The sequence below is a fragment of the Anguilla rostrata genome, chromosome 2, assembly GCF_018555375.3.
Source record: "Anguilla rostrata isolate EN2019 chromosome 2, ASM1855537v3, whole genome shotgun sequence".
Classification (NCBI taxonomy): Eukaryota; Metazoa; Chordata; class Actinopteri; order Anguilliformes; family Anguillidae; genus Anguilla; species Anguilla rostrata.
This window is the reverse complement of record NC_057934.1, coordinates 27,063,812-27,181,152: the sequence shown is the minus strand read 5'-3', so window position 1 is coordinate 27,181,152 and position 117,341 is coordinate 27,063,812. Positions and strand designations below refer to the sequence as shown.

The 117,341-nt window shown below is 40.2% G+C and overlaps 2 protein-coding genes across 4 annotated transcripts; one reads left to right on the top strand and one right to left on the bottom strand.

Annotated features, from left to right (window-relative positions):
- Positions 1 to 7,824: 7,824 nt before the first annotated feature.
- On the top strand, positions 7,825 to 75,781 carry jupa (junction plakoglobin a). 2 transcript variants are annotated; one of them, XM_064324466.1, is made up of 17 exons: positions 7,825 to 7,985; positions 16,107 to 16,143; positions 32,855 to 32,899; positions 36,264 to 36,428; positions 38,151 to 38,389; positions 41,338 to 41,576; positions 48,207 to 48,408; positions 49,368 to 49,512; positions 50,633 to 50,736; positions 58,837 to 59,175; positions 60,466 to 60,621; positions 61,027 to 61,146; positions 61,916 to 62,066; positions 62,395 to 62,516; positions 62,700 to 62,742; positions 69,723 to 69,861; positions 73,488 to 75,781. In XM_064324466.1, the coding sequence occupies exons 3-16, from the start codon at positions 32,887 to 32,889 to the stop codon at positions 69,848 to 69,850; spliced, it is 2,166 nt and encodes a 721-aa protein (XP_064180536.1). In that variant the 5' UTR covers positions 7,825 to 7,985; positions 16,107 to 16,143; positions 32,855 to 32,886; the 3' UTR covers positions 69,851 to 69,861; positions 73,488 to 75,781. The 2 variants fall into 2 exon arrangements, with proteins under 2 accessions (XP_064180536.1, XP_064180535.1); XM_064324465.1 differs by lacking the exon at positions 16,107 to 16,143 and having other exon boundaries at positions 7,826 to 7,985.
- Positions 75,782 to 90,152: 14,371 nt separating this feature from the next.
- Positions 90,153 to 104,875, bottom strand: sp6 (Sp6 transcription factor). 2 transcript variants are annotated; one of them, XM_064324512.1, is made up of 2 exons: positions 104,607 to 104,875; positions 90,153 to 96,290 (listed from the first exon to the last, which is right to left on the bottom strand). In XM_064324512.1, exon 2 carries the CDS (start codon positions 96,062 to 96,064, stop codon positions 95,162 to 95,164), a length of 903 nt encoding a protein of 300 aa, XP_064180582.1. In that variant the 5' UTR covers positions 96,065 to 96,290; positions 104,607 to 104,875; the 3' UTR covers positions 90,153 to 95,161. The 2 variants fall into 2 exon arrangements, with proteins under 2 accessions (XP_064180582.1, XP_064180581.1); XM_064324511.1 differs by having other exon boundaries at positions 104,632 to 104,875.
- Between the last annotated feature and the right edge of the window lie 12,466 nt (positions 104,876 to 117,341).

Sequence of the window (117,341 nt, the reverse complement as noted above, 5' to 3'; positions counted from 1 at the left end):
GACTCACATGACAGGTAGAAGGGTATATATAGGCAGTAAGCCAATGACACCACACTGACATCACTGTCAGCCAATTAAGTAGGCTATAGCACATTGGCCATTCAATAATATAGTAAAAATAGTGCAAATACATACAAACATTTAATAATCCACGATAGAAAAATATACAGAGATACATAAGACCACACCGGGTGCCACTCCTGTCACCTAATGATATGGCCGGTGACTGTATATGTACTGTAATAATATAGTTGCAATGAATTGTGGAATATATCAAATAATATATTCGCTATTTATATATTATAAAAAGTATTGCCATATATTTACGAAAAATATATTATTTAGTAATATATTTGCAGTGATATATTTTTAAATACGTATCGATCGGCATACACAGTGCCTTCGGAAAGTATTCAGACCCCTTCACTTCTTACACATTTTGTTATGTTACAGCCTTAGTCTAAAATTAATTTTTATTCTCATAAATCTTCACACAATACCCCATCATGACAAGCTTAAACAGGTTTTTAGGAATTTTAGCAAATTTATTAAAAATAAAAAACTGAAATATTACATTTACATAAGTATTCAGACCCTTTACTCAGTACTTTGTTGAGGTACCTTTGGCAGCAATTACAGCCTCAAATCTTCTTGGGTATGATGCTACAAGCTTGGCACACAAGTATTTGGGGTATTCCTCTCTGCAGATCCTCTCAAGCTCTGTCAGGTTGGATGGGGAGCATTGCTGCACAGCTATTTTCAGGTCTCTCCAGGGATGTTCGATCGGGTTCAAGTTCGGGCTCCAGATGGGCCACTCAAGGACATTCACATACTTGTCCCGAAGCCACTCTTGCATTGTCTTGGCTGTGTGCCTAGGGTTGTGAGGTCCTGAGTGCTCTGGTGCAGGTTTTCATCAAGGATCTCTCTATACTTTGCTCCATTCATCTTTCCCTTGATCCTGACTAGTCTCCCAGTCCTACTGCTGAAAAACATTCCCACATCATGATGCTGCCACCAGCATGCTTTACCGTAGGGATGGTATTGGCCAGGTGATGAGCATTGCCTGGTTTCCTCCAGATGTGATACTTGGCATTGTGCCCAAAGAATTCAATCTTGGTTTCATCAGACGAGAGAATCCTGTTTCTCATGGTCTGAAAGTCCTCAAGGCCTTTTGGCAAACTCCAAGCGGGCTGTCATGTGCGATTTACGGAGGAGTGGCTTCCATCTGGCCACTCTACCATAAAGGCTTGATTAGTGGAGTGCTGCAGAGATTGTTGTCATTCTGGAAGGTTCTCCCATCTCCACAGAGGAACTCTGGAGCTCTGTCAGAGTGACTATTGGGTTTGTGGTCACCTCCCTGACTAAGGCCTTTCTCCCCCGATTGCTCAGTTTGGCCAGGCAGCCAGCTCTAAGAAGAGTCCTGGTGCTTCCAATCTTCTTCCATTTAAGAATAATGGAGGCCACTGTGTTCTTCGGGACCTTCAATGCTGCAGAATTTCTTTTGTACCCTTCCACAGATCTGTACCTTGACACAATCCTGTCTCGGAGGTCTACGGACAATTCCTTCGACTTCATGGCTTGGTTTTTGCTCTGACATGCACTGTCAACTGTAGGACCTTATATAGACAGGTCTGTACCTTTCCAAATCATGTCCAATCAATTGAATTTACCACAGGTGGACTCCAATCAAGTTGTAGAAACTGTTTCAATGGAAACAGGATGCACCTGAGCTCAATTTTGAGTGTCATAGTAAAGGGTTTGAATACTTACAGTATGTAAATGTGATATTTCTATTTTTTATTTTTAATACATTTGTTAAAATTTCTAAAAACCTGTTTTTGCTTTGTCATTATGGGGTATTGTGTGTAGATTGATTTTAGAACAATTTTAGGCTGTAATGTAACAAAATGTGGAAAAAGTGAAGGGGTCCGAATGCTTCCGAAGTCGGTATGTTTATCACGACAAGCGTCCAGCAAACAAAATCCATAGCAGTTTTAGTCCCAAAAAAAATTTAACTCGGAGAAACATCGAAAGAACGACCATTGCTTACTTAACACTTTTCCTGAGGAATTAGCATTATTCTCCATGGCATGTATGTTTAGAGTTGGGTCTATGTAAGAACAATTCCTATTTCTCATTTCTCACGACTCTCTGAACAAGACAAGCCCACCTAGGTTCTCTGACCAGTACCAGCTAAGCAGTACCTCAGTATAGCCAATGGGACCCACAGTGCGCAAGCGATGACTCAACATGGACACCGTAAATTACCGTAACTTTTTTTTTGTATGTGCACAGAAAACATTATGCATAGGATACGTTCTTGTGACTTAAACAGTTGTTGTTTCACAATGGCAATTTTGTAAAATGAAACCTAAGCCTAAACAAGACTCTGCATTTGGAGGCATCTGGAGAAATCACTAGTTGATGAGTAGAGGGGTGAGGATCTGAAGATTTCAGACAGTCAAAACAGCATTGACTCAACAGCATAAATTAAGGACATAATTATTGAATGCCTCAGTTGCTTGTGGTCCCATGACTGTAAGTAGCAACGCTATCTTCCTTGCATCCTGTTTGCTATCCTGCCCAATGGCCTGCAGATACAGCATAAATCACAGTTTGAAAGCTCTCCATTTCCAATCCACATTGCCATTCAAATTCACAGCATCTGGTGGCTTTACACTATCAATGTTAATGTTCAAAAATACCACTACTGGTACCATGTGATGTTTGGAACAATCAATGAAGAACAACCCAGTTGAAAGTAACAACTATTTCTTTTATTATAGGTTTGATATTATAGGTAGGCTTTAATAAAGTTACATCCTAGTTCAACTGAGTGCTATAAAAAGGTCAGTGGAATCTTGTTTATATCTAATTAGATTACTGCCATCTAGTGGAATGACTGATATGATAACTGCATATCACAACTGCATATGACAGGGTCAAATTACATACAAAATGCATCCAGGGTGCAAGGGTCCTTGATGTTGCCAACATGGGTAAACATGTCTTAAAATAATGTGGTAAAGTGGAAACGGTCATTGTCCATTGTCCAAATCAGAAACCCTGAAAAGACTTTTTAGGTCCATGGTACACTTAAAGGTCTTGACAAGAAGTATATTGGGACCCCTCCCAGCATACAAAAGAGGCTGTTAAGCATTTAGTAGGCTTTTGTCTCTTTCACGATTGTCTTCATGGTTGGTGTGCAGATCAAAACATCGTTTTTCTATATAACTGAGACTTACAGTATTCTGGGAGAGACCTCATTTCGCCACAGAGACGGCCTGCATTTCAATAGGCAAGGCTCAGTTAATCTGTCAGACAACATTCAGAAAGTCCTTGTAGGATATGTAGTGTTTAGATTTTGGCCTTAGAGAGGGAAACAGAGAATAAGAATGTGGCCTGGCCTCCTCGTCACAAGCATCAAAGCAAATGTGATTGGGGCCATTTAAAATCTACTGATATCCTAATCTTGGCAGACAATCTATGGGTCTCACCTCCTCAGAAGAGACAAACCAGATGACACAGGACATCATATCGGGGGTCAGAGACCCTGCATGCCTACATGCCTAACATTTCCATTTCCCATGTGCTCCAAATGCAATCTTTAGATAGGCCAGTCCTTGTCATAAATTAGTCTGACCCCCCCTTCCCTTCTCTACTGCACCTTAACTCGGCATAACCCAATCAGGGCAAAACATCCTCAAGCCATGCTGGGTAAGGTATTTAAGATTGCCACAGGAAAAAGGCTGGTGTGTTCCATTCGGTTTCGGAGCCTGGAAGTAGAAGAGTTTTCCTCTTTTTATTTGGTGGTGGTTCCTTGGTTGTGTTCTTAGCTGGTTTTCTTTTCATCCCGTGGCTCTTAAACTGGGAGTGAGTAACAATTTGGCAAGGCCTGGCTTATCCGTCTCTCTTTCTCTCACTCTTTCTTTTCTGGTATTTCTAGATTCATTGTTTAATGTTTTGTATGTTTTCTGTTTTGTAATTTAGAAGTAGTGTGCCTGCATTCAATAAAGAATGTATGATTTAAATTCATTAATCTAATTGATTGCTTCTTATTAAATTCAATTATTTAGTCTTGAAACCTGATATACAGCTTGTTTTGACTTGTTGGTTGATTCCACCAGTTTTCACTAGACTGACCTATCAATTAATTTGGCAATGTAATTGATAATTCTAATTTTAAACATAATTATTAAATAAAATAAAATAAAATATATTTTACATGTAGGTTAAGTGAGGGGTTCTAACACACAATATCTCTTGTGTTCAGTATTCAGAGTGCTGGAAATTTTAACAAGGACATTGACTGTTGGAACCCCTGGATTCAGAAAATAAACATATTTTTAATTAATCCTTGCTTGTCCGACATCCTCAATGCCTGGCTATATTCTGATACTTGAAATGAAAACATCAATATTGTTAATTTCAATATCTGTGCCGCCACCCCCTTTTGTGAATGCAGTATGCAGACAATAAGCTTAGGCGTAATAAGTTACGGTGTATCCATGCAAGAACCATTTGTCGTGGAGTTAACAGTAACTTGAAAATGATCACAGAACAAAAGGAACCCCATGTGAAACCTTTTTTATATTTTCTGCTCAACTCGCTGACATCTCAAATATTTTTAATTAATGATTATCCAAGACCATAAACTTGATTTTTTATTCTTAGCAGAGACATGGCTAGGTGCAAGTAGTACTGTCTCAATAATAGAGGCTTCATCCACCTTTGCTCAAGCAATTAGAGAGAATTAGGAGGAGGTGGCTTAGCAAATATTTATTCATATGAGTTTAAATGCACACAAATGGAATTTCCTTCTTTTGAATATCTTACTCTGATTCTAAGTGATGATTCTTCTGTGCTGATGGTGACAATCTATCGCCCTCCAAGGCAAAACCATATTGCTGAGCCAACTCATAAGCAAGGCCATACTCTAGATCAGGGGTTTCCAAACTCAGTCCTGGGACCCCCCTGTGTATGCTGGTTTTCGTTCCAACCAGTCCCAATCCCAGAATTTTAACAAGCTGATATTTTTTCTTAATTAGGAGCTTTTCATATCTATGAATGCCATATGGAATAAAATCCCCATGTTCATATTGTGCTTATTGTGCTACATTGCAAACAATCACATAAAAGTGGTAACAAAACTTTTGGACCAATTGAAAGAACATGCATTTAATTTCCTGAAATTTATTAACGCACTGAAGGATTGGCTTGTTATCATTAGCTTTGTCTTTGCATTTTTAATTATCTTCCAGATGGTTTTAGTGGCCAGGTTTTCCTGATTAGGCAGAGCAGAGTGTAGTCAGGCTTGCCTAAGCATGTTCTGTATATTGCTGGATAAAATTACAGCACCTATTCTATTAGGATGCAGACCATCCCTGCGGAATAATCTTGGTTTCTCCCAGAAAAGGTCCCAGTTATCAATAAATGATTTTTTTTTTAATGGGGTATTGTACACGGCAGACCTACTAATTGTTTGTCAGTTGGTAGAGGATCTAGAGGGCTAGCTAACATTAATTTAAAAATGTGCCGTTGCATAGTAGCTATAGTAGCCTAGTTAAAAAGCAGCAACCAATAGTACAGACACAGTGGTGAATTTGACTGTTCTTCAAGAAAATCAATATACCTGCCATTATCTTGCGCCGGTTTCTATACAAGCGGTAACATTACCTACTGGACCAAATAGCAATGCAGATTTTGGTGCTTAATTTCAGATCCGTCGGTACTAACATTATACACTCATTCTGTCGTCTTGTTAGCGAGGTAGCTAAGGTTAAATTAGGTCAAAATGCTAAAAGTGAAACTGTCTAAAGTGTAGGTGTATTTTATATGGATTTCAGAAATATACATTTTTATTTTTTATTTTTATTTAACCTTTATTTAGCCAGGTTCGTCTCACTGAGATTAGAAATCTCTTTTTCAAGAGAGACCTGGCCAAGAAAGCAGCAGTCGATTACAGACACAACAAAATTTCAACATTTAACATACTGTAAAAGCAGACAAACAGCAATGTTCAAAGTTTCACAATCTGGTTACACATGAGTAGTCTGTAGTGCAACTAAGGGTCAAAGCAAAATGAGTTTCTTGCAAAGATTATACACATACAAAAGCAATTGTCAAAAAATTTTAGGCAATTTTTAGTTAGCCAACAAATTGGTTTGCCTGTGTCCAAGGGCAGATTTGAACCCGGGCCTGTCACTTGTACAAAAGTCTCATAGGCAAATGTGCTATCCAGTGAGCTACTAGAGAAGTAAAAGTGCAATGTTTTTATTTTTTGTTTTATTATTTTTATTTATTAAAGTGTGCACTTCTATATATGTCCATGTTGCGTGTATATCCAATGTTTTTATTGGCTGATGTACCTAAATGTCTAGTGGGGAGATGTATTCTTTGTGGGCCTGGAGGATTTGTGATGTGTGGATGTGTGAAGTTTTTTGTGAATTCTGTCTGTTGAAATAAGGTCAGAAGGTGCAGAAGTGTATGTTTTCAAGGGCTGAGAATCAGTAGTCATTGTAGTTATTTTTGTAGGGGGACCCTGAAAAGTACCCAACTCTTGGTGCTGTATAGGTATGGGCCATGCCGCCCCGCAAAGGCGTAACTTGGTGGGATGGCATACCTGCCATCCTAATACGCATTCATTACATGAGACATTATTCACAGATTAAGTAAATGGAACAATACTTAATACAGAATTTTTATTTGTTTATTGTGCTGTAACTTGATTTATTTAAAAAAAATTAACTGGTTAAAGTGTAACTTGATTTAAACTAAAAATTGATATTTTAAAAAGTGAACATAAATATGATCTCTACATTTTTATCAATGGTTTCGACATTTTCCTTTTAATTTCATGATTGCAGGACAAATATGGTAAATGGACTGCATTTATATAGCGCTTTTATCCAAAGCGCTTTACAATTGATGCCTCTCATTCGCCAGAGCAGTTAGGGATTAGGGGTTAGGTGTCTTGCTCAAGGACACTTCGACACGCCCAGGGCGGGGTTTGAACCGGCAACCCTCCGACTGCCAGACAATCGGTCTTACCTCCTGAGCTATGTCGCCCCTTCATAAATAAATCGGCATATTCAATACTTTCATTGGTATTTGAGGCTAAATATTCTAATTATCTTGGTGTATGAAATTTTATTTACCTTTCTCATATTTTCTATATTGGAAAAAGAGAAATATTTTTATATATTTTCAGCTGACTAAAGATTTCTGACAAACTGACTAGCACAAAATCCAGTTTCAGATCTGGCAGACTCTGCCCTGGATGATTTAAGAAGAAAAAAATCATCCCGTGTGTAAAACGTAGCATTTGGTCTAAGACATTACAAGGCAACTGTAAATTCTCTAAATGTCACAGTAATCTCAAAAGCATGTAATGGCGCCCACCCTGGCCACACTGGAATATGAAAGAGAAAAAATGTCGGACCTATTCCTTTTAAAACTAAGATCTCCTGACGAACCCCGTGACTCACTATGACAGAGCAGTTTCATGACGTCATCCGGGTGTGGTCTGTCTCGATAATATCTTATCCAGGTGTCGTATGCAAAATTAACAATTAGCCAGGGGCAGGAAATCTGAAATCAGACAATATGCACGACTGTCATTGCACGTCTACCACACCACAAATAAACTACAGTAGCCAATAAGACAACAGTGATCAAGGAAAGTGAAGGAGATTGACACCACGAGAGCCTATCCAATGTTAAAGGAATGTTTTTCCGAGTCGCGATTGGTATATTTTAAGTAGCTGAAGCATGGAAAATACCTTTATTGTCGATTTAACCAATGACAGCTCAGGGACTAGCGCATGGGCGGAGGTTTTAGTGAACAGACTGTCTCATTCCTTGTTCACCACAATCCGGATTTGAGTCAGAAGTATTAGGCAGGGGAAATATTCAAAACAAAAACGAAAAAGTTTTTGGAACATAGCGTGTCCACCTTGCCAAACCGACTGTTCCTCATTTCAAAGGTAACCTATTTGAATCGTGACATAGGCCTGTATTAGATGGGTGTCAATTTCTGTTTAAGTGAAACTAATGTGTACTTCATTGTGATATGGTGTCTTGCATTGGGGTATTGTGGAACACTGTTAAGCAACTGTGTCGATTATATGATAAATAGCATTTACCGACGTTATTCTTTTATGGATTTAGCCTCGATCTCTTCGCGTCGTTTTGGCTCAACAAGGATAATTGTTTACTATGTTATTTTACACGAGTTATTTTTTGCGAACTTAGGTTTCAAGTCTGGTTTCAGCTGTCTTTGTGGCTTGTGTAGATCATATAATGCCATTCATGTGTTTTTGCTCACTGCAAAATTAAACTGTAGCTACACAGGCTGTGATGTGAAGGGCTGCTTAAGTGAGGGAAACGTGATACATTTGAGGGTATACAATGACATTATACAAGTAATAGGGTCACCTTATGTGTAAAAACATGGTTGCAAAATAAGTCTGGCTTCTCAAAATGACAATGAAATGTCGGTTGGTCGAATGTGGTTACACCAGGTTATAACTGGATTACACAATGAAGTCGGAACTCGGCTTTTCACGTTCTAAAATTAAATGCGGCGTCAAACAACAGTATGGCTACACGGAAGGTGCAGGTTGCCGAATGTAAAATGGACTTCGCGCAATGGAGAACTACGCAACACCCGTCTCATATAGTCTACCATGTGTGACTTTGGTAAACCACTGTTTTGTGCGTGAATTTAGTGGTAACCTGCTACAATACGAGTTCTGCCTTTTAATATTTCCATATGCATTTCTTGCGCGGTCGATGTAGGCTAAGGGCTTCGCATTTTTCATACAATAGTCAGCTTGTCACAGGAGATGCCACACCTCATTATTGAAACTCGAGCACGTCAACTGTAGTCGAGTCAATAGGGCTGGGTTTCGGTTTGTGGATAAGAATAGTAACTGCGGTTGAAATTTTAAATGTATAATTTCGAATCCATACATTTCTAAGATTGCAAAAACAATTGTTGAATCAAAAACCATTCACAGAGGAATTGCTTTCCTTTACATTACATCGCTATGAAACGAGTTACAAAGGGCTATGTGGGCGCTTGTCTACTGTAAACAAGTTTATCTGCTCATGCCCACAATCAGGTCTCACTCAAAAATTAGCAATTTGAAACAAGAACCTAATACACCGTGCCTCTCATCATCGTTACGCCTAAAAGTTGTACAAGTTCCAACTTGTCAGCCACTCTATTGATATTGGTATTAGAGAGGTATGTGTATTTAACTTATCTGTGATACACCAGCAAAATTGTCAAATATATTTTCCCCTATTCGTATAGAGTTTTACATTATAGTGGTTTGGGCTTTGTTGTAACTGCTTTGGTGTCTTAATTAAACTGAGTAAACAACTTACTGAATTGAGATTGAAACTGTTTTGCTCCAGGAAGCAAGACATTTCAGTGTCTTTGTTAATGATAAAATTCAGATCTGTTATATTGGTGAATACGGTCAGGTGAATTATCTTTGAGATTTTTAGCTCTGATGTATTCCCTATTCTCTGTTTAACAAATGTGGCATAGATGTTGACTAAATCTAATGCTTATATTATCCTAGATACCTTAGAATGCATATGATTTCACAATACATTTCTGCCATTGTTCTAGTTCTATTATTGAACACCACCAGAACCTTAAGGGAGATTAAATACCCATCCACAGACTGTTTGTTCTTTAAATGGAATTTTCAAGTTTTGACCTTAGCATTCAGTTTTTGCATTTGAATTCAGCAATTCTGCTTACAATAGGCCTGTGTTAACATACAAGGTTTGCAGATGCATAGGTATTTTCAAAGGATGAAATATTGTGGCATATTTGTTGAACATACTTTATTATATGCACACATTTTTTACAAACATAAAATGTCAGTTCAGAAATGGAGTAATTTACTGTGTAGGGAAAGCCACTGAACTCAAAATGTCACATTGTGCCAGGCACTTGATTGGCACAGGTCATGTTCTGCTAACTGGCAGTCTGAGTCTTAGACATCAAGTCTGGACAACAACCCCCCCCACCCAAGAAAAAAAAGCAAAGCAGGGAAATATGTCAGAGGTGTTGGGTGTTGCTATATTCAGAGGCTACATGCAGCTACACCTACTCCTTTGTTACCCCATGTTTACCAAGTCTGGTAACCTGGTTTGAGCTCCTCTCAGCCCTTAGGCTAAATTAGGGTGTAATCTCTGCTGTGCCTGAAATTATGAGTAGGGACAGGAGTTTACCTAGAGCTAAAAATGATTTTAAATTTTACCACTAAATCCCTTTGGAATCTCTGGCAATGGAATATCACAATCGCCTGACCAATTACACAATTAGTGTTCAGTTGTTGTAAGGAATGTCTTACACAAATATCTTTGAGTGACCAGGTGCCTTTAACAATAGTTACAATACATTTAGGAAAAAATGTGATCACTTGTAACATTTACAAACAAATGCCCAGATTTCTAACATCCCCCCCCACCCCCCTCCCCTGACTTTGGGGGGAAAAAAACAACTTAAAGTTACATATTATAAGTGCTCTTGCCAATTCTGGCTCCCAAAGAAATCCACTTGTATAGATAAAGAGAATATTGCAGGTTTGTTTTTGAGTGTAAACAGGATATTTACATAAAAAACTGAGCTGAGTATATTAATTTTTCAGGCTACTAGAGCAGACACAATGCATGAATATTATCTGAGTAAGCCCCCCTTAAAAGTTTGATTTCTCACTACACAGTGATGTTGACCAAGGTGAATGCTGTCAAAGAAGCTTAGCTGTCAGACTTGCTCCCTTTCAATGTTAAAATGTTTTATTTTGTGCAATATTGTGCCAGAAATGTCATATGATGCACCAGACACATATTAAGAACAAGGTTAGCCTATATTGTGCATTTTGCATGACAGAAACGTTTTATTTTCTTTCTGATATTAGCGAGGTGGCTAATTTTATGACTAGCTTACTAAGTATTATTATGCTATAAGTAGTTAACATGCGGGCTGCAACCTAGCTATCGTTATTGCAGGATAATTATTATTTCTGAAGTCGCTTGAAATTGAGTTGCGGCTTGTGGTTTTTTTGCGGGATCATTTTAAAATTGCGTAGTTAAATGTGGTCGTTTGTTTGGGAAAATCCTGTCCTGTATACATTTGCAGGAACAATTTCCACACATTCAAGGATCGATCACTGCCCTACAGGTCATTATTATCATCTGCTATAGTATATGGGGTAATTCGCCACCCATGGATTCCCAGGCATGTACTGTACGGGAAATGTTTTGGACTTCTTTTTGGTAGCGTTGGTTGCTCATTCTAGACTATTTCTCTTGTCGGACCTGTTGCATACTTATCTTGTGAATTTTTGTATTTTTTTGCTGTTGTTGCTGGTACAGAGCTGGAGAAGCTCTTGGAATTTGATTGAAACTACATGATCACAGCCTTGTTATTTAAATTATTTGTGGTAATAATACTTTTACTTATAGTATTCTATAATTCAGTCAGTTTTGTGGTTTTAAGAGATTGTTACTTGTACGGAGCTGGAGAAGGTCCTTCTGTTTACTAGGGGTGTAAGAAAATATTGATACAGTTCAGTATCATGATAGTATCATTTATAATATTATATAGATTTTCAAAAACACTATCGCGGTGCACAAAGAAGTGGCAGTGGCACTAGTCCCTTGTTTAAACCTCCAACCACTTGGTGGCAGGTAGCTTACAGTATTGTAACAGAGCTGCATACAGGTCTGTGGCATAGAGCATACAAAGGAACTGGAGAGGGTAGGAGGGGCAGGTGGTGAAGCCTAGCAAGTAACGGAAAACAGCTTGAGGGCAAAAGTGCTTGCTGCCCATTGAATTCAATGTAGTAATCCAAGTGCATTTAACAACCAAAGAAAACCTCATCGGTCCATTTTTTATGATCATAAATTTCATTATGTGCAGCAGTTTCTGAAACAATGGTTGTTTTGGTCCGATAGTCTTGGGAAAATATTTACTAAAATGTGCATATTTTGTTACATAATATTTTTCAATCTGATTTTCATATGAAAAGTAATGGTCGTCAATTGAGTTTCAAAATACCATTGAAGACGTTTTATTTTTCCTTCAGTTTGATATTACCCATTCACTTTAATGGGAGCTCCAATGTTTTACAGTCAACACGCACAGCACAGGCTTACTTTCGGAACTTCACAAGCTTAGGTTAGCTGAAGGTGTGCCTGCCTGTTTAGTTAAATATGCATGTCTATCGTTTGTGGCTGCACCAGAGAGGAAGAGGCGGAGCGAGAGGTAGAACCATAAACATGCATATTTAACTAGACAGGAAAGCATGCCCTCGGCCCTAAGCTGTTAAACCCTGGAAGTAAACTTGTACTGCGCATGTCTTCATTGCAAAACATTGAGCTCCCCATGAAAGTGAATAGGGAATAAAACTTATCCGATGATATTTTGGAACTCGATTAGCAATCGTTACATTTCATATGAAAAGTAGATTGGGTAAAATGTTTAACTTTTGAGGCAAGTGTACAGTAAATAAATAATTAGTATCTCTGCTCCCCATATAAAGTATATGGAGTGTCGAGGCCTAGAAGTAACACTTCCCAGTATGGCCATACATCCCATTGGCCCAAGTTGATCAGCTGAAATGGTGCAATTAAAAATCTGCCGTGGCGCCGTATTTTGTTGCACATATGTAGTTTCACGAGAGAGAAGGGAGTGAGCTAGCCAGCTGACTAAAATGCCTTCGTGCGCAGCATACAATTGCACAAATTGTGCTGTTTCAGGGATAAACACCTGACCTTCCATAGGTAAGGTCTGTAAGAATAGGCTATTATGATGCATACAATATAGTTTGCAGATAAAAGAATTGGCTAATATAATATAATGCCAAGCTGAAACCATGCACCAGTATTAATACTGTAGCAAGCTAGCTAGCTAGCTTAGTAAGCAAGCTTCAGCAGTTTTAACAGGAAATGCTGCTAAATACTGATTCAGAACTTTTGATTCCACATTTTTATCAAATGGCCTCAAGTTCATGTTGGCTAATGTTAGCTTACTGCTATTCCTTTTTGCTAACCCTGCTGCTGCGCCATGACCTAGGTACCGTCAAGGTAGCCTATACCTATTGCCATATGTTCAGTCATCCTCCAGAGCGATAGAAAAATCTTGATCTACAAAGCATGTGGATGGGTGAGAAATGACATGTAGGCATTTGTTTATTGGGGGTGGATCAAATAGGTACCCAGAAATTAAATTTGATCAGGCTGGGCTTTTTATGTGGGATGGTGTCCATTTAAGTGACATAGGTAATGACATTTTCCTGATCAACCTACAGCGTGGAATGAGCTATCTGTTTTATACCTTACTTTTTACAAATTTATTTATTTACATTTTAGTTCAAAATTTTTTCTTTGAAACTAGTTTGGTGTACATAGTAATTTAATCTCCAGGGCAAAAGCATGTTTATGTCATAGCACAGATTAATATTACACTCACTGAGTATACTGTTATAGGCTGATTGTCAAAGGAAAAGCTGTCACATTTGATATTTATGATAAGAATCTCAGCCAGAGGCTGCAAGCATGCAAGGACATCATGTTATGCAAGGTTCTTGTTTTTTCCTATTAAAATTCTAAGAAAGAACCACTGTGGTTCCTGAATCCATATGCCCAAATGTCTCTGTTCACTGGAGCACAATCTTCCTCCTAAAGATTAAGGGCCATATTTATTAAGCATGCACCAAATTCGGCATCGCTGCATGTTTTCAATTTAGTGGAGTATTAATTTGACTGTAAATGAGCACAGCCGCATCGAATGCATTCAAATGCACTGGCGGTATTTTAATTGTTTAAGATGTGTCTTGCGCATGGCAAGAAAGCAAATTTGTTGTACTCTATTGTACTATTGTATCTCTAGTGAACTTGGGTTTTGGACAGGTGTCAGAATCCATGGATGCAATGGATAAGCACTCTCACTTTTAACATGTCTCATTAAGTTACTAATAGAACTCAAGCCTTAAACCCAAAAATTACTTCCGGAACAGATTTTCTACTTGTTTTTTGGAAGTATTTCCTGCAAAGGCTATCACATTGCTTCGTTCCTTTTGGAGGTGGTAGAGGACTGAATTGCACTTGCAAATCTGAAATGGCTACGATACATGCATTGCGAACTACATGTTCTACAAGTTATTGGTTGTGTTACATTTATCAATGTAGTGCTATTTGTCTTGTTAGCATCTCTAAAAACCCAACAAATCCTTTGTAAATATGGCCCTAAGTGGCAATCAGGTTTGTAGATTTCACATGAAATTCTTCAATTTTACAAAGGTGGTGAACTGGTCACTTGGGCTTGAGGAGGCTGTAGTTTATTGGTTAGTCTGGGGATTAGCCCCTGCTTCCTCAGCAGTTAATAACTCTGATGTGGAGCAGGGGGCCAGAAGAATGGCTAAATTCCTAAATACCCGTATTCTTCAGCTGTTGTTTTGGCTTGGCCCACAGTGACACGTTCATATTGCCTCCCTGCCAAAATGGAAGTAGTGTTATGGGGTAGTGTTGCTGCACTGGACAGGTATCACCTGCACACCCACAGTGCCCCTGGCCTTCTTTTTTCATTCCCCCTACATGCACCCTTCACTGCTGTGTGTGATGTGATCTATCACAGCACAAGCACGCCCTCTGAGCCAGAGCAGATGTCCTTAGATGTAGTGAGTGGGAATTCACCCCATATTGGCCTCAGAAGTGTTTATGCTTCTCAGAACACAATGCAGTTGGGTAATAATTAAACACAATGTTTATTTCACCCAGCAGGCTAGTGCCAATAACAGTGCTCTGTAAATTGCCTCCATAAGACTAGTTATGAAGGCTTGACATATTGTTTTTGTACCACAGCACATAATTCCAGTAGAGCAGATATTGTTTTGTAATGTATTAATTTTAATTATGAGCTTAGTTAGGAAGTAAATCACAGGAGCAACATTATACATTAAAGCGCTATGGCACAAGAACCCATGTTATATCCTGAATACTGGGATGGCTAGAAGGTGTTGTTAGGCATGACGTGAAGTAGAGTGCAGGCAGACTCCCTAGCCATGCCAATATTCATGATACACTGTAGGTTTGAGTGGCATTTCTCTTTTTATAAAAGAGTGTCTACATATATCTATATATCTTGTACAATAATTCACCAAAAAATCACGACAAAACAACTTAACAAGTAATGTTTTTAATGTGTGTGGTGTGTCCTTCCGCTGAATGAATTTGGGTACTAAGCACAATAATTCCTTGTTTGCCCCTATTTTAGCTGACTACATACAAACTAGGTAACATTAGCTCTTTAAGTAATTAATTGAACGCTGGTGAAACTGAAAGACAATAACTAGAAAACTAAGAAGAAAAAAAAAATGTTGACACTTATATAGCCTCAAAAAATATCCCTTTTCCTTATTGTGTACATTAATTTGGCCACTCCCAGTTAAGCTGTAGTTACTAATGCAAAGTTACCTCATCAAAAGTCATTAATCCAAAGCAGTCAAACGACATTTTACAGAACTGTTCTTACTGTTTTCGTAGGCTAATGGATCTGTTAAGGTTACAATATTTAAAGTGGTCAAACTTGCATTGATATTAAAATGTGCAAACATTCTATTTACCTATGGTTTATTAGGGATTATAGCATGGCTGGAATCCTCTCTTGGCCAATGAGCATCCAGGAGCAGAACTATCCGTTTTATAGTATGATTCATGTCATTATCTTTAGCTCAGTGTACTGAGTACTTGTGTACTTTTGTGTGCATTTATATTTTCTCTTACTTTCTTTGTTCTCACTCTTCGGCTCTTGGATTTATGTTCATTCGGTCCTGAACAATTAAAAAAATTTTTTTTTTTAACCGTAACCGATTTACCATTCATCATGCTTTATTCAAATTTCTATGTAGCCACAACTATGCCAAACAAAACACCTCTTACACATCTCCATTTTTGGCCATATCTGCTGATGATTTCACTTGTCTTATTGCTGTATTTCTGTGACTGCATTGAAAATGAATCCCCCTAATTTGACATGCAGCACCACTTAATTAGATTCCTAATGTGTTTGTTTTTCTCAGACTGGGGCTATTTGATTCCTCCTAGGCCAAAGTAAAGGTAATTAAGCTCTAATCATATATCATCAGGGAGCTGATCAGGTTGTGAGCTACTTAGTGAAGTACAACATCGTTGTGAAAAGCAGAAATTGCAGTTGCTGTCATTTCGTCTCCGAATCAGGAAACCCTTACCTTACTTAGGGGGTTAGTGCACTCTTTTATTTATTTATTTATTTATTTATTTATTTTATTTATTTCACAAGGACCATGTGTAGATTTTAACAAATTTCACAATCAGCTACAGCTGATTTCCATCTACAGTCCCTTGGCAGGTCATAGTACAATACACAACACACAATCAATACAAATTGAGTTGATATAGTGGATAACAGTATCCAGGCTAAAAATAGATTTCAATAAGATAAAAAAGTAAAATAGATTTTACAATGGAAAATACTGGAGGAAACCATTATTGTTATAATGGTGGCAGCTTTGCTGTGCCTTTATCCAAGCTTTAGCTTCATGGGAGAGTGCTTTAAAATTGGTGCCTTAAAATTAGTCTTAATGTCACTAGGGAGAGTATTTCATTGAGTAATGGAAGATTAACCAAATGAAGTGTGACCATATTGAGTTATACAATTTACTCTAGATGAGGATCTAGTGTTTCTGCGACTACTGCCTGAGCAAAGTGTAACTACTCTTGAGTGGTGGTGGTGCTGCCAGATTGTGGGGGATTTAAAACAAAACTATACAAACATAAGAATAAAAACAAAGATCATCTAAACTGAATAAATTAAACTTAAAGTATTTTGCAGTGATGACGTTGCATGGATTTTTTTCTCTAGAATGTTTAGTGCTAGTTTATAGAGAGATTGAATAGGTTTTATTGAATTATCTCCAGATTGGACCTACCGTGGTATACAATAACTCAGATGTGTGAAGACCATAGAAAGCATGTACATCTTGGCTGTTTCAGTATTGAAAGAATTACACATGTGCCAAATATTAGGGCAGTGCAGGTTTATTTGCATTCATTCAGTTTTTTAAGAGGACGTATTTTTCTATCCATCTGGTAGAATATAGCCTACCTCACATAATATACCTTATGAAAGTGCTCAAACTCACAGTTCTATCTCTATAAACACCAATGTTTTTGCGACAATGATTCCTTGTTTTGTAACCTGTAGGGAGGCAAAACAGGCTTGGAGGGTCCTCACCTTCTATGTGTTTTGGAAATCCACAGATGACCTGAGTCAATGTGAAGTCAGTATCCTTATCACATCAAAGGTCCATCGAACAAAATCCTTGAAAAAAACGTAGGTTTTGTCTCAAAAACATGCCAACTCTCAGGAGGAATCATTATTTTCCATTTTGTTGTTGAATACATGCCCACAATATTGTGTACATAAGTAGTGTTACCATCTCTGGTTTGTATATACTCTCTGAAACAAGATCTACAAGATTATCTGATCAAGCAGTCCCTCAGTATATCCACTGGGACCTGCCATACGCAAGCAGCAACTTGACATGAAGAACATCACGTCTTCCAAGCACACATGCAGCCGATAGCAAGCTATTATAGTAATGGCTAAGAAGCCACCTTTTAGCCAATGAAATTACATTTCTAAAGGTGTATAGGTTGTTCAGCTTGCATCATTTTTCCCTGCATGAACAAACCATAATTTTTTAGTTTGCACACATTTTTGTCGACTCATCAGCATGGCTAAAGAAACTTGTTGTGGTGTGGGTCAGAAAAATAAGAATCATGAAGTGTAGCTTGGATATGTACGAACATGCATGTATTATTGTTTGTAACATTTCAATTATTTACGTTGTGTCATATTTTCGGTAGTGCTATATATTCACATTGCTTGTCAGAGACATCTCTTAGCCTTCGCTAATAATGCTCAGAACGTTTGTATTGGGGGATAGCTAATATCCCCAGTTGTTAGTATGGAATAGAAATGGCATGGGAAATACTGATTCAAATATGTGTGGCGATATGTGCTAGATTATGGTAAGAATTTCCAGTGGAGTGATAATAATAGTAATGTCGTCCCATTCCCATGCAGCAAACGAATAGGCTACATACGGCAGATTACTGAAAAACATACGTGTGAATTAGTACATGCTTAGGTATGTGTACTACAGTGTGTCACAATGGTTTTATCAATGTGATATCAATGTTTAATCTTAAACCAAAGGAGTAAATTTATATGCTTTATAATGGACAAAAATAATTCAATTCATTTTTGAATAAGATTTGTATAGGTTTTTTCGACTCATAGAAATTTTAGATCCATATACTGATTTTCACTTGAAAATGATTTGCATGAGTGAGTTGCATGAGTTAAAACATTTGATTTGTAGTGAAGTACATGATTATGCTATGATTTATAGCAATGCACAGTTTAGATATTTTGGGTAAATTTGGAGACACTAAGGGACATCAGGGTACACTGATGTCCCTTACTTACTTTTAGCTTCGTAGATCTTTAGTAGTTCTGTAGAGATGTGGAAAAAAGTGACGGTCAGATGAGTTACCCTTTTCCATATTCTTGACAGGTGAGTGAGTGTATGTATGGCGTACACCAAGAGAATGATACAGACCTGAATGCTTGACCCCTGTAGTGAGGGGGTCAGGTGGCTCTGTTATGCTGTGGGGGGAATTTTCCTGGCATGGTTTGGGTCCACTTGTCCCCTTTGAGGGAAGCGTCACTGCAAATCAATACAAAGTTATTCTGTATTATTTATCCTATGATGAAACATTTTTATCCTCATGGGAGTGGTCTCTTCCAGGATGACAATGCCTTCATCCACAGGAGAGATCTCTCTGAATCGTTAGATGAGTATGAAAATGATGTGAGTCATGCTATGGCCTTTACTGTAACCTGATCTCAACCAATTTTCGGACTGATGTGTTAGGCAGCGCTCTCCACCACCATCATCAAAACACCAAATGAAGGAATGACTTTTTGAAGAATGGTGTTCCATCCATCCATTAGAGTTCCAGAGCATTGAAGGTGTTCAATTGAAGCTTGTGGCGGCCCAACACTTTGTGATTTTTTCCTTTAATTTGTCACGTGTGTGTGTGTGTGTGTGTGTGTGTGGGTGTGTTTGCATATGTGTGTGTGTGTGTGTATATATATATATATATATCATAATTCCGTTTTAACTTGTAGAATTGACTGTAAGCTACACCATTCTGTGAGTATGTATATACAAACACACACACACACACACTCATCTACCACCTATCTAGTTCTGAGTAAGACCCCCTACATCCTGAATTCTTCATGGCACCTTCATTAACAAAGTTCTAGAAACAATCCTTAGGGATTTTAGTCCATGCTGATGTAGTAGTATCACATTCATTCTGTGAACCTTCCATTCTACTTGATCCCAAAGGTGCTCTATTGGATTGAGATCTGGGGACTGTGCAAGCCAAGGGAGTATATTGAAGTCACTTTTGTGTTTGTGGAACCAACTTGATATGATGTGTACTTTGTGGCATGGTACATTAATCTGCTGGAGGCATCCATTTGAATAAGAGTAGACTGTGACCAAAAGGTCTTAGCCCTTTGGACTTTTAGCACAACAAGTAAAAGCCAATTGATCACTATAATATATCTTACTGATCTCAATAAGCACGATTGACACCTGGTATATTCCAATTAAGCTAATTAATTTACTGCTTAAAATCTGAATTGTGAGATCCCAATATTTCTGAGTGATGCTAGCTGACATCACCAGTGTGATTATTCACAGTCTGAAACCTAAGCCTATTTTAAGAATAGTGTATAGCCATTTGAGTAATAATGAGCTGAAAATTTGACTATTAATACACAATTCCACAATTTGACAGTTGACTGCTCAAGTGCCATGCTTATCAGCAGCACTCAGGGAACAAATGGAACAAAGGGCGAAGCACTTACATGTTGTATGCTGGCCTTTCAGTCAGTGTGAAATTACACTGTGCTTGCACTGTGGTTGGGAAGTTGCAAAACTGATGAGGGAGTACTACGTTATGGAATGGGAATGTCATCACCCATTGAGGAATGTCACACCAGGATTAGAGCTTGGGCTACAGAGCATTAATTCTGCCTTTTGTTCTCACATGTGAACTAAAGTAAAGCTGGGACATTGGCTTATTTCTGATGGTTGTTCCCCACAGGGCCCCTCTGCCCCACCCATGCTCTTTTTTCTAAACCTGTAGAGTTCTCACAGAGATTTCTTGAGCTTGTCTGTTTTGCTTATCTTTCCTGCCACTAAAACCATCATAATGATCCCTTTAAAAAGAAAAAAGTTCCATTACAACCTATTCCAGACATGAGAGAGAGAGAGAAAGAGAAAGAGAGAGAGAAAGAAAAATTAGAGATGAGTAAATACCACATTTTACGCTCCTTTTTCCAGCAGCACAGAGGGTCAGGGTGAGAGAGCTTTGCTATCAGTGTTTGACTGATAATGTTGAGGTCAGCTCAGTCAGAACTGGAGCACAACCTCCTTTCCATGTTCCTATATGTATGCATATTTGGATTGATTAATGGCAGTGCTCCAGTTTCTTTCTTCTAATGGGGGGATTGACCATTATGTTGGTTGACTGTAAAAGGCAAACTCTACACCCTGAGTTACTCTACGTTCTTCTGTCACCCATTTTACAGTCACAAAATTTGCTGTAGTTCATGTGAGGGCGAAAGCTGTTGTGCACCTTTACCAAAGTTACAGGCCCTGACAGGTTAGAGCTGAGTAGTACAATAAGAGTAGTCATTTGTGGGTGTGGTGTGTGTATGCGATTAGGACAAGTTCTCACGATGTGAAGTTTAGTCAGCTGTGCAAGTGATGTGACAGGATGACTCTATTGAAGGGTGTGTCACAAGGGTGTAGTTAGTCGCCCAACTGACAACACTCGTTCTTGAACTTTCCTACACCTGGCCCCACCTATGAAAATGCCATTTAAACAAATGTGAGATTTCAGGTTAAAGTACAATGGCAATTAACTTATTTTAGTTTTCTGTATGTGCAATGAACATACTACATTTAGAAATCATTATTAGCTGCGACTGCAGCTCTATAGCTCTGTCTGTCGGTCGGTTGGTTGGTTGGTCGGTTGGTCCACAAAAAGTGTCCCACCCTGTAGCAGCCACAGTTTTCGCCCCAGGAGGCTGAAATTTGGCATGGACGTTGGTCATGACCGAAGGCAGAGCTGAGTAACTTTCAAGGCTGATTAACCAAGAGGGGGCATGGCGATGGGTGTGGCCTATCACAAAAAGGCACATAACTCCCGAATGGATTCACAGATTTGCACAATATTTTGTGGAAAGGTTGGTCATGAACCAAAGAAGAGGTCACGTGTTTGTGTGAAGGTCTGTGCGTGGATGCATGCACACATGGATGCATGTGTGTGTGCAGTCGCAGCTATTGCGGATTCACGCTTGTAAATGTGCATGTATAACTGCATTTTTCTCAAGTTATTTTTGTGATTTCTATCCATCCATCCATCCATCCATCCATTGTCTATATCCACTTATTCCAGGTGAGGGTTGTGAGGGGTGCTGGAGCCTATCCCATTGTGCATTGGGTGAGAGGCAGGAACACACCCTGGTCAGGTTGCCAATCCATCACAGGGCACACACACACCATTCACTCACCTTTCACTCACACCTATGTGTGGTCTCCAGTTAGCCTACCTGCATGTCTTTGGACTGTGGGAGGAAACTCACAACTCCCAGGTCAATAGTGGGCCCAATTGAAATGCTTAATGATTAGCATCCCATTTTAATGAAAAAATGGCTGGGGCTTTTGAAAAGAGAACCATTATATACCTCTAAAAGGCAGCTGAGGAATAACTGCATAAGGGAGAGATGTGACATTTCAATCCTTTAGCCACACACTGATTGCCCATTGGGTAATATCTGAGGTTAGAATAAAATAGGGAAATCCCTCTCCGTACACAGCAGTGGGATGTACTGAGGTTTTTTGGAACAATGAATCTAATGCTATATGAGATCTGGTGCACCATTTTGCCTCTCCAAACTACACCCTGTTCAGGTGATGGGAAGCAAATGTGTCTCAACCTACTGTCTATGGAAGGGTGTATACCTTCTGATATCCAGTCTGATACTGTTATTGCAGAGTCCACTGGTATCATTTATACCTAGCCTCATCTTTGATGTCCAAAGGCAAAAAGCCACCCCTGGAGATGGCCTCAATCGGACATATCCCCATCCACATGCAGCTGTTTCAGGTCTTTTCCCCCTCTTTAAGATGTTTGTATTTACTACTGTAAGTGTATTATTTTGACTTTCACTGGAGTATCTAACACTCCAGTATTTTTTGTTATTTGTACACTTCACCATCTCCCATAGTTACAAAGGTGACACTCCCAGCAGAGACATAGTTAAACGTCTGTTTTCTGGAACACTGACTCAGTGGTGACTCAGAGCATACCTCTAACTTGTACATGCACATTCAGCTCAGCATCTAATCCAATATCTCTACTGCCTCTGGCACAGATCGCATGATGTGATTGCTTGGTGGGGTGAGGCTACATTTTTCTTCCTCCATTGGTAGGCGAATTTTTTTTTTTTTTTTTTTGAAGTTGCATTTATTTCAGTGTGCACGCACAATTTAAATTTACATCAGACAAACGGTTCATTTGCATGTTTTTTCAACTGATCAAGAGGTGATTTTGCACACGTTTTTACACTTACACATATACGTCAACCGACACAGCCAGAGGGTCTGAATGTATTTTTGACTCCCTGTTTTCTCATACTCATGGTTCTTGAATGGCATGGTTGCGTGGAGAAAGGCATATGCTTTTTATGCACAGGGAGGGTGTGAATGGAGTTTGTGAATATGGTGATCATCTGTGCTTTTCTTTTCTTGAATCTGCCCCTGTGTGACACTGAGATGGCAGGTATGCCATCCCGCCAAGTTACGGCTTGGTGGGGCGACCTGCCCCCTACCTGTATAGTACCGAGAGTTTGGCACTTTTCAGGGTTCCCTAGAAATAACCACAATCACCATAGACTCTCAGCCCTTAGAAACATTCATTTCTGCTCTTTCTGACTCCATTTCAACAGACTGAATTGACAAACAACTTCACACATCCACACAATAAAGCCCTGGACTCTTAATCTTTCTGGTCTGATTACATCATCAGAAATGAACCAGGCCCATAAAGTCTCCCCTTTGGACATTTAGGTACATCAGCCAATAAAAACATAGGATACACACACAAAATGGACATATATACAAGTGAACACATTGAACAGAACAAAACTTTGCTGCCCGGACGTCAGTTTACCTTGTAGCTAACCGAGTAACGCGTTTCCCTTTTTGGATGAGTGACAGATCCAGGTTCAAATCCCCCTTGGACTCAAGCGAAACTCTAACTCATGACACTGGCTTGCTGGCTAACTAAAACTAAAACATTTAACCCATTGCTTTTACATCTGTAAAACCTCATTTATATTTCTGAAATCCAAATAAAATACACCCACACTTTAGGCAGTTCCGCTTTTGGCATTTGGAGTTTAACATTAGCTACCTTGCGATTTTTAAGTGAAAACAGTTCACATTCACCACTGAGCCTGTACTGATAACTACTTTTTAACTAGGCTACTGTAGCTACCCAGCAAAGCCACATTTCTAAATTACTGTTAACTAGCCCTATAGATCCTCTATTAACATACAAATGATTAGTAGTTCTGTCATGTACAACAGCCCATTAAGAACACTTCCACTCAAAAATATGACATGCATTTTCATTTATTTGTCATTCATGATAAAGGAAAAATGGCTGTGTGTTCCTTACAGAATGTAGGCTATGTGTGTTTATATATTTATACATTTATATATATCCAAGTTACTTGAAACAATTTAGGAATCATTGGGTAGCATTGCTTTGGAATACAGCTTGTTTAGTTTGTGTGAGCTAAGCTAGCCAATTTTGTTTCATGTAACTTGGTGCAATTTTGATATCGATACTTTTAATGGCAGGAATGACTTATAGACAGTGCTTTGCAGGCTGTGTGTGAGTAACTTGGCATTTTTGTACGTTGAAAACATATTTTTCATCAGATACTCTTTTTTATGATAAGCTGTTGATACTTTGGTGGTGGTGGTGGTGGTTAGGGATGAGGGTGATGCAAGGATGTTACAAATAAAGACCCTATATGCGTTCCTTGTTGAGTCTTTGCACAAAGAACACAACAGGATTTAGTCTTCCTTTGCTTTCTCTCAGCCATACCTTTGCAGCTCTGATTAGTAGGTGGCAATGCTAAAAAGCCAAGGGCATGCAATGGGCCTGCCCACAGAGCCCTTGAGTGTGCTGCCTTGCTGTCATGTTTTTGTCTCTCTTTCATTGCATTTCTCTGCTTATCCAAGGGCTGCATTGTGCTGGCAAATTAATAATTTTTCAAACTGTAGTTCTAATTCTTTGTTTTCCCTTTGTTCAACTTTGGAGCTCGCAAATTTTTCTTTAGCGCTGCCAAATATTTCTCTTTGCTGGAAAAACCCTGGTCATGCGGAAAATTTTCCTCAGCAAGAAATTTGTTGGTATACAGAATTATGAAAGCAGGCCACAGTTAGTCCTACATGACTCCTCTTTAATTATGGACATGTCTCCGAGGAAAATCTGACACACTGGACAAAAATAAATATTCAGTAATGTTATAGTGTTTTTTACCCAGCCCTAGTACACATGTTCCAGAGCTCCACTCCCTGCCCCCTACAGCCCCCTCAAAAAACAATGTTTTAACTTCAGCCCTCTTCCCATCCTTTTTGGGAAAAACGCATAACTGGGAGTGATTGTAAATGGTAAATGGACTGCATTTATATAGCGCTTTTATCCAAAGCGCTTTACAATTGATGCCTCTCATTCGCCAGAGCAGTTAGGGGTTTAGGGGTTAGGTGTCTTGCTCAAGGACTCTTCGACATGCCCAGGGCAGGGTTTGAACCGGCAACCCTCCGACTGCCAGACAATCGGTCTTACCTCCTGAGCTATGTTGCCCCTATGATTGTGCTGACATGAAGGTCAAATAATAACGTAGTTTCACTCTGCTCTTGTTTGGTCTTGATAAAATGTGTGTGTGGAGGAAGACGATGATGATTGCTTTGCTAGTGCTTTATTAGCTGAGCAGGGGATGTTCTGTGGCCCACGTATGACAGTGCAGCTGAGGGCACATGCTCATCATCCGGCACAGCAGTTCATGGCTGTTGCCACTACTGGGAGTCTCAGAATGACACACACAAATGTGCACAATACACTAATGCTTTGATTACTCAAGTCACTTAACTGTAATGGCTTGAGCACATAAACATGTTAGTAGACGTGATTGTACATTAAAAATAAAATAATTCCACACGCTGACCAGCACACACCCTTGAGAGAATGTGTCCTGGAACTGGCACAGCAGAGGCTTATGACTGCGTTGTGAATAGCAGGTAACTGGAATCATTACAGGAGACTATGGGTTCAGCTCCACATCAGAACAGTGGACAGGCTGGAAACGCTTCCTCCTGCGCTTTCTAGCCTTGGTTATTTTGGGCAGACTGGCCCGGCCATCATGGAAGCCCACTTACAGCCACAGTGCCCTGGTGACAATCAAAAACTCTGTTTACATGATGCAGCCTTATAAGAAAGTCATAGTGTGAGCGAAGTTTGTGCCAGTGGGCCTGCATGTATATCGGAGGCTAGTAGGTTTACTTGAATAAATACACTGAATGTAGACTAGGCATCACAGGCATAGGTGTTATAACTTAGGGAGTGTCAGAACCATTCTTACATATTTTTCTCATTTTCAGACACCTATATCTGTGGCAACTTTCAGTGTTAGTTTTAGGGTCTCTATCACCCCTGTAAATAGCTTACTGTATGCTTATAAACACAAGGAACACGTCTCTGTGATGAAACTGCAATGCATGGCTTCTGTGTAGGAGCACTCTTATCTGCTGGGAGTCACTGGTGTTTGATAGACGGCATGTAGATAAATGTTTGTATTGTACATACTTGTTGCTATTATGCTGGTAGCTATGTGTTGTATATGTAAAGAGATATTTTTGTGTAGTTATACAAGAGAGTGAGACCACGGTCTGGCTGCATTTGTATGTTTGGGTGTTGAAAAGGGTTTCAGAGTGTTTGTGATGGCAGTGTATAAATAAGGAGGGAAATGACCAATTTCGTGGGAGGTTAGGAATTTAAAGCCCGGGTCTGCAATTAGGGAAATTTTATTTTGGCAGTATAAGTTGAGAATGGCAACTGAGAAAATAACTAAAGGGTAAATTGCATAACCTATGCTTGCATGAAGGTGTTTTCAGGCTAGGTATAGGCTAGATGCTTTGTTTGTTGTTTTCCTTAGAGATCCTCAGTGTTCCCCTCCATTGTATGTAGTTGTAGTTTGTTTTGTTGATGTTTTGATAAGCACAAAGTTTCAGTGCAATTCCAGAGTGTTCAGTGGCTCTTATAGTATATCTACTGCTGGTTTGAATCCACAATCCTGAAGTGCAGGGATTCTATATTGGTGCTGTGAAACATATGGAGTACATCTGCTACCACTAATCCATAAAAATAAGGTACTGTGAACATTTGAAGAATATCTCCAAATGGAACCAGCTGTGCATTTATGTATTTACAGTGCCTTCAGAAAGTATTCAGACCCCTTCACTTTTTCTACATTTTGTTACATTACAGCCTTATTCTAAAATTGATTCAATTAATTTTTAGTCTCATCAATCTACACACTGTATGTACAGTATAGTAATCCTTTTAAATCAGTGTGTCAGAAGTGTCCATTGTTTGATGTTATTTGAATTATTTTATTCTGTCATGGCTGCCTGGCATGGGGTAGAGCAGTCAAGCTTTTTAGCAGAGATTGTGATTAAGTATAAAAATAATTAAGGGTAGCTTGTGTAAAAACAGCAATGTCAAGGCAGTTTATAAAATGGCTTGTGTGAGCAATAGAGGATCATGGAGCAGTGGGGAGCCCTCACATAGTACCCGGATGGAGAATAGAAGAGAAATGAAGGGAGAGACTGAACCACAGCTATTGGAAAGGGCAGACTGATATAAAGAGAGGAAGGGATGTTTAGAAAAGAAGCATTCATGTATATATCTTGTGTGTGTGCGTGTGTGTGCGTGCACGCATGTGTAAAAAATGTACATTTTGTACACTGTGCCTTGGACGTCAGCAGTGAAAGTCACAAGAGGGAGGAGAGACAGAGAGAGTTGGAGAACAAAGTCAAAAAAAAGACTGAAATGCTGTAACAGAGAAACAACTGCAGAACAAGAACTGCATAAGTGATAATCATTTTAAAAGGAAGGGAGAATGCATACAGGAAGAATGTTAGTGCCCTTTCAGAGGTCAGGTATGCAGTTCCCCAGTTTCCAGTGGTGGCTTTCAGAGGGATTGGGTTAAAGTGCCGCTCCCACACCCTGCCCCGGAGGGACAGCAGCCAGTGTGTGAGAGGAGGGAGGGGAGAGAAAGGGAGAGTTAAACACTACAATAGAATGCTTGATAGTGATTTTGTGTGCCACAAAACCATGTTTTTGAAATGTCTGGAGAATTAATTTGTTGGAAGCAGCGTGGCGCAGATATTTTTATGTGGAGAGAGAGAGAGAGAGAGAGAGAGAGAGAGAGAGAGAGAGAGAGAGAGAGAGAGAGAGAGAGAGAGAGAGAGAGAGAGAGAGAGAGAGAGAGAGAGAGAGAGAGAGAGAGAGAAGAGAGAGAGAGAGAGAGAGAGAGAGAGGAGAGAGAGAGAGGAGAGAGAGAGAGAGAGAGAGAGAGAGGTAGGCGTACTCAAACCTGCTTAGCCTGCTCTGAATTATACATTCAGCAGAAGGGTGGTGTTCAGGGTCAAAGGTCAATGAGGAAGCAGACTCTGCCCCCTTGTGGCTCCACCCCTGCAAGATATGGCTCCTGTGTCCATGAGCATGCATTGTGAACTCAAATAACTTTTAGCTGGTAAGTTAGGTTTATCAAATTTAGTAGGCTTGTTTGCTTGGCTGATCTTTTGCCTCAGTAAACATTTGACATATTAGCCACATGGTGGTGCTTTAGTGCACCAATTTTTTACATTCACCCCAAAAGGAAGTTCACGAGGCTGAGATAGCAAAAATATTAATTTTAGTGGAAGAAGTCTCAGGTTTGAGACATGGTATGTAGTTGGGATGGGTACAAGTAATGGATTGATCGATTACTCATCATATATGAATCTCTTCAACTTTTTTCTTTTCTCATAAAGGCGATACATGTACAACTATGCATTAGGAACTTATTTCCATTTACTAATAATATAATGTGTAAAAAAAGAGGAAACCCATTAAAATAGAGGATATATCATCTAATATAAACAGAATAAAGCAAATATAGCCTATATTTTAAAACACATGGTTTGATTGTGAGACTTTTTGTTGGTAAGCCATATAAGTGGGATAATGTTCCAGGGGCTGAACATTATGCACTTTGAAAAAAAGAGGAAACACATTAAAATAGAGGATATATCATCTAATATAAACAGAATAAAGCAAATATAGCCTATATTTTAAAACACATGGTTTGATTGTGAGACTTTTTGTTGGTAAGCCATATAAGTGGGATAATGTTCCAGGGGCTGAACATTATGCACTTTGAATGGCCTGCACTGAAGAAATAGCCGGAGGCAAATTAACTACCTACGTCAATTGTAATGAAAACATGCGTTTCAAAATATGCGATTCCATTGCAATGGAAATTTTAATTTAGTATTGCAGCAAATATCCCATACCCTATGCCACTTAGCAAGAACATGTCTTTCCAATATTAAAATTCAGTTTGGTTTGAAGTCAAAACGGTCTCGCATGTTTGTTATCATGGATAGCTAGGCTAGCCAGCTACTGAATTATATTCAAAACAGAGGCTAAACTATAACCATATTCAAGCTGTAACTACTATAGATACACCACGTTTCCGAAAGTATGTTGACATCTGACATCTCCACCTGGATGGCCAGCCACCATCTGAAGCTCAACCTCAACAAAACTGAGCTGCTCTTCTTCCCGTGCAAGACCTCCTTACTTCGTGAGCTCTCAATCACGGTTGATGGCACCACAGTGACTGCCTCTCACTCTGCCAAGAGCTTGGAGGTGGTCCTGGATGACCAACTGGACCTCAAGGAGCACATCAAGGCAACATCACGGTCCTGCAGATTCCTTCTGTACAACATCAGAAGGATTCGACCATACCTGACGACGCACTACACCCAGCTGCTCGTCCAGGCTACGGTGACCTCTCGCCTTGATTACTGCAACTCTCTCCTTGCAAGCCTGCCAGCTTGTGCCATACAGCCACTACAGATGATTCAGAATGCCGCTGCCCGACTCATCTACAACCTTCCCAAATTCTCCCACGTCACTCCTCTGCTGCGATCACTCCACTGGCTACCGGTCGCCGCCAGGATCCGGTTCAAAGCCCTGACCCTTGCCTACACTGCTGCCAACAGGACAGCCCCCATCTACTTGCAGGACATGACTCGATTCTATGTGCCTGCTCGACCACTCCGCTCTGCGGCAGCAGGGCGCCTTGTAACCCCTCCCACCCGCCCAAAGGTATCACAGAGCTTCTCCACCCTAGCTCCCCAGTGGTGGAACGAACTCCCCGTCTCTCTCCTCCGAACCTCCCCCTCACTACCCATCTTCCGCCGTGGCCTGAAGACTCATCTCTTCAGACTATACCTAGACTAACCACCACCACACTGTATATTTCACTCTTTAAAACCCCCCCCCCCCTTTTCATGACACTTGTTGCCCCATCCCAGCACTTTTTGGTAATTTGTATTTGTCCTAATACTGTAGCTTATTCTTCTGCCTAGTTGGCTTTGCAGAGGTTAGGTCAGAATAGTGTTCACTGTGTGAACTGTGTTCTTGGCTAGAAATAGCTGTACAAAATAAGTATTATACCTTACTGAACCTGTGTTTAGCAGTTGTCTATGACCATGAAATGCACTTTTTGTACGTCGCTTTGGATAAAAGCGTCTGCCAAATTAATGTAATGTAATGTAACATCTGAACATCACACCCATATGTACTTGTTGAACATCTCATTCCAAAACCATGGGCATTCATTTGCTGTTGTAACAGCCTCCACTCTTCTGGGATGGTTTTCAAATAGATTTTGGAACATGGCTGTGGGGATTCGCTTCCATTCAGCATTAGTGAGGTTGGGCACTGATGTTGGGTGCAAGGCCTGTTTTGCAGTCGACATTCCAATTTATTCCTGTGGTGTTTGAAGGGGTAGAGCTCAGGGCTCTGTGCAGGCCAGTCAAGTTCCCACCAAACTCAGCGAAGCATTTCTTCATAGACCTTGCTTTGTGCACTGGAGCATTGTCATGCTGAAACAGGAAAGGGCCTTCCCCTAATTATTCGAGTTGGCAGTATATATTCTGCCTAACCCAGTTTCAGAACCCATAGCTCCAGAACTGACTCAAAAAACACATTGATATGCAAAATTTACATTTATTAAAGAACACCGTTTACAATCTGTTTTACGCCACGTTTGGCATTGTGCATGGTGATCTTAGGCTTGTGTATGGGTGCTTGACCATGGAAACCCAATTCATGATGCTCTTGACGAACAGTTCTTGTGCTGACGTTGTTTCTGTAGGTTGTTTGGAACTCTGTAGTGTGTGTTGCAACCGAGGACAGATGACTTTCCCCGTGCTACACGCTTCAGCACTTGTCAGTCCCATTCTGTGAGCTAGTGTGGCCTACCACTTCACAGCTGAACTGCTGTTGCTCCTATACATTTTCACTTCACCGTAACAGCATCTACAGTTGACTGGGGGAGCTCTAGCAGGCAGAGATTTGATGAACTGACTTGCTGGAAAGATGGCATCTTATGACAGAGCCGCGTTGAAAGTCACTGAGCTTTTCAGTGCAACCCATTCTTCTGTACAACCCATGTTTGTCAATGGAGATAGCGTGGCTGTGTGCTTGATTTTATGCACCTTTTAGCAATAGGTGTGGCTGAAATAGCTGAAACTACTATTTAGAAGGGGTGTCCACATACTTTTGGAAATGTAGTGTATATAGCTATAACTACAATATCAAGCTATTCTTTATACAGTTATTCATACAGTCATTCATCAAGCTGACACTGTTGCAAGTACGATATTGTAACTGTTGGCTTGCTCAGTAACAAATTTCCACTTTATTTGTCGAGTCAGACAAATTAATATAGAACGGGGATTGAACTTTTGCTGGCACTACTTCATATCCGGGCATATATGGAAAAATAATACACACATCCCAGCCAATCAGAATTGAGTATTCAGCCAAGCTGTTGTATATTGGTTTTGTGGGCGTGCAACATTTGTGAATTGAGAATAAAATTCTTTGGATCATATCTGACACTGTGTTTATTGGCACAATAGGCTAGGCATCAAGGTCCAGATTTACTATGGATTTGCGGCACTTTTATAGCCGCTAACTAGACAAATAGCATTTTTCCATGTTTACTAAGGTGCCACAACATGCTTCACAGTTGGGATGGTGTTCTTCGGATTAAAAGCCTCACCCTTTTTCCTCCATACATAGCACTGATCATGATGGCCAAACAGTTCAATTTTTGCTTCATTTGGCCAGAGAACATGACCTCCAAAAGGCTAGGTCTTCATCTTAATGATCACCTGCAAAATTCATTCTGGATTTTTTACGATTTTATGAACTGTTAGGCCGTAATGATCAGCGCTATGTATGGAGGAAAAATGGTGAGACTTTTTGCCTGAAGAACACCAGCCCAGCTGTGAAGCATGGGGGTGGCAGCATCATGTTGTGGGGGTATTTTGCTGGAAAAGGGACTGGTGCATTTCAGAAAATAGATGACATCTTGAGGAAGAAGGATTGTCTAGAATACTGAAGCAACACCTCAAGACATCGGCTAGAAAGTTAAAACTTGGTCTAGTCTTCCAGCAGGACAATGATCCTAAGCATACCTCCAAAGTTAATGGCTTAAAGACAACAAAGTGAAAGTATTGCAGTGGCCATCAAAAAGCCCTGACCTGAACCCCACAGAATATCTGTGGACTGAACTGAAAAAGTGTGTCTGAGCAAGGAGGCCCACAAACCTGACTGAGTTACACCAGTTCTGCCAGGAGGAATGGGCAAAAATTCCGGCAAAGTATTATGAGAAGCTTGTGGAAGGCTACCCCAAGTGTTTGATTCAAGTTAAGCAATTAAAAGTCAATGCCACCAAATACTAACAAAGTGTATGTAAACTTTTGACCCACTGAAAATTTGATATAGTACATAAAAGCTGAAATAAATCTGTCTCTTAGCTATTATTTTGAGATTACCTCTTATGGAAATAAATTAGATACCCTAATTGACTTAACACAGGAAATGTATTGTAACATGAAGTGTGTGGAGTTGTGAAAAATTGAGTTTGAATGTTTTTAGCCTAGGTGTATGTAAACCTTTGGCCTCAACTGTATGTAGTAGTATTTGTTATGTGTTACAGAGATACTTTATCATCATTTGACCTCTCCCCCACTCTCCCCCACTCTGCCTTTATGCCTAGTTATACACCCGCATTATTTTGAGAAGTGGTAAAGAAACCTTTTAAAAATGCCTTTGCTTCACCTTTAATATCAGCAGCTTATTTCCCCCTTGCACTGGTATTATGCCACTTTGAATGTCCCATCTATTCCAAGGACGAACATTACTCCCAATACAGTGGGATTTCACAGGCTGTTGCTGCCTGTGGAGTATAATTTTTCTATTCTGTTTCTTTTAGGTTGTCTTGACTGGAGGCTTGGGTTGAGACCAATGGCCATGCAGAGTAAGTATTTATTATTGTGCTTATTAGTAGTACTGAAACCTTTTGCCCATATTGTTATAAGATAGGAACATGTTACATGGCCTGAAAAATGTGATTTCAGACTTTTTAAACACCTGTTTGGTTCCTGCACCTAACACATGTGCATTAAATGGGGTCTTTTGTGTTAATGCCTACCATTCCTTGCTATGTGTATTATCATACATAAAATGCTACAGGTGCAGAGCATTTCAATTGGACAGTGAGTGTAATGAGCCCACAGAAGCAGAGGTCACAATTATATATCATGTCGTATATCATGTATTCTGAAATATGGGATATAATTTAAAATCATTATTACAGTAATCATATGTTATAATGGCCACTTTATTAGGTACACATGCTTTATGCAAATAGCCTGCTCCTCCAAACAGTGAATCATGTGGGTGCCACTAAATATTTAGTTAATCACAAAAAAAGGTGAAATTGATCAGCCCTAACACTAACATCAACCTGCTCTCCATCATACTGTATCAGCACAGCTATTTGACAAACCTATAGCCCTGTATATGTCTACTGTACATTAAACAACATGCACTCACCCCTGAGCAGATACCTGAATATTAAAACCTTCTCTCAAATAATATAATTCCTACTCTTAAAGTAGTGCTCTACACTGTTTTGGCAATTTTGGATATTAATGCCAGAGGCAATATACCTACAGATTTAGCACTTTTATAAAACATGCTTCATTTCCAACATGCACAGTTTGTGGATCACTATTTCAACAGAGCTTATTTACAAACTGTGTCGGTACATAGCATACAATTGTGGGAACAACTAGTGGGATTAATTGATAGATCGTTGATTAGAGTGTATATGAATCTAATTTTCCACTCATAACTCCAGGTCACATAGTTACTACATCCTTAGGTCATAATCATAATAATACTAGTCCTATGACTCAGTTGGTAGAGCATTATGCTAACAACGTAAATCTACTAGTGTTCTATCAGGGGACTACATATACTGAAAAATATATGCATTCATATACTGTACGTCACTGTGGATAAAAGTGTCTGCTAAGAAGTAAATACTATATACAGTGATTTAGGGTTTCATTTGATGGATTTGACTCTGCAGTAGAGGTTCTGCCTGCAAGAGGGAAATTCTTGTGGGGTTCTAACAGTAGGGGGCAACAGAGTGTAATTTTTCCTCATGAGGACAGCTTCCATCATTCTGCATTGTACTTGATGTCAGGCCACATTGCATTTCAGGGTCATTCGCTTTCTTTAGTTAAATGCTTACGTCTGTGTGTGATTTGGAGATAACATTCGTATTTGGGAATAGTAAAGCCCTGGCTAATATTGGGCTGGTACCAGCATAGCCGCCATTCAAATATGTTTACGGTTTAGGTTTACGGTAACTCTCTTGTCATTTTATAACAGTTTGCAATGTAAAACCCGTGTAAGACCTTAATGGGAAGGTCAAACTTGTTTTGGTGATTTTTCAGAACATATTTTGACGGTTTATTTTTCATGTCATAAATGCTACTGTTTAATCAAATAACAACATATAATTAGCTAACCTCTCAGCTTTTTCTTTAATACGATTTAAAAAATGAGCTGCATCCCTTTTCCTGTGTAATCACTCTAGGTGCAGAGGGAGGTGGCACGTTCTACCCGCGATGTAATCACAGGCGTTCCATGTACAAATATATAACAAAATTGGCATCTGGGCTCACTTTTACACAAGGAAATGTATAAAATTAGAGTAGATAAAGCAATTATATAGTTTCAAAAATGTCTTTGTTTATGAGTATTTGTGCCTGCATTTAACATGTACTCTCCCCTAATCATGATTTAAATGTTCATGTTAATTTGTTATCAAACCAACCGCATGCTAACTGATATACTGATATATCAGATTCTGATTCACTAGGCTACATGTGTTACAGTAGCCCTGTGTAGGTTAACACGTGTAGTGAAAATACCCAAACAGCGTTTTACTCAACAGGTCTATCCCCAATATACCGCGTGGGGATAGACTTGCTGTCTGGTTGCTCATTAATGTCTGAGTAAGCAATACAAGTCAAACCTATGTTTACTTGAAACCAGGAGATAAATGATTGAAATCGTATGTGTTTTGGTTTAATGAGTACAAACATTGAAGAACGAACAAAAATTACTACCTATTTGTAAATGCACTTAAGTGGGTGATACAAACTGTTAAAAAAATCTTTTAAATAACTCAAGCAGAGTTTAATGGAGACACCCCAAACTGGCAGGTCAGTTAGAGGACTGCACCGATATAAATGCATTTTCACGCCTGTGCTTAAAATGTTGGGCATTACACTTGTGCGCCTGTTCTTTCTTAACCTAAATGTAGACATAGCATCTAAAAATACAGCAAAAAGCACAAAAGGCACAGTGCAATTTAGCAATTAATCACCCTGTCTGTTTTGAGGTTGCGCACGGTATCAAGGATGATTAACCTAACAGAACGACTTCACACTTGTCTCACAAAAGAGTTTACTCGGCTATTGTCATCAGCCATGTTTTGGTCTGTAGCCGTCTTGGCAGGGTTCTGCAATTTCAACCATCAAAGGACTACGGGTGATAACTATAATTCGGTGCGTCAGAGAATTTTTTTGTTAGCCTTATTGTGTTTGTGATATAGCCACGCTGCTCGCTGCTGTGGTCATAGCCTAGGTGCTAGATTTCTACAACAAAGTGCAATATGCCGATACAGATGTTGGGTCACAACAATATTGATGAAATACTCGGGTCATAGGAGCCCCCTAAAATGTTTCTATAACCCCTGTCCAAATACCCAAGCTTCGCCACTGACTTATAGTGTTTTGAGAGTAGGCAACATATTTTATTAAGTGTCGCATCCCATAACAATACGAGTAAATGCATACAGTATATTCGTTTTACGTATATATATATATATATATATAGTATGTACATTAATGGGCCTTTTTAATTTGAGTGAAATCTTATGTACCTTAAGTTTTTTTGAAACCACAGGTAGCCTAATACCTTTAGTCTGTAGTGGAAGTAAAATAGGCACTAAGGTTGCAAAAATATGGCAAAGACGAAGGAGTTAGTCTTAGATGTGTGGGGTCAAGTATTGGCGTTTGTCAACATGAGGACCAGAGTTGTCCCAATAAATGTCAAGCTGTTCTGGAGGCAAAAGAGAGTCCCATCTGTTACTAGATTGGTGTATTGAATAAAGTGGCCTTTGAATGTATAATCTAAATATTCTTGAATACTTAAATTATGAACTACTAATACAACTGGTATGTCAACACACTAGACATCAAATGTTTAACACATCTTATGGGTGGGAATTTTATGACCTAAGCTGCCGTCCCTCTCCCCAGTGAGTGAGACCGAGGGCACCGTGAAAGTGACGGGGTGGCAGCAGACTTACTATGCTGAAGACTCAGGGATCCAATCAGGCGCCACCACTGTGCGGGATGATGATGGGTCCGAGTACAGCAGCAAGAAGTATACTGTCACGACCACAGTCATCGAAAACCCTGCAGGTATTTCACACACCCACTTATATGCACATATGCCAACATGTTTATACACATACAGTACAGTGTCTTCTAAATGTATGCCAATAAGTATGTTAATGTTTGAGTGGAATTTGTCAGTTTTTTTACTTCAGGCATTTGGATTTGAATATAAGACAGTACAGACAATCAGCTTTTATTTTATTGTACATTGCCATTTATATCTTACGTTTTTAAGTTTGTCTGAGTCTTTAGGAACACTTTAAGTGGTCATCCATGACAGCCCATTTCACTGGGGTATAAATATGAAGTGAAGAACATGCATGTATTGAAATTGTCACACCCCTACTTGCTATGTGTCCTCTCACCACATCAAACATTATAGAAGAATCAGTGCTGTTACATAGCAAGAGAGGGTGCATAAAGCCCGGGGCGACATAGCTCAGGAGGTAAGAGCGGTTGTCTGGCAGTCGGAGGGTTGCCGGTTTGATCCCCCGCCCCGGGCATGTCGTAGTGTCCCTGAGCAAGACACCTAACCCCTAATTGCTCCCACCGAGTTGATTGGTACCTTGCATGGCAGCCTTTCACCGTTGGTGTGTGAATGGGTGAACGAGAGGCATCAATTGTAAAGCGCTTTGGATAAAAGCGCTATATAAATGCAGTTCATTTACCATTTACCATAAAGTGTTAAATGCTGGGGTTCTAATAATTGTAACATCTTTTTGTAGAATAAAAATATCATGTCAGATTTCTTTCCTCAATTTTCTGGTCAATTTGCAACCTGCCTGTGATAACCACATCAGTTGTGCAAGCAGTGGCAGCTTACAGATCTGCTAATCCTTGCCCTCCTGACATGGATGTTATGGAAAATGTTCACTTTGACCCAAAACCTCAAATGGTGAGCAGAAGAAGTGAACAGTAATGGCATTAGTATTTCATGTCTCATCTTTTCGCACCCTACTGTGGCTGAACAAGGTCTGGCCCATAATCAATCAATACAAAACATTTTGAGATGGCTGCTTTCATTATGCAAATAAAATCTTCTAAGTTATTCAAATATGCACTTCACCTCACTGAACTCCACAGCTGCCTTTACGTCAGGAAGTTGCTGGGATGTCTCTCAGATATGAACCCCCATTGGATAAGCCACACCTAAATATTGTGATGCAAAGATGAATGTAGAGTTGTACAGCTTGCTCATTATACAGACTTCACACTTCTCTTGCTTTATTGCCTTCAGTTTTGGAAGCTTAAGTTCACCCTGGTTGCTTTGATTGCTTCTGTTTGATCACTCTCTCTAAACTACAACACAGACAGAAGCTGCCAACACGAAGGCATGACCCTGTAAAACAGACAGAGAAATAAATCAGTGTGGGCAAAACAGACACCTGCAGGGCAAGCATAGCAGGGGAGACAAAATGGCACTGCCGCTACTGCTGTAGAAGGAGTACCTGCTGTGAGGTTATTGTGGCAGGAGAGCATGCAGAAACACTCATCTGCTACTCCATGAAAAAACCCCAAAGATTTTTCTTCAATAGTTCAATTTAAATTATGTCTGAAGAATGGATTCAGGCAAATTTTTATAAGAATAGCATTTAGTATTAGTATGTTTACTTTTAAACACAAAACATGGAGTTCATGGAAAAACCCTGCATTTGAAATTAATAGTAAAAACTGTCAGTGATGGTTTTATTGTGTCACACCATAGGGTGAACATTCAGACCGAACATTTCAACATTCCATCCACAGATACCACGACACGAGCCCAGAGGGTTCGGGCAGCCATGTTTCCAGAGACGGTGGTCGAGGGGACATCCATCCTGTCTACTCAGACAGATTCGGGGCAGCAGACTAATGTGCAGCGCCTGGCCGAGCCATCCCAGCTGCTGAAAACTGCCATCATCCACCTCATCAACTACCAGGATGATGCTGAGTTGGCCACCCGTGCTGTCCCCGAACTCACCAAGCTACTTAATGATGATGACCAGGTCCGGTGTGCACTCTGGAACACACAGGCACCTGTACAAAGACACACATAAGTCTGTAGATACTTGCACACTGATATGTATGAAACCATCCACATACACACAGACGTACTGTCATACCAACATTTAAACACAAACATTATGTAACAGATGACATGACTTCTCATAGCTTTCTGGAGGCCTGCATACACTGGCATTTCCTCAGATTCCCAGAGACACAGCCTTTCCAAACCCCATAATATGCACTCACTTGCTGATGAGGGCCCACGTTAAATGCAAATCTCAGGAGTTAGAGACTAAACATATGTACATGTAAATTTAGAACTGTCTAGTACAGATTTGATGTGTTTGCTCTTTTTTTAAAACTAGTTTGCCAGGCTTAGCTTTCTAAAGAGCTGTGCACCCCAGTTATTGTACTCTTGTACAGGGCCACAGTAAAACTTTTCCACCAAGCATACATGAAGTGTGCAACAGATTGGCCGTCATTGTGCACTCCTGGAATGCAGTATTCCTGCTCAGATCATAAATTAAAGCAAACCGAGCGAGCCAGTACTAAAGCTGCATTTCATCTTAAAGTACCTCCAGTATACCCAGGCGACTGAATCAAGATGTTTTTCAAAATTAAGTTGCTTATCACATCACATAATTGAAGGAATTCATACTTTCCATACTTCCGAATCAAGAGCAAACCTGTATAAGACTATATGCTGTGCACTGGGGGCAGTAAGCCAAACACAAGTGTCATTGCTAGTTTCAGATCGACACTGCTGTCATTTCCCCATCCAGTGCCCACATTGTTTAAATACCAAATGAACTTGAGTCCATGTGGGCAGGTTGGTCTTAAGATAAGGTGTGGTCAGGCACATTGTTGTCATATCTATTTTGATGCAGCTCAAAGCGTTTATGCTAAGACCAGTAAAAACCTGGTCTTAAGTCATGTCCCAGTTGTTTCATTGTTATTTTAAGGGTGCAATATTAAGATAGTAATGTGCCTACATGCACAATGCACATACTGTACACACAGGGGAAAGCACAAACATGCATAAAAATATCAAGATTACATTCTGAAAGATTACCATTGTGTATCAAAAATACACTATAAAAATACTACAGAAAAATACAGCTTGTTTCAATGGTTAGTCATAATATAGATCCAAATTAGATATCCACAGTAATGACAAATAAATTTGGCGAATTATTTAATCAATCATGGCAATAAACATCAGTATTTAAAAAATTTGAGGTTGAGAATGCATCCTGCCACTCCACATCTCCACTGAGTTCCTCCCAAATGGTCCCACCTACAAATAAACAATCATGTGACTAAACAAGCACACATCAGACGTACGCAAATGGTAAATGCATTCTCCCCAAATGTATTTAGCCAGTATTATTCAGATTCAGATCTTTTTTTCCCCACACCTCTTTGATACGATTTGCTCAGAAGTCAGCACCAAGTTTCTCAATTAGACATACACTACCGGTCAAAAGTTTTAGAACACCCCCATTTTTCCAGTTTTATTGAAATTTAAGCAGTTGAAGTCCAGTGAATGACCTGAAATGGCACAAAGGTAAGTGGTAAACTGCCAGAAGTTTAGGTTACCAAAAACTCTGGTCATTATATCTAAAATATGATATACATCTATTACATATATATATATCTATTACAAACTATCTAAAATTTTGTTAAATTACTTTTGTGCTACAAAAGCTTAACAAAACATCGCTTGTTGAACTCTTCGGTTGTTAAATATTGGTGCACACATATTTTCTTGAATTGTGCAGCCACATGGTCAGTACTTGATTGGAAAAAGGATTGGAGACAATGGCCAAGGATCACGTCCTTTCCCTCAGTGAAGGGGAATGCCACCGTAAATTGTTCTTATCCCGCCAAACTGCAACAAACATATGTCATTTCCTGGCAGATGAGTTGGAGACAAATACCTGCTGTCCCTATGCATTCCCCGATGTTGTGAAAGTCACAGCTGCACTATATATTTTTTGCGAGTGGGTCGCTCCGACATACCCTAAGTTAAATTGGAAGCATATGCCAGTCTGCCATAAGTTCAACCATACATGTAGTTACCTCAAGTCTAGACCAGTATGCTATCATACGGCTGATAGTACTTAGTTGAGTTATAAAACTAATTGATTGTATTATTTCATTCATATTGAACTACAGTTCAGTGGTCAAGGATCACCGTTTAGGGATCACCCTCAGTTACCCTGTTAGTGGCACAGCACTCTGAATACTGAACCCAGAATAACTGAAGATCACCCTTTATCAACCTCAACACTTAAAATTATTTAGAGGGAGGTCACCCTTGCCACTTCTGAATTCAGATGTCTCTGTTTGACTTTGTTGGTGGATCATTCCATCAGTATGAGAGAGGAAACGCGTACAAAAATATAAGCTTTAATGACAAATAATTCTGAAAATTAAGCAGTTTGGTTGTAATGTGGGATAGGATACTGGCACAGTATAGCACAATAGAACACCGTACATATAATGTAGCATGTAGTGACGAGTCGGACGTTAAAGTATTAGTATTATAGTTCGTAAGTGATACACTATCCCAACAAGGTTGCTGGGTACCGCTACACAGGAACTCACTATGAACTAATACAATTCTATGCATGTAGCCTATGATTAGTAGCTGACAGACAACAATCAGTTACACTCGACTCATAACACAAAGGTCTTTAACCATACAATTAGATTTACAGTCAAGGGATTTTTGATGCGTGTATGGTGTATGTGGGTATCGTCCTCTGTTGAGTTTCGTAGAGTAGGCATATTGTAATCCCAATTAATCCCCACATTAATTCCGTTTTTTTTTAATTTGTATTTTTCCAGGTTGGTTAAGCTGGTGCTGGTGCAGTTTCTCAGTGGGTAGAAGAGCATGTTTACCTACTGATCCTACCTCCCCATCTTGTTCCTTTATATATAGGTTGTGGTAAACAAGGCAGCCATGATTGTGAACCAGCTGACAAGGAAAGATGCTTCCCGGAGGGTGCTGATGCAGTCCCCGCAGATGGTGGCAGCGGTGGTGCGCACTATGCAGAATACCAATGACATGGAGACTGCCCGCTGCACTGCCAGTATCCTGCACAACCTGTCGCACCAGCGGGAGGGCCTGCTGGCCATCTTTAAGTCTGGTGGCATCCCTGCACTGGTCCGCATGCTCAGGTAAGACTCGGGCAATGAGTGCTAGAATAACATATAACATAGTAGCATAAACAAATTCTCTCACTGCTGAACTTTCAGTCCAAGACCTTCAACTGAGCATGTGTATGGAAGTTCCACTACCAATATACAGTTGAGGCCAAAGGTTTACATACTGTACGCCTAGACTAAAGATTTTCTCAGTTTTTCACAACTATGCACATTTCATGTTACCATACATTTCTTTTGGCAAGTCAATTAGAGCATCTACTTTGTTCACATCAGAGGAAATTTTAAAACAATCGATTAAAGACAGATGTGTTTCAGCTTCAATTCACTATATCAGAATTCCAGTGGGTCAAAAGTTTACATACACTTTGTTAGTATTTGGTGGCATTGCTTTTTAATTGCTTAACTTGAATCAAATGATTGGGGTAGCCTTCCACAAGCATCTCACAATACTTTGCCAGAATTTTTGCCCATTCCTCCTGACAGAACTGGTGTAACTCAGTCTGGTTTGTGAGCCTCCTTGCTCGGACATGCTTTTTCAGTTCAGTCCACAAATTTTCTATGGGATTCAGGTCAGGGCTTTGTGACGGCCACTCCAATACTTTCACTTTGTTGTCTTTAAGCCATTTTGTTACAACTTTGAAGGTATGCTTAAGATAATTGTCCTGCTGGAAGACCCAGTTGCGACCAAGTTTTAACTTTCTAGCTGATGTCTTGAGGTGTTGTTTCAGTATTTCTAGATAATCCTCTTTCCTCATGATTCCATCTATTTTCTGAAGTGCACCAGTCCCTTTTCCAGTAAAACACCTCAACAATATGATGCTGCCACTCCCAAGCTCCACAGTTGGGATGGTGTTCTTCAGATTAAAAACTTCACCCTTTTCCTTCCATGCATAGGGCTGATCATTATGTCCAAACAGTTAAATTTTTGTTTCATCTGACCAGAGAACACTCCTCCAAAAGGCTAAGTCTTTATCCTGGTGATCACCTGCAAACTTCATTCTGGCTCTTTAATGATTTTATGAACTATTTTGGCCATAATGATCAGCGCTAAGTATGGAGGAAAAAGGGTGAAGCTTTTAATCCAAAGAACACGATAATGAAAGACTGGCAGACAAAGCTTAAATTCTTCTTTATCACAAGTTTACATACTAAATATGCATATACTGTTTCACATGCAAAAGTCATATATCTACAACCATTTTCCTAAGTTGTTAAGTGGGTTGGCAGGTATGCGACATGCCCCATACCTATACAGCACCGAGAGTTTGGCACTTTTCAGGTTTTCCTACAGAAATAACCACAATGACTACGGACTCTCAGCCGTTAAAACATTAATTTCCGTACCTTCTGACCTCATGGCAACAGAGAGAAGTCACAAACAACTTCACACAATAAAGCCCCAAATTTAGGGGATTAAGCATTTTTTCCTTCTTCTTTTTCCTGCCCGTTTCATCGTCACAAATGTTCCAGGCTCACAAACAGTGCATCTATTTGTCACAACTCTTTGCTAGTTTTGGCGGTCAGATTGTTAGGTCAGCTGCCTAGCTTGATGAAGAGAACAAAGAGGAGTTCTAGCTACGACTAAGCGTATCAAAATGCCTTATAAACCTTATAAACACAAAAAGTGAGTCTCTGAAGAGAAAATAGAAAATGGACCAGGAGAAAAGGGTAGCCTAGATGTTGCCAGAGTTGGATGGATTTTTAATAAAGCAATCACCAAACCTTTGACTCAACTGCATCAAAAAGTCTGTCTCACCAAGGGTATATCAAGAACCTTCCTTTCTCAACTGCTGTCATTCAGGCCATGTTTTAAAATTGAGATTGTCAACCCACACCACAGTCTCCTAACATACAAAATGAATGAATGGTCTGGGTTGACTTCTTTTCATTAGAAAACATAATTGGTCTACTTCCTTCATAACTTGGCTATCCGCTAATTGGAAATACACATTGTTATCATCTCAGATTTAATGATGTAATGCTCTGAATTTGTCGGGCACGGCTTCGTTTTTTAAATATTATGACCTTGTTATAATGACAGATAAAAATCCCGCTGATCACGTACAGTGTAGGGATTGCAATGCTGTTTTGACCTACGATAGCAAGAAGAGTGATCCCACTGAACTTAGAGATATTGTCCAAGAAATAGCAGAAACTTTGCTGGCAGGGAAGGTACTAGTGAGATATGTAGGCTAAAGCAAATGGGTCTGTTAAGCCTGTTTGACAAAAACTGGAGGTGTAAGACGAGTGGTTTATTAGAATTTACTGCTCTGCTGATGGGCACTGTACCTTCTTAAGCTGTGTAGCTACTGTTTACTATCCTTTATGTAAATAAAAAAAGCCAATTGCAGTATGATAATTATAACTCAAGAGCATAATAGCTGAGCAAAGCATTATAAAACCACGTCTGTGAGCGATTTCGGTTTTGGGTTGGGTTTGGTTTTCAAATTTGGCAGTACCATTCGGGCTTAGTCGGGACGGGTCTCAAGGTCTTGGGTATGGGCCAGGATCATATCAGTTAGATCAGTAGGTTAATAGTATTACACACTGATCCTGTGAAGTAGTTAGTTACTTGGATCTGACATATTTAAGACTGGGATTGCTGTTCAATATGAGGCTTAGGGAAGACCCACAGGGTCGTGATGCGGTTGCAGAACATTATCTCCAAAGCTATATACAGTACAGACATGGTTTAAAGCTTGAAATAAAGAGCACATTTGTACCAAAATGACCAAATCCCCTGATACTATGGGGGGCTCACTCTGTAAACAAACAGGACATATTTATTCTTAAAAACAGCAAAGAAATCCAAAAATCATTTAGCATTTTCTTTATTTAGTAGTGATTACATGTACTTCTGATTCTTGTATTTTTCCAAAGGTGGGCCTAAGTGCCCCCAAAACATATCAAACGTTCAAATGGTACCAAACATCTCCATATTGGAATGTTGGGCCTCATTTATCAACCTTTCCGTAACATTGTGTGTGAATTTATGTGTGAGTGGAAAATAACAAGAAAATTCTACTGGATTTATCAAACACTCATACACAGCTTTTTCATATCCACGTGCGTATGTTCATAAATACCAATAAATTGCAAATGAAAAGCGCATTCACAGAACTTGTGATTAGCATAAATTGACACCCCTAAAATGCCATGTGAGGAGCTTGGAATTCTATTGTAGGCGATTTATAGAGGTGGCTGAGAAAAAATAAAATTTAAAAAACTTATCTGAAGCAGAGATTGAAGTGCTGTTAATGGAAGTACAAGCCAAATCATATTTTATTCATTAGTGTACGCAGCACAGTGGCAGGGCTGGGAAAGACTAAAGCCTGGCAAGCTAGAGTATAGGGGAGAGTCGCCATAAATGTAAGACTTGATAACTTTAACACAGTCAATAACTTAATATACAGTGTGCTTTGTACATATACAGGTTTGTACATGTGCAATTCAGTCCTCTGCTACCTCCCAAAGGGAAAAAGGAACGGAGCAATGTGATAACCTTTGCAGGAATTATTTCCAAAAAATGTGTTTTTGAGCAAGCTAAGTAAAAAACTGTGTGGCATTCTGTCCGCTGGATAAGCGGACTGGTCTCGGTCACACTGGCTGGTGGAGAGAGCACATGCACCTGGGTTGTGCTAACTAATCAGCCCAGATGCTTAAAGGTGTGTTCCTCTCCACAGTTCAGGGCCAAGACCAGGAGCTTACTGAGAGTGTGTTTCTTTATTTAGTTTCTTTGTTTAGTTTTTGTTTACAGTACATGTTTAACAGGGCACAAAGGTAGGAGGAGCTGGAGATGCGGGCCAGCTAGGGGCGGTGCACTGGAAACTGCTTTACGGCCTGTTGGTCGGCCTGAGAAAGGGATTGGTCTTTGTCACGCCGGCTGGTAGAGAAAATCTAATTATAAAAGTACAATATGCAAAACAAGCTTTACAACTGTGTTTTTTTAAATTTAAGTACACAATACAAACAGTTCAGAGCACTCATGAAATTAGTTTGGATCCTAACAAACTGCCATAAGAAAACTTAATAAATTCCAAATTGTTTGCATAAATGCATTTATGAATGATTTCGGGTCAGATTCAGTCAGCTCACATTTGATAAATGAAGCCCATTGTGCGTATCTTTTTTCCCAGCCATATTCTACTTCCAGAAGCTAATCTTATTGAGGGTGGTATCTCTGGAACCGCACAAATATTTTTTATTTATCCATTCTCTCTTTTGGGCTTAGCCCTTTATTTCAGTCAAAGGGTGTCCTTTTGGAGAGCTCTATATACAAAATGTGTTCATAATGGTTACTTATCACACACAATGAATTCACTTGGAAACAATCAAACCATTTGGTTTTACCTTGCTGTGCCTGCTGACCTGTGCTCAGCTTTCAGGCTGTATAATGGCATCCAGAAGTGATCTGTCAATTTTCTTTCCGTTTTTGACCCTGGGCTCTTGTTCCCTGCAGTTGCACTGCTCCATATTTTAAATTAAACATCCAACGCTTACAACAGACATGACAGAGGTCTGAAGTGTCAAATATTTTTGTAGGTACTTGAGAATGTCCAATTCCCACACTGCAGATTTGGGATAGTGTAGACAACTGTGGTTGTGGTTGTCCTCCAAAACACTTTGTGTCACCAGCTGCTTCTTTTCTGTCTGCAGCCTACAGCTAAGATTGCACAGACTGGAGTCAGAGGAAGACCTTCCATATGTAGCTTTAACTCTTTGAGCCACATCTTAATTTTTTAGAGATTAAACAGGTTTATGTAATAGAAGCCCCCCATTTTGTTCACATGACATGTCCCCATCAGGAAATTGAAGGAAGTGAAGCTTTGGCCTGGATATGATATACATTAGTTGATAAGCACTATTATTTGAGAAAAAAATAATTTTTCTATCACTCAAGTATATCTCCAAATCCAAAAGTCTCATATCATCTTGCATTACAAGAATAGGTTGTATAGAGTAACCACATCATAGAGGCATGCCAATAGGACATACAATTGCTTTATCCATCCATCCATTATATGTAGCTGCTTATTCCTGGTCAGGATCGCAGGAGTTGCTGGTTGCTGGATCTCAGCATGCACCCTGGACAGTTTGCCAGTTAATTGCAGGGCACACTCACCATTCACTTACATACTCATACCTAGGAGCAATTTAGACTCTCCAGTTAACCTCACCTGCATGTCTTTGGACTGTGGGAGGAAACCAGAGTACCCAGAGGAAACCCACGTGGACACGGGGAAAACATGCTAAGTGCACACAGAAATGCCCCGGCCGGACCCCACCCTTACAATTGCTTTATAATGTACAAAAATATAGGGAGATTACCTGGTAGAAATATGCTCCAGGAACAGAAATGGTTAAATAAAACTTATGTTTTGATGGGACTGTAACCAATTAAAATAATAAATAATTTTTTAAAAAATTAATTCTTATATAAAAAATAATGATACATTGTGAAAAAGCAAATTCTTTGATGGAGATTAAAGGGAGTGCTTTATGATGCGTCATCCAGGTTCAAGTTAGTTAACATGCAGTCTATGGATGCCCATTTGAACTTTGATCACTAGATAGTGATGAAACTAATACAAAACCAACTGAACCCTCCCTTATCCTGGGTGAGGCAACTGCCAATTGTGCATTACCCTATGGAACTATCAGTTACAGTGAGCACTGGTATGGCCTGGATTCAATCACAGAATTTGTAGCTCATTCCTGCAGCAGAGCGTGATTCCTTAACTGAATGAGTCACCCATCAGCCCTTTCCTTTTCTTTATTAAACCACAAAAGTGTTTATTGTGACTCCAATAAGCTATTGTGACATCCACAAATAGCAAAAACTGAACTGTCTGAAGCAGGGGTCATCACCGTGTTGGCTTGAGACGGACTTTTTGGTCAAAATGCAATTTTTACCACAGACATACAAAACTTGAAGTGGTCAAGTTTTAATTAATTAATTTATTAGTCTCGGAAAACATTAGATTGTCAATATTTTGACAAGAAAATGATTGCAATGTATATTATCATGGGAAAAAAATAAACTTTTTTTCCCAATCAATTTTTTTTTTGCCACGGACACAGACAGGTCTTGCCACGGACACGTTTGTCCTTGTACGGACACGTTGATGACCCCTAGTCTGAAAGTAAAGCCAAATAGCCCTTTAAATCAATATGAAATCTGTGAAATATTTACTCTGGCATGATTTGTGAGGATATAAATCTATATATAGCAATTTGGTGAAGAAATTATATGTAGTAACTGTGTTATTACCTTAAACAATTTGGTCTACATTTTTTATTTCAGCAATGTCATATCAATAAAGCATCATTAATAATGCTTAATAATGTCCACTTGACAATATCCATTCTCCTTATCTTGTTGAAAATACATTTATTGTGATTTTCTAATGAATCAAAAATATATGAATGAATTCATCAGTAACCCATTTATAATATGCATAATGCAGCTTACATAAGTCCTCCTAACTGAGACCATCAGCATGACAGATCTAAAGCAGTTTACTGAAATGAAAGCACTATTAATTAAGCTATGCTCCTGCATTGCATGAAGTGAGTGAAGCACTAATTACACAGAAATATTGGCAGAGCAGTATGAATATGTAACCCCTTTGTTTCTCTCAGCTCCCCCATGGAGTCAGTGTTGTTCTACGCCATCACTACTCTCCACAACCTGCTGTTACACCAGGAGGGAGCAAAGATGGCAGTGCGACTGGCAGATGGCCTTCAGAGGATGGTGCCCCTGCTGAAGAAAAGCAATCCTAAGTTCCTGGCCATCACCACTGACTGCCTGCAGTTGCTGTCCTATGGCAACCAAGAGAGCAAGGTAGGCATAATTTAATGTGCTGAATTTAATATGGTAATTTCCTGTTAAGTGTGCATGCATAATGATACCTAGTATTATATAAACCTTCCAGTGTAAAATCTAAATCAGTTAATCTCAAAAACTATGTTTTAAGGGAAATTTTTGTGTACGACAAAAGTATCAAAACACACTAAATTAAATTGATCAGCCCAGATGCCAATTTCAGCCTGCTCTCCATCAACGTGTATCCGCACAGAGCTTCTGGAGTTATGAGTTGAAAATTAGACTATTGTCCTTAAGAGATCCAAGCAGTATGCACTCCACACTGTATGATATACACTCAAATTCAAATATCAATTAATTTCACTGGTTCAAAAAAGTATACTCCATACCAACAGTTTGTGAACAAGCTCTACTGAAAGAGTGATATGATTTGTGGTTCCAAGTACAACACATGGGCATGTTGGAATTGAAGCGTGATTTATTAAAGTGCAAAATCTGTAAGCCTAAATTAACTTGGTCCTGTGTTTTTTCATCTTACCATCTGCAGAGAATCTGGTCATTCAAAGTATATGTGTCACATCAAAACGTCAAATCATTTATAATGGAAATAATCAGCAATTCAGCTGTTTTTCCAACAAAATTTTTTAAATGACTACACTATATGCTTGAACAATTGTCTGCAGGTGCAGGTGTAACTTGGCGGGATGTCTGCAGGTGTAACTTGGCGGGATGGCACACCTGTCATCCCAATACAGGACTGTAGCAGTTGTCAAAGCTCTGTACTGATGCACCTTGATAGGTAGCAGGCTGATGTCAGCATTCTGGCTGATCAATTTAATTTCCAGCCTTTTGAGGCTCTTGGCAAATGTAAACATTTCCCTTAAAACATTGTTTATTGTTATCAATAATGTATTTCTTGCTTTGGAAATAATGAAAAAATGTATAGGGAGGAAAAAAAAGTTGTGTTCCCCCCTCAGCTGATCATCCTTGCCAATGGTGGTCCAGAGGGACTGGTGCACATCATGAGGAACTACAACTATGAGAAGCTTCTCTGGACTACAAGCCGTGTCCTGAAGGTGCTCTCCGTCTGCCCTAGCAACAAGCCTGCAATTGTGGAGGCTGGTAGGTGAAATGGCCGACTCCCAGATCTACAATGTAGTATAATAGTTAGGGATCTATGCTTGTTACTCAGATGTTGCAGGTTTAATATTTATAATAATTAGTCGACATCCAGCTTTACAAATGGATTGTGTAAAATGTAAAATGCAAAATGTAAGCCTTCTGATTTGCTGTGGAAAACTGTCTACTAAATGCCTAAACATGAATCTAGATTGTCATAACTTTGAGCGGTTCAGGTGTCACTCAAAGACTGAAAAGTGTCACCTTAAATAACCACCAGGAATAATGAGTACCACAATGATTTAATGGAAAGTAAACAAACTCATGTTGTGATATGTAATAGAGGCCTGATTTATGTAGCCTGCTTTTCTTGTCGCACCTGCCCACACCCGCCAAGACTTTGTCCCAGGCCCGCGAAAGCCCACATACATATTGTTAGATATGGACAAATAAAACTTGAGATGTGTGCCATGACTGTTGATGACATTTGGTTAATTGATAGGATATGATATCAATGCACTTCACTCGTATTTGTTCCTAATGGCAACTGCCCGCTGATTTTTTTTTTCATTTTAAGCACTTGTTTCTTTGCATTTTCTTATTTTATTTAAATTGTTCCCTACTGCCGCACATAACATATATTAAATTAATGTTTTCTTTTTTTTAAACGCTCTGATTTCTGCCCTTTTGACAGTTTTCTGTGATTTTCAACAACTTTGCCATGACTGCTCTGTGACTTTAGCCAATAATTTCCATGAAAAACACCTAGCCGTACTGATAATATAATAGCGACAAATAACATTTCCTTGATTAATTAAAAAGTTTTGTGCGATTCATACATCATGCCTGCATAATACCAGCAGGTTCAGACATGCCTGTCTGTAGCTATGAAAATGCTGCCCACACTACCTACCTCTGCGGCAGGACCTCCGGCCCAAGACCTTTAATATGCAATACAATATATGAGAGATGTTTTGTCCGAAGTAGTCAAACATGGAAAAGCATCTTGATTTTGATGTCGGTTAAATGTGAGGCCATTCTTAACAGCCTTATCCCAGTAAACCTGGCCCTCCTATGGGAGTTTCAAGGTGATTACAAAAACGTGAGCATGCACTTTTCTCAGGTGGAATGCAGGCTCTGGGGAAGCACCTGACTGGATCCAGCCAGCGCCTCATGCAGAACTGCTTGTGGACCCTACGCAACCTATCTGATGCTGCCACCAAGCAGGTGAGTGCCTATGCCTGCACACCATCCCCTGCCAATGAGATTCAAGCAAATGTACACATTTTAAAGCTGTTAAAGACTGAAATATTCAAGACTAGAAAAGCTTGCTTTCACTATCCCCACTGTATAAAAAGCAAAAAATAGCATAGTCAATGTTTTCACAAATACATTTTTGAGGTGAAGAGTGTCATCATACATGCAACATTCTAAAAAAAAACTATTAAATAATGTAGTTCCATATTTTTTTGTAATATTTGGGACTTATATAGCATCTCATGAAAAACCAAGACCAATTGACAATTTACAAAACCTTGGGTAGTATTGCTTTGGAATACAGCTTCTTTAATTTCTGTGAGGCAAGATAGCCTATATTATTTGTAGTACAGTAACTCGGCGTCATTTTGATATCAATACTTTTAATGGCAGGACTAGATTTAGCCAGTTTGAATGAATGACTTATAGATAGTGCTTTGTATGTGTGAGTAACTTGCCATTTTTGTACGTTGAAAACGTGCTTTTCATGAGGTATCATTTATTTTTGCACTGTGTTTGTAATTAGTAAGTGAAAGTAATAATTAATAAATGAAGGCTATGACAGACATGCATATGTGGCACTTACAGAATGACGACACAAGTCTTCCAGTGCCACCTATTTTAATGAAAAGAAGCAGTTCTTTTTCACTGCAAACAAAACAAAAAACTTTTAGCTGACCACATACGCAGACACTCGCTTTCAGCTCACTTAGCTTGCTAGTATTTCAGTAAAGTTTGGTACCTAGCACGTTACAATACTGTTCTGTATTGCACTCTTTTCCTCTAACAGAAATGATTAATGTCATGAAAAGTAAGAAGCCCCATTTTTACAATGCATAAATAAGCCTTATAGCATGGTTCCTGAAGAACCCCCAGCTAACTAACCATGTGAACAGCAATATAGCCTGTGGCTAGTACACAATGTAGTTATCTTACTAACCAGTGTAGGCAACATTATTTTACAACATTCAAAAGCATGCAAAAGTCAATAGGAATTCGTAGGCATAGCAAAACTATTGAAAATCTATACTTCATACGGTCTTACCTGCAAATAAAACATAAAAGCTTTTAGCTGACCACATACGCAGACACTCGCTCTCAGCTCGCTTTCTCAGTCAGTTCAGTTGAGCTCTCAGTCAGTTGCGAGCAAACCTGAACTGGTCATTCACTCAGGCACGTGCACAGATAGACCTCAAGGGGGGCTTGAGCCCCTGCCCTTTTGCCCTTTCACTCGACAAGTGCCCTTTTGGTCGGTGGCATTTATAATTTGTCTTGTATATAAAATACAATTTATAAATACCACCAACATATATATATATATATATATATATATATATATATATATATATGCACGGGTCCGCAGTTTTAGCGTCATGCGTAAATCGCAACCCCTCAGCTGCAGTACCGGGCGCTGCTATTTTGTCTTGATCGACACAGTTGCCCACTTGTTATGGATGCACACTGCTGTACATCCGTAGATAACAGGTAACAATAATGTGAATTTCCTACTGTGTACTCTTTTACACTAAAAGATGTCATAAAACAACATCGCAGTTGAAACAACAACATTTACGATGCTCAAAATAGAATAAACTGGTTTATATCGGATTTTCCAACTTTAGACTAGGTTAAGTTATCCTATAGGCTACTAGCCCACAAGCAAGCTAGTCTAGCTAATTATGGTTAATGATAATTAATGACAGCCCCTTTGTCAAGGAAGACAACTTACAAATAGGCAATGTTTGAAGCATGTCGCTAAGATTAGTGATGTTGTAAGTGTCCCCTTTTCTTTAGTAATGCCAAGGACAGTAGGCTAGTCCGTTTGTTTAGCCAGTTGTTTCAAATGGGTGGTAGTGGCACGCTGCTAATTTAAAAAATGCAACAAAAACAAACAAAAAAAAAATGCAGTAGCCTGCTTTTGCATGTTATTGATTACTCAGAACTTAAAAAGGGAAATAGTATTTGACGTCACCGGTATTATGGGCAAATACACCTAAATGAAAAGCAAAATACACTGGGAAATTGGAGATTTATATTTATAGACGTAACATATTAACAAATTAGTCTGTTTAGTGTGTGTGTGTGTGTGTGTGTGTATGTGTGTGTGCTTGCGCGCCTGTGTGTGTGAGTGAATCGTGCCGTATTAGCATGTTTGTGGTCATGCTGTGTGGTTTATCCTCTCTTGTGATGCACAAAACGTGTTTCTAAATCATGCTGCTGTAACTCTACTGTATTTCGCAAATATACTCAGAATAACAAAATGACACAAGACATGAAAATAGATGGAAGTTATGAAATCCTCAAATCAGGCATTTCAGAGTGGCACAGCTTATCTAATCTTATTTAAAGTTACACTTGTAGTTTTTTTGCCTTAAAATATTATAAAATTAATTTTGACTGCACAAAGTAATGGCTAAATGATATTTAATCACGTTCTCATGATATCTGTAGGTGGCTTGCAATGCAACGTCTCCGTCACCATTCAATTTTAGCCTAATCTTTTTGTGCTCAGAACAGTCAGAACAGTGCACTTTCATTAGTTCATTAGTTATTCAGTGCTTTCATTTTGAAAAAACAGAAGTTTATAAAAATATAAACAAAGACAAAAAAGAACATTGGTCTACTTTTTAATATAAGTTGTATTCATAGTGAGCCAAATAGGTAAAACTGCTTCCAGGTCACTATGCATGTCAGTAAATTTTATACTATGCCGCTGTTTTGGTCCGGTTAATGGTGAACATGCAAGTAATTAATTTTGCGCATCTGCTGGTTGCAGTGCAATGCCAAGAAAAGAGAGATTAAGAAAATGTGTTTATAATATTGCATGTGCTTTGTGACAGTGTTTTGTGTTTAGTTATCCCTGTTCCTGGAATAAAGGTGAAAAACATTGAAGACTAAACTGTATGTGATGTCTGTGTGAGATGCTGTTGTAGTGTTATGGGGGATATTATCTGTAGAGCATGAACATGTCTGGATAAGTTTATTGGGTCCAAAAATTGATGACATATTACTTTAAGGAAATATGTTTCAGAAGACCCAAAACAGGGCCCATATTATGAACATAGTGTGTGATTATGAACGTGGTGTCGTGTGGCAATATCAGGATGAAAATAGTGGGGATGGTGCATGGGGTGTGGAGGTTGCCCTTTTTTTTCAATTGAGCCCCTGCCCCCCCAAAATGTCCATGTGCACGGCCCTGCGTTCACTGACTGGCTATCGTTCGAAGACTATCAGTTCAGTGATTCGTTCACTGAACGTACTAGGGATGTGACGGTACACTGAACTGATGGTACGGTTCGTATACACGGCTTTGTTCCTCTTGCTGGTAGAGAATGCAAGGAGCGAGGAGCCTCTGGGGAGAAGAGTGGGTACGGTATGGAATAATGGATAATAAATGGATAATAATCGAACATCACTCTGAACATATACCAGTTTCTCTTTCTCTCCCCCCTGTCGACCGCATCGGGTGACACCAACCCTACTGACGCCACTGACTCCGGTCAAGCACTGAACGATTCGGTGAACGAATCTTTTGACCGACTCTTTATAATTAACTGATTCTAATGATTCAGTACACTGAAAAAAACTGCTTTGCCCATCACTAGTTGCAAGTATTCCAGCAAAGCTTGCTACCAAGATGTCGTGTGCCTGCGAGTCTCACACTGACTGGCGGCCACTGCCATATACTGGCGTCAGCCGGTATCGCACTAGCTAACAGAGAGACAAAATGAATCTTGCAGTAATATGTGTCTCATGAAAAACACGTTTTCAACATACAAGAATGCCAAGTTGCTCACACACCAGGTAGCTAACGTTAAACACAGTGAAAATACAGAAAGCGGAACTGTCCCAGAAAGATTTTACAGATAAAATGTTGTCTTTTTAGTTAGCCAACAATCCAGTGTAATGAGTTAGAGATTTGCTTCAGTTGGAGGGGGGAGTGAACCTTCGTGAAAAAAATTCTTCCTAATGTTTGTATGGAATTGACCAGTTATGTCCCCTTGTTCTACTAACAGAATCTCTTGTAGTTCACTTTGTTGATCCCTTTTATAAATTTAAAAGCCTCAATCAAATCACACCTGAGTTTCCTTTTACTAAGCTTTAAGAGGTTAAGCATCTTAAGTCTTTCCTCATAGCTTTTATCTTTTGTACCAGGAATCAATTTGATTGCTGTTCTTTGAACTTTTTCCAGAGCCTCTATATCTTTCTTGTGGTACGTGTAGTACGGTCCACAGAACTGCACAAAATACTCAAACCCCTTTGCGCAATGCCCCTAGTGGTCGACATGCTTGCGTGCCTAGATTGCTCAACTAAGATATTCATTGCTCCTGCAACCAAACTATGAGTTGTCAGAAACTCTGTTTCTAGTTTCATTAGGAAACGATACACAACAACTATGCTGAATATGGAGTTTTGCAGTGCCACCATTGTCACGCTGGTCGTTCATTTAACAAGAAACCCCTCCCTGCAGTCTCATCTGAAACTACACCCCCCACCCATGACACTGGAAACTGGACAATAGCGTCTATCTGGGGATTCATGAAAATATTTTTTCACACACTGAACACTGAAATAAACAAGAGATTTGGAGACACTGAGTCCACTGCTTACTTTTTTATTCATAGATCTTTAGTAGTTTTGCGTATCCACCCTTAGATTTGATGCACTTGTGGTCAAGAAGTCTTTGATCCAGGACATGTATAGTTTAACCTGCTGTATGTTTGCAATCTCTCAGTATTTAATTGAAAAATAGAGAAAATTCTTTTTAGATTTTTTGCCTAGACAATTGCATTTATGGCACTTTTCTTCTTCCTAAATTATGAATATAAACGACTTTAAGTTAGTATTGTAAATGGTACAAATGTCTTGCTTCATTTAAGCCATCTTTTAAGTCTCTGTGATGCTCACATCTGGAGTTATAAAGCTTTAAATAGGGTACCTCCTAAATTGGCAAGGATTGGCAATATTTGCCATGTGCGCAAAGGGGTTACACATTAAAAACCATATCCCCACCTTTTTTGCCGCCGGCGACAAGGTAGACCTCAGGGTTTACAAAACTGTCTACGAACTAAAAGAAAGGCTCACATTCTGTCTGATCCCAGGAGTACTGATTTCTTACCTTAATTATATATTAAATATATATATGCAGTGAGCACCATAATTCATTGGACAGTGACACATTTTCGTTATTTTGATTCTGTACTCTAGCACTTTGAGTTTGAAAGGATACAATGTAAATGAGGTTGAAGTAAGTGCAGACTGTCAGCTTTAATTTGAGGGTATTTTCATACATATCGGACGAACCGTTTAGAAATTATAGAACCTTTTGTACATAGTCCCCCCCATTTTCGGGCATCAAAACATATTGGACAGTTTAACATAATGTAGAATAAAGTAATCATTTTTAATATTTGGTCGCATATCCTTTGCATGCAATGACTGCTTGAAGTCTGCGACGCATAGACATCACCAGACGCTGGGTATCTTCCCTGGTGATGCTCTGCCAGGCCTGTACTGCAGCCATCTTCAGTTCCTGCTTGTTTCGGGGACTTTTTGCCTTCAGTCTCCTCTTCAGCATGTAAAATGCATGTTCAATTGGATTCAGATCCGGTGATTGACTCGGCCAGTCAAGGATTTTCCACTTTTTGGCCGTCAAAATCCCCTTTGTTGCTCTAGCACTATGTTTCGGGTCATTGTCTTGTTGCATGATGAAGTGCTGTCCAATGAGTTTGGATTCATTTGGTTTTATCTGAGCGGATAAAATATTTCTGTAGACTTCAGAATTCATTGTTCTACTTCTGTCTGCAATCACATCATTGATGAAGACAAGTGAGCCCGTTCCACTGGCAGCCATACAGGCCCAAGCCATAACACCCCCTCCACCATGTTTCACGGATGAGGTGGTATGCTTTGGATCATGGGCATTTCCTTTTTTTCTCCACACTTTCCTCTTTCCATCACTCTGGTACATGTTAATCTTTGTCTCATCTGTCCACAAGACTTTGTTCCAGAACTCTTGGGGCTCTTTTAGTTGCTTTTTAGCAAACTGTAATCTCGCCTTTCTGTTCTTCAGGCTTATCAGTGGTTTGCATCTTGTAGTGTACCCTCCGTAGTCCTGCTGGTGTAGTCTTCTACGTATGGTAGACTTTGACACATCTACGCCTGCATCCAGGAGAGTGTTTTTGATCTTTTGGACTGTTGTCAGGGGGGTTTTCTTCACCATAGAGAGTATTCTCCGGTCATCCACTACAGTGGTATTCCTCGGTCTACCGGGTCTTTTGACATAATTGAGTTCACCAGTTGTTTTTTTCTTGTTAATGATGAACAGTTGGCTTGGGCATGCCCAGGGTTCTTGCAATGTTCCTGATTGATTGATTTTAATTTCTGAGCCTTATGACGGCTAGCTTAATTTGCATCGACACTGCTGTCTTCCTCATGTTGTCACACCCCAACAACAATCTCCAAAGGCAATTGCAAAGTCTAGAATCAAGACTAGACATTAACAGCTCTCTTCTGCATTTACTAACGACACAAATGAATACACCTGCCTAACGAAACACATCTGTGAAGCCAATTCAACAAATACTTGTAATACCTTAAAATGGGGGGACCATGTACAAAAGGTGCTGTCATTTCTAATCGGTTCATCCGATATGGATGAAAATACCCTCAAATTAAAGCTGACAGTCTGCACTTCAACCTCATTGTCATTGTATCCTTTCAAACTCAAAGTGCTAGAGTACAAAACCAAAATAACAAAAAATGTCCAATGAATTATGGTTCTCACTGTATATATATATATAATATATATATATATATATATATATATATATATATATATATACACACACACAGGTATATATATGTATATATTATTAAGGGTTCAGGTCGATCTACAGTACAATTTCTGTAGGGTTATAGGTAAATTAAACCTCTCTCCTAGTGAGCATTATGGTGAAATTAAATATTAAGCGTTTTCAGATCTTTTTGGGAGAGACCTGCTTTGGCTATTATATTGGTGAGCTACCTTGAGACCAGATCAGGCAACAGATAACAAATTTACAAAGTCAGCACTAGCTGGGTTTACATGGAGCCTAATCGGTTTAAAAGCCCAAGCAGAATTAAAATGCTCCATATAAACACCTCAATCAGAATAAACAGGACCAAACCAATTGAAATTTCAATCGGTTGCAGAGGGGTAGTTTAAACCTTTTCATAAACCGATCAAAAGAGTAAATGGACTGCATTTATATAGCGCTTTTATCCAAAGCGCTTTACAATGGATGCCTCTCATTCGCCAGAGCAGTTAGGGGTTAGGGGTTAGGTGTCTTGCTCAAGGACACTTCGACATGCCCAGGGCGGGGTTTGAACCGGCAACCCTCCGACTGCCAGACAATCGGTCTTACCTCCTGAGCTATGTCGCCCCTGGTACCAGAAAAATGGTACCATGTAAATGATGAAACGGATTATTTTCTGGCTGCGTTCTTTTTGCGCATGCCCACCGTCTTAACGTAAATGTGTCGTGGCGTACGTTTCTCTCCACTGATCAACACATACGCATTCATCACTTTTGCGCATGTCACACAGCTGTTCTGATTAAATGCATCGGTGCATGTAAACACCAGACCGTATTAGATCACATCCTGTGTAAACAGTTGACCCAAAATCTTCAATCGGAATGATTTCAATCAGAATGAAAAAAAGTGTGCATGTAACCGCAGCTAGTGACACCCTGGCCTTTCGTTTTATTTTGGTATAACCTGACCAGAATGTCCAGCATAGTGCCTGTTGATGTACTGACAAATTGTTAAGTTACAAAATCTAATGACAGTGTTATTTCCAAATTACTTTCAGAAAAATGGTGATGTTGCAATCACCTTTTTAAAAACCTTTCAAAAAAAACTTTCACATGTCTTTGGGAAAAAAGCATCTTAATAAAACAATTAAATGCTCTATTTTAGAAATTGTCATTCTCAGTTTTATACCTTCTCGCTGCCTGTGCTCTGCCCCACAACTTCTAACATACTTTTATGTCCTCCCTTTACCACTCTTTGTCTTTCCCTGCCGTAGGATGGCCTGGATGGGCTGCTGCAGATGCTTGTTAGCCAGTTGGGCTCGGATGATGTCAACATGCTGACTTGCGCCACAGGCATCCTGTCCAATCTGACCTGCAACAACAGCCGTAATAAAACCTTGGTGACACAGAGCAATGGGGTTGAGGCACTGATCCATGCTGTTCTGCGGGCCGGTGAGAAGGAGGATGTTGCTGAGCCAGCTGTCTGTGCCCTGCGCCACCTCACTAGCCGTCACCCCGATGCTGAGCTGGCGCAGAATGCTGTGCGCCACCACTATGGCATCCCAGCCATAGTCAAGCTGCTCAACCAACCATACTACTGGCCTGTCATCAAGGTGAGAAAAAGAACTACAGGAAGCCAAGAGGCTCTTTGAAAGGCAAATTGCACAAGATGCAAAAAGTAATCCGAAACATTTCTTTCAATACTGTATTAGGAATGTGTAGAAGTAATAATCTGAAATGTCTTTGTTTAAATGATAGAAGTATAAAAAATACATTTTTGGAACTCGAGGCTGCTCTGAATAGGGGAGGTTGTGACATAGTTGGGATTACAGAGACATGGCTTGGGGATGAGGATGGGGATAAATGTAATATAGAAGGGTACAAACTCATTAGGAAGGATAGATCCAGTAAGAGAGGTGGGAGTGTAACTCTCTATGTAAAAGAAAATTTTAATGTGCAGAAAATTCCAGAAATTGACCAGCTTGTGCCTTGTGAGGATATCTGGGTAAAGCTCATAGGGAAACATGGAAAGGGCCTTACAGTAGGAGTGTGTTACCGACCGCCTGCTTCGGACAGTAGTGTGAACTCAACGCTCTTTGGAAAAAAAAAAGCTTGGCAGAAATTGTGGAACTATTATTATGGGTGACTTCAATTACCCTGCTATCAACTGGGAAATGATGACAGGACAAGGAAAATGTGCGGAAGAATTTTTTGATGTTTTAATGGCCTTTTTTTGGCACAGTATGTCAATCAGGCCACAAGAGGGAAATCAGTTCTGGATCTGGTGCTATGTAATAATCCGGACAGAATTTGTAGCATAGAGATAATTGAGCCACTAGGGACTAGCAATCATTCTGCAGTTAGATTTGATGTATTATGACAAATTAACGAGGCCTCCTCTATGGCCGGAATTTTTAATTTTAGACAAGCCAATTTCAACAAGATGCGAGAAAATTAAAGTACCACAACTTCCGTTTTCAACAGATGAGGGGCTTAAATGCAAGATTTATTTTTGGTTCAACACAACCCAAGTTAAAAGGAAAACAGTTGCAATAAGGACACGCTGCAGTTTTTTCTCTCATTCAAAAGTTAGTTTTCACAAGATTTTTTTTTTTACAGTTCGAATAGCATTAGAATATTGAACCATCATTTGACAACTCTAAAGACAACATGCTGTGGTTTGCTTCTTGAAACAATATCCAAAATCAGTTAAACTGTGATATACTATGTATGATTAGTTCCAGTAGATACGTCATTACATTTCTATACCATTCTGTAAATGGTGATAAGCACATAAATTTTAAAGAGTGTTTGGTTCCAAGAAGCGTACAAATTAATGCTATGATATGGAACTAAATGTCATTGTTCTGATATCTCCTGGTCCCCCCCACCCCTACTTCCAGGCTACAGTTGGATTGATCCGTAACCTGGCACTGTGCCCAGATAATCAGGGCCCCCTGAGGGATGCAGGCGCCATCCCCCGACTGGTCAATTTGCTGCTGAAAGCCCATCAGGATGCCCAGAGGCATGCGACTTCCAGCACCCAACAGACTTACCAGGTTATTCAACCCTTGTCTCCATAACAAATTAGTGTCAGAGGAATAAGAGTCCAATGAAAAATGTATTACATTCATGAATAAGTACTGCAAAATAACCAGCAGTGCTCTGACACGTAGTCATTTTAGAAGCGATTTTGTGTATAAAACACATAGGTTAGTGGTATTGTTTACATACCATGTAATTTCATGGTATGATGCAAGTCAAAGAGGAATAGTAATGAGGATGGGCATTTTTAGTCCGAAAGTCCTTACATTTCCATTCAGAAACACTTGACTTAAACAATCAAGACTCCAGATGGACTGAAAACCATTGGAAATAAACCCTTCCTAATGCCTCTATAACTCCCATTTCAGTCTCGGCACATGCTCATAACTGGACTATCCTGCTCTGACCCTCTCTCACAGGATGGTGTAAGGATGGAGGAGATAGTGGAGGGCTGCACTGGTGCCCTGCACATCATGGCCCGGGACCCTATTAACAGGAGCGAAATTGCCAACATGCAGACCATCCCTCTCTTTGTGCAGGTAACAACAGCATTGCTGGTTTGCACAGCCATGTCATAATAAGGAAGTGTCAGTTATGTCCTGACTTTTAAATGGAAAGAAACATGAGTAACTTCAGGTGCTTGTGTGTCTGTTTCAGTTTCTGTCTTTAATTATAGTTTTGATGAACAGGGACTCAGTGTTCTTCATTTGAGACACCAAGTGAATCAGGGCTCAGGCCTTATGGGTTGGGAGGGTGGAGGCGGCGAGTGTGTTCAATACAATTTCTTCTAGAAATTTTATTGAAACTGCAAAAATGTGTACAGCACAACCTAAAACTCAAATACATTGGCCTATTCTGTTGATAAAAAGCAACTAATTATAGGCTCTGGCCTCCAGCTTTTAACAATATAAAATTTTTAATGTACGCTTATTGTGTTATTTTCCTGTGACTCTCAATCTGCTTCAGTTGTAGAAAGGCCTTAAAATTTATTTTGTAGCCTTTACTTTAAATGACAATAGTTATTTTGTTGCTAATTTTATTATTTAGTGTGTCGATCACCACTCATTGTATTGACAAACAACTTGAAATCTGTGTGTAAGAACACTCATTGCTGATGTTGATGTATGGCTAGAAGAAAGTTCCACAATGTGATGATATCATATTTTTAAATTATTGTTCATCTGTTGGGACACAGGACAAATTGGTTATAAATCAGGACTCAAATTAATTAGGACTTCTCATCATCCTCATTCTGTGTCTACTAACTCTAGTATCAATAAAGATCTGACTCTACCCCCCTCTTTCCAGCTCCTCTACTCTCCTATTGAGAATGTGAAGCGTGTGTCTGCGGGTGTCCTATGTGAGCTGGCTCTTGACAAGCACTCTGCTGAGTTAATCGACGCTGAGGGTGCCTCTGCACCACTGATGGAACTACTGCACTCTAGCAACGAAGGCATTGGTGAGGAGACATGAACAAGAGGAATGGAAGAAAGAGAGGGGAGGGGTAATAGGATAAGATTAGAGGGAATGAGGGACAAATGAAGGTGGAAAAAGGTAGAAGGGAAACTGAATGAGAGTGACTTACTGGATAGTAGCAGTTCAAATGGTAAATAGGCTAAGAGTAGAATACATGAGTGAATAATTATAGAGGAGTGAGTGAGGGTGACAAAAGAGTATGGGAGTGTGAGGTTCAGCAGACTGGTGATTTAGTGATTTAGACCATTCCCCTTACTGCACAAGCTTTATTTTCTGAATAAAAGACTGGAAGTATCTTTTCTCCCCCACAGCTACGTATGCTGCGGCTGTCCTGTTCCGCATCTCTGAGGATAAAAATTCAGACTACAGGAAGCGTGTGTCAGTAGAGCTGACACATTCCCTCTTCAAGCATGACCCAGCTGCCTGGGAGTTGGTGAGCGTTCTTTAATGTCCCCTTTGAAGATTTACTTCTGCACTGTACTTATGATCATCCTTTGCATGACTGATATTCTCACAGTATATAAAAGGATTCCAACAATATTTTTATAAATTTTGTCATGAACCGTGGTCTTGTAGAGCTATAGGAGGTTCACTTTTGCTGAATTGCTTTCTCCAGGCCCACAACACCATATCCATGGAGCCTGAATACCTGCAGGATGGTACGTATCACCCCAGTGATCTCTACAAATGCATCTTCCAAAGCACAGAGGCACATAACGCCATGCTTTATTTTGCTGAATTTTCTTAATCCACTATGTTTATACCAGTGGAATTATTCAGTTTCTTCACTGGCAAACTGTGCTTGTAGAAACCTGAGCACTGAAATGCACTGATGAATGGCAGAGCAAACATGTGGGCTAATGTACTCATCTAGATAACTGGACCATGAAAAGACCAATGAACAATTCTAGCACAGGGCTGCTCTATTGCTGGAAATTTACCATCCTGTAGGTTTTGACTCCAGTCCTAACAAAGCACACCTCATTCAACAGCTAGAGATCTAATTAGTAGAATCAGCTGTGCCAAATGAGAGTTGAAATGAAAACCTACAGGATAGTAGATCTCCAGGAAGAGGGTTGGGTAGCCCTGCTCTAGCACATCATTAATATATCCTTTAACAGAGTGTAATGCAGCTCAGAATATTTAGATATTCTGTTATCAAGAAATGTGGAGAAGAAAGTCAGGAGAGATATAGGGTGAGGAATGCTGCTCCATCATCTGGGTAAAGTGCACTGTCATTGCATTTTCATCAGGCAGTATTTATCGAATGATAGCAAGGAATGTGTAAGGGCACTCAAATCATCAAATTAGCATTTTACCAATATCATGTGAACTTCTATCTCATAATGGCCACACATGTACACATATTCACACAAGGGGGGCGGGGGGGGGGCTGGTTGTGGGGGCTTTTGTATAATGGCTTTGGACCATATCCATAGAACTGATTGACACCTGTCACCTGTACTCTGAACAACTTACACTGTCCTCACTGGGACAGGATTTGATTTCTTGATGCTTAAGTGTATCAGTTTCCTATGATCATATGTGTCATTTCCAATGCTATTAACTGCTCAGCAGTTGGTCTGCATCTGTGTTTCTCCCCCTCTCTCTCATTCCATTCACTGTTTTCCCTTTTCTTTGTGCCTGCTTGTGCACAATGTTCTGTCTTTCACTGTCCATACTTCACAGCTACAAATACATATTGAACAGTTCTGTTTCCCTCAATCTATTCTTGGCTCGAAATCGAATCGAATAAAGAAAAATGTAAGCATGATTTTATAGGTGCAATAGGCAATTTAAAACCCCAAATACGGTTGATGGAAAACTGCAATCCCAACCCAAAGCATGACATCGCCTCACTAGTTGCTTTTGTTGGGAAATCTTTGTCCCTGTGAGTGGCCGCCAGGCTCTCACAACCTTTGTGTCTTTGCGCGGTGCTTGTTTAGCGCTGAACGTAGTTTTATGGGAAGCTGGCTACTGTAGCATCCAAAATGTCAAGCGATTTGTCTTACATTGGACAACTAATTAATACTATATTTATACAGCAACTTTCCAATATATTATTGCAAAGCAACGGCACAACACAACAGCTAGGCTAGCTATCACTGCTTAGGCTAATGTTGCAGAATGGGTTGGAAAATTCAACATCCACTACTATGCTAGCTAGCTTATTTTCTCCATTCTGCACAACACAACTGCTATTTCAAGTCTGAGAAGGGCTACACTAGAACTAGCTAGCATCAGCAAACAGCTATGTTTACATACATGTGGATGGCCAGATATGACCATCCGCTGTCAATACGTTAGCCTGCAGGGGCATGCCTAATGACATATGGGTTGCACCTGTCCAGGTTTGGACTTTCTGGTTGTCCCAGAAAAATGAATCCAAAAAGCCAGGAAAAGGACCGACATTTTCAGCATTTGCACTTTGCATTTCCAAATAGAATTAATACCCACATCGTCCAATAAAGCATCCATTGGTTTTAGACGTGGTTCTCACCTTGTCTCTTGTTCTTTTTCGTTCCAACACCTGCAATCTCAGTTTTAACAACTGTCATTCTAATTGGTACTTTTTCACTGTAAGCAGAAATTTCCCTCTTAAGCCCATATTCAAAACTGCATCACACGAATAATAATCCTTGTTATTGCTGAACTATTTAAGTGTGCCAACATAGTCTAAGTCCAATGACAGGGGATAAGGTTCATTAGTCTTGAGAACACGGCTTAGTTGCAATCCCAACTAACATACGTTTTAACTCCTTTCATTCTCTTGTTAATTCTCGTTATTATCAATATTAGCTTTTGGCAGCACAACTTACCCTGCCTAGTTTCCCGTCTTATTGATTATTAACAGTTTAACCTTTACTAACGCCATATGGACATTCAAGGGACTTTAATTCTTTACTGGCCATGTATTTTGACACAAGGTTGCTAATGGAATAATCCGCTCTGATATGGAAGGGCTGCATAAGAAAGTAAAGCTTTGGGACAACCTCCGGATTCAATTGGGTTGAATGAACCAGCATCACATGCCCCCAGGACCATGCAACCATTTTTTATAAAACTTTTTACAGGTTCATTTGTCCTTTTACCAAAACTATAGGTCCAGCATATGCATCATGCGGAACCTGTTTTTTTTTAAAAATACAACATTTCATCGCTGATGCCACTTTCAAACGAACTAACTTAATTTAATGCTTACCTCTTACATAAACGCTGTTTCTGTATCTCTAAAGCCCATTTCTATTGAACAAATCAGTTAAACATGTCACCTGTTCTCATCAAGCCATTTAAGGCTACAAAAACTGGTAGACTATGTTCTGCAATCCCATTTCTCACTGCAACCAGCTGTGCCGTTGCTCTATGGGCAAGGTTCGGGGCTTGGCTAGGTTTTGTTGAGGTGGTCAAACCCTATCTGATGCAGACAACATGCCAAATGTCTGGACCATAGAATTAATTTGTCAATTCATCAAGTATTTTTGAGACCACTCTACTCTGCACTCTCTCAAGCTCTGTGATTCTATTTTAAATACAATATTATTATTTAAAATTGCATTATGTTAAACAGTCTAGTAGTACTTAGTACCTAAAAATAGTACAAGTCATGGGGGATATAACCAGATTGCTTCTGTGCGTACTAACATGTTCCTTATTTGACCACGGGCGTTTTGCTAAGATCTTGATTTGCCATCACTCCTATGCTATCGGAGGGATGCATGACCAATGGAGGTCAGGCTGTAAACCTCCTGAAATGGGTTTGACCACGTACAGCATTCTCAGCAACATTTCTTTTCACACTAACATTTTCATTCACAACACATCTTAGCTTCTCCTAAACTCATCTTACGATCATCATATGCATTTGCTGCGTAACATATATCTTATTATTTAAATAGTTAAAACACCATTTCACAACGTGCTATTTTCAGAATAGTCAGCTTTATTCACAGTCCTACCATATAAGCACACTCTTCATGTGCAAACGAAATTACGTGTACACTGCGACTGTTTAACCTGTAGACTCTTTCATCATTACCTTAGAGTAAATTGGTAATTAAGCTAGTTCTGAAGTACTGACAACTCACATTCAAACATTATCATCTCAATAACCAGATTCATCATAGGTAAAGACATCTTTAGCATGACTGGAAAAATCGCAATTTGTATGCATTATAATGCAAACGCTGTATTTAGACATCCCAATTACATGACATTTAAATACAGCATGTATAGACATCAGGATTAACACCAGCTAACAGCTTACAATGTACTTCTCAATCCTATTTCATAATCTAAGTGAAAACTGTCAAGCAACTACAGCAATCTTCTGGTAAAAAAAAAAATATTATGTTTTAATACATTTTCTTCAGATTCCTTGCGCTTAATTTACTCCTACAATTTATGTATCTTTCTCAATGCCAAAGAGCCAATGTGGGCATATCAGGTCTGCTCATTCCCCACAACTTTTCTGTTCTAGCTTAAACAAAAGCAAAGGCAATTGCTACTGCAGATCAGCTATCAAAATGCCTTATAAACCTTACAAACACTAAAAGTGCATCTTCACGAAATAACAGACAACGGAGCAGGACAGAAGGGTACACAAGTTGCGACCTAGGCAGCTCTAATTCTACGGGCTTGCTGATTCTTTTGTCAATCAAGGCTCGTTGGATGCCCGTCAAATCCGTGAGTAGCCTACATAGCTACACCCTGCCATATTTAACCTTTTCTGATGCGTTTACAATTACGCCACCGCACCATTTGTCACAGCCACTGTTTTACATATATAGCAAACCGAAACTGCTAAACGTACACGCTCTTCAGACTGTACAAATTCACACAATGATAGCCATAATTCACAACCGTTTCTTACAGGGTCACTTCGCATTTCTCACTCTCGTAATAAAAACGCTTGCAAAAAGAAATGATATCTCATAAAAAACACGTTTTCAACGTACAAAAATGCCAAGTTACTCAAAAGTATTGATATCAAAATGACGCCAAGTTACGGTACTACAAACAATATAGGCTATCTTGCCTCACCGAAATTTAATAACATGTATTCCAAAGCAATGCTACCCAGTATTTCCTCAATTCTTTAAAGTCACTTGGCCCTGTGTTTTTTAACCTTACCATATTACAATGTCATGCAAAGGTTGTGTCAGATCAAAGTGTCAAATATTTCGTATTGCCTCATTGAACACATGGAAATTCATGTAGAAAACTGCTGGTCAGTCACTACAGGAAGCATATTTCTCCAGAAAACATATGTTTATACTTGCTTCTGAACTGAATTTGACTAAATGTACAAGTGATTGTATATTTGCAACATACAATAAATACATGTAAAATACATATTGTACATACATACATAGAGAACTTCTTTATCCCCATGGGGACATTTCTCTCGCAGCATGTTACATTCACATTTACGAACAGACATTTATACCAAGAAACATACAATCATTCACACAACAGAAAGGCTGGCCACCAAAATACATACATACCAATACAAATTGGACATATAGATGCCTTTTCAATCAATCATGACTGTGAGAAAGCCATCCACACATATGTTTGGCCTGTCCATGTACTGCACACTTATATACACACAGGGCCAAGTGACTTTAAAGAATTGAGGAAATACTGGGTAGCATTGCTTTGGAATACATGTTATTAAATTTCGGTGAGGCAAGATAGCCTATATTGTTTGTAGTACCGTAACTTGGCGTCATTTTGATATCAATACTTTTGAGTAACTTGGCATTTTTGTACGTTGAAAACGTGTTTTTTATGAGATGTACTATGCAGCTCTAAAGTAATAATTTAGGAAAATACAGCAAATGTGCAAATGACGTTAGCCTGTCAGGGGTCTATCTGACTAATGGGATCATAGTGGGGTTGCCACCTGTCCAGGGTTTTCCAGGATCTTTCTGGATTTTGATCATCTGTTCTAGGAAAAATGAATTCCAAAAAGTTCCAAATGGAAAAAGGAATCCGAGCATTTTCAGGCATCTTTGCATCTTTGGCATTGTTCCAAATAGAATTTTACCCAATCGTTTCTAGATAAAGAATGCATTCCATTGGTTTAGATCAGTGGTTCTCAACCTTGGTCCACTGTGTATGCTGGTTTTCGTTCCAACCACAACTGCAATCTCAGAATTTTAACAAGCTGTTCATTTTTCTTAATTAGGTGTTTTTCATGTTAAGAGGAATTATTTACCCTCTTAAGCCACATTATGTCAGAAATTGCTATGCATGGCATGAATAATGAAATCCCATTGTGTTATTGTGTTGCTTTTTAAGTGATTGCAAACAACCACTTAAAAAGAGGTAACATTTTTAACAGATCAAATGAACAAGGGGAATTAATAGGCTCCAATTAGGTTGCTGAACACACGTGCTTAAGTGCATAATATTTCCCTTAAACTAATCACAATACAGGTTTGACTCCTTATCATTTTCTTTGTTTTTTTAATTCTTCGTTATCTATCAAATGATTAGATTTAGTGGCCAGGTGTCCACACTTTCCCCAATTAGGGACCTAATGATTTGCCTCAGTCTTTATTTTGATTAGTTAAAAAGTTTTTTTAACTTCTTTACGTAATCGTCAACAATATAGCACAATATGAATATGGGACTTTAATTCTTTATGGCATTCATAGCTATTTCTGACACAAGGTGGCATAAGTGGGCAAATAATCCCTCTGATATGAGAAGCACCTGATTAAGGAAAAATAATAGCTTGTTACAATTCCGGGATTGCAATTGTGGTTGGAATGAAAACCAGCATACACAGTGGGCCCCCAGGACCGAGGTTGACAACCACTGGTTTAGATGATATCTTTTTACATTGTCATTTTGTCACTGTTTGATAAACGCAGCAAAACTTTTATTAGAAGTCCAAGCAATGAAGCTGCTGGAACCCTGTTGTTTTTGTTGTTAAAAAATAAAAACATTTTTCATTGTGTGCATATTTTGCCACCTCTCTCCCAAAAAGCGAACAAGCTTAATTTAAATGCCTATACCTCTTCAACAGTTGAAATCAGGCTGAAATTTTATATGCTGTATCTCTGTGAAAGCCCTATTTTTCTATTGAACAAAAGATCACTTGAAAAACATGGTCACCATCAGTCAATCGGTCATCAACAGCCATTTAACAGGCTGAACATCATGAAACTTGGTGAGAAACTTGACCTCTTGACTTTGTAAAAAAGAAGTCAGCCATTTCTTCACTGCAACCAGCTGTGCAGTTTTCTATGAGAGAAAGTTTGGTGTGCTATTGGCTCAGGATTTTTGTTGGAGGTGGTAAACCCAATATCTGATGTCACAGACAGACATAGGCACAAAATGTCATGGACCATAAGAAATTTGAAATTTGTCAAATTCAGTCAAGTATTTTGAGAAAAAACAACACTTCTACTCTGCATCTCTCTGCAAGCTCTGTGGATGTCTTATTTTTTAAATAAAAATAAAAAATTATTATTTTAAAAATTGCATATGTTAAAAAGTTAGATAGTACTTAGTACTACTAAAAAGTAGTACAAGGATCATGGGTGAGGTAAGTAACTCAGAATTGCATTGCTGTGAGATACAATAACATTTCCTGTATTTGACCACTGTCTGTTTCTGCCCGTCACAGATCTTGATGTTGCCTATCCTCCCTATGGCTATGCGGAGGGTATGCCCATGAATGGTGGTCCAATGGAGGCAGATATGCATGAAGACTACCCTGAAATGGGTTATGACCAGCGTAGACAGCATTACTAGCAAAACAAATGGTCAGTATTGTAAGCACACACAGGCATAGGGCGAATTCTTGCAGTAAAACTCACACACACATACATATAGGAAAACTCTCTTAGAGATCTCTTTCTTACAGATTTCTTGATGACTTTTGGCTGGCAGTAACATATATCTTAAGTTATTTAAATTAGTTAAAAACAACAATGCACAAGGTGCATAAGTCTTTCAGAATGTCAGCTTATATATAGGGCCACCAGTCCTACATATAAGCTGACACTCTGTTACATGTGCAAACAGAAATTACCTGGTACACTGCGACTGATTTAGACTGATAGACTAACAATTTAAAAAACATCAATTAACCTTTAAGGAGTAATTTTGGTAATTGAAAGCAATGGAGTTCTAGAAGACTGACAACCTACTTCAAAGCATTATCATCTCAGATCAACCCAGAGGGGGGGGGATCATCTATCAGTAGGGGTAAAGACATCTTTAAGCAGTGACTGGATATCGTTCAGGATTTAGTAGATGCATTTATAATGCAAATATTTCGCTGTAAAATGTAGAGCATCCCAATTACATGAATTTATAAAAAAGCATGTAATAGACATCAGGGCAATTCCACCAGCTAGACAGCTTTAACAGATGTATGTGCTGCAGATCGCTATTTTACATAAAATCTAAATGAAAAACTGATCAAGAGAACTTACAGAATATCTGGTCATGGTCAAATCAACAGATAAGACCAATAATTATGTTTTACATTTTTCATGTGTTCTTCAGGGAACAAATGTACCTTGCTGCTGTAAATTACTCCTTACAGATTTTAAATGAATAGTGCGTATTGGCTCAGCAGATGCCAACAGAAAAGCCAATGAATTGTGCATTCAAAGAAGTTGCGGACAAACCCCAAATGTATTACATGTCTGATTAAATTTCAAAAGAAACCACATTTCTGTCAGTCAGCTTTCAAGTTTCTGACTTGACATGACTACCTTCCCATTAAACGCAATTCCAGGTTTCACCAAGGTGTAGCTCTGAGCTTGGCAATGAAAATGATTTGGATTAGAATAAAATAGGACTGCAATAGGAATTACTACTAAAATAGGAATGCAATGTTACTGGCTAAATTCTGGAATAAAGCTGAGGAAATAGTTCTTACTTAAAAAGACAAAATGATACAAAATGATATAGTCAATTGAAGTACAAAGGTTAGAACCTTGAATTTTCCTTTTAACTGTGAACAACTTTCACAACTTTTCACTTTTAGTTTATTTATCTTTTAAAAAAAAATATGACTACTTATTTTGTTATTACTAATATTAGATATTGAGCTATATCTGTAAAAGTTGAATGTTACATCACTACCTTCAAGGATTTCCCACCACTTCCAACAAAAAAAATAGCAACAGGAAGCAGTTGGGTGGTTAGAGCCCTGTAATTTTAAATGTTATCATACAGTATGCTGTGAGGTTGGACACTGCATGCATAGCATGTCATTCTGATTGTTTTTTTAGTTGAACAGAGATTATGCTATAGTTTATAATCTGCCTATAATCTGCTTCTTAATTGTGGAAAATGTGGAGACCTGGCCCCTAAAACTAGGCCAACCATTTGGTAGATAAAGAAGTATTTTTAATTTCCCAGTACCTTTCAGAATAGTCTGCCATATAGTACTTAACAGAAGAGAAATGCTTTTCTTCTGAGGTAACTGGATTATGAGCCAAATAGATTCAGGAAAAACTAACTTACTTGAGCACTTGGATAGGAAATATCAGCTTTAGTGAGCCATATAAATGAAAATTGTGGCAAATGTGTAAAGTAACATTTAGATAAGAAGGTCCAACTCTCTTGATGCACTATATTAGTTTTATTCTTCTCTTATCAAACAGTCAAAAATTGGATTTGTTCTTTGTGTAACTTAAAAAAACAGCTTTCAGCCAACATAACCAAACAAATACGCGGATGAAGCATTGTCTTGCTATTTAGTTATATTCCTATTGACATAGGTAAAGATAATATTTGTCAGCTAACATTACTTAGTAGCATCCAATTTCAGTATGTGTTCAAAGTATAGCCAAACTGCAGTGTCGACCACTAGCTAAACTATGATTGTAGCAGAGTTTGCAATACAAACATAATTTAAACATTAATCTATCATTATGGAGGTCTTATTGTCTCAAAAGTAAATAAATGTAGCTGATCAAAAATTAATACAACGGATCCACAAATAAATGCAGCAGATCCACAAATAAATGCAGCTGGTTCACGAATAAATGTAGCTGATCCACAAATAAATGTAGCCCATCCACAAATAAATGCAGCAGATCCACAAATAAATGCAGCTGATCCACAAATAAGTGTAGTTGATGAACAAATAAATGCAGCTGATCCACAAATAAATGTAGCTGATCCACAAATAAATGTAACTGATCTACGAATAAATGTAGCCGATCCACAAATAAATATAGCCAATTCACAGATAAATGCAGCTGATTCACAGTAGTGCATTGCCTGTTGCTTGCTTTATTTGTGTATTTTTGAGACAATCCTCACTGCACGATTTGCAAAAAATATATATATATTTTTTTCCCTCCCACTGAGTCTAGTCCAGCCAATCAGAGTTGTGGACATCCTTTCGCTAACACCCACATTACTCCGACCAGTCACAGCACATATACACTTCAGGATTGTGTTGTGTTGCACCAAGACAACCACTCGGTTGGGAAGATTGCTGTAATGGCTCTCTTTGATCAACGAATGAAGACTTCAAACCTTGAACCAAACCCCATATATCACACATTCTCTGACGCACTGTAAAATCTTTAGGCGATGTTCTCAATTTACATGTCTGTGTTTGATAAACAAAATATTGGGAGAAATATAAAACTATGGACATCTCAATTCCTATTTACCCCTATCATGTGCACAAAATGGGGTGATTGAATGCTCTTTGTTCATTTGCCTTATCGGAGACTGCTACTACTTCCAGTTCAGTGAGGGGACAAATTAAGAAAAAATAGTGGCTTGATAAAATTCTGGGATTGCAATTTCTGTTGCAATGAGAACCTGCATGCACAGTGGTCCCTCAGGACCCAGTTTCAGAACTGCTGAATTAGCATAGACACAAACCCACTTCTGCACTCCTTCCAGTCACTTATTTTATCCATCCTCGTTTCTTCGGTCCTCGTGACCCAGAAATCAATGTAAGTGAATGCAGCCCATAGACTTAAATGTATTTTATGAGTCAAAAATGACATACTTGCTTGTTGTGAGGTCTGATATCTTTGATAAGCATGCAATATTGAACATTTTGTTTGAACAGTTAAATGGAGTTAAACTTGAACTTCTTGAACCCTTAAATTATTAACATCCCCTCTGCAACACTTTGAAATTCTGCTGCATGTCCATGCGTAAGGTGTCAATTGTAAACATCTCTGTTTGACATTGTCTGTGCTTAATTAGTGTAAATTAGTATATCAAGATGGATACTTGGGGTTTTTGCAATCTGGGTAATTGTTTGTGGCTTGTGTGGCAAGAAAGGTATCGACCTCTAGTTGGTGGGGGGCTCGGTTACATGCAAGAAAGCAAGCAGAAATAAACTTGTGGCCAAAATTGGTGGTAAGTTGGGAATTACATTTTGATGAATATTCTTTTACAGTTGGAAAGAATGAAGAGGGAGAGAGCTGGTGGAAGGCTTAAGAGAAGACATGGATCACATCATGTAAAAAAAATAAGTTAGGTAGAGGGGATGGGGACTGTTAAACAATTGACAAATACATATATACAAGTACTTATTTTTTTCAACCATGTTTCCTTATAAAAAACATTGAAATAAAAAAGCTTTACCTTTTTAATATGCTTTGTTTTACAAATACTTTATTCCTTAACTACTTTTTTAACTTGCTTCATTTTTAGTTTTTTTAGTGCCCTTAAAAAATGTTTAAAATATTGTTAAAAAAATGTAAGAAAAAAACTTTATTTTTTATATAATGTGTGATATTTCATATTTCAGAGTGGGTTTTGTTCATTTTCATTACAGGAAATTTTTGCTAGCAGTAAAAGGTGGTGGTGCAAAAAGGGCATGAGGTGTGGTTACAATCACAGATCCACTGCCCTCTCTATGTGGGCAGCACTGTCCAGTTAATGCAGATTGGGTGTGAATTCCCCCAATAGACCTGGGCCTGTATTCACAAAACATCTTTAGAATAAAAGTAACTCCTAACTTGCCAATTTAGGAGAAACTAAAAAATAATTGCCATGCCAGTCCTAACTTAGGACTCCTAAGCTTTTGATCTAAGAGTAATGCACAGAGCATTTTAGCGCTGAAACCAGCACCCAAAATCGAAAAATTAGGGGTAGTCCAGAGGACTCCTAAATCACTAAGACCAAAACAGTCCTAAAAATGGCTGCTGTGGGCAATCCACCCCGTTATGGGGTCAGTGTTTTATAAATATTTAATTACATTGAACGTTTATAAAAGTATCTACTGAATTGGGAGTGTATTCTGATTATAGTCGAGTGGACAGAAATGGAAAAGCCACATTAATATGGTAGAATATATGTTCCGGTGCTTCTTTCTTTGCTTTTTAAGTGACTCTGACTCTAAATTTTCCTTTAATAATATCCTTCCTTTCATGAACAACTTGGGCAAGAAGTAAATGCTATTCTTGTATCCAGTTCGGTTTTCGCTTTCATTTGTAGGTAGGGCAGTGTAGCATCACACTTGTTGCTGTCAGTCATGGTTATTCTAGCACACTAATTAGCAGGTTGTTTAAATGCATATCCGCAAATTATTTTACAAGCTGCCAGACATGTAAGAGACTGACAATTAGCCGAATGTATATTTGACTAGTCAGTATATTTTTGATTTCATGTTAAATCAGAAACACTTGGCCTACGTTTATATTTAAAAATCCATTTTAATATGGCAATATGATTTGTACCTCCCGCTACAGAATATATTTAATGTATTTGCCGACACAGACACATCCAGTTTCATGAAAGAACTTGCTATGCCTTTATCAACCAATCTACGTGGGCATAGCAAGTTCTTTCATGAAACTGGATGTCATCAATAGCATGGTCAACCCTGCCCTTTCTCTTAGTTTAGGAGTTTCCCCCTTTCCTTTGAAAAAGTTGGTCTCAGCAGCTTTGTGAATTCACCTTAGCTTGGAACTTTAAGTGCCACTTAGGAGAACTCTTAGTGGTAAGATGTTTTGTGAATACATCCCCTGGTCTCCGGAATCGCCCTCTAAACCCAGCCCTTCAATCTCATAGTTTGGTTTAATTGCACAAACCTGGCTGATATTGTTTGCATTCTTGAAAAACCAAAAAACGGTTTAGCTCGCTGACTCAGATAAGTCAACCCCTGGTGAACACACTGGACAAATGTAACCAATCTCACTACTCTTTGTGCTGTGATGTATGCAATCCTGGTTTAGAATGTTTGAATATTCATAACTATTGTTTTAACGAAAATGATGATGATGATGCATATTGTTATAAAATTGTGTTGTTGAGCATTAAGGGGATATGTCTTTTTAGGGGACAGGTTTGGGGGATCTATGCCAAAGAGATTTATTTTGTGACAATAATCATGTAGCTTTTTGCTTTTATTTTTTGTTTAATTGGTGGAAGTTTGGAAAACAATGACACTAAAGTTCTTAATGTTTGCTTTTGGTCTCCCTCACTGGCAGTGTCATTTTTAACTGTTGTCTAGGCTATATGCTTCACTGCCTCTATACTTGCAATACAATCATTTTTGCATAATTCACACAAATCACACAATTCTGATTTTCAACAATGTGCAATCCTAGACCTGTTGTTCATTGGCCCACATCAATGATTAACATATCTCCAATCAATTCTATAACATTAAATTTGTGTTTTTACAGAGAATTTTTAGTTTGTAACTTTTTTCAAAAATTAATAAAAATTATATTAACTACACAAGATGCTTGTGTTTTATTTTTTAAAAGCAGGTTATTGGAATGTACTAAATACTACAGCACCAAGGGACTGAAAGGTAGATTGCATTTCTGTTGTTTCTTTTATGTTTATGTAATTTATATTTCTTTTACTATGAGCCAAGTGTGAATTGTTTCAAAAGTCTAGCGCTGTACCAGTTTTTTTGAGAGAAAAACAGACTTGTTTCTTTAGCATGTATCCTTTTTAAATTTAATTCAATTTTATTTGTATTGCGCTTTTTACAGAGAACTGTCACAAAGACACTTTACAGAGTAACAAGGCAAGAGACTTAACCCCCAAAATAGAAAGTACATAAGGTAAAAAAAAAAAACTCCCAGTGGGGAGAAAACTGTCAAATGGCAGCGAGAAAAAACTCCCCAATGGAAAGAAAGCTCGAGAGGAACCCAGCTACAGAGGGGGTGCCATCCTCCACTGGCCAGCCTGGTGTAAAGTAGCAGACAGCAAATAAAATGGGTTGATCAGGTTACAAGACGAATAATAGAATCATTAAATGTTCATTTTTCCTCTCTTCTTTCTCTTCTGCTAAATACACGGAATGTACTGTGTCACTGATTAGACTGCTTCTACAATAGCATACAGCCTTGAAAATAATGTATGCTTTTGCAGGGAATCTCACTTCTGAGTTCCACAGTTTGAGGAGGCTATGAAAACAAAGTTGTTGCCATATGTAAGAAGAAATTATATATCCAATAACTTAAAGGCATACTATGCAGGATTTTTTATTTGAAAATATTATAAAATAAATATACTAAGGCATATGTATGATGCACTGGCAATCTCACTCTTTACGCACTTTAGCCAAATTCGTGCTGCTTTTCCCTGTATTTGTTATTCTAAAATGTATTCCAGACGTTTCTGGGCAAGGTGCTCTTTTCTATGTGGCGAGGGGCCGGTGTGGCTACAAAGGCTGTGGTTTGGGATCAGTTTCCAACAAAGTGGTTGTTGCTAGTCAGCTACTGCACCGGCTGATGCAAATAAGTTTGACTGTTAGACCTGTAAGTAATGTTAGTTTTAGCTAGTTAGTCTACCTTATGCTGCGAGATGCCTGAGGTTGGGTAGCTTTTGTATCAAATTCTGTTTTTCAATCAAGATGTCTTCCCCACTGTGGGAACTGCTGTTATTGTTTATAGTTGCAACTTATTTCAATCATGGGAAATTAATGCAATACAGCTTCACTAACAAAGCTAACAAAGTTGCTAACAACTTTAAAAAGGCTGTGGATACCTTCATGACAAAGTCATTCACTTTTCTAGTATATTAGCTGGCTATGATAGACCTACGGTCTGCTAATGTTACTTATTCCACTCGCTATTCCGTGTTTATATCCCAATTCTAATTAAATTTCCAGAGGGTATTTCAGGAAGCAGGATTACTGAGTTAGCTGGATAACTGCATGGAGTAAAACCAAGAACAGCTATTTTTCGGTCCATGTTCCAGATTTGGGAGGGTTCTGAATTTTACTCAGTGCAGTTATTCAGCTAACTACTTTTGCTTTGTAAAACATAAACAAACAACCAGGGGAAAAAGTACTAAAGTTATATACAGAATTTACAAAAAGAACTGCTGTTAACCTCAGACTCAGACTGGCAAATTAACAGAGCAAAACTTACAGAAAACAAATAGAGCTAACTAGGACTAAAACAACTGAAGAATAACAAGAGACAAAACAGTAAAGGACATTCAGTGCTAGCCAGACTAGTAACAAAATACAGGGGGCACATCAATATTATATTTAAAATTTCACATTAGTATCAAGGGTCTCAGTTACATTAGTTCAGTTATATTATTTTAAATTTCTTTATACAAAAATCAAACAAATAATTAACACAAATAATAGGCCCAAAAAATTATCTGGTCTCATCCAATCTCCGTGTACTTAGTACTTTCCCTTCCATCAGTTTGCACTTTGCTGGAGGGATCAGGAAGTAAGGCAGCTCAGGAGCAGGGCAGACCGGTAAGGAAGCAAATAAAGAAACAAACAAAAATACAAACAAATGGCCATGATAAAAGAAGTGAAAATTACAAACAATGTGAACTAAGATGCGTGCACTCAACCTAGAGAACAAATTATGTCATAAAGCTAATAGAGGTATGTGTATTGTTACAAATGCATTCCCCACTGTAATCTAAAATGAATGTGAGAAACGTCTTTAATGTAAAATGATGTGTGTAGCAGTTTTTTGCTAGAAAGAAAATAAATAATTGGTGTTGGCTTCGAACCTTGTCCTGAGGATGGGGCTTACCTGCGACCTCCCCTGGCTGGTCCGATGTCGCCCCCTCAGGCGGACAGCTCATGCTGGTTAGGGTTTGTGGTGTTCAGTTTTGTTTCTCTTTTTTATATTTTGTATTTTTTATAAAATCAAGTCAGTCCCAAGTTCCTGTGCAAATGCGGTGTGGGGTTGTGCCAGTGCCATAATACCCAAACCCAAAAACAAAATAATCCCAAAAGGTGGCTACAGGTCCTTCGGTGGCTATGAGGCACGGTTACAGGTATGAAGATTTATCCACAGAAAAGGAAACGGCCGTTTCCCTCTTCATCCCAGAGCTCGTCTTGACGGGGCAAACTCACAACTCACTCACAAACGCCACCACCAAAACGTCTTTCAGCAGCAAATATGCAATAATTGGGCTAAACTATTTGCATAAGCACATCATTATACCTGCTTTCCACTCACACCCATCATGTGCATTTCCCTGAGCTTTTATAGAAATCACATGGGTGTGACCCCACCCCCAGGACCACCTGGTTCACATCACTTGACGCCAGCCACCAAGGAATAGACAAGCAGTGTTGGGCTGAATGCCCTGTTCTCGTCTTACATTACGTTATGTTATGTTAATTATAAAACAAAATGGAAAGATTACGTGAAAGATTGTGTGTGTGTACGAATGTGTCTTATGTACTTGCAACAGTATGTTAAATGAAACAAACTGTTATGTCATTATATGGCTTTTGTATGTGTGTTAATGCAAAAATCCAAAATAATGCATATAGAAAATAACAGGAAAGGTGTGTGGGTCCGACTGTAGTACAGGTTACCACTAATGTATGGCTGTCATTGATGCAGCCGTCACACAGTTCTTTATATTTTTCTTTGAGGTAGCCCAAAAAATTTAGTGAGACGTTCTTCATTGTCTTCTGTGGTAGGGTCGACAACATATAGAGCTTCCAGCAGAGATTTGAAATGATTATGTGATGCCCTCACCCAAAAACCCTGCAGTGAATCAGACCCCAGTAATGCTTTATGTCTGGGAGATGCAAGCATCCCATGTAAATGAGAAGCCCCGTTAAATTGTAAAACTTGTCCAGAGTCACCTCAGTCAATGGCCTTGGTAGTTCCCACCCCTGAAGTTTAGTAAAACCGCAAATCTCTGCAACTACAGCCTGCATTAAAAACAACATGAAGAAATCAATTTCATGCAACATTGTATTTGTAGCCAACCGCACACACTATTATATATACTATCGAATACAAGCACAAAATGAACATATATACAAGTGCGCCAGTTTAAAACTGTACAACTTTGCAGCTCTGACGTCTGCTTCCCTCGTCGCTCACTGGGTAGTGCCTTTGCCTTTTAGAACTGTTTACAGGACTAGTAGGGTCAATCCCCCCCCACCAACTGAAGCAAATCTCTAAGTCATTACACTGGCTTGCTGGCTAACTAAAAATACAACATTTAAACTATTGCTTTTGCATTTGTATCTTTCCAGGACAGTTCTGCTTTCAGAATTTTCACAGTGTTTAGCGTTAGCTACCTTGTGTGTGAGTAAAACTTCACATTCTTGTACGTTGAAAACGTGTTTTTCATGAGATTGGTACATATTACTGCAATAATCTTTTTGTCTCTCTGTTAGCTAGTGTGATACCAGCTGACGCCAGTCGATGGCAGTGGCCACCAGTCAGTGTGAGATTTGCAGGCACACAACATCTTGGTAGCGAGCTTTGCTGGAATAGCAGCAACAAGCTAAGCAAGCTGAGAGCGAGTGTCTGCGTATGTGGTCAGCTTGCAGGTAAGACCGTATGAAGCACAAATTTTCAATAGTTTTAGTATGCGTACAAATTCCTGTTGTCTTTTACATTATAAATGTGCTTATTCACAAGAATCTTGTAAGATAACGTTGGCTAAACTGGTTAGTAATATAACTAGCTTGTGTATTAGCCACAGGCTAAATTGTTGCTCACACAAGTTACTCACACATACAAAGCACTGTCTTTTAGTCATTCATTCGAACTGGCAAAATCTAGGCCTGCCATTAAATGTATTGATGTCAAAATGATGCCAAGTTACTGTGCTACAAACAATACAGGCTATCTTGCCTCACAGAAATGAAAAAAACTGTATACCAAAGCAATGCTACCCAATGTTTCCTAAATTGTTTCATAACCAAGTGACTTGAAACAATTTAGGAAACATTACGTAGCATTGCATTGGAATACAGCTTATTTAATTTTGGTGAGGCATAGCCTATATTGTTTGTAGTACAATAACTTGGCGTCATTTTTATATCAATGCTTTAAATGGCAGGCCTAGATTTAGCCAGTTTGAATGAATGACTTATAGACAGATCTTTGTATGTATGACTAACTTGGCATTTTTAGCTGCGACCGCAGCTCTATAGCTCTGTCTGTAGGTCGGTCGGTCGGTTGGTTGGTTCACAAAAGTGTCCCACCCCGTAGCGGCCACAGTTTCCGCCCCAGGAGGCTGAAATTTGAGATGGAGGTTGGTCATGACTGAAGATAGAGCTGATTAACTTTCAGGCCGATTGACCAAGAGGGGGCATGGTGATGGGTGTGGCCTATCACAAAAAGGCGCATAACTACCGAATGAATTTACAGATTTGCACAAGATTTTGTGGAAAGTTTGGTCATGAGCCAAAGAAGAGGTCACGTGTTTGTGTGAGGGTGTGTGCGTGGATGCATGCACACATCGATGTATGCGCATGTGCGGTCGCAGCTATTACGGATTCGCGCTTGTTGTATGTTGAAAACGTGTTTCTCATGAGATAGATTACCTACCTCAAGCAAAGTGTCTATAAGTGTCTATAAGTTGACTTTGCATTAAAAACATACATCTATACACAAAATAAAATGGGCATCTCAGGATCTAAGTTATAACCAGGTGAAATATATATTTTTGAAATATTGTCAGCTTCACAGTAACACTTTGGGGTCCAGCAAACAAACAAGCCATGCCAGTGTGTTAGTAATTAGTCTCTGTGTCTTTTTCTGTTTCTCAGGAAAAAGAGCTGAATACTTCTAAAATTCTACAGCAACATGCTGACAGGTATAAGAAATACAGTCTCATTGAAGATACGGCAAAAGTCTGTGACCAATGTGTACAAATTACAACAAAAAAAAATAGAACAGGAGCAGTTAATTCCTCAAGCTGAAATCACAGCCAAGAATGCTGCGGAGGATATGGTGCAGTTCCCAGAAACTGAGGTTTCTGGGGACGCTTCTTCAGATTATTTTGTTATAAATGATAATCCAAATGATGATTATCTGGAGGAGGTTATGGATCATCATTATGTAAATGATGATGATGAGGAGGAGGAGGTGGTTAACATAACATAACATAGTATAATGATGAGAACAGGCCATTCAGCCCAACAATGCTTGCCACTTAATTAGTGCTCTGATTACCTACAGACTAGATAGTATCTAACACTGTATCAAGCCTAGTCTTGAAAATCCACGGAGTTTCTGCCTGTAATACATGAAATGGCAGGCTATTCCACACATTGACTACTCTCTGCTTGAAAAAATTCTTCCTAATATCTGTATGGAATTTACCTTTTGTTAATTTCCATTTATGTCCCCTCGTTCTACTAACAGAATTCAACCTGAAGAATCTCTTGCAGGTCACTTTGTTGATCCCCTTTATGAATTTAAAAGATTCAATCAAATCACCCTCCAGGGGTCTTATTTCACAAACTTGTGGAGGTTAAGCATCGTAAGTCTTTCTTCATAGCTTTTATCTTTCATACCAGGAGTCAATTTTTTAGCTCTTCTTTGAATTTCTTCCAGAGCCTCTATATCTTTCTTGTAGTACAATCGCCATAACTGCACAGAATACTCTAGGAGTGGTCGGTCTAACAAATGTATTGTATAAGAGAAGTATAACTTCCTTGGATTTATACTCAATACTCTTGGCTATATCCCAGCATCCTGTTGGCCTTTTTTACTGCTACTGCACAGTGCCTAAAAGCAGAAAGGATTTGATCAACCATTACTCCCAAGTCTTTTTAAAGCTGAGCATATTCCAATTTTGTACCTCCCATAAAGTAATCCTACCTAATGTTTTTATTTACCACATGCAGAACTTTACATTTGGCTATATAAAATTTAATTTGCCAGGTTTCCACCCACTTCTGGATTTTATTTAAATCTTCTTGGATTACTTTAGTAGCTTCCAAACTATTAGCTGGGTCTCCCAGTTTTTTATCATCTGCAAATTTGACTAATGTATTTTCTATGTCCCTGTCGAGGTCATTGATATAAATGAGGAAGAGCAGTGGTCCCAGCACCGATCCTTGTGGGACTCCACTTCTAACAGCTCAGATAATATCCCTCCTACCACTACTCTTTGTGCTCTACCTGTAGCCAGTTCCGAATCCAATTTGAAATACATCCACTAATTCCTACTGTCTTCATTTCACTTCATTTCAACAAGTCTCATGTGGTACCTTATCAAATGCCTTTTTGGAAATCTAAGTAGATAATATCATACGCCTTGCTATAATCGAAACACTTGGTAGTTTCTTCAAAGAATACCAGAAGGTTTGTCAGACATGACCTTCCCTTACAAAAACCATGCTGGCTATCCCTTAGGATGTTGCTATTTTCAAGAAATACTTCCAACTTGTCTCTAATGTTAGATTCCAGTATTGTACATATTATGCAAGTTAAACTGACAGGCCTGTAATTTCCTGGATCAGTACGGTACCCTTTCTTATATACTGGTATTATAATACCATGCTTCCAGTCCTCCACTCACAAATGCTTTGATGTAAATTGATTAAATTTGGCAGCTATATTGGCACTCACATCCCATGCCCAGCCCTGAAGTATTGCCCTAATTGAATCACATGGTAGTGCTACAGGTGCTACAGTCACAATCATTTTTTTAAAATTCAGTCTACAGTCCATACAGGTAAGCTAATTGGAGACTCTAAATTGCCCATAGGTATGAGTGTGTGAGTGAATGATGTGTGTGCCCTGTGATAGATTGGCGGCCTGTCCAGGGTGTATTCCTGTCTCTCTCCCAATGCAAGCTGGGATATGCTCCATCACCCCCGTGATCCTGCCTAGGATGAGTGGGTATAGATAATGGATGGATGGATGAAAAATAACTGTTGTCTTAATGGTAAATGGACTGCATTTATATAGCGCTTTTATCCAAAGCGCTTTACAATTGATGCCTCTCATTCGCCAGAGCAGTTAGGGGTTAGGGGTTAGGTGTCTTGCTCAAGGACACTTCGACATGCCCAGGGTGGGGTTTGAACCAGCAACCCTCCGACTGCCAGACAATCGGTCTTACCTCCTGAGCTATGTCTTAGACATTTTAAACTTACTGTAGTGATAAATGTCCTTATCTGTAACTTGTAGATAACTCATTTGTTGCCATCTTCTTGGATTTCAACCATTTTGGAAATGCAATTAGTCATTTTCCTTCATCCCCAGTTTTGGCCTAACCACATGAGTGAGACCTACAGTTAAGCCCAAAATTATTCATACGCATGCCAAATTTTGATTTATAGTGAATTTTATTTGACAAATAGGTTTCTTCTGGCTGGAAATGACATAAGATGACAAAAGACGGTAAGACATTGTGTTAGATACATTAATGAAAAATGCTACCTATTTCTATGTTTTCTTTTACATTTTTACAAAAAATTCCATGTCCAAAATTATTCATACCCCTTGAAATTGTCACAAATTTTTAGAGGAAATGCAAGCTTCTATACCATTTCAAATGGTCCTGGTAATTTCTACCATGTTCTAGAGCATTCTGATCAACTATACATTGAGCACAGCTGATGCAGTTGTTCTCTAGTCAGTTTCTAGTCAATTGCAAGTCATGGCTAAAACCAAAGAGCTTAGTGAGGACCTCCGGTTGCGCGTTGTGGCTGCTCACAAGAAGGGGAAAGGCTACAAAGCCATATCCAAGTGTTTTCAAGTGCCAGTGACCACAGTGCAAAGCATCATCAAAAAGTACAAGGAGTTCCACACTGTGAAAAATCTCAAAGGGCGTGGTAGGAAGCCAAAAGTGACCTCTGCGCTGGCAAGAATGGTAGTGCAAGAGGCTAAGAAGAATCCAAGGATCACCACCAAGGCCATCCTGAAGAATCTGAGCAATTCTGGTACCAACATCTCAAGGCAGACACTCCAGCGGACACTGCACAAGGCTGGCCTCCATGGACGCCGACCAAGAAGGACTCCACTTCTCCAAGACAGGCACACAAAAGCTCGCCTAACCTTTGCAAAAGCTCACCTGGACAAATAATTCTGTGGTCAGACAAGAAGAAAATGGAGTTGTTTGGACACAGGGTCGTGGCTTTCGTTTGGCGAAAGAATGGAGAACCATTCAACCCCAAGAACACCACCCCCACGGTCAAGCATGGTGGTGTGAATGTAATGCTTTGGGGGTGTTTTTCAGCCAATGGGCCAGGCAACCTTGTCAAAGTAAACGGCATCATGAGAAAAGAGGACTACAATTATGATTCTGGAGGAAAACATCAGGCAGTCTGCAGAAGAACTTGGCCTTGGGCAGCACTGGACCATCCAACAAGACAATGATCCGAAACATACAGCCAAAGTGGTAAAGAAATGGTTTACAGAAAACAATATCAACGTTTTGGAGTGGCCCAGCCAGAGTCAAGACCTGGATCCCATCGAGAATCTGTGGAGGGAACTAAAGACCAGAGTGATGGCAAGGAAGCCTTCCAACCTCAAGGACCTGGAGCTCTTTGCAAAAGAGGAGTGGTCCAAAGTCCCAGTGGAGATGTGCAAAAAGCTTGTTGCCAATTATATGAATCGTTTGATTGCTGTGATGGCAAATAAAGGCTTTGCCATTGATTAATGAGAAAGGGTGTGAATAAATTTGGACATGGAATGTTTTGTCAAAATGTAAAAAAAAACATAAAAATAGGTAATATTTTTCATTAATGTCTCTAACATAATGTCTTACCGTCTTTTGTCACCTTCTGTCATTTCCAGCCAGAAGAAACCTATTAGTTTGGCATACCTCCCTTTGGCCACTGCATGACTTTGGGACCAATTGCCGTATGCTTGGACCTTGTGTATTGCTGCTTGCAGCTATATTTACTCCTGTTCCCAATTGTCTTTCAATGTGTGACATATCTGGGTTGTTTATCCATCATAATATTTCCAACCCTCCGGGGCTTACGGTCACACCGGTGTTACAACATTTGAGTGGTCCCTGAAGCATACGGTCACACTGGTGCAATTAGAAGAACCGTCTTTTAATGAATGACGCAACAAGTTAAACCTCATTCTTTATGACTAAATGTAACAGGGGAAATGGTGCGGTTAAACCGCACTCCTGCCCCCTACCACTAACCAGGTTTCTGCTGGACCCACCACTCACACAGCACAACGACACAAAGTAAAGAACAAACTCACTGGGACACAAAATCGGACAGAGGATCTCACCAGTCTGCAGTTACCACTCCCTCCTCTCAAGTCTACAATCCCGCTGGGTGGTTTCTGGCCCTTACCCCCCCAGGCCCGTTCCCCCGCAGCACACTCACTCCCCACACACCACTTAAAAGCCTTGCACCACTCTGGCTCTGCCAACTCAGCCGCGCCGACCCACTCTGCAGTCACCGCCGCTCTCCGTTTGTCAGCCCTGGAGGTGATACCGACTCTATCCCGCCTTGCTCGCAGCTACTACCAGGTCCGGATCTCCGCAGCCGCCCGCTCACAAATTAGCCGCTTGTTCCGCCGCACACAAAACACTGAACATGGCACTCACACAACAAATGAAAATAACCAAACCAACTGAAAATAACACAAAAAATCACGCCGTCCAAACACTCATGAGCCTGGAGGCAGCCACCCTCCCAGTTCGCCTCTCGTCCAAAACTAAACAAAAGAAAACTACCGTTTCACCCCAGGTGCGCTCATTTATACGCCTCGGGAGCTCAGCCCCAATGCATTCCTCATGCAGCCCATAATCATTAGCCAGTTCCCCAATCAAGTACCTAATCATTCATCTCATCATCCAATAAATCAATTAACCGTCCTCCTATGGCCCCTAATCATCCCGTTTTCCTACACAGAGATCATCTGCCCTTCCTTTCCCTACGGGAGACAGCAAAATATATGACAAAAACACTTATTTTCCTCAATAAAACACCAAGTAAACTCTTTTCAACACCGGTCTTTATGCCCCAAATGGGAGAATTTATTTGTTTATGCAGGCGTTCACACTTGTTCAGAAGTAGCAGCAGTTTAGCGTTGGAAATAATGTACTAGCTAGGCTATACAGTTAGCTAACATTAGACTGCTAACCCAGCTGCCAAAATGAGCTAACTACAGGCTGGCAGAAAGCAGAATATCTAATGACAATTTAACAGTGATTGCAATTTACAACATATCACAGGTAAACCCACCATGATCAAAATAATTGACTAAATACTCTGCAAAAGTGGAAAACAATCCAACAATAAAATCGTTTGGTACTGCCAACTCGTTTTTCCGCATTAAAACAAAGATTATAAGTTACATGAAGATGCTCCACATGCTCCCAAAAGAACCCCTTTTTAAATTCCCTATCAAGTCTTCTTGAAGATTGTTCAAAGCAAGTCAGTAATTAGTTACGTTATCATCTTTGGTTGGACCAGATGACGTTATATTGCTGCGCCCATGTTACTAGTTTCATTAAAGTATATTATGATCCAGACAACATTCACAAAAGGAATTAGCATACACCATAGGTCCATTATAATGAACCAGAGTGCAAAATTTGTAACAAGTATTTTTAAACAAGCAAATAATATTTCAAATAAAGAAATTTTTACCACACGAACCATTAGCAGACATTGATTTTTTTATTGATACAAATGAAATGGACAGTGCATCTAATTAACAAGACAGTCCCCTTGTGCCTGACACAACCTGAGAGCCATCTAGTGTTGCATTCATTGTATATTTATATATTGAGCTGAACTGTCGGATACCCAATGCAGGCAACACTGAAGATAAAGTTAGGCTTTAAAAAAAATAAAAACAGAAGCTGCCAAACCAAGCAGGAGGCTGAGGCATCTGGACATAGCCCCTCCCATCCTTCAAACCTTTTGCATCTGCCATATACAGAGCATCCTTACCTTTTCTTTTCTGGCTTGGTATGAGGGGCTCTCAGAAACCAACAAGGCCAAGCTGCGGAGGGTGCTCACCTTGGGGTCCAAGCTCTGTGGGGAGCAGTGCTCAACCCTCCAGCGGCTCTATGACTACATTACATTACAGGCATTTAGCAGATGCTCTTATCCAGAGCGACTTACACAACTTTTACTTAGCACTTTACATTGTATCCATTTATACAGCTGGATATATACTGAAGCAATGCAGGTTAAGTACCTTGCTCAAGGGTACAACGGCAGTGTCCTTACCCGGGATTCGAACCTACGACCTTTCGGTTACAAGCACAGTTCCTTACCCACTGTGCCACACTCCGTACTCCGTCCTGACTAGAGGGCGGGGAAGAAAGCAGGTAAGATCGCAAGGGACTCAACTCATAACCTCAGCACCTGCTTTCAGATCTTGCCCTCTGGTAGGAGATATGCCGCCCCTATATTCAAAATAAACAGAGGCAGGGCCAGTTTCATGCCCTCTGCTATTAGGCTCCTTAACAAACATAACCCCCCGGAACTCCCCTTTCCACCCTGCGCCTGGAAGAACTGGACCTGTTGTGCTAACACCCCCCATGCACGCACACGCGTGCACACACACACACACACACACACACACATACATTCCCAGAATTAGTAGAATGAGTATCTATCTATCTGTCTATCTGTCTATCTGTCTATCTGTCTATCTGTCTATCTGTCTATCTGTCTATCTGTCTGTCTGTCTGTCTGTCTGTCTGTCTGTCTGTCTGTCTATACACAGTGCACAGCCATGTGGTCAAGTCATAATGGGTGAAGGTGGTAGTTTGGCCATTTCCCCATTAATGGGTATTGTTATTATTATTATTATTATTATTATCTGTGCTCATGTCAAGGGCAACTTCAACCATGCAAAGGCTAATGTGATGCAGTGGTGGACTCAAGGGCAGGGGCGAAAAAATATAAAGAAAAAATATAAAATACTGCACGACATTGGGCCCCACCAGCGCGCAAAAAGTTATGATGCATTGTGGTTTTTCACTTGGAAGGGCATCTAAGAGGGCACTTCATGAGTTTTTTTCATCAGAAAGGCACCTGTAGGGAACATCAAGTTTATCCCATTGTAAGAGCACCTATATGGCACCACATCACATTTTCTCCACCGGAGGGGCATCCATTAGGAAACTTCCCCACATTCTCACGCATGTAGGGACACCCTTTATAGCACTGCATCACATTTTATCCACTGGAGGGCCATTTCTCCATTAGAGGGGCACCTAATTTGGCACTTCATGATGTTTTCTCACCTGTAGAGTACCCTATACAGCACCGCATCCCATTTTCTCTACTGGAAAGGGCACCCTTTGGGACACTGTCATGTTGGGGCGGCATAGAGGGCACTTCATAACGGCACCCTCTTCCATTGGAAGGGCACCCATAGGGAACGTCAAATTTAGACCATTGTAAGGGCACCTTATAGGGCACTGCATCACGTTTTCTTCACTAGAAGGGCACTCATTAAGACACTTTCGAATTTTCTTGCTCTAGAGGGCACATCATCATAATTTATTGCATGAAGGGGCACCCTAGAGGGCACTCAATCATTTTTTTCCCATGTGAAAGGATGAGTACATTAGAATTGAAATTGTTCCTAGCGTTTTAATAATATTTCTAATTATAGCCTGTGTGGCAAAAATTTGTTTTGAACAGCAAAACATTATTTGTCATTCATATCATCCTGCTAAATCCCGCTATTTCAACCTGCTTCTGTTAATATAAAAAAAGGTTCATAAAAAAATTGAGAACAACATACGTTTGTCTCATTATTGTGAGCAAGCAAATTACAGCAAAAATAATTATTTTTTTTATCAGCATGTGAATTAGTGTAAAACCCAGAGTTTGAAATGTCCTGCATTTTGAAGGTGCAGTATTCCATGGGCTAGCATGACCACTACAATGCTTTGGCGTGTCATAAGAATAAGCCTTGTATTGACATCTACCTGGCTTACCCATTGTGCAACGTGCGTGTGTGGATATGCTATAGCGGTTACGCTCGTTTGTGCGTACATGCGTGCTTGAGTGGGGATGGGGGGTTGTTAGTGTGCATTGTGTACATTGACATTGATGGCATTCATGACACCATGAACATTTAATAAATGATGAGTGTCCTGTATGTCTGGAGCATAAATACACATTTAGAGCTTTGTGACTCTATGAAATAATAAAAGCTATTAAAAGCTATTATAAACATTGGAGAAGCTGTCACTGTGCAAAATTTATTTGACCAATGCATTCAAAAATAACATGTTGACCTGATCAAGATTCTTAGTTGCAAACAGAGCTAGGAAATTAATGTCAGTTGTATTTTTCTTCATTTATTTTTTAAATGGATATTCATGCTATATTAGTTGAAGCTAAATATTAGCTAAATTCTTGTTGAGTTGAGAGATGGCATGTGCCTAGACATGCTAGGTATTGCTACTTTTATACAGGTAAATTATTTCGAAGTCAACGTATACAGGGGGTAATTGCAGCATGTTTGCTTATAAGAACAGGAGATGCAACTACCAAAACAGAGAACCAGCCAACTTGTTCACATCTGAATTACCGTTCTTTGTAAGAGGGCTTGTAGTGCCTCCCAGAGTTTGATTTATGGCATTGCATTGTATTTTTGCACCACATAACTTGAACACCAGGTATCTGCTGTTGTCCTCTCTGTAGCACCCAAAGATGATTACCTTTGGGTCAGTCATGATGCCCGCTTTTGTGTCAGTGGAATACACAGCACAGTTTATTTGTTGAGGACTGTCCAAATAACAATTTAGTCAATTCACAGTGTGGTCTATAGTTAGATGCAAAAGTTATCATTGCATTAGTAGTCACCATAGCATGCATGTCTGCTAGGCTATTTATATAAAACATGTGTGAAAGAAATTAAAAGCACGTAATTACACACTCAAAAATGACAATGAACACAGATATTTTTAATGGGTGTTTAATATTTCCCTTAGGCCTATAATGCATAATCCATCACTCAAGCTTGATTGGACAAAATGCACCACGTGACCAGCAAAGAGTTGCACCCAAATAGGTACAGCACACAGAAAGCCTGCTGGTCCAATCAGATGGCTTGAATCTAATTTTACCCCACCTGATCTTGTAGCTTCTTTTTTAAAATAATAAAAAGTCCAAGTCATCACGTCATTTCCCTCTCTGCCAAGTCGACTTGCAAGTAGTGGAATTTGCCTACGAACTCTGCCTACTAAACTGTAAATTAAGAAAAATAATATTAAATTTTGAGTATAGTGAAGCTACCCTTTATGAATTGTATAAATTATGATTGATATGTGAATTTCATCTTCTCGTCTTTGTAGTTAAAAAATGACCACAAGATGTCTGACTGAAAATAATGCCCATATTTGAAACATTTAACAACACAATTTAATTTCTTCTAATCACATATGCAGAGTAATTTAAAATTCTGAAATATTTTATTATATGATCATTATTATTATTAAATGTGTACTTTTAATGTACTTTAATCAATTTATGGGGTTCGCAGTCATCTACATGATAATCAATGCATGAAAATGAGACGGAATGTTAGAGACGATCAGGGGACAATGTATTTGAGTTGTATAGTGTATGTGTGCACATGTCTATGTATGTGTGTGCATGTACAGTGCCATGAGAAAGTATTTGCCCCCTTCCTGATTCCCTCTATTTTTGCAAATTTATCACACTGAATGGTTTCAGATCTTCAGAACAAATGTAATATTAGACAAACGGAAACTGAATAAACACAAAACACATTTTTAAAATTATTTCATGAAAAAAATTCACATACATGTGAAAATGTAATTGCCCTCATAGCAACTCTTATAAACCAATTAACCAAATTTATTTGAAAATTAGATTAATCTTGACTGCAGACAGCCCTGTTGAATCTAATTCTCACTCATATTAAACCTTACCATCAGAGTGAGGTAGTCACCACATCTATAAGCACACAAAGTAAACAGCAGAAAAGATCAGGGAAATGGTTATTGAAATATATCAGTCCAGAATTGGCTATTTCTAAGGCTCTGGGGCTCCACCAAACCACAGTCAGAGCTATTATCTCCAAATGGAGAACACTTGGAACAGTGGTAAATCATCCCAGGAGTGGTCAGCCCAGCAAAATTTATCCAAAGGTGCAGCAGGTGGTCACAAAAGATCCCAGAAGAACATCAGACCTCTCTAGCTTCAGCTAAGGTCAGTGTTCCACAATGGGGAGAATAGCAATGCAGAAGCCACTGCTAACCAAACGAAACATCAATGCTTGTCTCACATTTGCAATAAAGCACCTGGATGATCTCCAAGCCTTTTGAGATAATATTCTAATGAGACAAAAGTGGAACTTTTTGGACAACAGGGGTCCTATTATGTCCGGCGTAAAGCAAATACAGCAGTTCACAATGAGAACATCATACCAGCAGTCAAACATGGCGGTGGTGAGATGGTGTGGGGATGCTTTGCTGCCTTGGGCCCTGGACAACTTGCCATTATTGAAGGAACCGCAAATTAAGCTCTACCAGAAAATTTGTAAGGAGAATGACCATCTGTCCATGAGAGAAGCTGAAACATAATTGGGTTATGCAGCAAGACAATGGTCCAAAACACAAAAGGAAGTCCATATCTGAATGACTAAAAAGAAACAAAAATAAAAGTTTTGGAGTGGTCTAGTCAAAGTCCTGACTTGAACCCAACAGTGGTGCTGTGGTAGGACCTGAATAATTTGTGCTTGAAAAAAAAAATCAATTTGTCTGAATTAAAGCAGTTCTGCAAAGGAGAGTGCGCTGAAATTCCACCAGAGTGATGTGAAAGACTGATATCAAATTATATAAAGGTGTTTGGTTACAGTTATTGCTACTGAAGGTGGTGTAACAAGTTAATACACTCTCAGAAATAAAGGTACACAAGGGTACAGATTCTGGAGTACAAAACCGTTCCTGTAAAGGTACTAGTGACAAGTGATTGTACTTTTCTAGGTACTGAATGATACCTTTTTTTCTGGTTAAGGTACAGTTCTATACCTTCAAGCGGTACTGCCACAGTGATAAGCAATTGTACCTTTCTAGGTACTGAACTGTACATTTTTTCTGAGTGTAGGTTTAAGTGGGCAATTACTTTTTCACATGGCTCATGGGTGTTTGTTAGTGTTAAAAAAATTTTTTTATGTGTTTTTTGTTTACTCCCTTTTTCTGATGTTACATTTTTTCTAAGAATCTGAAACCATTCAGTGTGACAAATATGCGACAATAGAGGAAATCAGGAAGGGTTCAAATACTTTTTACTGGATTTGTATATGCTATGAGCTTTGAAATACAGTAAGAATGTTTTTTTCTTTCTAAGTAGGTTCATACGTGTACTAGGTAGTATAGCAATTCATTAATTTGAAAATATTTGGGGTGACGTCTCCCTGTCTCCCCTCAAACCTCTGCGTATACAGATATGGTGCTGGGAGCTACAGTTGTGACATTCAAGTCAATGTTGTCAAAGGTGATCTTTATTTCAATGTTATGATTATTATGGAATCGCTACTAAAATATAAACAATTTCTTTGAATAACTCCAAAGAAAACATACAAATGAATTTTATCACAGAAAGAATGGCACATTTCGGGTGATAATAGAGAAGTGGATGACACAGTTTTTATTTGACCAAATTCTGAAAGTAACGAGTTGTTTTTGATGTCTTACATATCTGTGCCTCACCACAATTTAAGGTTGATTCCTTTGCTTCATCGTCCTTTGTCAGTTGGGGTGGGGGTGTATATTATCACATGCTTCCTCACACAAAGCCAGCAGAATGCTTATTTTTTATGAGGTGCCAATTCACTCCTGTTGAAGAGTAAGTGGCCAGGGGCCTGTCAAGCCTCATATGTTTTCACACTGTAATCCACAGGCTGAGCCATCCCAGCCACCATACTGGAGGACTGCAAGACTGGTGCTGACAAATCTCCAAATCAAATTATATCAAACCAAAAGAGTTGCTTTTGAGTAAGTTAATACTATCCTGCTGACACTGAAAGCACCCCTCCACGCCAAAGATGACACAATGGCTGAATGTATGTCACCCTGCAGGACTCCCATTCTGTAGCATCACTGCATTTAACATGTCAAAACATGATGTCCTACTTAGGAGCCTTCCCGGGGTAAATTTAACAACTATTTGAGAATTTAATATAGCAATTAATCAATTAATCAGTAATTCAGCAATAAGTCCATTAAATAGCTGGTGGAGCAACTGACCTAGTCTACTCATTCATTGTTTGAAACATTTCCAGATTGTGGCTGTATAATATGTACACGTTTTTCTAAAAGAATGGTTGTAAATAATTCCCTAATAAGGTTTTATATTTACAGTTTGATATGTCCATGTGCATAATTTATTCACACATAAATGTGTTTAAATGTAGAGCCATATATGCACAGTGTAACAACTATGATTCATCTCGCTCTCTGTAAATATATAGATACTTACATACATACACGCACACTCACATAATATAAATGGGAAGACTCTGATAGAAGAACCTGAAAGTAAAACCTCAGTTATGGAATGCTGATGCTAAAGCAAAATCTCCTGAAAAGGAGATTTTACTTTTTGACATACCAATGTGGAAATAAAATAATGAATGTTCCAATGAGATTCCTATTAACACTATTTTCATTTATACCAAGGTGTTTGCTTCAAAATGAGAATAAATTTTAATAGCATAAAATAAGGCTACACTATTGTAAGTAATAACTTCAAGTAATTTACTGAAAGAGTTTTCGGTAGTTAGACGCACCACTAAGTTAGACGCTCTTCAGCTGCAATTTTAATCAGTTTCATCATTAAGAAGTTCTAAGGAACTTTGACTCTCATTGCATTCAAATATCTTGAGTTTTACTACTGTGTGTGTGTGTGTGTGTGTGTGTGTGTACACATGCAAATACTAAGGTCTCTAAAAAAATCATGTGGTCAAACACCACATGTGAGCACTCAACATATGAACCATAGAAATAATCCCTCTTATAAGACAAGAGTGGGGAAAAAGGAAACCTATGCTATTACAAGTCATTTTTTGTTTTCACATGAAAATTGCTGTTCACAATTTTCAAAGTCAGTGAAGTGTGAAAATGTGAAGATGCAAATGACTTATCCCATGTGGTTATTTTCATTCGCATGTGAAAAAAGCCAATCAAACATGAAAATGTTCAGTTCACATGTGACATTTTCTTTTCACATTTTATTTCACAAATTTCATGTGATTTTTTCATAAGGGGAGATAGGGTGAAGAACTGAGTTGGAAATAAAAAAAAACTGATCAAGTGCCTGAGAAGTACCGATTCTCTGAAAAAGGAAAGTGTCAATAGGCTCTGAGATGTTATTTGGTCTGCTTGAGGTGTAAAAGTTCATGTTATGTCTGTGGATGAAAAAGTGTTTCTATTTCTATCTATTTCAAACTCAACAGCTAGAAAGCAGAGTAGCTGTATTAGCAATATAAGCAGTAAGCTATGATCATGGCTCAGTCACCACTAACGCTTTTCACTAAATGTAAATTGTAAATCATATATTAGAAAAAAATGCACCTTCAGAAAAACAACAGAGCATTCACTTATTTCAGTTCCTTCCAGCATTCAGTTTACTCCCATGTCTGTTAGGGGAGTTAATTTATTTTCTAACTACAACAAGTTAGTATGCACTATTCTTGTCATGAGGCACCTGTCTTAACTGCAGGGCCTATGAACTAGTGAGATTGTGGGTCAGTAAATTTGTAAATTACCCAAGTGGGCAAGCTCAGATGCTGAAGTCATAACTAAAGACATGAACTGTTCATAATCACTACATGCTAGGCCATCTCTCTCTACTGTTAAATCATGTTGTGTCTTGTCTCACTCAGAGGGTGTAGTAATCTACATCACTTTGCCTGGACAGTAACTAATGCAGATGGCACACCCTTAGTTGGGTTGTGCACCCATTGTGGGTTCATTGGGCTCTGGCTCACATTTGGGCTTAAGGGGGGCTTCCATGGTACCGGGAGCAGCAGTGTTGAGGGTCAGGGTCTGGGGGGTTTCATAGCATTTCCCCACTCTACCTGCTCCACTCTCACTCTTCTCCTCCTCACCACGAGCTGGCTCGTGGGTGCGCATGTGCTTTGCCAGGTGGTCACTGCGCATGAAGACTCGGTTACACACAGTGCAGCTGAACTTCTTTGCACCAGTGTGTGTTTGCAGGTGGCGTTGCAGTTCATCAGACCGAGTAAAGCGCTTGCCACAGAACAGCCAGTTGCAAACAAAGGGCCGATCACCACTATGCCAACGAAGATGGGCCTTTAGGTGGGAGGTCTTGGCATATGCCTTGCCACAGCCAGGGATGTGGCAGTTGTGCAAGTGTTTCTTTTTGGTGCCATCAGGACAGTGGCCCAGCCGCTCAGCATCTACACAGTTGGGGCAACGACACACAGCTTGGCCTGAGCCCCTAGAGGCAGAGCGACGGTGTGCCTTGGGGCGAGTGGCTGTGGTGCTCTCCACAGGCTCTTCCAGAGAAAGTGGTTGCGGCTGCAACTCTGGAACCCCTGGGTCCATCTTATAGCTATCCTGTGGAAAGAGTTGCATGGGGTGTGAGGCTGAGGCCATTTGGGATGGGGGTTGGCTGCACAACTGGGGCTCAGAGGTATAGGGTCCCAGAGCAGACTGTATAGCACTTCCCTGTCCCACACCTTGAAGACTCCCTGTCCCCCCCTGTAGGTCCATCCAACTCCCTGTACCTGCATGAATATCCCACCAAGATGGCATGTTCATATCCTCACTACTGCCTCCAGGTGGTGCTGGCCGAAACCATGGCTCATAAGGGTGGGCCATGGGATCAATAGGTGAATGCTGTATGTACAGCTGCTGCTAGAGGCAGGAACAGGTCTGGCGTGTGCAAAGAGCTTCTTGTTGATGCAGTTATTTGGAGAGGCACATTTCCATGGATAGCACCTGATAAGTAGTCTGATGGAGCTGATCAGTGACAAGTGTGACTGTCCACTGTAGGTTCACTGGGATGTAGACCTTTCTGCAGCCCCCAGAATGCAATAGCTGATCCCTAAGACACACAAGAAAAAAGTGATATTGTACCTCCTTGTACTCCTTTCGGCTAAAACTGGACATCAGAAATTATCACGGAGCACAGATAGTCCTAAGAGTAGTGAAATAAACGTGAGCATTGTTAAGCATCAAAACAGAAGATAAAAATGGATTTATAAAGTAATTCATTGTTTTGCTTAAACATAAATTATGCTAACCATGAGGATAAAATGCACACATAACTATAAAATCACAAAAACATGCAAACACTCAAATTCAAATCTCACAACCACACAGATTCTAAGCCATGCCACCAAGCATAGCTGTTTCCTTGGGCACTGAAGTTCTCACGCTGCTGTGGGATGAATGAAACATGTTGAGGCGGAAACCTGCTAGACACCTCCAGTGCCAGGTACTTCCCATGTGGGGGAGGGGTATAGAAAAGAAAACAACTCTGCTAGTTGTGTGATAAAAAGAGTACGGACAGGTAGTAACAGAGCTGGATGGAAGAAGGGAAGGAGAAATATTAATGTTACAGACACAGCCTTGCATCCAGGAAATAAAAATCTAGAGATACACTATATGGCCTAAAGTATGTGGGCACGTGACATCCGACATTTCATCCAAAATTATGGGCATTAATATGGCGTGATTCCGCCCTTTGCTGCTATAACAACCTCCACTTTTCTAGGAAGGTGGAGGTTGTTATAGCAGATGATGTTGGAGCATTGCTGCAGGGATTTGCTTCCATTCAGCCAGAACCGCATTAGTGAGGTCGGGCACTGATTTGGCGAATAGGCCTAGCTCACAGTTGACTTTCCAGCTAAAACAGGAAAGGACCTTCCCCAAACTGTTTTTGTGTAGATTGCGATTGTGTGCTGTAGCATTAAAATTTGCCCTCGCTGGCACTAAGAACAGATTTTTTTTTAAACCCGATGTTCTCATTTCCTCTATTTAACAGTTTAGAAATTCTCAAATATGGTTATGCACAAGCCTAATATAACTAAAATTAACATTGTGGAATTGTAGGGAAACAAGTGATTTTGTAGGTTCAGGGTCAGGGTTTATAGTTATAATACATTTCAAAGCACTTTCATTTCCATTGTATAGCTCAGTCAGTTGTTGAAAATTTATGTCTACATTGCAAAATCAATGAGGCAAAAGAAAATACATTTTTACAATTACAAATTCAAAATGCATTGCTTGTTTATGATCTTATTGATGCCATGTTTAAAGAGGGTCATGGCGTGAATTACAATACTATTTATTCACTACACTCCTGTTTTTTACTGCAATATTGCAGCATTTTTTCATGGCGGCTTGATGCGTATTCATTAACATTATGTGACGTGATACATTGATGGATTGCTAAATCAAAAGGCACTGGATGGACTGACCCTGAAAAATAGTTCTGGTTTTTATGTTCACAGGATACAGCAAAGTTATCTTTGCTATTGTTTGCCAACATATTAGTTTGCATATGTAATAGCTAGATGGACAGGAAAGTCTTTCACATCCATCATACTGGAGAGATGGGGGTTACCTCATGCTCATGAATGTATTCATATTCAACTCAATTTCTTAATTTCAAGCAAAACAACAACTGCTAAAACCTCATCCCTGGACACAAGAACAGTCAACATTCTGTAGCTAGAGATTTAGTAGCCTCATTTTACTCGAACTGTAATCTTGTTGAGGCAGGGTTTCATTTGGAGCTAGCTGAAATTCTTTAAAAAAAAAAAAAAAACATCTAAAATCTCATATGTAGTCCCTAGCATTTGCTTAATTTCTGTTTTTGTTCTATATAATTTATATTGTATATTATTTTTTTATGCCCTATGTTTTTACCGATTTATCTAAATTTTTCTTACATTTTACCATTGTAAAGCACTTTACAACTGTATGTTTTGAAAGGTGCTATAGATTTAATTATTTACTCACTAAAGTTGGAAGATTCTCCTGTGCTGCTTTTCTAAAAAATGCACAAAATAAAACAGGGGAGGGAAACTTTTTTGCAGTCCGTGTATGCAGATTTTACTCACCTGGTTACCTTACTTAACTAATCAACAACACCTTGTCATGGATTAGACCCCTGTAAAACATTTCATATAAGGACACAAGAACAGCTTTTTCAGCTTTCATTCATGAGGCCATCAAGAAATGTAATTAAAAGTGAGATTTCACTTTAAAGTTTAGCTGATGAAATAAATGCAGAAGTAAGCATGACAACTAGAAACAGACACGGCCTTCCTAGCCCAACCGTGTACTAAAAGGTTAAATGAGTTCAACCATTGAATTCTGAGAAGAAAAAAAAAATTACAGTTCATTTCATTACTGTCCTACATGCCCAGAGTCTGACAATAGTTTGGGGAGGTGCTTCTGGAAAAAAAAAAAATTTAGTTGTGAGGAGATACGGCAGTTCCCAAATAGACTTAAAAACATGTAACAAAAATCAGGGCAGCCAAATATAGATTAGTCTAAATAAGGATTAGAGTCACATAACTTGCTGGCCGTATTTCAGTTAGTGAATATTTGTTTTATGGGCCATATCAGTTTGTCCTGATACATTATTCAGACATATTTCAGATTTTGAAAACAGGTACATAATATTTTATGCATGCTAAAATATCCAGTGTTATATGTGAGATATCCAATTTTCCTGGTATGCTATCCCAAGCATACCAGTGCCCATAGGCGCCGATTACATGGGTGCTCGGGGGCTTGAGCAACCATGGAGCTGACGAGAAAAACGACACCGTTAATACAATAAAAGAAAAAAGTCTAAATCTGCAAATTTGACCTTTTTCGCTCATCGTGTATTGCGCTGGGGGTGCCCGAGTTATTATATAGCAATTAAACGTTAGGCTGCTTCCATGGTTACCGCGCACGCTGCTTTTGATGAAGTAGGCACGTAACCTATGTAGCCTACGTCTGTTTGTTCTAGTGTGCGCTGGCTAGCTCTGTGATCGATTGCCAGAACTACCGCTAAAAACGTGCAAAGAAAATGGACAAGTTTGTAATTAAACTTCAAACAAAGACCACAAAAACTACAGATGGTACATCAGTGTCAAGTGATACAGGCTCAGCTTCTAATTTTTTATATTGATTAGTGTCCTTTTTTGTGCACTGTGTGTTCATTCTGAACGCAGATTCATGCAGAAACGACAACTGTAATAACGATATTTATTGTTTACGTTTGGGTAGGTATTAATTTTTTGAGGGCACCCTCTGAAAAAAACTAAATCCGGCGCCTATGCCAGTGCCAGCTGTAGCTAGTAGATTCACAAAATGACATATAATTACTGACAGCATCACCCAGGATTATGAGATTTGGTGTGATAACAATTTGCGCTAAACCTTTTTGGAGGAAAGCATGTGTATTTTGCATAGTCCTGATAGTGGTGATATACAAGTGAGAATTCCAAATTGGCAGAAAAAATGAGGATGGATAAATAAATAAATAAATAAATCAGATTTGGGGCCACATCACAACCACAGCATATTGGATGAGCCACAACGTATTTTTCTTGACACAGAGTATTCAATGCATAGTTTACATAAGCTATTCTAGAGTTACTCATATTGGAAAGGAGAGGCTTCAAATGGTTACCAGTAAAATGATGGGCCTAAGTGGGTAGAATGATGTGTTTACATTATCATCCTAAAAAAAATCTTAATTACTATTTTAATAATAAAATTGAAATATTATAAATCATAATGTACATGAGGGTTGTCATTCTGCAGATAATCCACGATTTTTTAACTTTCCATTTGTCCTCCCAGTTTGGAATGCCTGAATGTAGCTGGACATATATCCATAAAGTCACTGCAATATGCTATGTCACTTTTGGAGAATATATAAACAGTTGATCCATTTTTCCTCTACTCTGCAATATCACAACTGATATAACAGTAGTTTGAACAGGTACATGTCACAGGTTATCAATCAGCAATAGCAACGGGGTAAGAGTTTGGAACTCTTATTTTATTCATCCATATTTGGAACTCCCTCTCACTATCCCTTAGAATATCCACATCATGAGCACTTTTAAACATCTGTTAAAAGACTCACAGATAGTCTGTGCTGGGCCTAAGACCATGTTTGTTCTTTTAAACATTGTTTTTATTCCTGTGATTTAAAAAATAATAATAAATTTTATTTTTTTAAAGTCACCCAGCAAAATACAGACATCCCCCCTGGTTGGCGCTACAGTAAAGTATACATTCCCTGTTGGACTTTTGGGTCACACTGGCACAGATTACATTTTATAGAATTTGATCTTTTCTTGACAAACCTCTAAGAATTAAGATTAAGGGTACAACAGCATGGTCAAAATTGGGATATTAATTCATGGCCTTCATGAACCCTTATTACATGACTCCCAAAAAAGTTGCAGCGGTCAGCATGAGACTTGAGAATGATGCTGGGTTCGGCTAATGAATGGAGTCAGAATGGAGATCAGTTAGCAGAAATATTACTTCAACTTTGGCAAAAAGACTCCTGTATTTGGTGTGAAATGATGCATAATGCACTTAACAAATTTTCAAAAGTGTACAAAGACCTGAAGGGGTGCTGAAGCAGTGAGTCTCATTTCAAGAAAGTGATACAGGAGATGGGAAATGTAGCAGAGAATAGAGTGTGAGTGGAATAAAGAGAATATGTGCTTTCTGGAGATTGGAGGGGACAAATTTAAGAATCAAGTTTTTAAACAAAATTATGTAAAAGTTTTTTTCCCCTCCAAAGCAGGAATACTACATGTAAATGGAATGTACAGCAGGTCTCAAGGGTGCAGGAATTTACCACTGGCCAAGAATTTTGCTCCACAATACTTACATCAGGTGAGATGGAACAGTACTGATTTAGTTAAGCCAATTAAACTGGTTGATAAATAGACGGCCAGATTTTTGGAGATTGGAATTTGACAAGGATCTTCCAAAAAAAAAACAGCCACCTGATACTGTCACAGCTAAATACGAACTAATCCACACCTCAGCTTCATCATATGGCAGGAGAAGGCAACAGAGTGGTATGTCTCTTAACCAGTCAGCATAAGAGAAATCTTCCAGGAAGAGAATAATTATTCTTTTATTGTGGAGAGTTTGAGTTCCTTCACTTTTCACCCTCTGGGCTGATGTTTGCAAGAAAGAACAAAGAAAGGGATAAATATATTTCTTTTTTTGTTGTTTCCAATATAAGGTTTCAATCAGTTGTTCTTTAGATATGCCACCCACAAAAATTGTATTGTCTCTCCCTGAACCATCATACTTTATTTTACTCTTCTTGTTGCTTAAAGGAACATGCTGTATTATGACTGATATATTATATTATTTAAAAGTTATTTTCAGCTCCCACATTTATTAGAACATAAGTATCAATGTAAGCACTGGCGATTTCACTAAAAGTGATCCACTGAACTTTCCAAGAATGTCTGTAGCGGTAATGAAATCAAAAAAGGATTTGTTTGGCACTAGGAAACAAGAGGTGAGGAGCAAAAGGTCACACTGATTCATTGCAAGAGTCCCTGGAGCGACCTTGCCTTCTCTGTAATTACCAGGGAATGCATGGCAGACATATGCTACGACAGCCCTCTCCACTCTGCTCTGACACTGGCATAAATGCATAGCAGAATCTTCCCTCATTCACAGAACATCCTCACTGCAGCCCCTCTCAAAACTCCTGAAAGAAACAGGTGGTGCCATCACCTGGGGCAACTGGGGTCTATGCTGAGGGAAGTATGGAAGGACAACAGTTTCTGATAGTAAACATTGTTCACTTGTGGCACAGTGGAGCCCTGAATTGTGTGGGTTTTAATTGGCAGTGTAGAGTGGAATGTGTAAGTGTTCAACCAGAACTTGTCTGCATTTCTTTTTCCAGAAATAGAGACAGGTTGCACTGATTGGATGAGTCACATTTATGTGTTCACAATGGAAAATGACAACATGTTTTGTTTTTATATCTCACAAATCATAAAATGCTCCCTATAAATTAACCTAAGTGACTGCCATAAATTAGACATAAACAAATGCTAGACAGATACATTGCCTTACATATTTCATTTTAGAACAGATAACGAGATTGTTGAGCAAAACCTTGTCCCGTAATTAAAATAGTTCTCAATAAGCCTGCAAAGAAAGAAAGACATTTAACAGAAAAGGTCAGAATCAGGTTCTACGAACAATCTGATTATATTCAGTTGATTACTTCAGTTAAGCTCGCAGGGTTGAATTTTTCTAGCTTTGGTAGCACAAATTTGTCAAAACTGTTACCCCACAAACCATCTCTATGCAAATAAAAAAGTATTTTGGTTGTATTGGGGAATTAGATATACAAAGGTTGTAAATTACGAGGCTTATACATACCAAATGCATTATTTTGAAAACAACATTGATACTTTCAATAATTTATGATTATATCTCAAAACACTCAATTTAACTGACTGAATATTTAATATTGAAGGGCTATGTTGAGAATATATCTAACACAAATTTAGTGTTACCAAGTATAGTATTTAAAAATGTAAAAATGTTTTGGAATAATAAAATTAATGTTCAGTTTTTCCCTCCCACTTTTTAAAATTTAATGTAGTAGCTCGTCAGTCTACTGTCCCTGCTACAAATATTGACAGAATATGCCTTTTTAAAACATCATCATAGCTCTATTTTCCCCAGAACCTTCAATGAAGAAAACAGAGGCTGTATATGAGTTAGGAAACAATTCCCATAACAACTACTATATTTTACTGCTTATTACCTGCTTGATAATCTGCTGTGTAAAATCTACAAATATATATCAGTGTACTTGGCAGTGTAAGTGGTTTTCAGTTCCCTGTACTTAGTGCTCTCAAAAATATCTGATTTACTACATGCTGTAACAGAACCTCTCCCTTGAACTCAAGACACTTCAACCATAACAGCACTAAAATGCCCACTGCCTCACTCACTGATGCACTACACGAGTCCACTTTTATTTTACTTTGCTGGCTGCATCACTCAGCATGTTGAAATGACCAAGTAATCCCAGTAAGAACTTTATCAGTGCAATCAAATAAATTTTGCAAGTGTGGCCTGTTTTTGCATGATTCATGTGTGAGTCAAGGTAGCACAGATGGCACAAACACCATAGTCCCAATTATTGTCTATGTGCCAGCACACATTACATAAAATCCCATAATGGGGCACAGCCTGCACCGACAGACAGAAAGAATATCAGTGCAAACTTACAGAAATTACTATGTGTTTTACAGTGAAACATACTGTAAAATCATATTTATTTAAAAGTTTTTGTAAAAAAAAGTATTCTAGTGTCAGGTTACTATGCCATATTTCTCAAGCACTGTACATCTGTAGAAGTAAAATGTATGCTTCTAACAATTGTTTCCATTAGCAGCAAATAAGCTTTTAAGAGTGTAGAGATACATGTACAAGCTCTACAATCATGAAAGAAGTATATATATAGCAAAATGACTCAGTTTTATCATAAAACATGACAGAAATGTCAGAGCAACTATCTTTCATTCAAAGATTAAAAGTCACTTTGTCGGTGGACATGGCTTTGACAGTGAATTTTCCCAAATTAAAAAAAAAAAAGAATCATACAGTCCTGGAGTTCTGAGTTTAGTTTGGTACTAATAATTAGTTTAGAAGCTCTGCAGCTGTCTGCCTGAAATGTAAGATTGCAGACGTGAAACTAACTAAATAGCGAAGTGTAGCGTGCTGTAGGTGTACATTGTACACAGCACAGTGTCAACTTCATTTACTCCGTTTATTTATTGTACTGAAGGCTTTACAGCGTTCACGTATGCATGGTTTGTTTCCCCACAGGGAAGGTTAAGGCAATGCTGTGGTATAAAGGAATAAGAAAAGAATTGAATGATATTTCACATACTGTGAAATGCTACAGTATATTTAACATAGTTATGCACAGTTCTTACACAATAATGCCGGCCTGCGAAAGTGCATATTTATTAAAATAACACTTTAAAACGATTCAAACACCGATTCTTGCTTCTTGCTTTTCATTCGATGCATTTATTTCAGCAGTTACATTAGAAATATAGCGTTTTATGTTTACGGTATATATTCTATTTGTTTATTTTTGCCTGTGTGCCGTTAACAGTGAAATCACTCTATATGCGTCTATAGGCACTTCATTTTCATGTGTTTTGAATCATCGAGCCTTTTCATCGTTTCGACGGTATCAGCGTTATCGTATTTAATTTTTAGGGAAACGTTCAAAATTGCGTTGCAGGCTAGTCTTTGCTCAAACGGTGAAAATAAATCTAAGCAATAGACCTGGCCTTCGCGATATTTAGGACGAAAACAGATTATGTTTTACCTGGCTTACTTCACTCCAACTTTACCTGAGACGCTTTCTTGAATCCGGGAAAATGGTCTTATTCGGTGAATCAAGGATGAAAGTTGAAAACTGAGATTAGGAATGAGAATAGAAAGGAATTAAAATGAGATACCAGACTAAACTTTTTAAGTCAGCTTAGATGGAAAAAGCAAGTATCCTTCGAAAGTCCCGAAGTTCCTCTGCACACACAGTCCAGGTTACAGGTAGGGAACTCGAGATCTCGGATTTACGAGTCATTCGGTGTTGTGAACAAGTTCATAACCGGCCAGTACTGTACCTCCCCCAGAGCTCCACCTTTTTATTCAGAGTCAAGGTGTATAGTTGCATTTTTATTGTATTATTGGGATGTTTCATTCCACACTAGTAGCCTATAATGTTGCCGTCACGTTTTTTAGTAACTCAGTGGCTATCTCCTGTTCATATATTCAAAATCACCTACCAGCATGGTTCTTTTTAATGGTGTCTTCAATCCTAGCTTTGTCTTTGGGTGATGACAAAATAATATTTATTGGCCACATGTGCAAATTTTGAAAATTATTTTACCGAACTTGATTGCTGAGAAAGAGCACTTGTAAAACAAGTAAAGTGAATGTGAATTTTCTGTTTCGGTTGTCTTTAAACATTAAGGTTGCTGTGCATTCTGTTAATGTACTATTCATTCGTTTGTTTTTACCTTTACTTTGCTTAGAATTACAAGTAAAATTCCATTGCATTTAGGAAAGATTACAACATGGCATTTTATGTTCTGTCTTAAAGGGGGCTAAAATTTGACAGCCCATTCAAACAGCTATATCTGAGGATCACATTCACATATAGACATGTAGGAACTGTTACCATTAAATAGCAGCTTAGGTTAGTTTACTAGAAATTCTGAGATGAAAACCATTTGTCAATTACACTAATAGCCACACAAATTTCAAAGAACCTTATGGGTGGTAGATCCTTTTCTTATAGGGCTCCACAATGGAATAACCATTCAAACCTTGTAAGGGAAGAGGTTCTCAATATTTAAGTCTAGATTAAAAGCACACCTTTACAGTCAAGCCTATAATCAGTTATAGTCTAGACAGAACTAGACAGTGCAGCAACGGTGTACTGTGGGGCAATAAACATTCCTTACTGTCGACCATTAGCAGCTGTGATCTTTTTTTGTGATCATTCTGTAAGGCATGTTGTGGCAAATTCTTTTTAAAATTCACCAAATAAATACATTGTGATTGGCTCTGGGATGAAATGGCAATAAATTCAGAAATGTGCTCCATATTTATATATGTATACAGCAGTCTCTTGCCAACAGCCTAATGGTCTGGTATCAAATTGAAACCATGGCAGAGTTAGCTGAGGCAGCAATGCAGAGCATTGCACAGGAAGAAGATATTACACTACACTGTCAGCATGACAGTGTCTCATCATTCACCAGCAACCCCTGCTGGTCAATTAGATACCTGCAAGTTTAACTGTTGCTCAGCAAATGAAGTGTCTCCCTCTGTTCATCTGTGTGAGTCTGTTAGGTAGTGTGAAACCTTGAGGCTCAATTCAACCCTCGATAAAGAATGGCTCAGTCGCAGATGATCAGATCAGTGCAATGATGTTTATTTTGCGCCCCATACAAAAAAACAAAAAGTGCAAAAATTGGATCCATTGACAAAGTAAGCATTTACAAATGAAACTGAAAAAATTATAAATGAAAAAAACAAAACACAGGGACAGCAATAGTAGTGCTGCCCTGAGCCCCAACAAAACCAGACTGTCCCCTCAGTAGGTAAGAGGTACCTTTTTACCCTTAAAGCCCTGCCCCCTGAACGATACCATTACAAGAATATTCCATTAACTACAAGTTGTTAGTTTTAGCAACCATACTGAAAATAAATAATTGCATTATATTCCACATTAGAAAATACATTACAATCTCTTTCGGCTGTTAATGGTATCCTTCCACTCTACAACGCATGCACAGGGTGCGAAACTAGATAGTATATCTCTCCTTGCTTCTACGTCAAACCAGGAACTGCAGTGGAGAGACAACAGGGTAAATGGTAAATGGACTGCATTTATATAGCGCTTTTATCCAAAGCGCTTTACAATTGATGCCTCTCATTCGCCGGAGCAGTTAGGGGTTAGGTGTCTTGCTCAAGGACACTTCGATACGCCCAGGCCGGGGTTTGAACCGGCAACCCTCCGACTGCCAGACAATCGCTCTTACCTCCTGAGCCATGTCGCCCCAGGGAGTACGAGAGCAGCAAAAACAATCTACAATCACTCTGTAACTTTTAACACTTTTAGAACATGTCAATAAATGCAGCCTTCTGGGTTTTTAACCAGTATTTTGTGTCTGTCATCCTTGTGTTTATCAAACACTGAGGGGAGATTGTTAAATGAAATTGTGGCAAGTGAGTGCCACCCCTCCTGTTTAAAGACACACTCACGGGAGACAGTTGTTTCCTTAATCAGCACTGCCGTGCTCTTTTATTCACTGATGCGTTTTACAGAAATATTTACACACAAACGACGGTTCCGCAGCCGTCTTGTTGTCAGCCCTCTCGCTCCAGCTTCCGGTCTTCCTTTAAAAACCCCAGGCTCACTGTTGAAAGCAATCAGAGGCAATCAGCGCAATTAAACAATTAACAATTATCGGCGCTGATTACCTCCAGCTGACAGTCGTGACGAAGGATCCGAGAGCCGCTCCTCTCACACTCTCTCTCTGCAGCCGACGCTCAAACCACGCCCACCCCACCACATACCCCCACCGCCCGACTTAGGCCGGGGAGCCATCCGGCCGATGACCAACCCCCCCCCTCCCCCCCCCCTCCTGGGGGCGAGAGAGGAAGTCCGCCACGACCATCCGTACACCCGGTCTATGGATCACCTTGAAGTTAAAAGGCTGCAAAGCCAGATACCACCGAGTGATCCGGGCGTTGGTATCCTTCATGCGGTGAAGCCATTGGAGGGGGGCATGGTCCGAACAGAGGGTGAATGGGCGACCCAGAAGGTAATACCGGAGGGCTCCGACCGCCCACCGAATGGCGAGGCACTCTTTTTCCACCGTGCTGTACTTCGCCTCCCGTTGTGACAGTTTTTGGCTAATGTACAGCACGGGGCGGTCGACTCCCTCCACCTGCTGGGTCAAAACAGCCCCCAGCCCTCTGTCCGACGCGTCGGTCTGCAACACAAAAGGGAGAGAGAAGTTAGGTGTGAACAAGAGCGGCTCCCCACAGAGAGCTTCTTTTACCCTCTCAAACACCCGCTGGCACGGTTCCGTCCACTGGACCGGATCTGAGGCACCTTTTCGGGTTAAGTCAGTTAGGGGGCTGGTTAGCTCCGAAAATGCCGGGATGAACCTCCTGTAATAGCCGGCCAGCCCCAAGAACCTGCTTACCTCTTTTTTTGACTTGGGTCGGGGACAGGCTGCAATCGCCGCGGTTTTGTCCACTAGAGGCCGCACCTGTCCACTTCCCAAGTGGTACCCCAAATACCGTACCTCCTCGGCCAATAGCACACTTCTTTGGGTTAGCCGTGAGCCCTGCCTGCCTTAAGGATTCGAGCACTGCCCCCACATGCTGCAAATGCTGCTCCCAACTGCTGCTATGGATGATTACATCATCCAGATAGGCAGCAGCATAACCAGCATGCGGACGCAATACCCGATCCATTAGGCGCTGGAAGGTGGCAGGGGCTCCGAATAACCCAAACGGAAGTGTCCTGAATTGGTACAAACCATCCGGAGCGGAGAAAGCCGTTTTTCCTTAGATTTGGCAGATAAGGGAATCTGCCAGTAACCCTTGGTTAAATCCAGCGTCGAAAAAAATTGAGCCGTGCCAAGCCGATCCAAGAGCTCGTCGACCCGAGGCATTGGATAAGCATCAAACCGTGACACTTCATTTACCTTTCTATAATCCACACAGAAGCGAATAGACCCATCAGGCTTACCTACCAGCACAATGGGGCTACTCCAGGGACTGTGGGATTCCTCTATTACCCCCAGCTCTAGCATTGCCTTTATTTCTGCCTGAACCAATTCTTTTTGTGTTCCGGCAATCTATAGGGGCGGTCCGCACCGTCACCCCGGGAAGTCTCAATGTGGTGGTGTATGAGGTGCGTGCGTCCTGGTATAGGGGAAAACACATCAGCAAAACGCTTTTGCAACAAGGCAAGGTCTGCTCTCTGATTCGGTGAGAGATGGTCATCTGAAAGGGTTGAGATCTGATTGGATGAATTTGGTACCTCCGGCCCCAGCTCATCTCTTCTATCCACCGTAACCAGAGAGACAGCCACCACCTCCTTCCACGCTTTCAGGAGATTGAGGTGATAAATCTGTTTTGCCCCCTCTCTATCAGTACGCTCTACCTCATAGTCAACCTCCCCCACTCGCCGTGTGACCCCAAAGGGCCCTTGCCACTTGGCGAGTAATTTAGAACTAGAGGTAGGGAGTAACACAAGAACTTTATCTCCCGGTGAAAATTGCCGTAGTTTAGCTCCTCTGTTGTAGTGCTGTTGCTGACGTGCCTGCGCCTCGAGCAAATTCTCCCGTGACAACTTACCCAGTGTATGGAGTTTTGCTCGCAGGTCCAGCACGTACTGTAATTCATTTTTACTAGGACTCGAACCCTCCTCCCAGTTTTCTTTAACTAGGTCCAATATCCCCCGGGGTTTCCTACCGAACAGTAGTTCAAAGGGAGAAAATCCTGTGGAGGCCTGGGGAACCTCCCGCACTGCAAACACCAGAGGAGATAACCACTTATCCCAATTACGGCTATCCTCATGAACGAACTTCCGGATCATAGACTTCAATGTTCTATTAAAACGCTCAACCAGCCCATCCGTTTGGGGATGGTACACGCTGGTTCTAATAGAATGAATGCCCAATAACCCGTACAGCTCGCGTAGTGTGCGTGACATAAACTGTGTGCCCTGATCAGTCAGAATCTCTTTCGGGATTCCGACTCGGGAGATTATTTGAAACAATGCCTGCGCAACACTTTTTGCCGAAATGCTGCGCAAAGGAACTGCTTCGGGATACCTTGTCGCATAATCCACCAGAACTAACACGAAACGGTATCCCTGCGTGCTCCGATCAAACGGCCCGATGAGGTCCATCCCCACTCTCTCAAAAGGGACCTCCATTAGCGGAAGGGGGCGCAACGGCGCTTTTGGTATAGCCGGGAATTTACTAGTTGGCATTCAGGGCACGACGCACACCACCGACGCACGTCGGCCCAAATGCCCGGCCAATAGAAACGGGCCATTATCCGGTTCAGTGTTTTCTCATACCCTAAATGACCAGCCATGGGGTTAAAGTGAGCCGTCTGAAAAACCATTTCCCGAGAGCTTTTAGGCACCAGCAATTGGGTGATTTCCTCCTTAGTCTGAGTGTCACGACACACTCTGTATAACCTATCCCGAATTATTACAAAATACGGGTGAGTGAGTGTTGCATCAGGGCGCACCTGTTGACCATCAATGGACGTCACGCGGTCAAAGGCAAAGCGTAGGGTGTCATCACGAGACTGCTCGAGTGGGAAATCCTCCATGGGGCGAAACACCGGCACCTGCAGAGTCTCCCCCTGAGGCTCCACTGGTGCCGGCTCCCCCTCTGCTGCGTCGGACGACCCCGCGTCACCGCTGACAGCAGCACACACATCACACAGCCCTAGCTGTCGTGAACGCACCCCCCCTACCTTACCAGCTGCCTGGCGGAACCCCGGCCAATCAGTGCCTAAAATCAGAGGGTGCGAGAGGCGGGAGCTAACCGCAGCCTTTATTTTATGCTTTTTCCCTTGACACCGAATTTCCACTGAGACGATAGGGTACTCGTGTAAATCCCCATGCACACACCTTATAGATACCCTTGATGCTTCTAACAACGCCTCGGGTCGAACCAGGCTTTGTCGAATCATGGTCTGCATAGCCCCTGAGTCCAACAGCGCCTGGTGTTCACTCCCTTGAATCCTTACCGGAATACAGTACGCTCCGTCTGGATAGGGAGCGGAGGTGGGCGGGCCGACAACACGGACCACCTGCCCCACCTCCATGAGCGGGCACTCGCGGCGCAGGTGACCCGGTTGTCCGCACCGCTAACACCCCGATCCGGGCATCTGAGGAGCTCTCTGTGGGTCGTATCCCGCCGCCACTGAGCCTGGGGCTGGGGAAACAGAAAAAAAGGGTTGTTGCGGGAAAATGCGGGGGTTTGGGCACGGGGAAGGGAGGAAGAAAGGGGGGAAGGAAGGGAACGAGGAAGGGCTCTCCTGCGCGGAGCCGTGTCTGCCCGTCCTTGCTGCTGCTGCTGCTGCTGCTGTGACTGGCCGCGGGGGTAGAGCGCCAGGCGGTCCTCCGCCAGGGTGACGGCGGCCGCTAACCCGGTCGGCCGATGGCACCTCACCCAATTCGCCGTCTCCGCCGGGAGGCCATCGATAAAGCGTTTGAGGGCCACCAGCTCCACCACCTCGTCTGCTGACCGGAGTTCTGGTCGCAGCCACCGACGCGCCATGTCCAGCAGTCTCTGCGCGTATGCGAACGGTCGGTCCTCTCTGGCCAGGGCCGTCTCCCTGAACCGTCGCCGGTGTTCTTCCGGGCTGTATCCCAGACGGTCCAGGACCGCCTTCTTTAGGTTGCCGTAGACCGTCCGCGCTGTGGGGGGTAAGCTGTGTGCCGCCCGTTGTGCTTCCCCAGTGAAGAGGGGCAGGAGGCGGACGACCCACTCCTCCTCCGGCCATTTACTTGCCCTCGCGGCCACCTCAAATCCCTCAAGGAACGCCTCCGCGTCGTCCTCCGGGGTCATTTTTGGTAGATGGAGAGCCACGGGGGGTCCGGTCTGTCTCTCTCGGGAGCTGGTTTCTCCCGCAGCCGCCAGCTGCAGTAGAGCCTGGGTCTGGAGGGAAGTTTGCGCCCGCAGAGCCTCCAGCTGTTCGGCGTGCATCTCCGCCTGCCTCTCCTGCATCGCCGCCATCCCCTCCAGCATCCTCGCCAGCGCTACCACCGGTTGTGGCGTTTCCCCCTGCTCCTGGCTGTGTTCCATGTTGTCTCCTGTGTGTTTAATACTCCCCGTACGGGCCACCACTGTGGCAAGTGAGTGCCACCCCTCCTGTTTAAACACACACTCACGGGAGACAGTTGTTTCCTTAATCAGCACTGCCGTGCTCTTTTATTCACCGATGCGTTTTACAGAAATATTTACACACAAACGACGGTTCCGCAGCCGTCTTGTTGTCAGCCCTCTCGCTTCAGCTTCCGGTCTTCCTTTAAAAACCCCAGGCTCACTGTTGAAAGCAATCAGAGGCAATCAGCGCAATTAAACAATTAACAATTATCGGCGCTGATTACCTCCAGCTGACAGTCGTGACGAAGGATCCGAGAGCCGCTCCTCTCACACTCTCTCTCTGCAGCCGACGCTCAAACCACGCCCACCCCACCACAGAAATGTTTGTTACCTTTAACACTAGTGTGGTGCGTGCACTCACCGCAACGAGCGAAAATGGGAGGGGCAGAGGGAGAGAGAGAGTGTGTGTGTGTGTTTGTGTGTACAGTGAGCACCATAATTCATTGGACAGTGACACATTTTTTGTTATTTTGGTTCTGTACTCTACCATTTTGAGTTTGTAAGGATACAATGACAACAAGGTTGAAGTGCAGATTGTCAGCTTTAAATTGAGGGTATTTTCATCCATATCGGATGAATCGTTTAGAAATGACAGCACCTTTTGTACATGGTCCCCCTATTTTAAGGTACTACAAGTATTTGTTGAATTGGCTTCACAGATGTGTTTCGTTAGGCAGGTGTATTAATTTGTGTGGTTATTGAATGCAGAAGAGAGCTGTCGATGTCTAGTCTTGATTCTAGACTTTGCAATTGCCTTTGTTGTTGGGGTGTGACAACATGAGGAAGACAGCAGTGTCGATGCAAATTAAGCTAGCCGTCATAAGGCTCAGAAATGAAAATCAATCAATCAGGAACATTGCAAAAACCCTGGGCATGCCCAAGTCAACTGTTTGGTTCATCATTAACAAGAAAAAAACAACTGGTGAACTCAATTATGTCAAAAGACCCAGTAGTCCGAGGAAGACCACTGTAGTGGATGACCGGAGAATACTCACTATGGTGAAGAAGACCCCCCTGACAACAGCCCAACAGATCAAAAACACTCCTGGATGCAGGCGTAGATGTGTCAAAGTCTACCATACGTAGAAGACTACACCAGCAGGACTACAAAGGGTACACTACAAGATGCAAACCACTGATAAGCCTGAAGAACAGAAAGGCGAGATTACAGTTTGCTAAAAAGCACCTAAAAGAGCCCCAAGAGTTCTGGAACAAAGTTTTGTGGACAGATGAGACAAAGATTAACATGCACCAGAGTGACGGAAAGAGGAAAGTGTGGAGAAAAAAAGGAAACGCCCATTATCCAAAGCATACCACCTCATCCGTGAAACATGGTGGAGGGAGTGTTATGGCTTGGGCCTGTATGGCTGCCAGTGGAACGGGCTCACTTGTCTTCATCGATGATGTGACTGCAGACAGAAGTAGAACAATGAATTCTGAAGTCTACAGGAATATTTTATCTGCTCCGATAAAACCAAATGCCTCCAAACTCATTGGACAGCACTTCATCATGCAACAAGATAATGACTCGAAACATAGTGCTAGAGCAACGAAGGGGTTTTTGACGGCCAAAAAGTGGAAAATCCTTGACTGGCCGAGTCAATCACCGAATCTGAATTCAATTGAACATATATTTTACATGCTGAAGAGGAGACTGAAGGCAAAAAGTCCCCGAAACAAGCAGGAACTGAAGATGGCTGCAGTACAGGCCTGGCAGAGCATCACCAGGGAAGATATCCAGCGTCTGGTGATGTCTATGCATCGCAGACTTCAAGCAGTCATTGCATGCAAAGGATATGCGACCAAATATTAAAAATGATTACTTTATTCTACATTATGTTAAACTATCCAATATTTTTTGATGCCCGAAAATGGGCGGGACTATGTACAAAAGGTTCTATAATTTCTAAACAGGTCATCCGATATGTATGAAAAGACCCTCAAATTAAAGCTGACAATCTGTACTTCAACCTCATTGTCATTGTATCCTTTCAAACTCAAAGTGGTAGAGTACAGAACCAAAATAACAAAAAATGTGTCACTGTCCAATGAATTATGGTGCTCACTGTATATGAGAGTGCCTTTTACCAGTTTGTGACGGTTTCGTCACATTACCACCCTCCTCTGCTGTGGCAACAACGTCAGGCAGCCGAGACAGGTAATCTGCTGTCACATTCTCCTTGCCTGCGTTATGTCGCACAAAGAATTTGAATTGCTGGAGTTCCAGGTACCACCGGGTTACTCTTGAGTTATGATCTTTCATGATCTGGATCCAGGTCAGTGCTCGGTGGTCAGTGTGCAGGTCAAACTCTCGGCCCAGTAGATAGTATCTCAAACTTTTAGGTGCCCATTCAATAGCTAAGCATTCCTTCTCAATAGTTGAATACCTTGTCTCTCTGGGAAGAAGTTTTTGACTGAGGTAGAGAACCTGGCGCTCTTCCCTGGGCCAGTACCGCACCGATTCCTACGCCTGACGCATCCACCTGGACCAGGAACCTCTTCTCAAATTCTGGACTCTGGAGTACTGGGTAGGAACACACGTGCCTCTTGAGAGCTTGGAAAGCCCTCTCACACTCCTCTGTCCACTTGATGGGGTTGCTGAAAAGTTTACCTGTGAGGTTGGTGAGGGGTGTGGCAAGAGTGGAGAACTGGGGAATGAATCTTCGGTACCACCCAATCAGCCTAAGGAAGGTTTTCACCTGTTTTTTGGTCTGAGGTCGAGGGCTGTTCAGGATGGCTTCCACCTTATCTACCTGAGGCCTCACTTCTCCCCGTCCAAGCTGGTACCCCAGGTATTTGGTCTCCTGCTTTGCCCACTCACACTTCTTAAGGTTGAGGGTGAGTGCCGCAGCATGGATTTTCCCCAGGACCCTCCGCACATGCTCCAGATGCCTACTTTCAGGTGTTGCTGTAGATTACCACATTGTTCAAATAGGCGGCACTGTAGACCTCACAGCCTTGGAGGACCCGGTCCATCAGTCGCTGGAAGGTCGCCAGTACATGACAGTGAACTGGAAGAGGCTAAGTGGTGTACAGAAAGCAGTGAAAGGCTTGGATGCTTCCTCCAGCTGGACTTGCCAGTGCCCCTTACAGAGGTCTAAGGTGGTGATGAAGGTTGTTCACCAGTCCTTTCCACCACCTCTTTGATTCGGGGCAAGGGGTAAGCATCAAAACATGAAACCGCATTTAGCTTCCAGAAGTCAATGCAGATGTGCAGAGATCCACCCTTCTTTGGGACAATCACAATGGGGCTTCTCCATTCACTGTCCAATGGCTCAATCACCCCCATCTTGAGCATAGTCTTGATCTCTTCTCTCAAAGCTCCCACAAGTCGCTCTGGCACTCGATAACAGCGCTGGCAGATCGGCCCCTGCTCAGCCTTGAGCTGAATTATGTGCTGTAAGACACTGGTCTTGCCAGGTTCCTGGTGGAAGAGCTGAGGAAAGTCATCAAAGACGAGCTGCAACTCCACTGGCCGTTTCCCATCTAGGTGGGAAAGATCCACCTTACCTGGACTCTTCCAGGCCTCCACGACCCCCTCAGAGTCATCCTCCTCAGCCCCTTGGCAGACAAGTAGGGATGCATTCTTCACTGGACTCACTTTCTCCTTCCAGGGCTTAAGCAGGTTCACATGGTAAGTTCGCTTCTCCTTCCCCTTCTCAGGATGCTCAACCTCATAGATCACAGGTCACACTTTCCTTACCATGGTGAATGGCCCTTGCCACTTGGCAAGGAGCTTACTGGTGGATGAAGGCAGGAGTAGCAGGACCTTCTGCTCTGACTCGAATTCCCGCTGGCATGCATGTTTGTTGTACCAGGTTTTCTGTGCCTTCTGGGCCTGCTGGAGGTTGATGTTTGCCTCCTCCCGGTATTTCTCCAGCCGGTCTCTCATTTGCAGGACATACTGAAGGACTCCTTTCTCCTTAGGAGCAGCCACAGGCACCTCCCAGCGCCGCTTCAGCAGATCCAGTGGACCCTGCACTGGCCAGCCATAGAGGAGCTTGAATGGAGAGAAACCCATACTGGCCTGAGGCACTTCCCTGTAGGCAGAGAGTAGAAAAGGTAGCCACTTGTCCCAATCTTCCCCCGTGTCTGACACAGCATTCTTTTGATTGTTTGATTGAACCTCTCTGTGATCCCATCCGTCTCTGGGTGGTAGGGTGTGGTCTTCAGGGCTCAACCGGGAGGTAAAATTGGTTCCTTGATCCATTAGAATCTCCTCCGGGATGCCTTGACAAGAGAAAAGCTGGACAGGAGCACTGTTCAGTTTGGGAGTTATGATGCAACGCAGAGGAAATGCTTCAGGGTAAGGGGTTGCATAATCACAGACCACAAGGATGTACTGGTAACCTGCACTGCTCTTTTCCAATGGTCCAACAATGTCCATTGCAATGCGTTTTAATGGGGTGGTATTCTCAGGCATTGGCTGCAATGGGGCTCGGTCTGACCGTCGGACAGCACTGGTTTTCTGACACACTGGACATGTGTTGCAATGTGTCTGCACGTCAGTGTACATGGATGGCTAATAGAAACGAGAACCTAACCGGATATAGGTTTTGCCCCAAATGCCCTGCCTATGGGATAGTGTGTGCAAGGTGGAGAATCAGTGATCGGCAGCTAGAGGGAACAATTAACTGTCTATGGTCTGGATTTGACTCAAGGTAGAGTATGTGGTTGTGAATGCTGTACACTGAACCTCCAATAGACACAGTGTGGTTTTCCTGAGCTAAAGCATTGTCATACAAAGGCTTCACAGTAGGATCTGACTGTTGAAGGGGAGCAATGTCATGAGGCACACCTCCTTTCAACCTGTAAACCAGATAGCTCAACAGACATGGGTGAGCCTGCATGCTTCTCCAAACGCCGCTGTCGTGACTTTTTGGGCCCTTTGTTTCCACCCTCACAAAGACTGTCACAGAAGTTTGGTAGAGGCTGTAAGCCCCTCTGAGCTTGACTACGGGTAAGCATAAAACAGGACACATGAACATCAGGTTTTTGCATGGACTGTATGCAAGACTGCTCCCTCCCCAATAGCTCACAAAGGACAGGTAAATCCCTCCCCAAAACCAGCTCAACCGGTAGATTTTCCATTACCCCAACATTAAGGAGACATTGCTGATCCTCAACTTCAACTGTGAGCTCTGTTTCGAGTTCAGGCTTACAGTCTCCATGGACACACTGGACAAGTGTGACCATAGTCTATACACCCACCAGGGACATGGCATTTCTTGATCAATGACATGGAACTACCAGAGTCAAGCATTGCAGAGATTGGTTTACCATTCACTTTCACAAGGACCATTACAGACTCTCCCTCTCTCTGGTTCCCATTATCATCCTCCCCATTATCAACATCCCCCTCTCTAGGCACACAACACACCCCAGACAACTTGGATTTTTTCAAAGGACATACTGCTGCTTTGTGCCCTTGCTGCTGACAATGAAAGCATACAAAACCTTTAAAGTTAGGTTGCATTACAGTTTGTTCCTTGCCTTCTGTCTTCGCAAACCCCATCCTCTGAGTTACCTGCAGTGTCCCTGGAGTGGATTGTGTCCTTGAAACATGGTGCAGATCGTGTAGGCGCCCCCTTCCTGGCATTTAGATACTGCAGGGCCAACCT

Bases quoted from the DNA above. Each gene is read 5' to 3' on its own strand.
- jupa (XM_064324466.1), top strand. The intron at 36,429-38,150 runs GTATTTCACACA...TTCCATCCACAG, and splicing joins AGTCATCGAAAACCCTGCAG to ATACCACGACACGAGCCCAG. The intron at 48,409-49,367 runs GTAGGCATAATT...TTCCCCCCTCAG, and splicing joins ATGGCAACCAAGAGAGCAAG to CTGATCATCCTTGCCAATGG.
- sp6 (XM_064324512.1), bottom strand. From the start codon at position 96,064: ATGGCCCACCCTTATGAGCCATGGTTTCGGCCAGCACCACCTGGAGGC.